General features: G+C 39.9%; 13 protein-coding genes, 1 long non-coding RNA gene and 1 pseudogene across 27 annotated transcripts; 6 read left to right on the top strand and 9 right to left on the bottom strand.

Annotated features, from left to right (window-relative positions):
* Positions 1-799: 799 nt before the first annotated feature.
* On the bottom strand, positions 800-10,029 carry dpf2l (D4, zinc and double PHD fingers family 2, like). 4 transcript variants are annotated; one of them, XM_061047954.1, is made up of 11 exons: positions 9,942-10,029; positions 8,309-8,469; positions 8,086-8,193; positions 7,278-7,474; positions 6,771-6,863; positions 6,454-6,538; positions 5,875-6,009; positions 4,613-4,744; positions 4,166-4,278; positions 3,369-3,450; positions 800-2,445 (listed from the first exon to the last, which is right to left on the bottom strand). In XM_061047954.1, the coding sequence occupies exons 1-11, from the start codon at positions 9,971-9,973 to the stop codon at positions 2,360-2,362; spliced, it is 1,224 nt and encodes a 407-aa protein (XP_060903937.1). In that variant the 5' UTR covers positions 9,974-10,029; the 3' UTR covers positions 800-2,359. The 4 variants fall into 4 exon arrangements, with proteins under 4 accessions (XP_060903937.1, XP_060903938.1, XP_060903939.1 ...); XM_061047955.1 differs by having other exon boundaries at positions 7,278-7,471; XM_061047956.1 differs by lacking the exon at positions 9,942-10,029 and adding an exon at positions 9,819-9,836.
* Positions 10,030-18,889: 8,860 nt separating this feature from the next.
* LOC132981853 (high-affinity choline transporter 1-like) lies at positions 18,890-25,876 on the top strand. The gene is made up of 8 exons (XM_061047953.1): positions 18,890-19,166; positions 20,266-20,379; positions 20,775-20,930; positions 21,686-21,834; positions 22,138-22,281; positions 23,623-23,776; positions 23,845-24,062; positions 25,139-25,876. The coding sequence occupies exons 1-8, from the start codon at positions 18,980-18,982 to the stop codon at positions 25,679-25,681; spliced, it is 1,665 nt and encodes a 554-aa protein (XP_060903936.1). The 5' UTR covers positions 18,890-18,979; the 3' UTR covers positions 25,682-25,876.
* A 428-nt stretch (positions 25,877-26,304) lies between these two features.
* LOC132982573 (high-affinity choline transporter 1-like) lies at positions 26,305-30,560 on the top strand (annotated as a pseudogene).
* Positions 30,561-32,120: 1,560 nt separating this feature from the next.
* Positions 32,121-41,594, bottom strand: tcirg1b (T cell immune regulator 1, ATPase H+ transporting V0 subunit a3b). Its single transcript, XM_061047952.1, has 20 exons — positions 41,423-41,594; positions 40,946-41,024; positions 40,691-40,839; positions 40,472-40,567; positions 40,297-40,358; positions 40,080-40,206; positions 39,868-39,950; positions 39,697-39,790; positions 39,357-39,569; positions 39,122-39,272; positions 38,870-39,009; positions 37,810-37,967; positions 37,613-37,703; positions 37,382-37,500; positions 37,057-37,270; positions 36,576-36,686; positions 36,391-36,477; positions 36,170-36,290; positions 34,159-34,330; positions 32,121-33,004 (listed from the first exon to the last, which is right to left on the bottom strand). Exons 1-20 carry the CDS (start codon positions 41,537-41,539, stop codon positions 32,911-32,913), a joined length of 2,478 nt encoding a protein of 825 aa, XP_060903935.1. The 5' UTR covers positions 41,540-41,594; the 3' UTR covers positions 32,121-32,910.
* A 1,804-nt stretch (positions 41,595-43,398) lies between these two features.
* prpf19 (pre-mRNA processing factor 19) lies at positions 43,399-49,844 on the bottom strand. Its single transcript, XM_061047951.1, has 16 exons — positions 49,407-49,844; positions 49,062-49,211; positions 48,023-48,099; positions 47,500-47,641; positions 47,258-47,331; positions 47,084-47,149; positions 46,943-46,984; positions 46,742-46,816; positions 46,548-46,623; positions 46,333-46,442; positions 46,015-46,170; positions 45,818-45,887; positions 45,562-45,735; positions 44,994-45,076; positions 44,307-44,412; positions 43,399-44,183 (listed from the first exon to the last, which is right to left on the bottom strand). The coding sequence occupies exons 1-16, from the start codon at positions 49,423-49,425 to the stop codon at positions 44,086-44,088; spliced, it is 1,518 nt and encodes a 505-aa protein (XP_060903934.1). The 5' UTR covers positions 49,426-49,844; the 3' UTR covers positions 43,399-44,085.
* A 1,242-nt stretch (positions 49,845-51,086) lies between these two features.
* LOC132981848 (uncharacterized) lies at positions 51,087-55,832 on the top strand. Of its 2 annotated transcripts, none has more exons than XM_061047946.1 (9): positions 51,087-51,126; positions 51,289-51,400; positions 51,654-52,988; positions 53,092-53,231; positions 53,333-53,537; positions 53,630-53,734; positions 53,969-54,138; positions 54,363-54,504; positions 54,631-55,832. In XM_061047946.1, the coding sequence occupies exons 1-9, from the start codon at positions 51,115-51,117 to the stop codon at positions 55,311-55,313; spliced, it is 2,904 nt and encodes a 967-aa protein (XP_060903929.1). In that variant the 5' UTR covers positions 51,087-51,114; the 3' UTR covers positions 55,314-55,832. The 2 variants fall into 2 exon arrangements, with proteins under 2 accessions (XP_060903929.1, XP_060903928.1); XM_061047945.1 differs by having other exon boundaries at positions 51,289-51,460.
* A 149-nt stretch (positions 55,833-55,981) lies between these two features.
* Positions 55,982-62,675, bottom strand: LOC132981849 (uncharacterized). Of its 4 annotated transcripts, none has more exons than XM_061047948.1 (11): positions 62,518-62,675; positions 62,060-62,144; positions 61,308-61,322; positions 61,086-61,216; positions 60,859-60,994; positions 59,507-59,791; positions 58,988-59,326; positions 58,694-58,875; positions 57,187-57,288; positions 56,992-57,090; positions 55,982-56,920 (listed from the first exon to the last, which is right to left on the bottom strand). In XM_061047948.1, the coding sequence occupies exons 2-11, from the start codon at positions 62,142-62,144 to the stop codon at positions 56,702-56,704; spliced, it is 1,593 nt and encodes a 530-aa protein (XP_060903931.1). In that variant the 5' UTR covers positions 62,518-62,675; the 3' UTR covers positions 55,982-56,701. The 4 variants fall into 4 exon arrangements, with proteins under 4 accessions (XP_060903931.1, XP_060903930.1, XP_060903933.1 ...); XM_061047947.1 differs by having other exon boundaries at positions 55,982-56,923; positions 62,518-62,674; XM_061047950.1 differs by having other exon boundaries at positions 55,982-56,923; positions 62,064-62,144; positions 62,518-62,674.
* A 1,188-nt stretch (positions 62,676-63,863) lies between these two features.
* LOC132981847 (uncharacterized) lies at positions 63,864-68,716 on the top strand. Of its 3 annotated transcripts, none has more exons than XR_009674654.1 (8): positions 63,864-63,960; positions 64,146-64,188; positions 64,694-64,842; positions 65,030-65,159; positions 65,285-65,566; positions 65,657-66,093; positions 66,181-66,288; positions 66,704-68,716. It is a non-coding gene; the product is annotated as an uncharacterized LOC132981847 (long non-coding RNA). The 3 variants fall into 3 exon arrangements; XR_009674653.1 differs by having other exon boundaries at positions 63,876-63,993; XR_009674652.1 differs by having other exon boundaries at positions 63,881-64,188.
* A 1,128-nt stretch (positions 68,717-69,844) lies between these two features.
* LOC132981846 (uncharacterized) lies at positions 69,845-76,469 on the top strand. 2 transcript variants are annotated; one of them, XM_061047943.1, is made up of 7 exons: positions 69,845-70,134; positions 71,285-71,551; positions 73,025-73,309; positions 73,758-73,948; positions 74,069-74,167; positions 74,268-74,318; positions 75,226-76,469. In XM_061047943.1, the coding sequence occupies exons 1-7, from the start codon at positions 70,086-70,088 to the stop codon at positions 75,379-75,381; spliced, it is 1,098 nt and encodes a 365-aa protein (XP_060903926.1). In that variant the 5' UTR covers positions 69,845-70,085; the 3' UTR covers positions 75,382-76,469. The 2 variants fall into 2 exon arrangements, with proteins under 2 accessions (XP_060903926.1, XP_060903925.1); XM_061047942.1 differs by having other exon boundaries at positions 73,025-73,312.
* Positions 76,470-78,892: 2,423 nt separating this feature from the next.
* On the bottom strand, positions 78,893-82,580 carry si:dkey-74k8.3 (voltage-gated monoatomic cation channel TMEM109). 2 transcript variants are annotated; one of them, XM_061047940.1, is made up of 4 exons: positions 81,593-82,580; positions 81,155-81,214; positions 79,663-79,765; positions 78,893-79,382 (listed from the first exon to the last, which is right to left on the bottom strand). In XM_061047940.1, the coding sequence occupies exons 1-4, from the start codon at positions 81,815-81,817 to the stop codon at positions 79,024-79,026; spliced, it is 747 nt and encodes a 248-aa protein (XP_060903923.1). In that variant the 5' UTR covers positions 81,818-82,580; the 3' UTR covers positions 78,893-79,023. The 2 variants fall into 2 exon arrangements, with proteins under 2 accessions (XP_060903923.1, XP_060903924.1); XM_061047941.1 differs by lacking the exon at positions 81,155-81,214 and having other exon boundaries at positions 81,593-82,573.
* Positions 82,581-82,792: 212 nt separating this feature from the next.
* rnf20 (ring finger protein 20, E3 ubiquitin protein ligase) lies at positions 82,793-92,019 on the bottom strand. 3 transcript variants are annotated; one of them, XM_061047937.1, is made up of 22 exons: positions 91,903-92,019; positions 91,384-91,573; positions 91,210-91,278; positions 91,023-91,121; positions 90,763-90,910; positions 90,452-90,664; positions 89,704-89,819; positions 89,411-89,557; positions 89,226-89,300; positions 88,981-89,100; positions 88,521-88,700; positions 87,833-87,968; positions 87,508-87,629; positions 87,224-87,380; positions 86,758-87,058; positions 86,024-86,141; positions 85,752-85,901; positions 85,448-85,660; positions 85,100-85,225; positions 84,833-84,973; positions 84,469-84,573; positions 82,793-83,489 (listed from the first exon to the last, which is right to left on the bottom strand). In XM_061047937.1, the coding sequence occupies exons 2-22, from the start codon at positions 91,561-91,563 to the stop codon at positions 83,313-83,315; spliced, it is 3,093 nt and encodes a 1,030-aa protein (XP_060903920.1). In that variant the 5' UTR covers positions 91,564-91,573; positions 91,903-92,019; the 3' UTR covers positions 82,793-83,312. The 3 variants fall into 3 exon arrangements, with proteins under 3 accessions (XP_060903920.1, XP_060903922.1, XP_060903921.1); XM_061047939.1 differs by having other exon boundaries at positions 90,458-90,664; positions 91,903-92,018; XM_061047938.1 differs by having other exon boundaries at positions 91,697-91,986.
* Positions 92,020-94,756: 2,737 nt separating this feature from the next.
* aldob (aldolase b, fructose-bisphosphate) lies at positions 94,757-96,936 on the top strand. The gene is made up of 8 exons (XM_061047934.1): positions 94,757-94,911; positions 95,004-95,215; positions 95,302-95,356; positions 95,486-95,646; positions 95,754-95,837; positions 95,920-96,094; positions 96,204-96,403; positions 96,667-96,936. The coding sequence occupies exons 1-8, from the start codon at positions 94,800-94,802 to the stop codon at positions 96,760-96,762; spliced, it is 1,095 nt and encodes a 364-aa protein (XP_060903917.1). The 5' UTR covers positions 94,757-94,799; the 3' UTR covers positions 96,763-96,936.
* A 2,213-nt stretch (positions 96,937-99,149) lies between these two features.
* LOC132981843 (B-lymphocyte antigen CD20-like) lies at positions 99,150-103,571 on the bottom strand. The gene is made up of 7 exons (XM_061047935.1): positions 103,490-103,571; positions 103,171-103,316; positions 102,928-103,041; positions 100,327-100,383; positions 100,077-100,226; positions 99,871-99,984; positions 99,150-99,410 (listed from the first exon to the last, which is right to left on the bottom strand). Exons 2-7 carry the CDS (start codon positions 103,297-103,299, stop codon positions 99,357-99,359), a joined length of 618 nt encoding a protein of 205 aa, XP_060903918.1. The 5' UTR covers positions 103,300-103,316; positions 103,490-103,571; the 3' UTR covers positions 99,150-99,356.
* A 2,051-nt stretch (positions 103,572-105,622) lies between these two features.
* tmco6 (transmembrane and coiled-coil domains 6) lies at positions 105,623-110,499 on the bottom strand. Its single transcript, XM_061047933.1, has 12 exons — positions 110,313-110,499; positions 109,745-109,851; positions 109,541-109,653; positions 109,273-109,456; positions 109,075-109,179; positions 108,857-108,948; positions 108,254-108,370; positions 108,007-108,121; positions 107,123-107,303; positions 106,737-106,831; positions 106,457-106,624; positions 105,623-106,325 (listed from the first exon to the last, which is right to left on the bottom strand). The coding sequence occupies exons 1-12, from the start codon at positions 110,401-110,403 to the stop codon at positions 106,197-106,199; spliced, it is 1,497 nt and encodes a 498-aa protein (XP_060903916.1). The 5' UTR covers positions 110,404-110,499; the 3' UTR covers positions 105,623-106,196.
* Positions 110,500-113,498: 2,999 nt separating this feature from the next.
* Positions 113,499-118,990, bottom strand: LOC132981839 (neurofilament heavy polypeptide-like). The gene is made up of 9 exons (XM_061047932.1): positions 118,744-118,990; positions 117,246-117,298; positions 117,092-117,155; positions 116,748-116,838; positions 116,579-116,643; positions 116,284-116,455; positions 114,463-115,800; positions 114,272-114,372; positions 113,499-114,137 (listed from the first exon to the last, which is right to left on the bottom strand). The coding sequence occupies exons 1-9, from the start codon at positions 118,849-118,851 to the stop codon at positions 114,102-114,104; spliced, it is 2,028 nt and encodes a 675-aa protein (XP_060903915.1). The 5' UTR covers positions 118,852-118,990; the 3' UTR covers positions 113,499-114,101.
* Between the last annotated feature and the right edge of the window lie 919 nt (positions 118,991-119,909).

The following is a 119,909-nucleotide window of genomic DNA, read 5'->3' as shown; positions in this document are numbered from 1 at the left end:
GAGAACAGTGAATAAGCCTAATGACATCTGTACATTATAATCTAAATAACTACAGAAATTCCACCACAACGAGTGAATGTCAACCAAAGTATCTTTATAATTTCATACAAACCATGCAATTACAAGATTTCTGAGCTATCAAGATGATTATCCTGAGATTTAGGACAAGTTTGTTTGGGATGCAACTTTATCTTTGGAGCTGTCAGTCTTCCATATTGGACTGTTTTGTTTTTGTTAACTTCCCTTTTCTCACTTTTGATATTTCTGATACTTAAAAAAAATGTTCTTTTTGATAAAGCTTATAGTTAGGGTTGGCACAGGTGTTGACCAGCTCCAGACTACTGGGGGAACTGGCACCTTGAGCCCTCTCTCTCTCTCTGCATTCACATCATATCACTGCACGTTACTATCTGTGAATCTTAGTCACTAACCACATCTTTTCCTGGGGGCTCCTGAGCTCTCATGTCTCGTAGGTTCCTCGGGATCATCAGTGTGGATGGCTTGCTGCTTATCCCACTTTTCAAGCCTGGTGCAGTTTCAGCAGATGGCTGGTCATCATGAGTCTGGTTTCTGCCTCTTAAAACAAAGACTTTTCCTTGCCTCTGCAACTTTGCTAAATGTTGTCTTGAGATAACATCTGTTATGAATTGGAACTATACAAATAAAGATTGATTGATACAGATGAGTTCATTTGAATTATTTGGTCATGTCAGCTGTTTGCTCAGCTGAACAAAACATGCAGCTTAAACACGGAGGAAATGCTTGAAACTATGAATGTCAAGCAATAACAAAAAACACATTATTCAAAGTGATTTTTTATTTAAGTCAGGCTAAATCGGCTTTGATGCCAAAGAAATGAAAAAATAAAAATAGTACATCAAAGTACATCATTTTACAAATACTCATAATGGAGGTCTGACATACCAGAATAATCAAATCAATTCAAACATGTCACAGTAATAACAAAAATAGAAAAAGTCAATACAGTACATACAATGCATTAGGAGCTATATACTTGAAGTGTTGCAATACAATAAACTTCAATAGACAAAATTCTACTAGAAAAACTCCCAGTACCAATGGAATATCAAGTAATATAAAATGTAAAAAAATAAACAATACAACAAAAACAAAAAAAATACACTTGTGATATGAGTGTGCATTTAAACTGGTGCAATGTGCATGCAAATCCACCGCAGTGTGACAGATGATGAAAGCAGCTACAGTTTGTGATTGATTCTTTAAGACATCTGCTTGACAGCAGCAACTTAGATGTCACTGCAGTTTCTAAAAAAGCTTGCACAAAAAAGACGGACCTCTATGGTGGCTCATTGTTTTGTAGTAGACTTTCTTGATGAGAGCAGCATTATCTGTTAAAATGAGAGACAGTAAGCTGACCTAACTTTTGTATCTTCAGTGAAACTTTCAGTGTTTGATGTGTGGTATAGTGTTTGGTTAACGCAACTGAATCAGCAATGAAAAGTTGGATTTGGTGCAACTCCTTAAATAAGCAAGGCCAAAGATTTTGTGCTAAAACAGCATAACAAGTCAAAGCCAAAGTTTTTTGTTGGCAAAAAAATAAAAACTTTGTTTTAACGGTTTTGTCCCACTGATTTGAAAACAAAGATGTTCAGATTATGAAAGGCTGCGTGGGTCTTCAGTTGTGAAATTTCAAATGATGGTGGACCTTGGCACTGACTGGCTTCCCCCCCAGGGAAACTTCTTTTAAAAAAAAAAAAAAAAAAAAAACTGCTCCAATCGGACAAAAGTACACAGATGAATGCCACTACAAAAGTCCACTAGTAACCAGAACAATAACAATAGTAATTATAATAATCCTCGACCATAAAGGTGTTGAATGTTCTCTCTCTCCCACATTCAGGGAGTAAAAATAGATCATTTGGCAGAAGAGAATCTGTGTTGTCTTGACAGTCTGCACTGTCTTTGAGAGCAAAAGGGTACAAATAATTAGCGGTGATGCTAATCAGTTCGCTCCCTTGGAGACAGCAGTTGCTATGGTTACTGCATGCTCTCTGTGTCTGCGTCTATTGTGTGTGTGTAACAGTTCAGGAGAGAGAGTGCGTCTACACTGTATATATGTGCACAATATGTACGTGTTTGATGGTAAGCCCAAGGGGCTTTACAGGCAGGTCGGTAGTGATAGTTTAACCCCATGTAGACTGACCCCCCTACTGATGGGAAGATTTTAAGACTGGTGAAGCTGATCTGAGATCTGGCTCAGCTACATCTTGTCAGAGCCTGGCACTCTGGACTGAAAGGGGGTCTGGCTTTCCCATCGGGAGGAGGTTGTGGGGTTGGAGTGTGTTGTACGGAGGGGGCGGGACTAGCTGCTATGATGTCACTCTGGGGCAGAGTTCTGGTTCTGCTGGTATATGGAAGCTTTATCCTTCAGCAGGGCCAGGCACAGGTGGCAGCTCCAGCTCCCTATGAGACATAGAAAAACAGTAAGGCATGTGTGAGGAATACAGCATCAGCTTTTCAAGCATCACATTATGTTCAACAACAACATCAATTTATGGAACAGTATCTAAGTTAGGTAAACTAACTACACGGTCAAATCACTCAGCATCATCAGCATCATACTAAAGCTATTATTTACACACGTAAATGGGCCAAAGACAAATAAATTAACTAGGCGGAATCAAGACTTTCTCCCTCAAAATATGTAGTCTGGACTGGACTATTTCTGGGGTGTCACTCAGCAGCAGCATCATCAGCATCATCATCATAATAAATATGAAGCTTTATTACACATGTAAATAATAGTTATTTTTTACAAATGTCGTTTGATGACGACGTGAAGTATCATGGAAGTTGTTGTGTTATTTGAAACACTTACCCTAGATCTTGAAAACTTCTTTTTTTGATACTGGCAGAAATGTTGTTTCTAACCAGACATGGTCTGTATCTAAGTTGTATCAAAATCTTATCAATTTTATTTAATTTAAATTAACCCCAAGTTATTCAATGCATCGCTACATAGTTCAAAGTAACACAACGCACTGTTGTTAGAACTAGCTATCTTCCTTTGTTCCCTCAGTAGAGATTTCACTGTGTGAAGTACATTTGTGAGTACATTGTACACACTGTTATACTAAATAAAACCACAGATGTCTCTGTTTGAACACGGTCCGGAATAATGATCCAATGCAAAAGAAGAATTTTCAGAATTTTGTAAGTTCAATATTCTTAAAACGAAAATGCTACTTTTCTTTCCTTTTTATTTTGTGACTTGTCTTGGAAACATTTCCAGCCATCGCTCTACAAGTGTTTTTAAAATCATGTCACCATCACTTTTAACTTGACTGATTAATCAGACCGTGGTCAAGATTTCAGCATCAGCTTACCCTCTGGTGGTTCAGTCATAGGGGGACTCAGACAGTACATGTGGTAGCCTCGGTCACAGTCATCACAGAAGAGCAGCTGGTCCTGAAAAATTGAAAAAAAGCACATCATCGTGTTCAGTCACCTGATTAGACTAGAAGAGAAACAGCAGAGAATCTCACTAAAGCTGGATTTAAAATGTTTTATTAACCACCAAAATGACCACTATGTCCTGTTTCATTTTATTGAGGAACGGTCCAATCCATCCAGTTTGGCTGCTAACTGAACAATTACATTTGATTAAACACGTCAAAATAAAAGGCATGTGATAAGTTGTAAACAGTCTCAATGAAGCAGTGAGGCAGCAAATTCAAAGCCGGCTCAGGTTGTGGGGTTGTTAACACAGTTTATAAATGATAGTGACTTTGAGTTTTTCCACAATTATCTTCTTTTCATCCTGTTTTAAGCTTGACCAATGACCCTTGCAGGACCGTGTTTAATGAGATGCAGTTACCAAACAAACATATTTGTTCATCAGGAAACAAAACACTGGTACTTTGGACTCAACTAGTACCCACAACTGAATAAATAAAGAGTACATGGGTATAAAAACTAAAAGAGAGTGTCTTTAAATCTGTCAAATTTTAAAAGGAGCACCGTTTACTTTTCATTTCTGTCCTCTGTTAATACTAAGGCTGCTTTTTCCTGATCCCAAAAATAGAGCTGCAGTATAGGTAACACAAAGAGCTGGAGGAAATTGAATTATCTGAATACATAGTTAGCTCAAAAACACATATCAGAGTTCCAAAAAGGGGCTTACGTCATTCTCTGAGGTGCCACAAACATTGCAGCATTTGCACTCAATGCACTGCCAGCGGTACGTCTTCACTGCAGCCATCATGACTGGGGTGAACTGCAGGCATGTCGGGTGGCCTGCAGGAAGGAGAGGAGACGGGAAGAGTGTTGTCAAATAGTATAAAAATAGCCCTCAAAAGTTCTCAAAAACAGTTTGTTTTTACCCATATTCCTGGATAATATCAGGGTAGGGTTAGCTGCGCTGACCAACAGCAAATTTGAATCCAAGATAGTGTCACACACTTCAATTCCATCCTGACATTTTCATTGTCCTACTTTAAAGTCAAGAACTAAGAAGCTGTAAACACCAATACACAAACAATCTTATCTACATGGATCATCAATTGTGGATTTTTTTTTTGCCTGAAAGGAATCTCTGACGTATGACATATGACATATGACAAGTTCATACCTGAGCGACCACAGTCTGAGCAGGACACCAGCTCTTCTGACTGGCCCGTCTTCTGGTTTAAGGTGGAGTCTCCCAGACAGAAGTCACAGTAATCGTTGGGCAGTGCCAGCCCATTGGGACCCTTCTTTGTTGCTGAGCAAGAGAACGAGTGAAGAAACAATTATGTGCACATCAAAAACATCACATCACTGAATCCTAAAGGCGGATGAGTCAAATAGCTCTATTTTCATACGTATGTTTATTACACGGCTGTGTTAAACACTTGCTTCTGATCTGCAATTTGCGCACTGCAACTGTCTGCTACCCTTTGATAGCAGATCGTTGCTAAGTAGAACAAACCGTTACTATGAAGAGCGGACAGTTGCTAGGGCTCATATCACAGAATCTAGAGGGCTAGCTGTGATAAAGGAAAGCAGTGAAGAGAGCTTTAAAGATGAATCTGTACACTATGACAGAGAAATCTACAGAACTCAAGATGGCACTTGTAAACACACACTAACGGGGTACGGGACACTGTGGTGGCTTTAAAGATTGGTGTACAGAAAAGAAAATGTCAACAGACTCCGACAGTGACCTGACGGAAAAACACAATCAGGCTAAAGAGTTAACCGTTGAAATGTATCGTTTTTAAATCAATGAGATCCTTTTCACATCAATGTTGTGTGTCTAATTATTTATTACTTAAGTAACCAGCCGTGTAATAAGCAGGATAATGGTGAGTCGACTCAAAGGGTTCAACACGCTCACTATAATCCCCCCTTACATGATGTAGGACTTACCTAAGTATTAAACAGTGATACAAACCTGTTTCACCACGACATCAGACAACACCTTCTCATTTCAAGAACTGACTAATGATGTATTGAGAAATATGATCCGATGTAAAGATGAGTGGTGACTGACAAAACGCACTTCATGAATGTATTTGCTAACACAATGTAGCGTTCACAAAAGAAAACAAAAAGATACGATGATATGTCGAGGGGGGGAGGAAAAGATGGATGACATGTTAGAAAAAAAAAAAAAAAAAAAACAGGATTCCCAACCCTGCAAATATGTTTATGTCAGGAACACTGTGAATAATCCCACATTTGGGATTAAAAAAAAAAAATTAAAAGAGCAGAATTAAAAAAAAAAAAAAAAGAGAGAGAATGAGAGAGAGACATCCCTTGTACAACACACACATGCTACAAGGCATGCAACCAAACCTCCTTCCTCTCTCTCTCTCTCCGTCTCTCTCTCAGCACTAGAGTGTGACTCACTCTTCTGCTCCTCAGGCTGGCGAGGAGTGGGTGGTGCCTCGATCTCCTCGCGGTCCTCGCCCTCCTCCTCGGCCAGGTGAGAGTGTGTATAGTGGTAGCTCAGGCCAGGACGATTCTTGTAGCGCTTCCCACAGACTGACACACACACACGGTCATACAAAAAGTGTTATAGTGATGACGGCCAATTTTAGCTGCCGTCCAAAAAGGCCCAAGATGGAACCATCATCATCATCATCGCCCCCACAACCAGCTTTATTTAGCTATCTGTTTCACATTGTTAATATTTGGTTGACGCGCTAGCAGCAGACTCATTCAGCGGAGGCAAGCGTTGGCACAATGAGCTTTATGGCCGGCAAGAAGCCAGAGAGCAAACACGGCACGGCATCTCAGGGGGAAAAAACATTCAAACAATCGAAACGCATTCAGGCGGGCAACTTTCAAATGTCTATGCTGTCGAACTTAAGTTCTGGAAGGGGTCTTTCAGATCAAACCATGCATGGTGGAAGCGCTGTTTTTGTCTTTCAGGGAAAAAGCAAAAGCCTCTCTTGCCGACATGCACGACACACAGCTTCTACTTACTGTCGCAGGCGTATGGTTTGTCTCTCTCCTCCATCGCAGCAGCTGCAGCCTCCTGCTTTTTCTTGCCATTCTTGTCGCTGCGACCCTAAAAAGAGTCATTTGAAACTTTAGATTTTTCTCTGTACACCTCAAATGAAATAAAAAACAGGATTGTGCACAATTGAAACCAAATAAGATGGAAAAATAAAAAATCATCTGGGGTGAAGAAAATCTGATTAATTATTAAGAACTACTGTGACTTTATTGTTTGCGTCGCCCCACATTGATCCTCCGGTGTATTACAGGGGACTGCAAGCAGAAAAAGAAAGGGCACTCACCTTGGATTTGCTCTTGCCCCGTCTCTTTGGGGTCTCGTCTTCAAAGTCTTCATCGTCCAGGTCATCCAAGTAGTCATCATGGTCTAAGACTCTCTGTGAAGAGAAGGTTGTGATTAAGTCTGGCTGTATTGAATGTATGGCCAATTCCATGCTTTAGTAAAAACTACAAAAATCCACCATTGATGCTTTATATGAAGTTGTGAAAGGGCACATTATAGCCGAGGTAACGTGTTACTGATTTTTCTGTTTTTAATTGAACCACTCTGGTAAATATTTCAGCAGTTTGTCAGTAAAAAAACAGGTTTGGTTTTAAAGCTCTGGTAACAAAACAGAGATTTGAACTGACTTGTGATGGTGCAGTAAGCGACGTGGATTTGACAGTTACATTTTTATTCTATATAAAAATCTGGTCATGTAATGTATGCCATTTGTTGTGCGGCTATGCGCAAGATGTTAAATGCATTCATAGAAAACAAGAGTGTTCAGCTATCTTTGAGCCAGCCAGACCTTGCGTATACGGCCAGAGGAAGTGTGGGTGGTCGTTGAGGTGGCCGGAGGTTCAACGGCTGCTGCATCATCCTCAGAACCACGGATATCCGACATGGCATTCCTCCTGTCGTGGGGCTCACCCTTGAGTAGTGCCTCCAGACTGCTGCCATCCACTGGCCCCAATGCATCCCGCTTCAACCCTAACTCCAAATCTGCTACACAGAAGGAGAAGTACAGCAATGCATGCATAAACAGAAAAAGAAACCCTAACATGCCAGAAAATACCACTGATAAACCAGACCTACTGATTAGGGCCCGACCAATATGGGAGTTTTAGGTATCGATAATAGGGAGAGAGAAAAATCTGATACCAATATATAATAGCCAATATCTTTCTTTGATCTATCCTGGATGAAAATATAGAATGAAGAAAAGATGGGTAGTCAACTGGAAATTAACTGCGCATGTACGTGCATCAACGCTTGACACTCTGGAGAGTGATTCAAGATTCCGTTTATTTGTAATTCTTCTCATGTATCTGCATACGTAATAGCAATAGATGATGCTTGTTGTAATCCATTTAGCACACTCTGCTGGTTAAAGAGAACTGCTAGAGCAATCCAAAGAAACTCAAATGAAATGCTTTCTGACTTGTGCATGAATCTAGAAATATCGGCGCATATCTGGGATAAAAGAAGCCGACACTGGTAGTCACTGGTTATGCTAATATCAGCCAGTATTATGGGCTGGCCGATTAATCAGTCGGGCTCTACCACTGTTGGCAACAAAGGGATGAAAAAAAAATTATAATGACATTTTGTGCTACCTGCTTTGAGAGGTGGGAAAGCCAAGCGGGGGTCCTCAGGGGGATGAGAACGCCGTTTCTTCCTCCAGCGACGAGCAGGGTAGGTGTACAGCTGTCCTGGAGCTACACCTGAGGTGTCACAGAGTATTACAAGCACAAGAAAAAGCATGTAACCTTTTTTTTTTTTTTTTTTTTTGCCAGTTTTGGACGATTTGGGAAATTCTTCCTAACTCATTTTATATACCTGCACTTCGATGTCTCTTCTCCATCCAGATGTAACAGTTGGACTGAGCTACACCGGTCTGAGAGTCCAGAAAAGGCATAAGGATGCTGCGCTCGGCACACAAACGAGCATTGTAACTGTGACACTGCTCCATGGCATCTCTGTAATACTGCTCTCCCAGCCTGGAATGTGAATGTGGGACACCAGCAAGTCAAATAACGCAGATCAGGACAAACTGCTAATAATCACTGCAGGATACATGTTGCAACTTGAACAGGGTTAAATATACATGAAACATTATTGATGTAGTGTAGGAAGTTTCCACTCTTAATTTTACAAATTATATCTAATTTTTTTTACATTCTACCTTTTCATTGTTGTATGTTCATTTGTCTGATTTTGACATTTTGTCAGTAACTATGCAACAGTGTTACTACTATGGGCGGCTGTGGCTCAGTTGGTAGTTGTCGCCTCTCAACCGGAAGGTCGAGGGTTCAATCTCCAGCTGGGCAGCTGGGTCCGATGTGTCCTTGGGCAAGACACTTAACCCTGAATTGCTCCCACTGCTTCGGTGGTGGTGTATGAATGGGATTAGTTACTTCTGATGGATGATACTACATAGCGATCATCACTACCATCAGTGTGTGAATGGGTGTGTGTGACCTGCGGTGTAAAAGCACTTTGAGTAGTCGGAAGACTAGAAAAGCGCTATAGAAGCTCAAGTCCATTTAAGCTAAACAAAGAAGTATCCAAAACTTTATTATCTAAAAAAAAAAAAAAATTGTCATCTGCAACTTTATATACAGATGACATTATGTTGGCTGAAGGCTTTAATCAATTCATATTCATTGTCCAGGTCAAAACTGCCTTGTGAGCTCAGGGAGAGATCTTCATAAAGCTGCATCAGAGAGGAGTGGTGCAATCACTGCAAAAGACTAAATTCACTTTTATCAGTCGGCTTGCATATTGCACCGTTCTTGTAATATACAATAGAAATCACCATTGTCTGGGATGTTCACAATTAGGATGCAGCAACAGTCTCTTGTGTGAATAAATGAATATTAAAGAGTGAACTTAAAGACGCCGTCTCTAATCAATGTTGTCGCATTGTTTTAACAGACTTATAAAAACACAGACTGTTGCTCTGACTGTATGATCTCTTCTTCTCCTTCTTTCTTTTTTAAAAGGACTCACACAACGCAGCCTCACAAAGCCGTAACACAATCAGTATTGATGGAGGGACGTCAGAACAAAAGGTTGATGTTAGCAGGTCTCTCGTAACAACAAAGCAACCCGCCAAGCTTACAGGGAAAATAACTCTCTTCTTCATCAGCAAGCGGGCTGGCTAGCAACAGTTTGGACAAATAGTGTTAAACACCACGATAGCACAACCCCCGAGCAGCCAAGTTCTGTAAAAAGTAGTGTTAAAAAAGAGAGCTCCACAATGGGTTCACCTCATTTATATTTGCCTACAGCTAACAAGCTAACCTTAGCTCAGTGGATAACGTTATTCTCTAGGGACAAAGCTTACATTCAAGACTGAGGAGGCGAACTGTACGGGTTAAAAACACACGCAATGACACGACGATAACCACTCTCAATCATCTCTGTTCTGCTGCTTCATTTACTCTTACAATAATGAAGGTAAACTTACACTTTCACAACACTGTCGACGGCCGCCGCCATGTTTGCTTATTGCGGTTGTGTGAAGTGCTCCTGCGCCTGCGCACAACGATGCTGCCTCCCAGAATGAAAAACGTGAAGTAGCCTACAAATTAAACCCCCTACAGCACATCTGGGTTACTCACTTCATGGGGGTTTTAGCGGCTTTAGCACAGGCTTTTAATCAGTCAAAGGGGTCTCAATGGAAGGGATACCAAAAAAAACACAAAAAATGCGCAAAACAACCTCTAAAAGACTGAATAAATAAAATAATTGATGCAAAATGAACAAAACAACCTCAAAGAGATGCAATAAAGTTTTGCACTGGGTTAGCCCAGTGACGCCTAATGTTAACAGGCTTGTCCGTCCAAAGTTCATTAAGTCAGTCCCCCTAACCATTAGTCTTTTTTTTAGATAAACTTGGTTGTGCCCAGGGCCCCCGCTTTCATGGTCCAACCACGAAAAGGGCTCACTAGTTACTTTGACCCCAAACTCATCACGTCAAATAATGTATCTTTATGAGAGCTACTCTGTTTTCCAAGAAACACTGATGTGCCAGGACAAATTTGGTTCAAACAAGGAAAAGGGAAAACACCCAAACTGCAAACATCAGTCCTCTCACACCTAACAAAGAAATGGTGTATGTGGGGAAAAAAAAAAAAATTTGCAAATAAGCTCCCAAAAATATCGTATCACGTATCAGTGGCACAACCTTCACAGTTCCCAGTTTGATGAAATGATAGAATGATTGACCATAACACAAACAGACAGAGACAAGACGTCCCTCACAGAGTCCAGAAGACATTCAGTAGACAGGTAAATAATACAGAGATTTTTAATAATTTGGTTGTCTTGTAAACACAGAAGCCTATATGAAACTATTGGTTCTCACTACAAGTTGATTTGCAGCTGAAGTTAGCCATCAATGACAATTGATTTTAGCTTGCTTATTAATGTAAACAATGGCTCTGATAGGGCACATATCTATTTCAGGGGAGCAGTTACTGACACATGAATAAAACAACCTAATAAGAATGGTTGACTCATTTTATTGAAGTACATACAAAGTGTTGTATCATTAGCACTTATGTGATTGTAGTTAAGTGTTTTCTCATTTTAGGGCATTGATTTTTACTTAAGTAAAGAATGTGAGTACTTCTCCATTGCAAGTAGTATACATCACAGATTCTGATTGTTGTCAAAGAGAGCAAAGGCGCTTCATTTAGGTAATGTGTAAAGCCTTCAACTGTTTTAAACTCCATGTAAGCCAATCTAAATATTTGAATTTAGCTTTTGTTCAGTCTGATGTAGCATTTATGAACATCTTTTTTATTTTATTTTATTATAAGTCTTGGAAAAGGATTTTTCCGAAAAGCACAAGGCTTGACACATCAGTGTACTGACAGTGAATGTATGCTGCACCTAAATTGTTCTTGTATGAATCTGTTTGTGATTATTTACTTTCAAAGCATCTGTGTGTTCATTCAAAGCACAATTCAAAGCATAATGAAGCTGCTTCAGTACCCAATCTGGAAAATATTGTTTTACTGTTGAGCGCTCCCTTATTAAATTCATATTGGGAAGCCAGTCCTTCCCTCAAAAAAGGACTGGAAAGTATCAATATGAGGATCAATGAACAGGGTCACTAGAGGACAAACCTAACTAGAAAGACCAGTTCAATTCAATAGGGTTATAAGTTATAATGTTTACACTTTACAATACTGTTCTATTGAAAAGCATATATTAATGCTTTATTTGCACAGATTATCATGAGTTCATTTGACTTGACTTTAATTTAAATTCTAATCCGTGCATTAATCAGCAATTAATGATCAACATACTGAGTCATACACAAATTACAATGAATGTCTCCACTTATCCATCAATTCCCTCACTAATTACTCGATTAATTCAATAAGTGTATACCTATGAGGGCAGAACTTCAGGGATTTTTTTTTTTATTGATATCCTTATTTGTAAACATGTAAATAAACTAGTTCTGTATTCAATTTACAAATGTATAGGCTGTCACATTTTTACTGTGCACGAGTTTTCTTGAAAATAACTTATCTAGTATTGACGCCTGTCCCAAATAAAGGCAGGGTCATTTTATAGACTGATGTAATTAAAAGCCTCCTAACTTAGATTTATTGTGAATTTCTGATTGTATTTATTTTATGTTGCCACTGGATATTTTCTTAAAAGGAAAAATCACACGTTTGATTTAATCATTAACAAATGATTTACAAGTATAAAATCATGTTGTGACTTTACTTGGTGGGGCAGAATCATTAACTCATCATGGGTAACAAAGGCATTTTTTATTCACAACTACAGAGTTGCACATGGCTCAAACAACTCTTAGCATAACTGCCACATCCATACTGTATACGGGCCATTCTACCAAATTGGTGTAATCTTCGGTCCCATAACCAAAAACAAGGGTTTAGTTACATTCTGCTGTTATCTCTTCAAACCCAAAATAATATTTCAGATAATCAGAAGCTACATTTATATTAAAAAATATAACTCAACCAAAACCTCTGTGGGGGGAGTGAGGTTCTTTCTCTTGTTAAGATAAGCCCTATATTAGAGTTTTCAGAGTTTCTATCACATTTTATTTCTAAGTATGATAAAATCCTTGTTTTAGGTGATTTTAACATACATGTCTGTTGCCCCTCTCAGTCCCTCACGGGTGATTTTATGGATATTCTAGAATCTTTTAACCTTACTCAGGCAATACAGGAACCCACTCACTCTAAGGGCCACACACTTGATCTTGTTTTATACAGTGGTCTCAGCCCTAACAACTTTGAGACAAAGGATATCTGTGTGTCGGACCACAAACTGGTTTTTATCTCAGTTATTAGCAAGGCACCTATCCGCAGCAGGGTTTTTAACTCTACGTCTGCTAGCAAGTTTGAGGAGCTTTTTATTTATGTCTCTTCAACTGCCTTTTACCAAAATTTTAACACAGAGGAGCTGGTCTCCTCTTTTAATCTCACCTGTCAAACTGTGCTGGACTCTGTTGCTCCCTATAAAGACAAAAAGACTAACAGAGCTCCACAGCCACGGCTTAACAAACTGACTCAGGATCTAAACAGAGACGGCAGAAGGAATGAACGAAAATGGAAAAAAAACAGGCTTGCACTTATTTTAAGAAATATGGAGAGATACAATGAAACAATACCAAAAGGCAGTTAAAGACGCAAGAGCAGCATTTTATTCTAATCTGATTTTAGCCAATCATTCTAACCCCAGAATTTTATTTAAGGTTTTAGAATCAATCACCACCCCCTCCCCTTCTTATTTTACTGATCCTTCTCAGGATCTGTGTGAGAAGTTTTAAACTTATTTTACTAATAAAGTCAAGGACATTAGGCAACAAATCATCCCCCCAGACCGTATTTTAAACACCAGCAGGGAACTTAACAGTTTTAGCAGTTTTGAGACAGTGTCCTTGACCTTTTTATTTGAAATTTTAACCCACATGAAATCAGCTACGTGCAGCTTTGATTTTATTCCCACAGCGTTTCTCAAAGAGTTTTTTTTAACACAGTCGGACCCAGTATTATATCCATTATTAATAGTTCCTTGGTGGAAGGTGTAGTCCCCTCTGCTTTTAAACATGCTGTGGTCCAACCACTTTTAAAAAACCCAACCTTGATCCCACTGATTTTAACAATTTTAGACCAATCTCAAAACTTCCATTTTTATCAAAAGTTTTAGAAAAGGTGGTTTCAACACAACTTTTATCTGCCGGAAAATAATCCGGTTTTAGAGCTTGTCACAGCACAGACAGCTCTCCTCAAGGTAACCAATGACCTTCTTTTTGCAGCAAATAGAGGGGAGGGCTCAATTTTAATTATTTTAGAACTTAGCGCAGCTTTTGATACTGTTGATCACACAAATTTAATTTATCGTCTCAGAAAATGGGTTCGTTTACAGGTTACTGCACTTAGCTGGTTTTACTCTTATCTTTTAGAAAGAACCTTTGCGGTCACCATCGGTAACTACTCCTCCTCTACCTCTAACATTATCTGTGGTGTACCGCAAGGTTCGGTTTTAGGTCCCATTTTATTCTCCATTTATATGCTGCCTCTTGGCCAAATAATTTAACGCCACAAAGTCTCCTTTCACTGCTACGCAGCCGACACACAGATATACCTTCCTTTGAGACCTGAGGACGCTAGGAGCCTAGCTGCTGTCAGAAACTGTCTAAACGATATCAACTGCTGGATGCCACAAAACTTTCTCCAACTGAACAATTCTGAATCTGAAATCATAGAATTCAACCCGCCAAACTCCACTCATATTTCAAAGAGCAGCCTCGGTCCCTTATTCGCCAATGTCCAACCCACCGCCAGAAATCTAGGAATAACATTTGAGATGAGATGAGATGAGATGAGATGAGAGTCAACTTTATTGTCATTACACATGTACAAGTATAGAGTAACGAAATGAGGTTTGGCATCTCACCAGAAGTGCAAATAAGCAAAAAGTGCAAGATTTGATTGCAATCTCACCTTTGAATCCCATATCAAAACAGTTATCCGATCATGCTTCTTCCATCTACGCACCATCTCCAAAATTAAAACAATACTAACCCAACCACACCTTGAAAGGATCATCTATGCCCTCATTTTCTCCCGACTTGATTACTGTAGGTACTCTTTTCTGGAATCACAAATAAGTCACCGTCTCGCCTCCAGCTAGTCCAAAATGCAGCAGTTAGGCTTCTTACTGGTTGTAACAGACGACATCACATCGCTCCAATTTTAGCTTTATTACATTGGCTTCCTGTAAGATTTAGAATAGATTTTACTCATTACTTTTAAAGCACGGACGGGGCTGGCTCCAAGCTATATAACAGAGCTACTGACACCATATGAGCCAGCCCGCAGTCTTAGATCCTCCTGGTCGTTCCAAAGTCGAGACTTAAAACTAAAGGTGACCGGGCCTTTTCAGTCAGGGCCCCTCGACTTTGGAACGACCTCCCTGAGGAGATAAGACTCGCAGATTCCCTCAATTCTTTTAAATCCCTTCTTAAAACATACTTTTACAGACTTGCTTTTATGTGATGTCGTCTTCTTAATGTCTTTTCTTACTGGTTTTACTATTTTTATCTTCTTTTACTTCTTACTGTCCTTTTATTTATGCTCTTTATTTATGCTCTTATCTCGTATTTATGCTCTTATCTTAACTCCTCTTATGTTTTAACTTGGTAATTTCTTATCTTACTTACTTTGTCTATTTATGTTCTATATTTACTTTTTATTTTTTTTAATATTATAGTTTTAGTTTTTTTATCCTTTAACCTCTTGTTTCTTTTTCTTTTACTGCTCTTACCTTCTTATTGCTGTTATCTTTTGATTTGCTTTTAGCTCTTTTAGTTTCTTACATCTTTTTAAATCTTTAGTCCTCTTGGTCTCAGCTCGTGTTGTTGGGTTCTTGTTTTGCCTGGGTTCTTATAATGGTTCTTGTGATGGTCGGGTTATATATGTATGTTGGGTATCGTGCACTTTGGGTTCTTTTCTGTTGAATTGTATTTCATTATTTTTAGTATTTTGCATTTGTTATGTTCTTGCTGTTGTTTATGTTCTTCTGTGTTTGGTTTAGTTTGATTTGTTCTTGTTTGTCAAAGCACTTTGTAAACCTGTGTTTTTAAAAGGTGCTATAAATAAAGTTATTATCATTATACTATCATATTATCTTAACAAGAGAAAGAACCTCACTCACCCTACATAGTTTTGGTTGAGATGATGAAGTTGACCCTCACAAAAACTATTTCAAGTTTGAATTTATTATTTACAGTGTCAGGGATTATGGGAAGTCCTTGTTCTCCTAATCTTTTTAATGGAGAAATTCGAAGAGGATTTTGTGTAACATAACACTGTGTTTGATCCTTTTCTGAAATGTTGGTTTTGCTTTGTTGGTGATGTGTTCTTCATTTTGTCGGCCACTCATCAACTAGAAGTTTAGAGTGTATATTTATTAACTCCAGGGTGCACTGTCTACTGTAAATCATCTGGAGTTCAGCCTGTAGTCTGTCTCTTTTTTAGATGTGCTTGTTAATAAAATAGAGCAGCTTGAGATCAAAAGAAAATTGATACTAACTGGGTTTTTTCTCGAGTTATCATCCTCCAGGCCTTAAAAAAAGGTTTAACTTTCAGCTGTTGAGGTTTAAGAGAATTTGTAGTACAGAGAGTGTGTTTGATAAACAGGTCGCAGAGCTCTGAAAAGACTTCAACTTCTAAACTGTCCATCTCCAATAATTGTAATTTAGTCTGTGCTACCACATTTTCTCCTGTTTCCTTTAATCAGAGATTCTGTATTGGTTTCAAAACTATAAGCCCTGTTTGATTTACTTATCCTTTTGGTTCAACTGAAAAAAACACATATAACATAAAGACATGCGTCAGAAAACAGTGGCACATTCTGTCTAATGATCCTCAGATAGGTCACAATTTTTGAAATCCTCCTACTTTTTGCCCTTGAAACTGCAAGTAATCTAAGGGATTTACTTGTTAGAGCTGACTGTTATACTCACCCACAGAACTTTTTTTTACCTGGGGGTAATTTCCCTTGTTCTGTGTCCAATGCATAGCCATGATTAGAGGAGGCTCTTTTTCACACCCTCACTCACTCTGGTAAACGTTTTGTATTTAAAGTAGAATTTTGTGCAAAACGAGATTTGTGGTTTACCTTTTGAAATGCCCTTGTGGCTTGTGTTATATCGGTAAGGGAGAATTAAAAACTTGTATTTCAGAACACAAAAGCAGTAGAGAACGAGATATCTTCAGCAAAGAGACAGTTTAGTGCTATGGGCCATGATGTTTGTTCTCTGAGGTTTCAAGGCGTATAGAGTAAAACCTCCCAAGAGAGACGGGGACAGAAATATGTCTCTCCTTCAGAGGGAGAATATGGGCTTTGAGATCCACAGGCTTCTTCTTAATGGTATTATTCAACTTTTGAACCAGTCTTTTTTTATGATTGTTATTGTTACACTTTTGATATGCCTTTTAGTAGCCTATAAGAGGTGTTATTGCTTGTTGCTCACTTTGTTGTTGGCCACTAGGTGGAGTTACATTGATGATTGATGTGTATGCTTCATGGGATCTACATTTTAATTTAAAAAAATGCTTCTTAGTAACTATATTTCTGCTTCTTTTTCAAATTTCGAGATTAAAGTCGTAACTTTACAAGATTAAACTCGTAAATTAACGAGTTTGAGACCAGCCTGCGCAAAATGATGATGTAGAACTCTTAAAGTCTTTTCCTCTGCAGACAACTTCCTTCAAGTCAGTGTGGTTCTTTCTTCGGAAAAGCCACAGTTTCTTGCAGTATCTTTTCAGGGTGCTGATATTTTATGGCAATGTGAAGATGATGATGTGCCAAAAGCATGTGTGTAGTTTCATATCTGCCCCAACACGTGTCTGTTATCGGTCTGCCTTGTTGAAGTGTCTCATGTGCAGAGCCAGTTTGTGTCCTGTTCATACATAATTTTACAGATAAACAAGTTCTTGCAAGTTGAAGTGAAAACCTCTCTTGAACTAATTGTTTTTACCGACTACACAGTAGCCTATTTCCTTATTAGTGAAACCTTTAGGACAAGATGCTCCATGTTTGTCATTTGAGAACAGGATGCTGCTGCTCTTCTGATATAGACATAAGTAACGACTTTATTCTTTTATTCTTTAAAGACTTTAAGAGTTCTACTTTCATCATTTTCGCCCAGGCTGGTCTCGAACTCGTTAATTTACAAGATTAAACTCATAGATTTAGGAGTTTAATCTCATAAATTTACGACTTTAATCTCAAAATTATTATTTTTTTTACATGGCCCTAATCCTCCATCGTACTATGGAGTTTTGGTCGAGTAATGTGAAAGTTGGAGAAGTGTACAGATTCTGTGGTATATGTTCATAACTCTATACACAAACTGTCCTCAGAGGAAAATTTGGTCCCTGTAAAACTGTTTGAAGATAAAATGCTACGAGAGAAGTTATGGTGGAGGAGCCGCTTCAGTGACACCATAACTCTCCTGGTAGCTTTTTAGCTCTGAACATTGTTCCAGGGACCCATTTATGCCTTTAAATAAAGTTTGCGTAGTCAGTTCAGATAATACAGCATAGAATTGTTCACTTCTCCAAATTTCAAATTTCACTCCCAAATCTACATAGTGCACCTTTAACCTTTTCTTGATGAATTTATGTAGGCTATATGTGTGTGTGGAGACTTGAGAAGCAGACTTCTGATTCAATATCCTAAAGAGTGAGCTACTTTTTAAACATGTAGCCTACTAAGCACTAGATACCCCAGGGCATATCCATCATTATTATTATGTCCAGGTTCTATATTTTTCCATGTATTGTTCCATGTCTTTATTGCATTGATGTGTTTGTCTATTTCCTGTTGTAGAGAGCAGCCCTCATTTTGTGTAATAAAAAAAAAAAAGAAACTCCCTGTAGGCTAGATAAGGCGGATTTCTTCTCACTGTCTGCAACGCTGATGAAGACGCAGCTGCTGTTGATCTGTATGCTGCTGCTCTACCGGAATACCAACTTTAAAGGACATGGAGTGTGCTGACTTTTGTGTTTTCTTGTGTTAAAACGGTAACATGCAGTCTTTTGTTTTCAATTGTGCATTTTTTTTTTTTTTTTGTAGTTTTAAGTTCACAGATTGTGTCAGATTTTGCAGTCTTGAACCTGAAGAATTAGGTGTGCTCCTTTTTTGATGATTTGAATTCTCAGATAGTCTTGGACAGATTTTCCTTCTTACAACAGTAGGCTTTTCTCAAGTTAAAATGTGTATTTCAACAATCACTTGATACAAGTGCATCTTCCAAAGGTAGGCTACAGCGAATTTAATACAAAATTCAATCATGAGAAGCAATCATAAATTGCTCAATGCATTATTTAAATTTACACCGAGTATCCTTCCTTTCACTGGAATCCTGTCTTTCTTGTTCAACACTGTTAAAACAGGCAGAAGGACTCTATATGCTTCAGTCTGTCAGCCTGTCTGTGCATGATGGGCCTCAACGTTCCTGGGCTGGTGGTAATGGTTTTCTTCTACCTGCTGGTACTGGGCACTGGAATCTGGGCCGCCATGAAGTCAAAACGGCTGCATGACAGCAGCCAGGCCGACCAGACAGAAATGACTCTGTTGGGGAACCGAGGGATCAGCATGGTGGTGGGAGTCTTCACCATGACAGGTCAGTGCAGGGCACTGGGATGGGGTTACATGAAAACAAAACGAAAACTACTTTTAGTAGAGGCTTACGTCACAATGAGAACCATAGTCCTTAACTCTTTTATGTAGGTTAAGTGGTCAAATTTTACGTGTATGAATTTCCATTCCATATTAGGCTATGTACAACTCCTCATATTTGCAACCTCCGACAAAAAGCTGTTAACATGTGTGACATTGTTAAGTAGCCTATCTCTATAGCCAATTTCTATAAGTCTAATCATACTGTATCAACACATTTTTGAATTGAAAAACATTCACCGTCAGAACTAGGCAATACTATCCCCTTTTGGCACTTCTTATCTACGACGGAGGATTAGGGCCACGTTAAAAAATAATAATCTAAAATTTTAATTATTCAACTGGTAAATCGTTAATTAGCCTATTAAACTCGTAAATTTACGAGATGAAAATGATGAAAGGAGAACCCCAAAAGCCTTTAAATAATAAAAGAATCGTGCTTGGGTACAGCACGGTACAGATGACCAGTGAGCAGCAGCAGCCTTTTCTCAAATGAGGTTTCACTAATAAGGAAATAGTCTTCTTCCTTGTGTAATCGGTAAAATGATGTATGAACAGGACACAAACTGGCTCTGCATAACCTAGACCCTTTAACAAGACAGATGAAAAGTGCAGATAACAATAGGCTAATTGAACTGGTGAAGGACATTCCATTGGACTGGTATGCTGCAGGTATGCTGCTTTTCAGCAGTTGAAGTAGGTTTTACTGCTTTTTCTAGATGTGTAAAGTTGAAAATAAATGTAACCATTGGTAGCCATTGTTTAAAATGAAAATATGTGAAAAATGTTTTCTTCATTATGATATTCAACACAATACCAAAATGTTGCCACATCCACCATGTAGCCATACCTTTTTAGTTGTATCATACCATAAATCAATTGAGCATTTACAATGCTCCTTCTTTTTAAAATTACAGGTTACTCACAGGTTGTGAGCGTGTGTGTGTGTGTGTGTGTGTGTGTGTGTGTGTGTGTGTGTGTGTGTGTGTGTGTGTGTGTGTGTGTTAGTTGTACTCATAAACATATATCTATACTTCCCACAGCAACATTTGTAGGTGGGGGCTTCATTGTTGGTTTGACAGAGGCAGTGTATACTCCAACCATGGGACTGACCTGGGCTGTAATGCCAGCTACAGCAGCCCTGTCTTTCATTGTTGGTAAGATGGTAATACAGTACTCAAAGTATCCTTATTAGTAGCATTGCAATGAGGTTTATAGATATAACTTTCTAAGTAACAATTTGTACTTCAACTGTACTTGACTTGTGCTGTATATGTGGCATAAGTGTATACGGTGTACAGGTTCAACTTGTAAAACACAAACATGACTTTAACATTATAGAATATGAATTACTTACATTTGCAGAAAAGTACAATACATAGGGACTGAAGACGATACATTTGAAAAGTAAAATACAACATAATACTTCAGTATGCCTCATAATCTGTTGTGAGTTTAACAATGTGAAAGGAGTGCAAAGCTGAATAATGGAGAATTGTTTTAAGCTGACAATTGCAATGACACTGATCTCTTTCCCTTTTTGATTATTAAGGTGGGCTGTTCTTTGCTAAGACAATGAGGGAAAGAAAATATGTGACAATGATGGATCCGTTGCAGATTAAGTATGGAAATGTAATAAGTGGAGTTCTGTCCATGGCACTGCTGATATCTGATATACTCTGGGTTACAGGAACTCTTATTGGCCTGGGTAAGTGATATACTCATGTCAGTCATTTCAGCTTTTCATCCTTTAGTTAATTACTTGCTTGCTAACAAAAAAGATACCCTGAGAATTTGTCCTTACATTTGAGAAAGGGATAGAACCTGCATTAAACTCAAAACCTTCACCAATTTTGTTTCCAATGTATACAAAGTAGAGTCAAAAAAATAGAATAAACAGCAATTCATACATGTTATGCTGTGAACCTGTCACATGTCAATCTGTCCAACAGATAACTGTGAGGAGAGACTTAAAAGCGCCCTTTAAAAAAAAATAAAAAATTGAGCTGCCTCAATTCATTAAACTACTTGACTGATGCATTTGTAGTGTAGACCATGGTAAAAGTACATTGCATACCCGTTTTATGCATTGAAGCATAAGTCTAATCCTGGTTCCCTGAGCAGCATGTTATAAAGCTTATTTCGTGACCCAGTACTATTATAAAATCTAGCCGATCTCCTCATGTTACCATGTAAAGCTTCAGGAGCTGCTGTCAAAGCTGCTGGTGTACTACAGTGGAGGCTAGCTGGCATTTGGTGCAAGTCAAAGAGCTAATACATCTGACTGTGTATGAAGATGGATGATGTGTCTCCAACTCAAAAAGTGAAGCCAAAGTATCCCTCTTGAAGTGCGCTGACATATTTTACATTTGATACTACAGTCTGCACTGTAAGGGATCAGCAGGAGGAGCTGCAGTAATGACTTCCAGCCCCTTCAATATAATTCATTTTGTTTATTCATAGGTGCAACAATGAGTGTAATCCTGGATTTGTCCTACACGCTGTGCATTTGGATCTCTGCTGCAGTAGCCATCGTCTACACACTGCTGGGGGGCCTGTACTCTGTAGCCTACACAGACATCATACAGCTGACCCTCATATTCTTAAGCTTGGTGAGTTTCTCACTAACATGGAAAACTTAGTCCACAAAACCTCAAAATATGACACGATACAATACACTTTATTGTCCCCTTGGGGAAATTTGTCTTGGACTCAAAGTGCTGCCAAACATTCAGTTGCTTCCACTCAATGTTGATGGTGCTTCGCTAGTATTCTGACAGGCCTTTACAAATGTACTTATTACACCAAAAATCCAATGTGAAGTGACAGATACCAAAAGTCTGTGATACAAGCTGAATTAATTACATGAATATGCTTATTTGCTATGTTAATGTCTATGGGTTTTTTTTCTGCAGTGGTTATGTGTCCCCTTCATCCTGATGAACCCCTATTCAGCTGATATAACCGGGACTGCTTTCAACTATACCTACCAAGCCCCTTGGGTTGGTTCAGTGGATAAAGAAAGCATGTGGAGGTGGATTGATAATTTCTTAATATTGGTGAGAACTTTGTTCAGTCCTTTGTCTAACTGCATTGTTTTTTAAACATGCCATTATCAATGACTACTTAAATGACCAATATGTAAGATATCTACCAAATTAAATCCTAAAATGACCTTACTATATAATCAGACATAAAGAAAACATGTTATGTTGAGGTGCTGGCTAAACTCTAGGTGTCAGAGTATCATATTGCTCCTCTAAGAGAAAGGAAAGTTTGTTTTCAATGTTAATGTTCCTCTTTAATGGAGGGCTTTTTGAAATTAGAAAAAGCACCAGTGTAAATTTATAAAAGATTAACATATTAATTCTGTTGATGACAGAATTTCAGTTTAAGGATTCAGGTTTTGTGCACACTGGCACACTGCCATGACATACAGGGACTTAGATCATCAGATAAATGGCTCTACTCTGAGGGAGAATAGAGTCATTTATAAGGTCATCTTTAACATTTGCACTTTTCAATGCAATAAAAATATGGTTCAACTACAGTTCCATTTAACAACTCACTCTCTGCCCTTGAAAAAAAGATATGATACCACATAGGTGTGAGTTTTAAATCATCCCACTCTAAAGAAATACTGATAGAACACCCTTACCCAAAATAACTAATTACTGTCTTTATTCAATTTCCAAACACACCAGAGCTAGCACATCTGCCCAGTCAGAGTTCAAAATAAAAAGACCTGAAATCTGCTTGAGCCAACCAGATATCCCCTTAAAAACAGTAACATATTCCTGATTACTGTGTGTCTGTTGTGATGTCTTCTAGCAACGTGTATGGCATTGAGCTAAAAGGAAGTCAAAACAACGTGTAGCTAGCAGGGCTATCTCACCATAGACTGTATAAAAAGATAGATGACATAACAGCTCCCTTAAAGTGAAGCCAAAACATTACGAGCTCCACCTAACGATTGGCTGCGGTAAAGGTCATAATCTCAGCCTCCTCCATGTTAACAAAAAGGAACATGTTGACTATAAAATTAAATTACACTTCAAATAAAAAAGTTGTCAACATGGTTTCTGTCTTTAGTCTCTGTAGGTATTTATCATGTTGAGTTATGTCAGATTGTTCACTTTTCCAACAAGTGGAGAAATAATTAACAATTTAATTAACAAAAATGTATTTTTTATACTTAAGAAATGGGTATAACCTTGTCTGAACGCTCTGTTGACAAATTCAGCTCATGTTGCGCTGTGTGCATGGGATTAGTGGAGTAGAGGAGTTACGGCAAGAGAAAATGTTGGTCAGGATGACTCAAATTAAAGGTGTTTTTGTGCTTGATGTATAAAGTGGATCAAGCTTATATCCAAGGCATTGTTTTCTTTATTGTTTGTAAGGCTCTTGGTAACCTGGGCTATCAGGACTTTCACCAGAGGACCCTGTCAGCCTCCTCATCAGCCACAGCCAGGATCACTTGCTTCGTTGCAGCTCCACTCGTCTTCATACTCGGAGTTCCACCTGTGTTGATCGGAGCAGTCGCGGCATCAACAGGTACAGTGATACAGTTCATCAATAAGACTGATAAGACGATGCTTATTAATGTCACCTTTTTCTGTCAGACTGGAACATGACCGTGTACGGCTCCCCATCCCCATACGAGCGTGGAGAGGCGGGTCTGATTCTGCCCATTGCTCTGCAGAACCTCAGTCCACCCTACATCTCCATCATTGGTATTGGAGCCATAGCTGCTGCTGTGATGTCATCAACAGACTCTGCTTTGTTGTCAGCCAGTTCTATCTTCACGTCCAACATCTATAAAAACATCTTGAGGACCAAGGTATGGGGAGACACGAGGAAAGGAATAATAATAATAATAATAACTTTATTTGTATAGCCCCTTTCACAAGCATGAGAGTCACAAGGTGCTTTACAAAAGGATAAGAACAGACAGAAAAAAGCAACAATATACAAAACATATTATTCAAAAGCAAGTCTAAACAAATACTGTAGGTCTTAAGTTTCTTTTTAAAACAGTCAACCGTGCCTACAAATTTTAGACCCAGATGCAGAGCATTCCATTGTGTTGGCGCAACAACCATGTAAAGCAAAGTCTCCCTTGGTCTTCATCCTGGTGTGTGGGACTACCAGCAAACCCTGATCAGAAGACCTAAGAGATCTGTTAGGAGTGTAATAATGTAAAAAGTTATGTGATGTAGGCCGGTGCCTGTCCATGCAGGGCTTTGAAAGTAATAACAAGAATCTTGAGTTGTATTCTAAAATTGATGAAAAGCCAGTGTAAAGAAAACAGAATTGGAGTGATATGTGACCTTTTGGAGGACCTGGTTAATAGTCTGGCTGCAGCATTTTGTACTAATTGTAAATGGTTTGGATATGTTTTGTTAAGAAATGTAAAAAGTGAGTTACAGTAATCCAAATGGGAAGAAATTAAGGCATGTATAATCATCTCCATCTGAACTGTGGGAACAATGGGCTTAAGTATGGCAATGTATCTTCGCTGATAAAAACAAGAGAGAACTAGACAATTAATATGCTGGTCAAGGCACAGAGACTGACCAAAAGAAATGCCTAGATTGCGCAGGACAGGCTTCACAAACATAGAGCGGGAACCAAGTTTTTCAGTAACACTGGGCACAATGGCCACAGGAGCGCTAAAAATGACTTCTGTTTTATCAGAGTTTAGTTGTAAGCAATAGTCCGCCATCCAATCTTTAATGGCGTTAAGACGGTTCAGTAGAGTTGGCAGTTTAGCAATATTTTGTGGAGTAAATGAAACATGTAATTCAATGTGGAAATCAAAAGCTGTTTATTATGTGACCAAGTGGAAGCAGGTACAAGGTGAATAGACCTGTTTGTTTTCCAATCAGCTCCTTCAGTCTTTTTTTCTTCCTGCAGGCATCAGACAGGGAGCTCCAGTGGGTGATCCGCATCACTGTTGTGTTGGTGGGCTTGGCTGGCACATCTCTCACCTTCTTACAGAACAGCATTATGGTTTTGTGGATCCTGGGCTCTGACATAACCTACACTATAATGTTCCCTCAACTTGTCTGCGTCCTCTTTTTCAACATATGTAATGGCTATGGCTCCATTATGGGCTTGTTACTTGGAGTGTTTTTGAGAGCTCTCAGCGGCGAGCCATCCATAGGGTTGCCTGCTGTTCTACATTTCCCAGGTTGCGTCCTGGAGGACGGCAAATATGTCCAGTGTGCTCCTGTTCGGACTATCTGCATGCTGTCTTCCATCTTTGCCACTGTATTGTTCTCCTACCTGGTCTCAGTACTCTTCAATAGAGGACTCGTTCCTGAGAAGTGGGATATATATAAAGTGAAAATACACAAACCAAGGCAACATCTAATATTACTGAGTAATGGCAGCAAAAGAATAGAAAAACCTGATGATCAGAATGTCAATGAGTTAATGTTAAAAGAGATAAATTAGCACCACTGAAAGAAAAAAAAGGTTAATGGGTTTCTGATATGTTTGTTGTTGAGCGTTGTCATCATTTCTCTATTTTTTATACAAGTCTGAATCATAAATGATTCTAGGCCATGACATGGTGTAAGACTTCATCAGAAGGGTGCTAGTTATATTTTACTATTACATCACATTTTTAATGCACTCGCTCTGTAAGTATTTTCATTATGCAGAAATGTATTTTCCTTTCTAACTTAGAGGGATTTGTTGGTGTTTTGACTCCTGAATGTATTAAGTAAATTAAGCTGTATGTCATTTTTTCAGACATATTTTGAAAGTCAAATAAAAAAATATACATTTCAAACAAAGCAAACAACAATCAGAGCATACACTTTCTGTAGTGGCTCAATTTCTTTTTCTTAACTAGTCCATGGAAAAAGACGTATCCAGTCCTACCCCTTTTTTTCTTTTTAGCTTAGTAAATTAATCCAATGCCAAGCTTTGCAAAAATAAAGTCAAAGAATACAGTTCAATCAGGAGAGATAAGTAAATGATTGAAAGATGAAAGGTTTATTTTATTGTGACATAGAATGATTGTCAGAGAATCTTTGGCGCTTGAACTCTACAGGGAGACAGGGTGATTGAAGATGTCTGCCCTGAGCGGCAACAAGATCTATCCCGCCCCTAGAGTCCAGACGCTGGTGGTGGGAGGTGTTGGCGGATGATGTCGTCTGGGTTGATGCGATGAAGAAGTTGATTGAACTGTGAAGACTAGCGTTGATGAGGAGATGGTTAATGATGTCATCTGAGGCTGATGGGATGAAGGAGGTGATGAAACTGCGAAGGCTCGGTGGCGACGGGGAGGTGGAGGGTCGCTCGTAACGATGGCATGAACGAACTAGTGGAAGAGAAAGCCATTTTTAAAAAGAGACAGCAGCAATGTGATAGACTAACAATGAGGGAGTGGAGCAGTGCTATTGGATAGATGTGACCAGGTGATGATTATGAGATGTAGAGTGAGCACGCGTGGTATGAGAATAAAACAAGTGTGCAAAATATAGTCTTCCTGTCTGAACTTTCGCTAGAGCTACATATAACTAAGTATCAAAAGCAACAAATGTATTACACACATAAAGGTAGCCTAGATGGTACAGACCTTACAACTGATACTGATTCCGTTTTTCTCATTGACTGTTCAATTATATATTTGTTAAATATGTTATAGCCTAACTGTCCAAATGTTTTATATGTTTTTATTTCATCACTGCAGCGGTTCCATAAATTACCACCCTTTGTTGTGATACCGCGTAGTTTCATGTTGGTCCTTATTGCTGTTTTTAACATAAATATTTTCCTCTGAGAGTTTTTATACTTTCCCTCTGTTCAGTAGCTCAAAGAAAGAACCAAGACATAATACATGGAATAAAAAAAGAAGAAAACGTTTGATCTTTGACATAAAGAATTTACTTTCTGAGTCCATCATACATCTGACATTTTAATTGGAGTGCAGTGCCAAGAAATGCAATTGAATGAATACTCTTTGACAGCATAAATGCAGAGATGCAATGCTCTTATCTATCAATTCAGGTGGAATCCTTTTCGCAAAGAAAATGAGAGACAAGAAAATATGTGACAATGATGGACCCATTCCAAATCAAGTATGGAAATGCAATAAGTGGAGTTCTGTCTGCGATACTTGTGATAGGTGACATACTCCGGGTTACAACAACTCTCATTGGTTTAGGTAGGTGACACTCATGTCCGCTCTTTCATAAAGATGCATTTAGCTTTTTGCTTCTTTAAGAGTCTGCATATCTATATGATAGTGTTTATTCATAGGTGCAACAATGAGTGTCATCCTGGATTTGTCCTACACGCTGTGCATTTGGATCTCTGCTGCAGTAGCCATCGTCTACACACTGCTGGGGGGCCTGTACTCTGTAGCCTACACAGACATCATACAGCTGACCCTCATATTCTTCTGTCTGGTGAGATTCCTGCCTGCATGAAAAATGATTTCTTCAGATTGACTACAATAAGAAAATCTAAACGAAACATCTTGCATTAACGTGTTCCAATCTGTTTGGTCGCTGGGTCTTGCTGCACTTACCCCCATAATTACCCTGAAGGAACCTATTATGGTATGTGAAATCTATATGGTGCTGCCTGTTATCCAGGTGGGCCTTAAATCATCTCATCACAGCATACCAATGTTGATAGTCAGAAAACTGAAAAAAATTGAATGCGTCTTCCCAGAGGCCCCTACGGGACAGGGAGATCAGAAAAAAGAAAATCAGATTTTAGCTTGTTGTTTTTTTTATTGCAGGCTCAATTGGAATCTTGCAAAAGATTATTGGAATCAACCTTATTTCTTTCCTCCATGTCCCCTTTGTCCCTCCATGGGGCTGTGTTTGTTTTGAAAAGTTAAAACCAATGTTTTTTTGGGGGGTGTTTCCTGCAGTGGTTATGCGCCCCCTTCATTCTGATGAACCCCCATTCAGCTGACATAACGAAGACTGCGTTCAACTTTACCTACCAGACCCCCTGAATTGGTTCAGTGGATAACGAAACAGCATTTATGTGGACTGATCATTTCTTATTATTGGTAAGGGGTACTTTATTTTTATTTACAATAGAGTCATTAAAAGGAGGACATTACAGCCACTATCTTAACTGTTTTTTATTGCAATGATTTTAATGATCACATTAATGATTGATTAACACAACTACAAATAAAGGGATAGCACTTTCTGCAAGCTTACCTTGTAGAACATGCCTTCACATGAAGGCTGAGGTCTTGCCGCAGCAGCACTAGACTGATTTTCCAACACAGGTCATTTGCAGCGTGTCTTCCCCTCTCTGCACCATGGTCCCTTCAGCTGTCATACATTAATAACCACAAAAAGTTTAGATGGCCAAAAAGAAACGTATCTTTAACATTTGGTCAAAATAATTCACACAAAATGCTTTTATGGCCTTAAAAACAAATGCTAAAGGGCTTTAGCAGACATTGCAAGGGAAGGAACTATATTACTATAACTAACTATATCAGAATGATAACATAATAAAGATCAACAGTCAGGTGAAACAGAGAGTAGTCTACTGAATTAAAAATAAACAAGAACAAAATGTGAATAAAGGAGAAGTAGTAATCAGTAAAGCATAAAAAAGCACATGTGGAAGCATATAGATAGAAAATGAAAGTTGACTTACAACTGAGCCTTGCAGTACACCACAAGTAATACAAGAAGTGCAAGATGAGTAATTAACTGTGGTGATAGCAAAAAATAGGAATAAAACCAACTGAGCGCAGTGTTCTTGACGCCTCCAGGTCTCAAAACGTCATGATCTACTGTGCCAAATGCTAACATTTCAAAGATTTTATTTCTGACACATAAAGTCTAAAATCTGTGTTTAAATTACTTAAAACTTTGGATAAAAATGGGAGTTCATTAGCTGGCATTAAATGAATAAAAACAATGGGTTAAAGATTTGGTTACTTTAAAAGAAGAAAGATCAGAGCATGTTGAGCATGAGCATTGAAAATGACAAGTTAAAAGTGAGCTGTTAGTAATTTATAAAATACTTTGCCAGACTGTGCCCATAACTTCGTTGAGTGTAGAAGGTGTGGTGTCGAGGCTGCATGTAGCTTGGTTCTTGTGAAAAAAGTCATAAAAAAAAAAATCAGCTTTAAAATGATTAATATATCAATATTTCTGTTGGATTGTAAAACAAGGTAAGGTGGGGTAATCTGCCTAATGAGGTTGTGTTTTGTTGCTTCTAGGACACTTGGTAACATTGAATATCAGGACTTTCACCAGAGGACCCTGTCAGCCTCCTCATCAGCCACAGCCAGGATCACTTGCTTCGTTGCAGCTCCACTCGTCTTCATACTCGGAGTTCCATCTGTGTTGATCGGAGCAGTCGCAGCATCAACAGGTACAGTGATACAGTTACTCAAAAGAGACTAATAAATCAATGCTTGTTAATGCCACTTCTTTTCTTCGGATTGGAACTTGACCATGTACGGCTCCTCATCCCCATACGAGCGTGGAGAGGCGGGTCTGATTCTGCCCCTTGCTCTGCAGAACCTCAGTCCACCCTACATCTCGGTCGTTGGTATTGGAGCTGTAGCTGCTGCTGTGATGTCATCAACAGACTCAGGTTTACTGGCAGCGTCCTCCATCATCACATCCAATATGTATAAAAAAAAAGATCTTGAGGACCAAGGTATGGGGAGACATGAGAAAAATAATAGATTTTATTTGATTATTTTCCTTAAGCTCCAGGTCATTTTTCTTCCTGCAGGCATCAGACAGGGAGCTCCAGTGGGTGATCTGCATCACAGTGGTGTTGGCGGGCTTGGCTGGAACATCTCTCACCTTCTTACAGAACAGCATTATGGTTTTCTGGATCCTTGGCTGAGGCATAGCCTACACTATAATGTTCCCTCAACTCATCTGTGTCCTCTACTTTAACAGCTGTAATGGACATGGCTCCATTATGGGCTTGTTATTGGGAGTATTGTTGAGAGTACCGTGCGGGGAGCCATCCATTGGGCTTCCTGTTGTTCTTCAGTTCCCAGGTTGCACTCTTCAGGACGGCAAATATGTCCAGTGTGCTCCTGTAAGCACTATTTGCATGTTGTCCACCATCGTTGCCACTCTGTTTTGCTCCTACTTGGCCTCAATGTTCTTCAATAAAGAACTGATTCCTGAGAGATGGGACATTTTTCAAGTGAAAACACAACAGCAGAATTTAACATTAAAGACCTGTGGCGACATCGAAACACATCGAGAGAAACCTGATGACGAGAGTGAGATGGAACTGAGGTTAATGGCCAGAAGTCAGCAGGAATGAAAGAGAATTGAGATAAAGGGGGTCCTGTTCAATAATTTGTCTTTGTGTTTAATTGGTATTTTATTTAGCTATTTTAGCCTGTCTTTATTTTTATTGGACCTGTCCTAAGCGTAAGTATTTCTATTTCCTGTTTCTTAGAAGCATCCTTTTAGCCACTCTAACTAAACCTCAGTCATCATGTTGATTATTGTTCCTTTTGCCATCAAGCTCTTTTTGCCAAGTCTATTTAAACACTTTTACTTCAAAAGGATTTGAAATGATGTTAGTGGAGTAACAACTTTGGGCTCCAGAGCCCAAATTTCTAGTGTATTTGAAGATCTTTTATATTCCCTCTCCAGACACAAACAGCTAATTCACTGTAAAACCTGAAAGTGGCTCCAGACCACACATCACGGTGACAGGTATACTGTATAACAAAACAGTTAAATGACAGCTCCAAGCACCAGTTATGATGACTCATCACGACAGAGTCAAACATCTTATCATCACAACAACATCATATCTATTCCAATGCAATAAGGCGACATATCAGAATGACAGGGAGTAAAACTACACTACTGCCACAAACAGGACCATTAGAGGAGCAGCTAGGGGGGACTGCACAGTCCCACTTTCGGAAAACCACTTTCGGAAAACAAGGGTGTCTTTTCCATTAGAGCATCACATCAGTGGAATTAAATACCGCAATCAAATAGAGTCAACATCCTATCATTCATTTAAATATAATTGGTTTATTGAGAGCCAACAATGTCAAACTGATGCTGTACCTACCCATGGTAACTTAAACTGTATCATGTTCTATGTTGGATATTATTTGTTCGTTACCCAAATTGTATTGCATATATCTGTATATTTCTATAATACTGAACGTATGTTAACGGGTTATATTTGATTCTATGAAGCCAAAGAATGTCTGGCAAAGGGACTGTCATGACTATCATGAAAATGATCCTCCTGGCTAACTCAGCTACATTTACATCTGTCTGAATGTTTATTAATGTACGCTGTCCCTCTTCAAATAAAATAATCTCAAATGTCTCGTTCAAAGCTGAAATGATGCAGATGAATGTGTCGTCATGTGACAACTGACAAGTGTGTCGTCAGGTGAGCAAAAGATACAGTGCAAATAGTTTTGTTACAACTGAAGGTACTGTTAGTAATTGAATAGACACACAAGTTGGGGCACTATTGTACACCCCATATGCATTGACCAAAAAATGTTTTGTCCATTTACTACAAAAAATGACAGTCATCAAGTAATTTAGTGGATATAACAATTATAATTTTGAACTTGCACTTTCATTTCTCTGTTTATACTTCAATAAATTTCAGAGGAACTTTTGATTTCTTTGTATTTTCATGAGAGTTGATTATAGTTGTATATTTGTACTTCCTTCTTATTATGCAGTTTATTTTGATAAGTCTTTATACTCAATTTAGGTAACTCTTTGAATGCTACACGTCTATCTTGTAATAGACTTTTTACGTAGTCTTACTGGTCGTACTGTCACTTTCAGTTCATGATTTGAATGCTTGTTGTACCATCATCATTGAAGAAAAACAATCTAACACGTGACAATAAATAGCATGACTATGCAACAGGTAAAATGAATGACAAGAGAATCATATTTAATTTTCAGCTGAGATTTGTTCAATTTTTACAGTGCAAACGGTCAGACAAAAATGGATACCGGTACATGTCTTAGCGGCATGATGACGATGTTTTGATCTGTCCGAAAGATTGGATTTATACAAGCACTCAGTTCAAGTAAGGCACATGACAAACTTTTAATCACCAATAAATATCTGTCGTGTTTGGAAGACAAGTCAATGAAAGAAAAGTTTCTTTGGCTTATGAAGATCATTCGGATTTTTCCCTGCCATCATTAAAAATTATCTCATGGACTGGCTTGTTGGAGCACAGCTCAATGATCAAGAGCAATGTCAACAACCTTACATTCCCTTAGACTGCAGAACACATGCATTCATTGATGTGCTTTCCCTTTTCATAATAGACTCCTTTAATATATGTTCATAAGGCAAAAAGTAAATGATTACTAACTATTGTTGGGGTACAAAATGTGATTAGAAAGCAGTACATTTCAGTAAGTGAAAACAATTATTATTAAGGGGCCATAAAAGGTACATTTGTTCAGTTCATACTATGCCGTTGTAATTCATTATTTGGGGACACATTCTCATTCTACCAATGCAAAAATAAGAATCAATACCGTGATGCTTTTTGTTCAAGTGAATTAAACCGTTTCATAACCCAATAGAGGACCATTGTTAAGACAGGCAGTAAATCTGATGTGTGCAGTTGAGTCCAAGTAGTTAATTATGTACATAGGTTAACATAACCTTTTGCCAATCTCAAGTGAACAATTTGTCGATCATATAGGAGGTGATGCATTGATCAGAGATGAGAAACAAAAAGGGCTCAGCTTGTAGCCTGATCCACTGTAGAACTTGTTCTGAAACTCCACCCTGTAACAGAGACAGTCAACAACCATATCTTTAGTTTTCCATTAAGTACCCTGTCCAGGTCATTTCAGCAGACATAAAGCAGAGTATTGTTTTTAAGTAGGATATTAATGATTGGCTGACATTGTTAGATTTGTATGGCACCGCTGTCATGATAAACACTCTTTTACCAAAATGTTAACCTAAAAATGAAAAGTCATTCAAAAAAAATGTGTTGAGTTGTCCAAGAATGCATGTGCATCTTTTTTTCTGAAACCATACAATGACAACTCAGAGATGTAATTCATTCACAAGAAACATCTAAATGTTTTTTTATTTTTTTCATTTTAAAGGATTTAGCTTCCACTGATGAGTAGCATTTCATGTTTTTATTTTTTATTATTTTAAAGAGGACATATTATCCCCCTTCTCCACCTTTTCAAACAGTCCCATGTGGTCTAAATGAAACATCTGTGCTGTGCTTTGGTCAAAATATAACATGAATCAAGCACCAGAGGAGGTTTGTGACCCTGTATAAACCAGCTCTCTCAGAACGCTTCGTTTTGGTGTGTGTGTCTCTTTAAATGCAATGAGCCCCCCCTGAGTTTTCCCCGTAGACATCAATCCTCTGTAGAATAAAAATGGCAGACCTGCGCAAAAGTTTTGTTCTAGGCTGGGGATCGAGTCCATGGGGGGAGATACCAGGGGAGGGGAGGGTATTTTTTTTTTTTACCAGAATCCAGCTTGTGACATCACAAACTGAGAGAATTAGAAACAGAGCATTTTTCTCTGTGTTGTAAGACTTATGCAGACTACAAACAAAGGACTGGATGGATTAATTTCACATTTTGTGGGTCGGTAGACACTCAGGTTACCCAAATAAATGTTCAGAAACACTGTAAAAGTGGATTTTTCATAATATGTCCCCTTTAAATAATATGTTGATTAACAGGCAGTAGCGCAGGTTGCACAATAGGGTAGTATGTGAGATGTACTCGAGTGTCTTGTAGGCTCATAATCACATAACAGACAAACTACGCCCCCTAAGACATGGACTTGTGGAAAAACTGCAGAAATGCAGCCATAGTATTAAAACTTTACAAATAAAATTGTTAAGCATTAAGAATTACTTTAAACATATTTTCCCCACATAGTCTCCTCCTCCTTCCCATTCTTACCAGTGTAGACGGAGCGCGTGCAGGAAAGCTGACAGTCCCTCCATTACCAGTAGGATGGAGACGGTCAACATAGCAAAGAAGGCAAAAACCACAAAGAGGACAATGGATCCAACATAGCCCTCCCACTTCAGAGCAATACGCAACACCATCACCCACAAAACCTCAGAGAGTTCTGTGGAGATAAATAAGTCACCGTCAGACAGCCATCAGTGCATGGAACAAAATACACCACGTATGTATGAATAACTGGCCAAAAAAAGGAACACACTGGCCCTCAATCATCAAACGTACGTACTGCAGAAAAATGGGTGTACGGTCATTTCCATGCAAAGTTCAGCACTTATCAATTTGGACGTGAGCAGAGGGTACACTCAAATCCCACGCCAGGTCTCAGCTCGTGTACGCACGTTTTCAACTCAGTGTGGACTTGCAGCGCAACGCAGTGTGTCGGAGGATAATTAGATCATACTATAACAGTGCTTGTTAAGACGGATAGATAGAGGTTCACAGATTTACTGTTAGATAAGATATCTAAAATGTATTTTATATTACACTTCACCTCAAACGATCTCTGTATGCTACATCGCTTTTTATATAATGTTGAGTAGCGCGAGCTGTCAGGTGATTTATTTAGTTGTGTGTTATATTTGATGAATTTATGTTTGTTTAATCGATTTACTTTAAAGATTAAAGATTAGAGAGGCTGCTTTCAGTAAATACATGTTAAACGTTCATGCGCACAGGAATATCGCTGCAGAAAATACTGAGACAAATTAAAACAGAAAAACTAAAAACAGTTACTTTAAGAAGGACAGAAAAACTACCAGAGGATACTAAATACAACTTTTAGCCTCTGAAATATTTAAGAATACAGAACATCAACATTAGATCATAATTATTCGGTATGTCCGGAGATTTAAATAATAAAAACTCTGATGTGCCTCATGCGTAATTGCGCACAGCAGACGCACATAGGCCAGAGACTACATGTGACATAATAACGAATAAAGAAACCCCGGGGCTGTAAAACGGAGTCAGGACATTCTTGTATGCAAGTGTTAAATTCTTATGTTTGGTAAGAAGGCTAATCAGATGACAAATGCACATTAGACAGCGTTTGATCAAACACTTAATTCATGTGATGCAGGACGTTTCAGATTTCTCTTCTCTTTTAAAGTGTCATTAGTGGCAAGCACGCCGCCCGATTTGTGCAGCTGACGTTATCCGACACAGATGCAGGTTCGCCTGTACCACTGGGATTATTTCAGGTGAGGTCCGGCTGGCGTCCTCCGGTCCGGGTGCTGCTTCTTTTAAGACCCGCAACACTAGGCTACATTGTAGCGATTGTATGGTCTGACCAGGTTTTTTTTAAACTAAAAGTATAAAAACTTTATTATATTATAGCCTAGATTATGTACGTTACATATCACGGATGTTAAATTAAATATTAAAAACTCTGCTGGAGTTCGGTTATCCACACCAACGCTGTTGAGATTTCCATGCAGGCGCATTTCTTCTGAAGCTCTTTAATCCTACATTTCAGGCTGCCAGACAACACAATGTTATTCCTCTTTACTTTTCTCTGTTATGGTGTCACTCATGTCATATCTCGTTTCTCTTTTTTGCTGTATTATGTATCTCCATGCCGTAAACTCTGGGGGCGAGGACAGCTAAACCGTGAATATATAGGGGTGTGGTATTTAAATGACGATCGTTTCCAGCCGCCACACTTATCAACACCCAGTCTTGCGTACGCTGTGATCAGCAAGATACGCACGTTTCATAGGTCCCACGTGGAACCTGTCGTACGATGATTTCTACACCCAAATCTGCGCTTGTTTCTACACCAGATTGATAAGTGAGGGACAATGAGTGTGATTGAGTCTAGTCTTCCTGTGAGTGTACCATGTGAGCATTGTGGTGTTTTTAGTATTTCACTTTGGATACTAGCGTCTGCTAAGTGAATTGTAGAATTGTAGCATTTGTGTATGTTGGCATGTGTGCTACTTACGTGCGTGAGCCAAACTAAGAGCCCAGAGTCGGAGGTAAGAGGCCGTGTTGGAGATGCAGCCCAGGCAGTACTCTATGGTGTGGATAGCCTGATGCATGTATACATCTGCAGCATCGAACTCCTACAGAATAAACAATTCAAAGACAGCAACCACAGCAGTAAATCACTGTCCTTATTTTTTTTTTTTTTTGTGAATTAAGGCACTTCTGTTTCTCTCCTACCTCCTCTTCAGCTGCAGCCCCTTCTACCTCCCCCTGACGAGTGTTTATGGAGCCATCTTCAGCCACAAGTGGACATCTGTCTTCCTCCTGATGTTGCGGGGGGGGGGGGGGGGTAAACGTCAGAATTACATCCAGCTTATAAAACCAAAAATTGTTAAAAGGAGTTCTGTGAAAAACAGACTCACTGTCTGTCTTCGTCTGTTCTTGAATGTGATATATTCACAAGTGGGTTTCCCAAACAGTAGAACCGGGACAGAACACAAAGCCAGCAGTACCAGGGCCTTCTGCACCACAATCTACACATGAAGACAGGAGGAGTTACGGGATCAGCTTGTTATCTTTTTAGGCAACACATGCTGACTTGAGCCAGCTAATTTGAAGAAAAGCAGTGGTTTTCAAGTACTGCAAATAGCATATACTTAAACTCCTGACGCTCATTTTTCATAGCATACAACAGACTTCCAGATGATTTAATAAGGCCATAGTTCAGAAGTTCACACCATACTAAAAAACAAAATAAACCAGTGGCTTCTCACAATTTTATAAAATGTATGAAACAATACAAGTACTATGGCAAGCTGAAAAATAATGATGTCATGCAAAGTAAAGGAGAATTTAAAAAAAAAAGGTGTACGTCTTTTTAAGGAAGATGAGCAAGTCACTCACCTGTCCTGTGTAGAGTTTGGGGTTTTCAGGGTTGTCTGTGAAGAGGAACATGTCTATGAAGTGGATTAGTATACTGGGGGCAATTTTGGACTGGGCAGGAGTGTAGGCAATCCATTTGAAGACCACCATGAAGACCAGGTAGCCAAACAGACAGACCATAAAGAAGAGCTCAGGGATCAGCACAAAGAAGACACTGCTTAACTGGCCAAAGTGCCTGGAGGAGACCCAAAACATTAGAAGAGAAAGGAAAGATATATTAAGGCAAGTCAGATTGTAATGTAAAGGAAATAATAACAGATCAACAAAGAAAAAGATGATTACTTACCAGTAGTTGAAGAATGACAAGCAGACTCCAAAAGTCATGTGAATGACGCCAACTACGACTGACATCTTCATCTTGTACGAGTTAAGGAAAGTCAGTTTGTTGTTGGACAGCCCCCAGATCTGAGACAATAAAAACATGAAATATTTTAGATACCTGCAGTGACAAAAACAGATTAATGGGTGGAAAAAGATGGAGGCGAGAGAGGAGTTTTAATGATATGACTAGCCATACCGGGTCAATGCCAAATGGATAAGGGCTGGAAAAAACCCCTGGCACAACGGGATCCATGGACAGGTACTGGTTCTCTGCCAGGACGGTTGAACTAGAAATGTGGCGAAGAAATAAAACAGAAGAGGTAAGAGGGGCAAGATAAAAGTGTGTGTGGAGATTTGACATCTTTTTTTAATTTTTTTTTATTATATCCTCACTTCCAAATGTTCTTCTCAAACATGGGGCCAACGTGCCACGCTGAGCTGAAGGTGCTGAGGCCTCTGCTGAAGCACTCGTTGTATATGGCCCCAGTGTAGATCGAGAAAAGGCCCATCAGCAGAATCAGATATCGTCCTCCAAACATCATCCTCCAGATCTAAACACACAAAGATTTTGTTTCTTTATTTAATATGCACGATCAAGGTATGGCAAGCCGTTTAGGAAATTAATATATTGAATGAAACTTTGAATATATTGAATGAAACTTTGAATATATTGAATAAAACTTTGAATATATTGAATGAAACTTTGAATATATTGAATAAAACTTTGAATATATTGAACAAAGTCTGAATATATTGAACAAAGTCTGAATATATTGAACAAAGTCTGAATATATGGAATTGAAGGTGATTTCGATTATCCAAATCCACCAGTTTCATTGTTGTCATCCAAAAGACCAAGATCACAGTTCAATTATTGGAACACTTTTACTGCTTATGAGTAGTAATGCTCAACAAAACATTGCTGGGCGCACTTTGTGCATCCATCTTTAGGGATTTTTTTAGTCTCTTACTGAGATGGAAGCTGAAATAACACTACAGACTTCCATTCCATATATTCAAAGTTTCATTCCATATATTCAAAGTTTCAGTCCATATATTCAAAGTTTCATTCAATATATTCAAAGTTCCATTCCATGTATTCAAAGTTCCATTCCATATATTCAAAGTTCCATTCCATATATTCAAAGTTCCATTCCATATATTCAAAGTTCCATTCCATATATTCAAAGTTCCATTCAATATATTCAAAGTTTCATTCAATATATTAATTTCCTGAACGGCTTGCCATATAAAAGGTAATCCTTCTAGTTTTTTGTTACTAACACATCTTAGGCACCAGAGGGCACCAAACCACATCCTCCACAGTGTTCCTGTAAGTGCACGAGTACATACTTACAAAAGTAAAACATGTTAACTACCAACTTAAAATATCTTGTGTGCAAGTGAGATGTCGATTTTTTAAATCGCTCTGAGCAAATACCCTTTCAATTACCTCATTAGTGTTGCTCTTCAGTTTGGGGTCCCTCTCCTCGAGGACCATCCAGAGGGCAGCCAGAGTCATCAGTAAACCATGACCCACATCCCCGAACATCACCGCAAACAGGAAAGGGAACGTAATTATGGTGTACACGGCTGCAAAAAGAATGAGAGACACAACTTTGTTTGAAAAGACAAAAGGAAAGCCTGAACGTGTTATTTTTCTACACAGAGCTGAAGAAACTCTTTAAGTGGAGTGCCAAAGTACCTGGATTGACTTCACGGTAGCTGGCTACTCCATAAGCATCAACAATGTTTTGGAAACCGGCTGTGAAAGAGTTCAGAGGAAACAGGGTGGGTGGAGGGGTGGAGGTCGGTAGACGATTGTAGAAAGAGTCCACCCCACTGCCACTCTTCCTCTGAGGATGGAGAAGGTTGAAGTGAAAATGAAGCGGTGAACTTACTTAAGTTATTTTACATCTACATCTCTGATTCTGTCTTACCCCTCCTTCTCTTAGAGCACTTTGCAGTTCAGGCAGCTTGGAAGTGGGACACCAGGCCTCAGCGATCAGGCATTTGTCAGTGACTGAGGGGCTGCAGAGATTCAGCACCATCTGAACAGCTTTACATTTCTGCACTCGCACCTTCCACTGAGGCAGCGCAGCCACCGCCCGCATCAGCAGCTGCTGCAGGAAGGACTCAGTCTGTGACAACACCTAAGGAACAAGGAAGTGAGATTAAGGCACAGGCCATGTGTTTCATTTAGAAACTATTTTTACACTATTAAGAATTTACAAAGAAGTGTGATTGTGGGACGGTTTCATAAACATGAACTACACTTACTGATCTGATATCTTCAATTCTGCCTTCAAGCCCCTGAAGAATCTTCTCTCTGTCAGCAGGGTTCTCAGGGTAGATAAATGTCTGTGTGCGGAAGCTGTGACAAAGGGATACAAAAAGATATTCAACAAGTCCAATAAATGCCAAAAAATAAAAGTTAAACTGATTACCCACCAATCACAAATCTTCTTCACTTTCTGTCCAATTTGATCTCCCCAAAAGGAAATGAGGAAAACTGTCCACTGCACCATTTCCCCCTGCAAAGGAAGAAACAAACAAATGTACTGAAAACACTCAAAAAAAAAAAAATTTCATGTGACAAAATCATCAGAGACTATGACTGTAAAAGAAATAGCAATAATATCTGTCTGTCTCTCAGTTCCTACCGTGTCCGGATGCTCAAGTCGATCCCCCATTTCTCTGAAATCCACAATGATATAACCACGACATGCCCGCCATAATAACCGTTCAAACGAGGGGACCTTCCAAGGATGGACCACTCCTGCCACAAAACTGAGAGCCAGTAGATAAAGAGTAGATAAAGAGTAGATGTGTAAAATAGAAGAAGAAAAAATACTGGAAATGCTGGGAAGTGAGATTTACCTGAGGTGGACATCTTGGCGATTATCGAACAGGCCTTGGCTTTCCAGTACAGGTGGTGGTGCCTGAATGAGGAAAAAGTAGGAAATTACTTTTTTTATTTGCAGTTTTCTCTCTACAGCTAAAGAATATGAGAATATTGATTCAGGAATTGTGAACAAATGTATCTTTTAATCACCTGTGAGGCTGTTAAAGAGTGTGTTTTGGTCAGAACTCCTCTGTATTGGCAGAGCTGGGTCATCTGAGCTCGCAGGCTGTCTCTGTTCCTTGACACCTATAGACACACACACACATCTGTCTCCACTCTAGGGAACACTTCTTTGTATAGTGTACTATTGAGACAACAAATGTTGTTCTTTAATTCAACACATCAATCTTGATTGGCTTAAGCTCTCACCTCTTTAAGCTCTCTGGCCAGGCGCTCGCACTCTTCTTCTATGGTGATGAGCTCACGCGGCTGAGGGGCCATGGGTGTTGGGCATGGAGGAGGGAGGGGGCCCTTCAATGGTGGAGACAAGGAGCGATTGATCTCTTGCTCCAGGAAAGCTGAGAGCAGATAAGAAGGTCAGAGAGGGCAAAAAAAAATCTAATCAAAATGAAAAATAAAGAACTAAATACAAATACAGGTAGGGAGAAATGAGTCATTGCTTACTAAAAGTTTTCTCAAGTTCCTCGCATCGTCTAACCTCCCCGACAAACTTCCTCTGAAAGGCGTTCACGTTGGGATTTAACTACAATGTGACAAGAGAGGAAGTAGGAAGAGAGCAGCAGGGTTATTCATGCTCATCTGATGATTATTATAAGAGTGATGGAAAACGTGGTTATGGCTCACAGAGACTCAAAACAAATGTTGATACATTTTAGCATTTTAGGAAGTAACTTACGAGGCATGTTCTGTGCAAAATAAAAGACAATCACAGAAAGGCTGGAACAAATCAACTTCAGGGCCGTTGTCAGAGACAGATACATTATAATGTCAGCCATACACATAAAAACATTATTGCATTAAAGTGAGAGAAATAGTTGCACATGAAAAACATTATCACCACACATCAGCTGACCAATTCAAATTAGAATCAGAGTTTTTCCACCACAAGACCATGAACAAGTAAACGTTTCAATTACTCACATCTCTGAACTCAACCAGGCCCAATTCTCCCAGCTCGCTGACACAATTGTAGGCCGAGCCCGACTGAAGGAAGAGCTGCACCAGGCACACCTCCTCACTGCGAAACATGGAGCCCATAGTGGCTAAAGTGAGAAGAAGAGGGATGTTATTGAGGAGGTGATGAGGAGAGGGCAGTAGGCTGTAACACAGGCAGCAATACCAAAAATGAATCAGTAATAAAGCCTCTTTAGAGAAGCTGTTTAAAAGAAACTGAAAAAAGGGGAAGCATCAAGTTCTCTTGGCTGTGATGACCAGGTGGGATTTCCAGTCTTGCAAAGACATGCCGTTTCTGCCAGTATCACAAGGTTTCAGTTTTTCCGCTGGGAGCAAAAATCAGTCCACTTAAGAACAGTGCAATATGTAGAAATATTCAATCATCTCAGTTTTAACTTGCCAGTTTGTGTACTGCACTTTGATAGAATAGCTCGGCAGTAGATTCTACCTTCATGAAGGTCATATTATTCAGGGTTTATATCAAGAGAGGTTTATTTAATTTGGTGATCATTTTGAAGGCTGCAGTTTGTGGTGCTGTTGGGTTATATTTCGACTCATGTAGTCAAAAAAAACCTAAAACAACAACAACAACCCCCAAAATGACCCAGACTTGAATAAACACCTTTTCCAAGATAATCTGAACATTTCACTCTTCCGATGGAGGTGGGATTGTTTTTACTGGCAGCTGTATAAAACCGCACCTCTATAGGTAGGTATGTACGCAAACCAACAACTGAGAGTATCTATTAAATGTGTGTTACTAATTTGAACATGAAAACAATCATTCTACAATGCACATGTCGTTTGAAGTTGGAGCGACTTCTCCATAACTATAATTTGACCTCTTTTGAGCTGAAGCACAGAAATAGGTTTAAGTTTCGTTTTGAGTTGCACCCAATGATAATAAAACAGGGTTAAATATTGGCAAACAAAGAGTAGTTTACGTTACAATGTCAACATCCCCCCTAGAGGATTGTCTCGACTGGTTAGAGGAATGTCATTAAGAAGAAGAAAAGTATCACAAGGGTTCAATTATCTGTCAAGACAATAGCGCTCCGTCAGTGTTAGACAATGTGAGCACGAAGTGACGCTACACGCTTACATTTCTCACCTGTCTGCTCACCCTGATTCCACTGCACTCCAAAACGCTATCTCTCTGGTTCTGCAGCCGTGTTGACGGTCAGCCCGGTTACTGTTAACCGGGACGAACCAGACGTGTTTATGAGAAGTTCACCGCGTCTGTTGCTCAGCACTTCCCGTTTGAGTCACGTTACTGGGCCCTCACGTGACGGTTGACGTGCATTCTCTCATTTTGGCCACGAGAGGTCCAGAGTTTCATCGACCTAGATGGCGTTTAAAACCTCACAGCCTGTGGTAAAAACATATAAAACGCTGCTTGTATAAAACGCTTAACATTAGCTGAGTGTCATAGAATATTCTTCTTCCATGAAAACTTAATATATATCATGTGTGTAGTTGCTAATTTGCTAAACAGACGTTGCTAGGCGACAACATAATGAACTAATGAAAGGCATGACTCTCATTTAACTCTAACTAGAACTGTGGTTATGTCTGATCCTCTTATCTGTACCCTCAGTAAAAAAACATATTGGACAACACAGCACGGATGAAAAGCAATACACATAGAAAAATGCATCGAAAACGACGTGAAATTGGCTAAAAAAATTATTTTTTTCTACAAGAAAAGATGAACACTTGAGCTTTCAGTTTGTTTTTATATTATATAATAAGTATGTAAATTATTAGTTTCAGTAGATAAAATCTAACTTTGTATAGGTCTTGACATAAATCTCAGGGGAGAACAAACTTTTCTTTTGCAGATGCATATACAGTTTTGTAGGGTCAAGCTGCACAGTACATCTAAAACTGTTACTTTCAAAAGAAGGCAAGGAGACTCATAAAACTCATAGGGGACCAAACAATGGAAATACAAAAGATATTTTATTGTAAAATGTTAGAGTTGCAAGGGGAAAATAGCAAGAAAAGTATAATATACAATTGGAAAAAAAAAAAACTTCAACGGAACAAATGAAAAAAGAAGGAAACAATTGTAGGGAGATGATTGGCGGATACAGTTTGCGAAGAGGAACATGAATCTCAAATCTTTTTTTTTCTTTTCCACTAAGCTGTACTGTTCACTACTACACGTTTTCTTCATCTTAACCTAAAGATACTGTAATGAAGCTGATCTACATTAACAAGCAAAACAGATTGTGGTCATAGCAGGTGCTGAAAATGCTTAGAACTTGTTTCAACTTGAGACCCCCCCCCCCCCGCCCAACCACACACAAAGAAAAGAAAATACTACAGTAAAGTCATATTTGGTGGAAAGTCAGACAGTAAAATTAAATTGGCTTTTGTATCTCATTTCACATCATGTACATTTTAGACAAACTGCCAACAAACATTAAGTCTAATCATGCTGCTGTGGTTTTATATAGCAGACCATTTAATGGGACAAATGCACCAATGAAGCAAAGTAAGCAGGGATTTTTTTTCCACTTCTTTTTCTATAAAATTACAGGTCAATGTCCAAGACAGCAACTGTTTATACATAGAGCAGTCTCATTCAATCACCTTCTTCCAGCCACTCTAAATTTACCCCATTTCTACAAACTATAAAATTTGAGACTACGGTCCATTCCTGCAGAGGACAGGAACTGAGCATTATCTCCAAAGGCCACTCCAGTCACCAGCCCTGTATGGTCTAAAATCAAAGAGACAAAAAACATGGTTAAAGATGGGCTACTTCCTAAGAGTCAACACCGTACAATACACAGACTGGATTAACAATCAAGATAGATTTAAGAGGTATTTCCCCTCTCTTTACCTGTGAAATTGAGGACCTCAGACCACTGCTTGCAGATGTAGACGCGGATATCAGAGCCTCCTACAGCCAGATAAGTACCACTCTGGTCAAATACAAGGGACTTCACCTGAAACGGAATAACAAACATATAAAAGTGAAAAAATGTGCAATTGTTCCATTTATTGTCAGTGTTTCAATCCTATCTAAAGACACAATTTAAAGTGAATCAAGTAAATATGCTTTCAAAGTACAATTCTGCTGTATAAAGATTTATCAGACTCCCGCTTTAAGCCATCAAATAAGTGATGTGAAGCATGTTTATTAGCTGTCTCACTGATGTAATGCTAAATATCACTTCATTTCTAATGCATTAGAGCTTACCCAGACGGTGGCTTTCTTAAATCAGAGCTTATACAGGAAGCATTTGGGAAAGAGTCTGGTCCTTTACTTATTTATTTATATGTGTAAGTTGAAGTTTTTAAGATTTAGAAGTGGTACTGATTTCTCATTTCTCTCCTGACAGCAAGACTCCAGTACCCAGACATCAAACAGTCTCTCTGCTATGAAAAGCTGCATGCTCTATCTTCATAATCAGTGTTTGTCAGAGGGCACAGGACCAACAGCAACATTGAACTCTGCCCAACTAAATCATTTCCTGAAGTGTCTTCACTACTTCATTTTACAGGAAGAATTGGTCCATTGTTTTACCTCATAGTTGTTGTCCAGAGTGATGGTCTTGAAGTTTTTCAGTTTCCTTAGATCCCACAGTTTCACAGAGCTATCTTGGGCACCTGGAGTACAAACACAGAGATGGATTTTAAGATATTTAAATGAACATCTATATTCAGTTTAGGTCTCCCTAGTGCAAAAACAAAAGCTAACGATGAAAGTGAATTTCAAGAAATTATAGGTAAGTGTACAGGTAAGCTAAGATAACATGAGATAGACCCTATTGATCCCCCATAGAGGGAATTTAGTTGTTACATAGGCTCACAATAGAGGCCAAAAGTAATCAAGCAACAGATGGCAAAATGTACATAAAAAAACTGACAACAATTAAATACAGTAAGAAAGATAGTGATAGTAAACCATAAATAATCCCTTCACTTGTCAAAAGATAAGAAAAATTGCACAAATTGTGTAGAAAATGGATTTGATTAAGTGAATAGACTTCAGAAAGAAGTGATGTTCTCTGTCTTTGGATAAACCCAAGTCCCTTGAACACACACACCCACGTTTTAAGAATAGCAATTCAAATACTTCAGGTATCTCTCACCTGTGGCCAGGTAGTAACCATTCTCAGAGAAAGCGATGGAGGTGACAGGACCGGAGTGACCCGGGAAGTTGGCTACGTTGGTGCGCTCCTTCAGATCCCAGATCTTGATCTGAGAATCAGCCGTACCAGTGCCGAAAATTAGACCATCGGGATGGAACTGAGCACAGGTGAGAGCTGTAAGGGGGGGGAAATAATTATTACCTGGAAATGAGGATTCTTCAGACTGCAAACAACACATTAACATTGAGGCACTCACCACAGCCAGCACTTTCGTCAGTAACTTTAGTGAGGACTCTACCAGTCTGGATATCAGAAAAGGCCCAGTACTGCAGAGAAGGGAACATTGGGGAAAAAGTTATAGTGGTTACTCGGCAAACCAGGGATAAGATCACTTTGGACTTCAGTGTAAAAAAAAAAGAGGTTTGTCGGGATTTCATCATGCTGTTCACACACCTGATCCTCAGAGGAGCTGAGCAGGTAATCCCCAGTAGCATGAAGGGAGAGTCCAGTGACACCTCCCTCGTGGGCACGAACCACCTGGACACAGTTGCCCCCGGTGACGGACCACACACGGATGGTGTTGTCTGGAGATGCAGAGAAGACCACGGACTAGAGAGGAGCAAGGGATTGAAAAGAGAGTGAAACAAAAATATGAAAAAACAGATCAGTCATAGCAGATCCTTTAAACGTTGTTTTCTGGAGAGTAAAAGGATTCATTTACTGCAGATAGATTTGACAGGTTGATGTCAAACAACGAAAAGCTATAGTTACCTGGGATGGATGGTAAATGACAGAGGTGACCTTCTTGGTGTGACCCTTAAGGGTTGCAACAATCTGCTCCTCGTTCTTGTCGAACACCACCACATTCTTGTCAGCTCCACCTGAAGATAATAAAAGAGTTCATATTAAATTATAAATCTTAAACCAGCTCATAAGCCTTTAGGAAACTGAAATATTGACCTAAGCTTTGAACAAAAATATTATACCTGTAAGAACTTTGCTGGTGTCTGAGGGACACAGATCCAGAGCCAGAATACCAGGAACACTGGCACTATGAAGACCCTGAAGGCAACAGAGAGACCACGTTGACAATCATGACACAAAAAGTACTCGTCTCTTTTAACCATGTGATTTGAACTAAAAATGTAGTTTAAATCCAGAAAGACAATTCTCTACTTACAGCATGTGAAGCCACTTGGCGGTATTTGCTGAGATCTTCAGCTCTAACCAGCTCCTCTGGGACGGTTTTTCCTCTCTAGAGAAATACAGTAAACAGTTTAAGAAATATGACAGTATATTGCACAGTAAAACATTTAAAGAAAGCGCATCAACATATTTTTTGTAGAAATTTGTAATGAAGCTAGTAAAAGCAATAGCATACCTTCTTTCTTTCTGTTGTGAGGATGGCAGCTTTGTCTTGGAGCTGCATACAGGAAAATGACATGTTATAACACAATTTTTATTTTTTGAGAGGAATGGATCGCTTACAGCATAATAATGATGTCTAAGAAAGTGATCTTACCTTCTGGATAATCTCTGGGGTCATTCCCACCTGTTCACTAATCTCCATAGGCTCTCCACCAGCACCCTGTGATACAGAAGGCAAACACAGAAAGGTTTGGTGAGGGATTGTAAAATGTTTGAAGAGCATTTTGTCCAGGATCTATTTGACCAGAATTAAAAGTCAGTCACTCACTACTGCAGCTGGCTGAGAGGCAGCGACTGCCTGAGGGGCAACCAATCCAGCTTGGGGTTTCAGTGTGGCAAGGGCTGTAAATGAGAAAAAGACCTCATAATAAAAACATGATCTGACACAATGCGCTTGTGTTGTCATGTAACATATTACGCAGAGAGTTGGTGATCATATAAAAGCAGTGTGCTTCCCGAGCGGACTTATGTCCTGCAATGTGGAGAACAACAAGCTGCTGCAAAACCCACCTTCTCTTGCAGCAGTGACCTCCTTTGTGAGTCGAGCGATGACTCTGCAGGCGGCATCGTGTTGGTAGAGGGCATGTGACAGTTCCTGGCGAGTTGTCTGCAGCTGCTGCCGCAAAGTAAAACTGTGAAGCATAACAGCATCCTAAAGCAGGAAAGAGGATGAAAGCAAGATGAGGGAACTCTTCCAATAATTGTTAAACTTGTAATTCACAAGGACAAAAAAAAAAATGAATCATTTACATTAATTGACTCTCCTCATAATAAAACAATATGGAGCAACACATTTTCATTTTTTGTGTGTATTGTACATGTCAGAAGATAACAGAGCAATGGCAGGATATGTATTGCATTGTGGTCAACTTAATGAACGGTCATTCTAAATATGCTCCAGTTAAGTTTTTACTGTCGACAGGGTTTAGATAGATAAAGTTAACAGTTTATTCCAAAACCTGGGTAACTTGTAGAGTACAGTTTCTTATGCATTTGTGGGATGTGCTGTGCCTCCGTTTAAAGCTAGACTTACCCACTCATCTTGAAGTGATTTGAGAATGGCAGGAATGCTTGTTGCCGACGGTGCCTTTGGTCTGATAGGATGGGACACTGAAAAGAAAAGTTGCACACGTTCAAATGAAAGCAGTCTCTTGTGAGGATTCATCAGGCAGGTACCTAGAAGTGCCAAAGCAGCCCTTTGTGCATCACTAAAGCTGACATTAAATTATAATCACTACTGCACTTACAAGAACAAGAGGTAAATATAAATTCCTGATTAATTTGTGATAACTAATTCATGTTCAAAGCAACAACAGCATCATTCTTGTTTGGTCTTATCAGGCTCGAGGATAAGCAGCTTTTTATGTTGCCAGATGATAAACTGGATATTTGGGTGTTTTAGATCAACATAAGCAATACAACCAAGCATTGAAGATGCTGTGGGGGAATATTTCATCATAACCTTAGTTTATGATAGTTATGAACATAGTTGCGGCGGGGGGCGGCTGTGGCTCAGTTGGTAGCATCGTCGCCTCTCAACCGGAAAGGTCGAGGGTTCGATCCCCAGCTGGGCAACGTGTGTCCTTGGGCAAGACACTTAACGCTGGATTGCTCCCACTGCTTCAGTGGTGGTGTATGAATGGGATTAGTTACTTCTGATGGATGATACTACATAGCGATCATCACTACCATCAGTGTGTGAATGTGTAGGTGTGACCTGCGGTGTAAAAGCACTTTGAGTAGTCGGAAGACTAGAAAAGCGAGAAGCTCAAGTCCATTTACCATTACACAGCAATCCAAATATTTGCTAAACAGATCATTTATGATGGCTTCTATCAGTATACATAATACTAAGTACACATGATTAAAACTGATGCCTTTCCATAAAAAAACTATAATAATACTGCCACCATGAAGTTTTAAAGGTGTATGTAAAATAAACACTAACCCTTGCAGGTATTTATTGCAGGACTATCTTTTGACTTTTACTTTTAAAAAAAGATGTTTCGTTTCCAAATAGACCGATACATTTAGATTAGATTTGCAGCCGGTCCATGTAGAGACACACTTACCTTTGATATCTACGAGCTGCTCCTCAGATAAGGGCTGTGCGTTCATCGGGTCCGTCCCATTCTCTGCGATGTACTTCTCGATCAGCCTGCGCTCAAACACCTGGTTGGACACCGGAGAGACGCACGGGTGCTCCGGCACCTCGTTGGAAACTGAGTAAAAAAAATTAATGTACAAATTAATATCCACCTGATACACAAAACACAACGAACCCGAGCTACTATCACGAGTAGAAGGCGGCACTGCATGGCCGCTAACGTTAGCTAAATTAGCTAGTAGCATTAGCGCGGTATCGCCGAGCTAACCTACACTGGCTCCGTCACATGAATGAATTTAACTTCACTTACTTGCACAAAACAAGGACATCTTCCCGACGCAGTCCTAACAATTGCTGCTGTAGATGGAATTAAACTCGTCTTGTACTTCGATAGTGATTATCGTTAATGTACACTTAACTTATGTTTCACTTATATTAGTAGTGGCACGCTGTCCTTTCATTGCCGCTACAAACGGAGCTTCTTCTTCGGTCTCTGCGCTACAAAGACTCACTGGTGCTCTAGCGCCCACTACCGGCGGAAAACACAACTGCTCTGTTCTCGTCACCAAAAGCCTGTCGGTCACACAGTTTACCGACAAATTAGATATTCACGAAATACCCGATTTAGGCTACTCAATAAATAAATTCATACGACAGTTAAAAGTTTTATTATAAATGGTTTTGTTTGAATGAATAATGCTGCATTCAAGTGCTGCTCGGGTGGTCTGAGTTTCCGAGTTTAGGAAGTCGTTCTTCGTGTGTTCCGTGGTGTGTTCACGTGATTTCAGTTCTGAAAGTCGGAGTGTTGTAACAACAGCGCAAAAAGCGTCGATGCTACGAAGAAGATCAGTGAAATGTAACTATTAAAAGTTATATTTGAGCAAATAGTTGATGTGCTATACGCGAATTAATTAAAAAAATAAAAAATAAATATTTTAACATGAACAAAAATACATTTTGCAAATACATTTGATGACGATTTTAACGTCAAGTCGGGACCTAATTCTTTTCAGGGTTTCCGAGTTGTTCCGACTTGAGCAGGTGTTCATCAAATGCATTTTAAAACTCGGAAACTCGTTTTTCCGATGTGTCCAACACTACATGAATGCACCATAAGTTCCCTGCTCCCTCGTCCTGCTTGGCGTCTTTCTCACTGGTTTAGGTTTAGACCAGGTTTAGACCTTTGACCCTGTGCATCTGCATCAGCCATTCTTCTGAACAGATAGCATAGTTAGTCGTTAGAGAGACAAAGACATACATTCAGCACAGTTTAGTTATAAAGTTTAATAGATGACACTAGTAAAACAAGATAGTAGGCAACAGCTGATGTAGCTGACAGACAGATTTTGGACAGTCCACGTTGCCTGGCCACACGCGGCCCCCATCAACCCTCAACGTGGCCCTCAGGTCAATTTTTACACTTCAATTAATTGGAAACATGAAGAAAAACATGACAAAATCTGCAATGAAATCATGAAAACCAGAAATATGTCCATGATAATATTTGATCACTGGTGTATGTTGAGTTAAATTTGACTGTAATCGTTTTTGTATCCTACAATTTGGCCCCCCTGGCAGTGGGAATTAAATGAATGTGGCCCTTGCTGTGACCACAGTTACCCATCCCTGCTTTAGGCTATTTCTGAAAACTAAGGCCTGAACATGTTTCGCTTTCTTCATCTGTTTAAGTTTATTTCAATGCACTTGATGAAACGATGATTTTAATCAGTAGCCTACGTCTTCATTTAATAACAAAGGAGTCAAAAACATCCAACAAGACATCATCAGCTTTCAGATGATTTCTTTAGCCTTTCAGACTATCAAAGTCAATATAGTCATATCGCGTTAAACGTCAATGTCGCTATCAAATTCTACAACAATCATTATTTTATGACTGATCATCATCATCATCATCATCATCATCATCATCATCCACTTTGGTCCAGAGCAGCAGGGGGCGCTGTCGCGAGCAACAAGGGTCCGCGAGACCACGGAAATGAAAAATCGGGATTTTCAAAATGGAGTCAAAAGTAAGTGAGAATATATTTTGACTTCTACATGCGATTAAAGCACCACTTGACAGCGTTCAACTTAGAAGTTTGTTGGCTTATATTAGCTAGCCCAACAAAAAAAAAAAAGTGTGATTTTTGCAGACTTTGATTGTTTTGTTTCTATTCTTTTTTTTCCTAAAGGTGCACATCAGTGTTTTCAAAAAATCCAGCAGACCACAGGTGACAAGATGCACGGTGTGCTGTTTACGCTACCATTGCCCCCTTTGCCCCCCTGCAATGTACAAACCCCGGTGTAAGTCACAGGTTTTGAAGCACTTTGCGGTGCATGTAAAAAATGCTGTTGAATACGAAGGTTAGTTCTCTCTATCAGCATGATCACTTGTTTGTTTGTTTGTTTGTTTGTTTGTTTGTTTGTTTGTTTGCAACCACTACTACCACTACTACTACTAAGTGCATGGGCTTACCAATAGTAACGTTACTTTACTTTTAATAAAGTGATTTACTTTTGCTCACAGGGTAAACACCATGCTCTTGTGCCTTCACAGATTTCTACATCACAAAATGCCACCAGGACTGCAGGAGTGGAAGCAGCGGCCACTTCCACTGCCCTTTCTGCAAACGGACTATAGTGAGGCGGCAGGATTCAGAGAGGCATATTCAAACCTGCAGGCGTCCCGCTGAGGAGCCTCCAGCAAAGAGACCCAAAAACCCACAGAATGTGCCCAGATTTAAGGAGGAGACACGTTCGAGGTCTGGTCAAGGGGCCGCGACAAAGCCGGACCAGAGACGGACGGCTCTCGCTCCGGAGAGGCAGGAAGGCACGCTCCTACCGGCTGGCCGCAGGAAGCCGTCTGGCCGTGACAGCCCTGCCTGCAGAGTCGGCGGAGGGAAGCCAGCGACTGTGCTTTGTCCACATTGTGAAGTGCCAATGATGAAAAAAAATATAAGAAAACACATATACAGAAGACACCTTGACAAGGCCGTGGAAGACATCACTGCACATTCCCATCTGGATGCTGTCTGCATAGATGAAGAGAACGGTATCTATGCAGTGAGGAAGTCTTTCCTTGAACCGTTTGTGCCGCTCCACGTGCAGAAGAAAACCTGGGGGAAAGAGCACAAAGTTAAATGCGACTCCAACGAGTGCATACAGGCCTGTGCCTTTGCGGTGAGGGTAGGCATGAGGACATTTCAGTGTCATCACGTCCGCTCTCTGGACTACTGCAAAGAAAATGCCGTCCAGACCGTACTGCACGAAGAGAAAATAAACGAGATGGTGAAAAGCACGTGGTTTGGAGAGGAAGAGAAACGGCAGTGTCTCCAGCTCCAGTCGCAGGCGGCCGCTGCCAATGTGCCGGTCTCCGTCGACGTCAGCATGAAGTCAGAGCACAAGCTGTTCGTGTCAGTCTACGAGCCATCTGTGAGCTACTGCATCCGGCTAGGACGAGTCATCGTCACTTACGACAAAAGAACGGACACTTGGCACTGCCCGTGTACAAAGCCGAGCTCTTCGTGCATTCACAAATATATGGCCAAGTGGCATTTATTCGAGACTCAGGCGCATCTCTTCAGGAAGGAGCCGAGCACGGGGACGAAATCAGACACAAGTGAACAAGAAGAACCATCAGCTGAAAATATGGGCATCACATATCCTCCTGAAGATGACCAGCTGCAGAGAATGGTCTCATACATTCACTCTTCGAAAAGGTACCCAGCTGTTTTACCTGACGCTGTCCTTTCTGTCCGACAAGAAGAATACCCAGTGCAGCTTTTCCCCCTGGAAACGTTGTGCTCTACGTGTCCGGAAGACACCGATCTCGGCCCACCGATTCTCATCACAAGTCAAGCGCAGATTGTGTCTTTGACTGGTGCTCAGAAAGGTAAAGTATAATCTATTTGTCTTTTTGTTAACGTGTCTTTTGTCAACTCCCGAAAAAAAGACTGACCCCCCCCCCCCCCCCCCCTCTACTCCTCTCCTCTCAGGTGTCAACACTTACTGCAAACAATGTAGCAAATGTGGGATGCTGTACAGATACCAGGAGTATCACGATGGTTTGCATAACTTTGATGACTGTGTCATTTTGACCTTAAATCTTTGCATCTTCCTACGGAACTCGCTGCAGGTACACATTTTGCATATTGCACATTCATTGAACACATCATGTAATGAAGCAGTGTGCCTTTGTACAGAGAATGCTTCATTCAACCTTTTTTGTCTTTACAGGCTCACACAGCTGTCGGTCAAGTTTTTGATGCCTTAGAAGAAACTTTTAAGACTCCGTTGCCAAGCAGGGATCGGCTTCTTCATGCGTATTTGCATTTTGAAGCTCTCACGGCACATGAATATAAATATTACTGTGTGAACTGTGGATACTTCCCGTCTGTAGTGGTGATGGATCGCCACGAAAAGGGGGTGTTCAGCATGCCGTGTAAGTGTCTTTAATTGTGTCGTGATAATTTAAAGGCTGACGTTGAGATTGTGTTGACACTTTGTTGTGTGGCGGTGTCTGTCTTTCTTAAGTCGGTGATGTAGAGCCGGTCCCGGGGGATTTCACAGGGGACGTGAACAGTGAAGATTTCTGGGATTGTGTTTCCGCGGAGATGATTGCCTGGGGACTCACGTCGAGTAAGTGTAATTCTGTGTTTTGTTGTTGTAGGTTTCTATTTACAGTTCAGTAGCAACGGCGTCAAAATCCGACAGATTAAATTTGTGCTTTCAGTTGAAACACATCAACAAAAAGCTTATCTTGTTCTTTATCTGAAACTTATGTTTAACAACTACGTAAATATGTAAAAGACATTCGTCCCACCCGATGAACCTTGCTGAATTGGTTTCCCAACATTTCATTCGGACTAACAGGTGACAGCAACAATCCGTTTACAGTCCATCCCAGCTATCATTTTTGGGCACCTTGGATTGGGCAAGGCACACGGAGGTCCGACATAGTGCTTAACACAGAGTTTTTAAAAGCTCCGGGCGACATCAACGTAACAGAAGACAGACTCACAAATCAACTGATGAATTTGAAGGTATGTCTTTCACACACTTTGTTTAACCCTTTATTTTGTTTCTAATATGGTTATTTCTCTGTTTATAGACCTGAAAGAGCAGGACAGTTTTATGGAAGTAGAGAAGCAAAGTGGCTTTTTGGAAGCAATTGAATACATTGAAATCACATCAATAAGCCAATAGACAGTATAACACACTGTCAAAACATGTTTCGAGTATCTATTCTTTCCCTTGACCTACACAGGTGGACGCAGTGCGTACGCTCTGTAAGGAATGTGGTGTCGACTCTAATGGTTCCAAGATAGATCTCGTTCTGCGCCTCAGGACCAAAATGCAAAATAAACAGGACTGCAACAAAGTGTTTGAGAAGATCTGCGGAGCTTCAGGTGAGACCTCTGCACTTTTCTTGGTTTTTCAGTTTAATGCGATCTCTTGCCATTGCTGTAAATAAATGTTAACCGTACATATTGTGCTCCTTACTGCTAATGGTTTAATTCTTTTCTATTCATCAGGTGGTTTGGCTGCCATCATGTGTCCCTGCGGCATAGTGTACAGCTTGAAGTTCAACATTAGAGCAGAAGGCCCCAGAGACTTTGCAGATATGCTGCTGGCGTGGAAACATCTGCCCAATGTATCAGTCTACGACTCAGCACAAGCTCTTGTGAACCACACCAGTGGCAGAGAGCCAGAAAATCTACCATTCCAGCCACACGAAGGCCGTCTTGCTCCTCCAACTCCTGAGAACATTCAGGCCGCCAAGGACCGAACACTGAAGATCCACCTTCCATGGATTTTAGAGCCGAACACTGAAGACGTTGAAGACGACAGTCATCCGTGTACCAAGTCATCTCAACGTTATGTTTTGTGTGACAAGCCAGATGAAGATAACGGCAAAGATGAGAAGGACATCCTCAGGAGGATTGATCTTGTGCCTGAGCTAGCGGGTCAGCTCAACAGCAAAGTAGCAGAGCAGTTCTTCACAGAGATGAGGAAGAACGAATACTTCCTGAAAAACATGTCGCCGTCAGCTTGCGTTTTTCTGGTGCGAAACATGGTTCATCACCACAATGAAAAAAAAGAAAGACAAAGCATTGAGAAGATGAAAAGAAGCGTGTGGGAAGTCGGGTCCAGCCCGGATTCTGTAGACAATTCTGCCAGCTTGGGTCATTGTCACGACACCAGGGATATAACATGACCGTGATCTCTGAGAAATAAGCCCTCAATTTAGAAAAAAGTAGATTGAATAGAAGACTGTTGTTCGTGTAGTGTGTAATTTACAAAGAAAAGCTTATAATTGTATGTTAATACAATTTAGCTGAAAATGTCATTAGGAGTCCACAATCAGTTCAATGGATTATTGTATGCATATTGTTACTAAATATATGTATTTATCTTTCAGAGACATACTGTATCTATTTTCTAAGTTTTTTTTGTGATAATTCAATAGCATGATTGCCGTAACCCTGTAGAGCACCAACCAGGCGCGAGCTTTTAATGTTGAAAATGAAAAGCTCACGACGCTCCTGGGGCTTCAGGGCACCAGGTGAGAGGGCATGAGACGGGAAGTTCCAGACTGCAGCCATGCAGAAAAACTACTGAAAGGACAACCTTTGTAGATGTAAAAAAAAAATAAAAAATGTAAAGACGACAGTTTGTTCATGGTTTATGTAAATAATCAGGAAAAATAAATAGTCTTTGTTTACAACTTCTAAAATGGCTTTTTGTTTCATGTTCTATTATAAAGCTGAATATAGAAGGATTCCCCATTGACAGTTTTTTTTTTTTTACACTGATTTATCTAAGATTAAAAAACAATCATAGCAAGGAATGAATTATATTGCAGGGGGGGGAAATCATCCAACATGTGTGTGAAAGATACATTTTATTCTTAAAGCGAACACATTTGACTAATCCTAAAATGTCTCTAGATACAGTTCAACCTCTGTCATTAGAAATACTGGTTGGTACTGAGTCCTCATCCTGTACACAAAGTTCACAGATTAATGAGCTATTGCAATATTTGGTAGAACATGTAATGGGAGAGGAACATTTTGTACAAACTAGCATTCATATTACCTTGAGGGACTAATACTATATATATCATGAAACTGCAGAACAAACTTGATTATTAAGCGGTGATGCAGTAAGGAGCGGTTGACTTGACTGATGGAGAAAAACATCTCTGTAACTGTACAGTACTTAAGAATTCCCTTTTGCACATGTTTGTATCACAACTCGTCTTTGTACAAAGCCCCAGAGGACACATTCTTCTCACAGACATACACATACTCAGCAGTACAGTGCAGATAACATTGGTCCTGAGGGTCTGGAGGTAGGAAACAGCAGGAAGGTTTTAGGAGCACCATCAACAGTGTGAGGAAATATGTAACAGGAAACACAACGGCTAATGCTAAGATGACATGCAATATTGGTACCAAGCCATTCAATTTAGGCTAAAATACAAAAAGGCACAAGTGAGGTCTCACTTTTCCACATCACCGTCTCTCCACCTGAGAATCCACTTTGTGGTTTCTCAATGTCTTATCTCTCCTACCTTTCTTGGTTACAGTTCCATTGTCCTTTTTACAAGAAGTTTAGTTTCTCAGAAGTATAAACACTGCAGGACTCCGATGTGTCAGTGTCCAGCGGCAGTGTTGAAAAGTATTCCTGTGTTTTGCTCCATCTTTCTTTGTTTCCGTCTTTTTTGATCTGGAATTGGGCACAGTCCTCAGAGGAATGGAGGCAGTCTGACGCCCCGGGCACAGAAAAGGAAATCCTCCTCTCTTCTTCATTAGATGTATCCTGCTACAAAAGAATAAGTTTAAAAATGTTTTAAATACATGTGGGTAGTGATGGCTGAATTGTAGTTTTACCTCAGGGGTTGAGTTATGACAAGGGGAGCTCCGAGGTGTCAGCCTGTTTGCTTCCTGGTTCTGAGATCTTGGTGTTTCCGCCATAACTGGACTATAACCCTGGCAGAACAAACAGCAGCATGTTAGCATCATTTTAACAGTTTTGCCTGGGAGGGAAAACCTGCTGATTCATTGAAAACAGTTAATCAGACGCACAGCGTGAGTGGGACTGGCTCGTGGGGTCCACTTTCTTGGTGTTTCAGGATGCTGAGCGTGACCGTAGAGAGAGGACGGCTGAGGGCTGGGCTGGCTGTAGTCCTGCGCAGAAAAACAAACAATGACACATAAAACTTTTTTTGGTGACAACAATGTAGAAACAAAGGGAGGCCAAAACTATTGAGCATTTTTCATGAATCTTGGGTATTTCTTTGTCTTTGTTCTGTTGCTGAAGGTCATCATTTCTCTGTTGGTATCACCGCTGATTTGTTGCTTCAATATTCAGTCATGAGTGAAACTAGCTCACCTGCTTTCTTCATGTTTTGTGCGATGATGTCATTACATCCTAATCATAAATAGTACACGTGTATGGACCTCTGGAGGGATGAAAGGCATTTCCAAAAGATTTTTTCCATATTATTTTCAACAGGTATTTCACTGGGCTGAATCTTTATTTTTAGTCTAGTTTTATAATTTTAGAATTCACTTAAAGATGATGGTTCAATGTTGATATTAGGATCATGTATGAGATTATATAACATATTAACAAGGATCTTAATGTGTCTCTTGCAGGTTTAACTAAAGGCTTCGAAGGACACTTGATCTTACTTGATACAAATCTTAACACTGCCGAAATGACACGTATTCAAATGGAGTCTTATTTATACAACACACGGCAATAGATGCAAACTTTACGAGATGGATTATAGCACATAAGCATTCAACTTTGAAGTCCTGGATTTAAAAAGAGGTAGAGTCTTGTTAATATCACGTAGTTATTTAATCTCTCAAACGTTCAACATGGCACACATGTTCTAATAATAACCACCAATACTCCTCTTGCCCATCCAGCATGAGTGTATTGATTATAAACTTATTATTTAATGTATTCATTTTAATATGATCATTTCTTAAAGAAGCTTGCTCTGGACTGGACAAGTAAACACTTCCATGTTAAACTCTATTAAAATGGTACAGCACTAAACTACACAAGATTCAAAAATAATTATAATAAATAATTATAATTTATCCTTTATTAATCCTGCGAGGGGAAATTCAGTTTTTTACACTCTGTTTAATGAACATGCTACACAAACATGCACAAACAGGATCCTATGGACGTGCATTAATGGAGAGGTCTCAGAGTGAGGGGGCTGCCCACAGCGAGTGCTCCAGAGCAGTTTTGGGGGTTCGGTGCCTTGCTCAGGGGCACCTCGGCAGTGCTCAGGAAGTGGACTGGCACCTCTCCAGCTACCAGACCAATGTCCGTGCCGGGACTTGACCCTCCGATTCCCAACCCAAGTCCCGACAGACTGAGCTACTGAAAAGCCAAATAGCCAAATGAAAAGTGGGGATCGAAATCTTTTGAATCAGGCTAAATCCAGTAAGCACTAAACTGAGGGCACAACTCAAAAAAATAAAAGGAAGACCTCTAACAGCATTTCTCCTACCTTCAGAACTATCTCACTTGGGAGTGCCACTTAACAGGCTCTCCTGATTTCCTCACCTGGATGTTGACCCTTGGAGGGTTGTTTGGTGGCGGGCGGTTTGCTCTGAGGCTAGCGATGAAATGCGAGAGGCTGCAGCTCGGGTATCTCCTCATGAAGAGCAAGAAACCAGCCAGTGATACTAACATACCCGAAGGAACTGTGATGGATTTGAGAAGCGCTCGCCATCTGCCTCCCTTTTCTGAAAAGATAGAGACGTCATCAGATCCCAGAGTGAATGAAAAATAAGCAAAAGAACAAACAAACAAAAAAAGTCTAACATGAAAAAAATAAAAACCTTTTAAGTCACTCACCAATCACCTGCAACATAGTGGAGGATACCAGGTTTCCATCTCCGTCTCTTATTTCGTAGACGCCATCATGCCTCGAGGTCAGCCTTGCTATGACGACTTCGTTGATGCTGCCATTTCTACCAAGAGAGATAAGGCCCCTGTAGCGCATGTCGTAGTCCGTTATGTGGCCCTCGCGGATCAGCTGCACCGGGCCTCGGGGAGGCTTAGGGTCAAAGGGGCCCAGGGAGGATTCATCAGGGTATCGGTGGGGGGTAAAAATGAGATGGGCATGAGGGACAGGAAGAAAGAGGGGCAGGTTTAGAGACTCCCTGGTGAAGCGGGTGACATTGAAGGAGTGCCCTGCGTCAATATGCAGGATTGTGAACAGGAGGGGAGAAGGACGGAAAATATGAGGGTGTCAAATGGAAAGGGAAAGATAAATATAAATGTTACATTTGACACTTGACATGGTCCTATAGTTAAAGAAATGACACAGTCAGCTCTATTCAACTCATCCTTTGGTTTTCTGTCTCTGCTCACCGCGGACAGTGAGGGTGCTGCGGGACAAGGCCTTCCCCTTGTCGTCCCTGATGGTGTAATTGCCCTGGTCAGCTTGCCTCACTCGCTCTGCCACCCAGACCTTCCCGCTCCTCAGCAGCCGCCCTCGCCCCACATTGCTGGTCGCCAGGTCTGTCTTGTTCCACAGAACAACGGGCATGGCCTCAGGTGGAGCACCCCTGGGTAAAAACTCCAGCAAGGAACCATTTTCAGGGATCTGGTACTCAAAGTTTTCCCCATAGTTTCTGTTGTAAGACTTGATGCATTCTGAAGCGAGAGAGAGAGAGAGAGAGAGAGAGAGAGAGAGAGAGAGAGAGAGAGAGAGAGAGAGAGAGAAACAATTAAAAAAACATATACTACATACACTTTAAACAGTATAAAAATATGTGAAGGAGAAAAAGGGACCAACATAGAAGCCAATTAAATTCTATTGAAGGATCCATTCAAACAAACCACTTCTGGGAAAATTGAAAAATGCAAAACAAACAGCAACAGCAGGACCTTCCGATCCAAAATGTAGACATATGGATAAACCACTTCTCTAACCTTTTTGGCCCAATAGAGCAGAAAGAAAAAAAAGAAGATAAACTACAAAGTCACTAGGAACTGAAAAGGCCTGTTGTGTTGACGGCATCCTAAACGAAATGAGAACGTTTACAGACCTCAAATTCCAGTTGCCTATTCTAAATCGCTCCTCAGTTCCCGGGATCTTCCCCAATATTTGGAAACCAAGGACTAATAACGGCACTCCACAAAAGTTGAGACAAATTTGACCCCAATAACTACCGTGGGATCTGTGTCAACAGCGACCTGGAAAAAATCCTCTGTGTGATCATAAACCACAGACTCCTTCATTTCCTCACCGAAAATAACGTCCTTGAAGAAATCACAAATTTGCTTTTTACCAAAGTATCGCACAACAGACCACGTTTTCACTCTTGGCAACCTAACCGACAACCGAATAGACTAAAGATTAGCAAATTATTCTCCTGCTTCCAAAAAGTTTGACTCACGAGGGTTTGCTGTACAAACTGTTAGAAAGTGGAATTGAGGGAAAAACCTACGGCATCATAAACTCAATGTACACAAACAAAAAATGTGCTGTAAAAGCCAAAACCTAATTATAACAACAACATTCAGTTCTTTAAGCTGAGAAAATGTTCTTGTAGAACAACTACTTTCGATACTTGAAGTGCATTACTTGCAGATTACACTTGATTAAATACATTTCCTTTGGTTTGATTTTGAATAAAGGACTTTTATGTGTAATGGAGGCAGCTGCATTGGGCAAAACTACAGGGGGGGATTTCACAAAACAGGAGAAACTTCTGTACCTGAAACAGTCAATCGAACAGTCTCATAGGTGAATCCAGAGGCAAGTTTGATGGAATAAAGTCCCTGATCATCATGAGTCACTTCTTTCAGGACTAGCATCTTATCTCTGGTCCACTCGAACCGTGGGTCCTTCACCTGCAGTTGTACAGTAAAGCGTTTTTTTTTGACCATCTGAATGCACATTAGACTAACAGAATCAACAGCTGAGACTCACTTTTCCACTCACATTTGTCCTGTCCAGCAAGGTGCGTCTCTCTCCCTCTGAGTTTGGCGTAAAAGTAACCATTCTGGATGTAGAGTACACAGGCAGACGAAATTCCTTCCCGGAACACACACTCTGGGCTTCTTCTTTTTCACCTGTTAAGGTACATAGAAAAACTTTGCAACCTCCTTGGCGAATGTGTTTTGTAGATGAAGGATGTGTGATGAAATGTTGCATTTGACTCACCCAGTACAACCCAACCTGTGTTGAGAGCAAAATAAATATGATTATAAATAGTATTATACAGAGCTATGCTTAGGTCACACCAATATCATTTGACTGTGGAAATTCTATTACAACTTTCAAATAGATTTACCAACTTAAGGTAAAGGGTAAATAGATTGTACTGTAATAACTGACCTCCTTAATTGCGTCGTAACTTCACTGGCCTCAGCCATAAGCCTGCCACTATCATTTTTATCCAATTGAACTTTCTCCGTAGCTCATGTTCTTCTGTTGTCCAGTTTAACTATGGAGTACCACAAGGGTTCATTCTTGGACCAATTTTTTTTTTCATTGCATATGGTAACATCTTATGCAGGTTATAAAGAACCTTTAATTCCACCTTTATTTTACACTCTATTCCAAACTCTAAAGCTAAACATACACTATATGACTGCTATAAAATAGAATGCAATTATCCTAACTTCCTAAGAAATAATTTTTTTTTGTAAACCAGAAAGCCACTATGGATGGTCCATACTACATGGAAATCTTAAAGCTTCCTTACAGAAAGTACAAACCCTACTAATTAAAGTTGTAGTTTTATGTTGAGAGTTTCCAGGTCATGCCTTTAAAAGACCTTTTTGACATTTATAATTTCACATGACTAGCTTTGGCTGTGATGTAAAAACCTTAGCTTCAATTAAAAATAGAAAATCATTCAAGCCATCAATTGCAATGTATTGTACTCCCCAATACAATATTCAATAACTCACCCACTGCGAGAGGAAGGGCAAAAAGGGCAGTGAATAGGACAGTGGAGGACATCTTCTCCTTTGACGACAACCCCGAATGTTTCATCTACGAACAACGTGGACACAGATGCAAACAAGAGATAGTCATTCGTCGGTTCCCCCCCTCTTTGAAAACAAGCCCGCAAGCCGAACAGTTTCATCATCAACCCATCAGGGCCACACAAGGGGGAGCTCAAACACAACTGTTGTGATGATGCAGCGCCCGAGCGATCCATATCATTTACATCCACGAAGAATCAATATTGTCACAGCGTGATTCACGACACCCTGTATGCCGTCTGAAGTTAAGTCCACGCAGGTGTCAAATGTATTTCTACGCAGATGAATACTATTTATAGCGACCCCGCTGATCATCAAGCCGCCAGGGGTTGGTAAATTGTCAAATCTAGTAGTCATTGACGCATGCAATCTGTACTTACCTGCAGGAAAACTGACAGAATGGATCAATCGATGGATGTTGAGGAATGTTTATATATAGAGGGATAAGAGGATGACAACGTCCTCTGCAGAGCGCGCATGGGCATTAGCGCTTGTTCTACAATTTATCGCGATGGCAGGCGGCATTCTCAGCAGCGCCTACGCACGATGCGTCGCATGCTGCGTTGGTTTCGCAAATTCCTGGGAATAAAAAACCGCTGATAGCGTAAGAGCCTGAACAGTGACACAGGAGTAGGCCTACTCCTTATGCCGAGACAAACTTAAATGTTGTCAGTAGTTTACAAAAGCAGGAGATGTGTCTGCAGATAGATGCTATTTCGTTATTTGACTAAAACTGATGGAGATCTAAATCTAGGCTACCTGTATCCAAAAATGTCACAAATGTTATTATGACGTTGGACAAGTAGCCTATGTTAATATTTACAGGTATATGGTTTAAACTCCCGTAGGACATAGAATATCATCTCCCAACAATGATATAAAAATGCTACAAAAAATATCAAGAAAACAAATGGAGCAAGTAATATAGCCAACCAAAGTGTGGTAAAAAAGTACAGCAATTATAATTTGATTTCAAGTATGTTTTGCTATAATTTGAATCTGCACATTTACTTTAAGTAAATCTATCTGCAGTTTAGAAAATTAATATCTCTGAAATAACAGAGGACATGGAGTCAGATTTATTTCTAAAGCAAATGATATTGTTTCACACGTGCAGATATAAACTGCCACAGACACAATAAAACTCTTTGCACTCAAATTCAACAACCTTGCACAAATTCATCAACGGAGAGCTATACACAGGTAGCTGTGAGGGTAAAATAAAAGATTTGAAATGAATCTGTTTTCATATTAAACCTGTACATCAGGTTGTAGGAACAAAAAAAACACGAATAGCCTACTAGAACTTTAAAATTGTACATAATGTCTTTAAGAAATCCACTGCTTTTGTATACCTTACATCTAATCCTAACCTTTTTTACACGATATGTTTTGTATTTTATCTTTTCTGTGAGGTATCCCTTGTGGTTCAGATGTTTCAAGCATATAATTATCATCCTATATTAAATAAATATTACACTTTTAAAATTTTACGCACTGCTATTAAAACATATGCTGTTGAATGTATTTGTTTTCTTTGTTTATTCTTTGACGTAGCCTACATGCTTTTTATATATTGTAGGCTGTCTGTTTATATTTATTGATCGTTTAAACCTTAATATACAGTTCATGGTTAAAACACACACCATGCTGTGGTTGAGAAAAAGGCGCCTGGAGGACGGTAGGCTATATGCACAGTTTGCGCACAGTCTGCGCAGACATGACGCTAAAACACAGTTTGAAGATAGCCTCGCCCCTGGCTGCCGGGTTTTTCCTTCTCTAGGACGTTGTTTATGTTTACAGTCTATGGTTTTGGACTAAAAGTAATACAATACGTTTGGGAAAATCATTTAACAGTGAGTTGACAAATTGTTGTCACTGTGCTTATTTGAAATGTTGTGCACAAATGTCATCTTAATGTTCTCTGGTTTTAAAGAAATGTTGTGGCGATCTCATCATGTTGTGTAATTAAATACATGAAATTCAATAACCTCTGCTCTCTCTGCAGGACATGTTAGGGTTGTATATTGCTGTTTCCTTTTTTGTATTTGGTGAGTGTACGTTTTTTTCTTTCTTTCTTTTTCTTAAATTAGTGCATAGAAGGAGTTATTCAACAATGTAAATGCACTCTTTTCTTGTTCTAATCCTACTAAACTTGACTTAGACTGAGGAGAAATTGGATGTATTTTATTCAGTCATTGGTGTTACCCAGAGGTTAACCCCTTACTAAAGGTTTTGTAAGTCATACTATCATGGGTCAGTAACTTCATATGTAAATGAATTGACATTCTCATAAACTCCAGTTGTACTTTGTGTTTGGAGTTAAATAGCAGGTTAGCATACTGCCATGCAAAAGTAAAATCCAAGACCCTAAATTAAAAAAAAAAGAGGCAGGATCCTTTTGTCATACTTATCAAGTGGTCATGGTATATTTTTTATAATGTAGCTTCAGTTGAACATTTTTTTTCTCAACATTATAATAGTTGTTTCTGACATAGGCCTACATAATGTACCCTCTATTTATACCTTCATCTATTTATAACTCTCTGTTTGAAGGTTCATCTTCTGCTCTTGAGAATAAAGCGCCGTGCTTTGGCGGAAGACTCTCCATACCGTTTGAATACACACCGCTCCTTTTCAGTGGACAGTTGTACTTCACTCCGAGTGATGGAGGACCCACAACTCTATTGACGGATAATGGGGAGGTAGGCATGCATCTGGTGCTGTGATTTCTGCTATGCCGCCTATTGCTATGACAACCTTGTGTGGAAAGAGCTGTGGATATGACAAAGTTAAGCACCTGTTCAGAGCAAACCAGATATGAATCAGAATGAATGTACTCCATCTGTCCTGATTCAGTCTTTTTCTTTTGTCCAATTATTTAGGCAAAAGACCCACGGCTTAAACGAAGCTTCATCACTTCTCCTTATTTGAACGATTTGACGGAAAGAGATGATGGAATTTTTTCTGTCTCATCCAATGAGAATAGGCGTCTTGATATCATCAAAACTGGAGGTTTTGGGTGAGAAAATGACACTGTACTGCACATTAAAACCCTTTATTCCAACAGTTAATTAGTATTTCTCAATTTAATTGTAGAGTCCTAAAAAGTCCACCCTGTGTTCTTTTGTGCGTGTGCTTATTCAGATTGTGCAGTCGATGTCAGCACAGTTTACGGAGATTGGTATTACCTTGACGTTCCTCGGGAAGGCTGAAATCCTGGAGTTCACTTCCCAGTCCCAGTCCCAGTTACTCCCTACCAAAGGTCCTGTGGAACCGCACAGACCCTCAGACCACCAAGAGAGGCAGAGGACAGAAGAAGCGTGACTTCTGGGAGATCATCAAACTCACTCAGAAGGACAATGGCTACTACAATGTCGGGGGGAAAAGGTGGGCCTTTGCTGTCCAGGACTTTGCTCAAAGTAGAAGGTGATTTCAGGAATGTCATAGAAGAAGAATGTTGTCTTCAGACTCTCTGTGTAGCTGATTAAATGTTCTATCAACTCTTCTCCTTCACAGCGGACTCTATAAGCTATAAAAGAAGTAAAGGCGAGGACCTCATCATCAGATATCCTTCGACCAAATCCTCTTGGACTGTAACTGTGACTAAACCCGGGGGAAGACACAGAATACTTCATTTTGATCGAAGCAGGCGATCTGCTCACTGACAATAGTAATTCTGGAATACCGGGAATATGGCGGGAGGGTTCAGATTTTGCATGACGGCATAGAAATCGGGTCTTTGCGAATCATGGACTCTGGCGTTCTTGGGTTCAGAGACGAGGAAAACTACTTGGCCCTGACCGTTCATGTGAATGTGCATTTGTTATTGTTTCCGTTATTGCGGAATCGTCTTTGTGGGGATCCTCTGCTTCTGCTGCATGAGAAAACGATGTTGTAAAAAGAGCGCTCCCAAAAGGGACGAGGCTGCAGCGGCACCTCCAGTGTATTACCATGTGAGTTTGCGCTAGCTGGCAATCAGATCAACTGTTTGTAATATGTGTTGCTATTTTTAATTCAATATCCTTGTTTTCCGATTGCAGGGTAAGACCCATCTTTCAAGCCCGAGTTACCGTGCTGCACCTGCGCCAAAACCCTCTTAGGAGCCAATGAACCCCAGTGAGCCAGCAGCTTCATCATCTGGGACACCGGTATGTCTTAAAACTAAAGCATTCAAGCAATGAACCAAAACTTCTTTTGAGGTGTTTCGTCGGTTCAAACCATGACAACAACAATAAGGTGTTAGTTTTAGACCTTATTTGGTTGCTCATTAACGTAACCAAGTCCATGCTTGGTGCCAAAACACATTCAAAAGTTTATCCAAAGCAAATATACTGTGTAATATCATCATGTATCCTTATCATTTAATCCACTAAAAATGTATTGTAAAAGACGATCATCCTGGGGCACTGATGGCCTAGCGGTTAGGCCACGCCCCCCCACATAGGACGGATGTGGACCGCCAAGCGGATGGGCCGTGTTCAAGTCCAACCTGTGGCTCCTTTCCCCACACGTCATTCCCCACTTTTTCATCAACTTAAACATTAAACTTGTTTTGGTTCACAGGCTGCGCCTCTGCGAGATCAAGGGGATGCTCCAGCTCCTACTGTCGGCTCTGATTGTCTCTCCTCTGACCGTGAGCTGAGGCGTGAGCTGAAAGGACTGACCGGGGGCGGCTGTGGCTCAGTCGGTAGAGTCGTCGCCTCTCAACCGGAAGGTCAAGGGTTCGATCCCCAGCTGAGCAACATGTGTCCTTGGGCCAAGACACTTAACCCTGAATTGCTCCCGCTGCTTCAGTGGCGGTGTATGAATGGGATTAGTTACTTCTGATGATACTACATAGCGATCATCACTACCATCAGTGTGTGAATGGGTGGGTGTGACATGCAGTGTAAAAGCGCTTTGAGTAGTCGGAAGACTCGAAAAAGCGCTATATATCAAGTCCGTTTCAACTTTCACTGATGTTTATACCTCAGACAAACTCAACTTTTAGTAAGAAACGTCATTCACATTGGACAGATGAGGTGTTGTTTATTGTGACCAGCCTTAGCTGCCTTTTGGTTGGACAGTGACATATACACACGTTAGAAAATAAGTTGCATTCGGGGCGCTGGTGGCGCAGTGGTTTGTGCATGTATGGAAGCTGTAGTCTTCCAAGCGGGCGGCCCAGGTTCAAATCCGACCTGTGGCTCCTTTCCTGCATGTCGTTCCCCACTCTCTCTCTCCCCAATTTCTGACTGCCCAATAAAGGCCCAAAAAGCCCCAAAATAAACCTTTAAAAAAAACCAAAATAAGTTGCATTAAGAGGTGGACAAAGTCAAGTACCAGTGGTTCCTAACCTTTTTTCCTTGTAGCCCCCCTACTTGTATGGTAGAAATGCTGAAACAGCAGTCCCATATCCTTTTGCGTTCTCACATCAGCTCACTCGGACTTTCAGCAGAATAAATACGAAGGGGCTGGCAGGAAAAACTTCAGATAAAGTCAGTTTTTTCAGGAGTTTGAAAGCACTAATCGTCTTCCGCTGTGGGGGGCGTTAACAAGCATCTAAGCATGACTTTGATTGGCAGTCTGCATGAAATGTTCGAGAAGTTTTCTGGAAAGCGTTTGTGAAAACAGCTTACAGTTATTTTATAAATGCAAAATGAAACACAATACCATTAATGCTAGCTTGACTCATTTCAGTGCGTATTTCGGCCTATGTTTGTGTAGCATGTTAACTAGACAGAGTGTAAAAACGAATTTCCCCTCGCTGGGATCAATAAAGTATAAATTATTATTATTATTATTGACTCATTTCCACATTTGTCACAAGTTAAAGGTTGGGACTTTCTTCAGTATGAATACAGTTGTACTCACACAAATGCAGGGTGCTCAGTTTGATGCTAATATAGTATTATTTTTGTAGTAACTCTTGATGACTGGATCTGTTTTAAAGTAATAGTATAGCAAACAGTGGAGGGTGAGAGGAGGATATAAATCAAGTTAACCATATTAACACACATTTAAAAGCTTTTAGGACAATTGATGTATTCACTCAATTTTCTCAGGAACTAAAAAACAAATAAAGCTCTCTCGGTTTCTGTACTGTAGTTTTAAACTGCAGATGTTCGAAGTGCTTATCGATATAATACACCAAATGAAATGAATTTGCCATATATTAAGAATGTATAATGTTCACATCTTAATGTCTGCTGTGCCTGGTGCTGCCAAGGAGGAGAGATAATGTTTCAAAATGAGTTTGTTTAGCAGATAGAACAGATCATGTGACTCAACCTGGAGTCAGCATTCTTGGAAACAAAAAAAACTACTCTCAGTTTTTTTTCACACACTTTTTGACGTGATTATTTCTAACCTTATCCTGTGCCTAGATGTATGTATCAACATGTCCGAGTGGCTTTCATCATTGCATTGAATGCATGCATATGAGAAATTATATTTATTATACTTGTTTTGATATCTACACTTTGTATCTTTGTGTTTATATATTTAAGGTCTTTTGAAAGCTAGGTTTGTAAACTCATCTTTTGAGCCACCCAGATATAAAAAATATCGATCTGCATTAAAAGTAATGATGGTTGACTTGTTGAAGCTCACATTTTGTAGAAAGAAATATACATTGTAAAAAAAAAAAAACTTGTTGGTTTAAGTTTAAGAATAAGAACCATTATGAGGAGTATTTATCTAGCCTTCATCATTCTCATAGTCATTCGAGTCTATACCATTCACAATAGCTTATTTGTTCAAATAGACTTAAGTTGTTATCAGACCGTAAGAATGTTCTGAAGCTGACCCTTGAAAAAGAGAGGTCCTAAAAGGGAGCACATAAGCTTTGTCAAAAATTAAAACAAGTTAAAAGTGAGTGGAGTTTCTGAGTGCAAGTAATCCCAGAGTTAGGCTATCTAAACATAATTACCCTCGTCTTCACAGTCTCGTGTCATGTGTGCGTGCATGTTCAACATTCCTGTGGACCCCTTTTAGAACAGCCGACCTCTAGGGTACAGCTAACCTAACAAATAAACAAATAGCCTAGTGCAGCTGCTTATTTCGTTGGTTTTTTTTCGTTAAGAAACCTGCTGACGTGATGAGGTGGACAATAAATATATTTTCGGTTTTTTACTTTTCCCACGGATAAAAGCTGGACTCCTGTCCGCGTGAAGTTGTAACAGAGATGGGGCCACTTCACAGGCAGTTTTCACATTTAAAAGCCAGACATGTAGCCTACATTAGACATGTACAATATTCTACATTAGAGATATCTGCAATTTGATTCTTCTTAGTTATAATAGGCTTTATATATCCTCAATAACATTCTTGTGACAGTATGGATATCTAAATAAATAAAAAAGCATTCTTGATATCCAAAGTGTAATTCTCTGAGGCCTATCCATAATTAAATTAGGCGAATGATTAGTGACAGTTAAATGATCGAAAGGCCTTTCTGAAGTGAGAGTTTTTCCTACAAAACGCCAGAAACATCTGAAAATGAAAGCCCGATACACAAGAATGGAAAACGTGACGTCATTTGCCCTTGGACGTTTTCTGGATATCTGAAATCATGATTGTGAATAGAAAGGAATTCTTACCAGTGAGTGAAAAACAGCAAATGAGGTGATTTCCCCCCCCCCCCCCAATTTTTTTTTTATTAAAACCGCTTGCCATCATCAGGGTTATGGTTAGGGTCATACACTAGGATTTCCTATAGTCCCTGAACTCATCGCGAGAACGAGAAGCCTACGCCCTGTTGGAGCACAGAGACAGACCCTCATCTTACATGTTTACCTTCTAAAGGATTTATTACTATAATTGTAATGTTTGGTAATTTTCGTAGGCTATAGCGCAGTGCTTCCTGGATGTTGATGTTTTTTGCATGAAGTCTTGATAAACTACAAACGTGTCGTGCTTGTGACTAGTCGACGGTTCACGACGGGCTCTGTGTGTGTTTACTATAATGGAAGTAATGATGGTGGTGTTTTTGCTGTGGGGCTTCTTTGCAATGGGTGAGTACGAGAAAAATACTGCTACTTCACTTGAGTTCAAATTCCCGGAAGTAATTTAGAAACATTGTTCATGAACGTTTTCAACAGGCTGAGTCGTTTTGCAAAAAAGTTGCCTTCGTTAGTTTGTATCCTTAAAGTCCAATGCAGCCATATTAAATCTATGCTTACGCTTTTTTCTTTTTACAAACTATTCATTGAAGTGAAATGATTAATCATTCCCAACCAGAGTTATCCTAATTGAACTGAATTGAACCCATGCATGTTGCTCTGCTGTTGAATTATTGTGGAGTAGGCTAAATCTTAATTCAATACAGACTAGGCCTAACCATTTAAAAAATGAAGTTTGATTAAATGTCAATCAGTAACAATTTAAATCTACATGTGACAACCATGCAAGGGTGATGGAAAAAAAGACAAACAAGCACAGAAGTCTAAACAAAATATTATCTTAGAGTTATAACGTTTAAAATAAAAAGCGATGGTTGAGAGATAGCCTATTTGGAAATGTTTGACTGGAAGTATTTAAAATGTTAGAATAGCCTTATTAGGCTAGTAGTTCGCATGGATAAAGGTATAAAACTTGACTTAAATTATGGATACGTGGTTGAAATAGTTGAGTAAATGGATTGTAAAACTTGTCAAAATATTAAGGAAAATGTGACATTAATTGATTGAATGATAAATGCATTAAAACAATATTGGTGGAAATGAATAAAGGCACACACCATTTCATCTGACATGACTGTGGTGTAACTCAGGGCAAAATGTTAGAAGTCAAGTCACAGTGGGGTTTTTGAGCCACCACTGTGTCTGAGTTAAAAAAAAAAACATGCTTGGATTGACTAAATGTCATACTTTAGAATTTACAATACAGGGCTTTTACTGTTAACAAAGATTTTTTCCATTGTTATATTGCTAACTCTACAGGGGTTATGATCTGTACACATTAAAGTTAAGTTAATTCATGTAATTTATTAGAGATACTCAAATATATCCATTAAAAATGTTCCTTTATACCTATTAAGAAAGGTTACTAAATTCATTTAAAATGTTCATGTTTTTTAGTCACACTTGAGCAATCAACAGTGCTGAAATGTAACATGTATTCATAAGGTTGGTGACAGTGTTGTTGTTTTTCTACTCTCTCTAGGTTTCTCATACGATGAGATAGAGTATGGAGGCACATACAGGATTAAGCTGCCGAGAAAGACTCAGTCTGTTGGGTTCATCAAATTGAACATCCAGCATGCGACAACCTTGTGGAATCGGGACGAGCCTCTAACCGGTTATAACAGTAAGCACAGGGTGCAAGGTTCTTACTTTTTCGTAGAAGAAGTAAACCACAATGACAGCGGCAGCTACCTAATGAAAGACAAAGATGAGAAAGTAATTTCTACCAAGACCATGGAAGTCATAGGTGAGGATGAATCTTAGTTTTTCAACTTTTATCATTTCTTTTCCTCATACTTCTTTTTGTCAAGACACTGTTTCCTTGTTTTTTTTTGCGTTGCATGTTTTATTGAGTGAAACTTCAATGACACAAGAATATCAACTCCATGTGGCACATTCATCTAGTTTTCATGGCAACATGACCATTATGGGTCAAGACAAAGGGGTTTTATGTGTCAATGTCAACACTAATGTTCACCAAATTATTGAAGAAATCAATTAAAACATTTGAAAGATTCACTTGAATTATTTCAAGTATTTAGGTTTGACGGTTCTTTCACAGAGAACAGAAGCTGTAATCAGCTTGGATTCACTGAGTTTCGGGGGAAAGCATTACATACATCACTTTGGACAAAAACGTGTGCTAAATGAAGTGTAGAATTATAAAAGTAGGACTGAAACCAGTTCAGAAATGTTCCACAAAGGTCCACCCAGTTCTCCAGTCGGTTAACTAATATACTGTGGTCATTTTTTTACCATTTTTATCTTTTATTTTTTTAGAGAAAATAATAGAAAAATTAGGTTATTAATGCCCAAACTATCATTTTAACATACAGATATTAATATAATGAAGTGCTATACATCTGCATGTGTATTTGTATTACCCTATGATCGATTGGTCATCATTATAAGTATGTGAGAGTTCATGCTTATAGCCATAGACTGCACATCTTTAAAATCTGACTTCAATAGAAAGGGAACTTATTAGCATATGGGCACGATGCATTCCTGTCAAACCAGCTGAACTGTCACTGAAAACGTCCTGGAAAATAATCTCCAGAAAAGAGTGGCAACCCTGCTGTTTTCAGGGCCTGTGGGTAGACACCTGAGAGAAGACACAAGTTAACAATCTGTATCAGATCTGACGTCATGACTTGTGATACTTAAAAAAAAAAAACACCTTCAAGCAGAATATCAAGACAACGGGAGAAGGAATTTAGTGAGTAAATTGTTATATTGGTAAGTCAGTTTGTAGTTAGTGTAAGTAAATTGGTTTGAAACGGACACTGTACATATCCTGACATCGTCTTTTCTGAATTTTGCTCTGTAAAGAAGGTGGCAGAGTTATCGCAGGTCCTGGTACTGTAGAACAAAGTTCAGGTGCTTCTGACACAGCAGGGTTTGTTCACCTGTCAACAGCAGCAAACAGGGCATGTGCATCGGATTAGTTTTTGGTGATGATGTCTGAGAGGAAAGATTGCCTTGCATCCCTCAGTTGTGAATAATAAATAGTCTCTCTTAATAGATGTCACAGTAAATCTGTATTAATCTTCTCTTTTTACTCACACCATGAAGGCTCGTGTGCATGGTTCCCAAAATGAGGATGAAAGCTGTGAAAGACAAATGTAAAGAAAAAAACCTACCTGGGATGAGTTTGGGATTTTGTTTGGAGAATCACTTTAAAAATCCTCTGTCTTATGTGCTTTTTTTTGTCTTTCAGCAATCAGAAGATACAACACAAAAACAGTTGGCAGATACTTTGACTTCACGTTTAATGTGGGATCAGACTCCTGCAACATTTACTTCATCCCAGATGGTGGATATGAGACTCAGATAGTTCGTAAAGGCAAACTGCTGGAGCATGACGACCAGGATTGTAATGGATTCGACTTGTCATATCCATGTGGGATTTCCAAAAATTACATGCAGTTGTCATGCAACGGGCGCTTTGAGGTCAGAGATAAGCATGGTGACCTGGCCTTAGTGGAGACAGTGGAAGTAGAAAGTAGTAAGTACATGTTTTTAGATGACTGGAAATAATGTATCTTTATCATACACTTTTGGTTTGTTAATTAGCTTCAGCCAAACTATTTATAAAGTTTCCTAAACTGTGTTATTTTCTTGTTCACATAGTGTACCTTCTTCAGCTGTCTTTTATAAAGCGGTAATAGGTCTGTTACTTATGGATCGCTCCATTCTTCTTCTTTCAGTGTGTCTTTTGAACATGTAATCTATCTCGCTTTCATTTTTGAAAAGTAGTGAAAAAAGGATCATCACAAGTTTGAAGGGTTGCATCCTTTTGACGTCAAGTTTAGATGAACTGTGCTATAACCAGAGAAATGCAGGATGGCCTATTATTCAAGAGGCTGGTAGAAAAGCAACACGTTTAATATTTAACACAATGATATTGTTCGTCAAGGTTGTTTGTGATACATTTTCTACCCATTCTCTAGATTCTGCTGCTGAAGAAGAAGATCATGAGCCTACGTTTGATACATCCACCTCCATTGGTATTGGCATTGGTGCTATACTTGGTGGACTCAGTTGCTGTTGCTGCACCATACGTTTCTGCAAGAGCATAAGCTCCTCTAATAAGGACAAGTCTGAGAGTCCTGATGAGGAACCTACTGCTCATTACCGTCAGGTGAACAAATTTGGCATTAATGCCGGCCCGTGCTTCTTCAGAGTGTTAGTGCAATAAATAAACTAAGAAGCTGTTCAAGTCATGCAAACTGATTGTTCTTCTCTTCCACTCAAACTGCAGTATGAGAGGGAGCCTGTAAGACCGAGTTCAGACCAGCTCAGTCGGCCCTCTGAGACGCTGTACCCCACTGTGCCTCCTTATAATCTGAGCGTCCCGCTGGTTAGTGATTGTGCTGCCTGTTGTTGTAATAACCTCTTCTACTCTTGTTTAACTCCCTTCTCTCCACTTCTAACGTGTTACGTTTCACTTCATCTGGCAGATACACAATCCTCCTCCGCCCTCTGTGAGTGTGCCCCCAGCTTATTCTGAGGTATGATCTAATCAGTCAGAGCTCGCACACACGTTCCCTCTGGCATTTCATGCTCTTATCCTTCAGGCCTAAATGGCATGTTGGGTGCCTTTCCTGTCTCAAAAAGTTCATTTAAAAAAAAAAAAACCTGTCTTCCCTGCCTTCACATGAACCTCTCTTTTACATGATTGTATTATCAAGATGCAACTATGTTAAAGGTAACATGGTTTGTCATGGTATTAACACAAATAAACCCTTTTTGACACATATCATATCTAAATCATTTAAGGGTACGAGCAGCCCTGAGAGCTAGCACATGGTTACTTTCAGACTTGCACAAAACTCCTGAAAAACATCTGATATTTGCAGGAGGAGCTGCATGAATGTTTTCTGATCAGCAGTATGTTTTGCTCTGCTCTTTGCTTGGCATTGTGATTCTGTTGAACTAAGCATAGCATTGATATCAAGGCAGGTATTCCCATTCTAGTGTTGAACAGTAGACTATGTTGCTTCGGGACGCTACTTCCAGTATTGCTTACTTACCCCCTCCTTGCCCCGACCCCCCTTAATCTGACAGGGTTTAATTCCCTCTGTGAGGTGCAAATGTGAACAGCCAGGCTTTCAGAAGATGTACTCCTGAAATGATCTAGATATTTTCAGGAGTAAATATGTGAAAAATGGTTTACCATGAAAAACAAAAGGGGGAGCCACTTGTAAAATATTTCTCATTATGTATCGTGTCAATACGGTCACTACATTCACAAAGATAGAAAACTGTTCAATTTGATGTGTCAGAATATCTCTAGTGGTAACATGAGGTGAATTTTCAGAAAAAAGCGAACAGTGAATATCTGTACATTTAATTCTGCCGGTGTTGCATTAATGAAACTGAAACTGATAGTCAGTCAAATTCTGTCTTTTCTTTCAGGTTTCAGCTCCAGCAGAGCAGGCGGTCGCTCCAACTTTCCCCGTCCCCTCTGAGGACCCCGAGCCACGGTTTGAACTCTCCATCTCCTCGGCCCTCCCGCTCAGTTCAGACTCAACTTTCTCTGATGTTTATACTTCAGACAAACTCAACTTCTGATGAAACCCTACATTTTAAGAAGAACACTTGTTAATGATTAGAACTATTAGAAAATAGTCATATTGATTAAGGCAATATTTGAGCCCAAGAGAACAATTTAAATTACTTATTTAAGGCCCAGCAAGCTGTTTCCCCCTGTTTGCTTTGTATCCAGATTTATCAATCAGGAATCAGAGTGATATAAAACGTATCATAAACCTGTCATCGAGGGCATTTAAAAAGAAACGGCTGATTAGCCTGCTAATAATTTCATTTTGTGGGACCCTTGACAGAAAGATTACGAAAATGTTTTCATCTGAGTCAGTCCCATTCGTTTTCATGTATATAATAGATTTTAGCCTTCAAACTGCAAATGTATGGTAAGCCTTGAGACTCTGCCAAAGGATAACAGCCCTAGGGGTAAAACACTCTTCTAGGATGACTTTCTACCTCATGAAACTCAGTTAAAACTTCCAGTTTTTTAATAATCTCAGTAGTATCTCATTGCACTGAATGAATTGCGTTCACATGCAGTTCTTGTTCGGTGTTGTTTAATTACTGCAGACTGTTAACACTTTCAAGGAAATTACAAACATAAAGTTGCTTTAACTCTGCTAAACTCCTACTTTTTCTAAGTAGGTGATATCAATTTGAAATGAAACATGTTACATTTCTCAGGATAATCCCATGTATATACATGTTTTATGCTCTTATAGTTATTGTATGTCAACTTTGAGGTATCACTCGTGCAGTTACACCTCAAAGGATACCTCAAGTGCATTAATTAACATAAATGTGTCACTTAAACACATGTACAAGCCATATACTCAAATGCAGCTGCAATGTGCTTCTTTCTGCAGTTTTCATTTGGATCATTCTCTTGTAAATCAAACACAGAGCTGCATTTGGAAGTTTCATATATGTGTGTGTATCATGGATGTCAATTTTTTATTGTAGATTTTACTTTTTGAATGTTTTGAGCATGTCCTAATCATTTACTGGAACCATGTTTAAGAACATGATCAAATGTGTTTTTAAACCTTTTCATAACAGGTGACCACTTTGTGTTTTCAGACTTTGTCAGTTGCATTAAAGCTGATTAAACCCGACTGCACCGTATACGTTTGTAAGTGTTCCACTTTCTCCATGTTTTCAGGATTAAAAAAAATGTCTTCTTGTAGTTCTCCCATACACCACTACAGGCTCCGCCCATCCAGCATGTCAACACACAGCCAAAAGCTCCTCCAAGCGTATACATTCTTTCCCACCATACCAACCGGTTCCCAGAAGAAACTCAGCAGAGCAGACGTTAACATGGCTGAGACCATTGTGTGTGTGTGTGTTTTCTTTTTTTTTAAATGGTGTACCAGACATAAAACACAATTCTTCTTTCACCTATTTGTTACCCTGAGTGATGCTGAAAATCTCTCCAAATCCACCACATACTTGTGCTTTAAGTAGGACTGCAGTGGACTAATGCCTGTAATACATGTTTCACTAAATCCATATAAGATATCTTTGTAAAACTTGTGGGAAATAGATATAAACTATACGCATGACTAAATAAAAAGAAGTATATTATAGCTTTTAACACAACAGGATTTTTAAGTAATCCGAGAAATTAAAATCTAAAGACTGAGACTTCTTTGCATTTTAAATGTGAAGTAGATTAGGGGATTTAAGGCTAGTTTGCATACTACAGTCCCTTCATAATCAGACCAGCAGAAGAAAACTTAAAGCACCTTGGAACGTCGGTCTTAACAGCTAAACCGTGTGATGGTTTGAAACACACATAATCCTCCTTATTAAACTGAACTCTGTAGTCTTGTGAATCTCATGTGAGTCAGAGGAGCTGCAGGATTTGTAATGAAAAATTACATAATTAAATAAACACAATTGTTTCACTCTTTCTTTTGGAAGTGTCGATGAAAACATTTGATCAGAAAGCATGCGTCTGTAACTAACCGGCACTTTGGATTTGACTTGTACGAACATGCAGAGGTAAACCCAGGATTACTTATTGCATGAGTGTTTTTTTTATTATTTGTTTCTTTGGTCCCTTTATGACATAATTCAACATAACTTTAGAAAGAAAATCACTTTTCCCCTTCTTTTTAGCTAATTCAATAGCAAATAGTTGCTTATTTACACATTAAATAGACCCGGAGCGACGCTGTTTATTTAGAGTTAGTTCCTGGCCACATGATGAACACATGTAAAACATGTACTCTCTTTTTGTTCCATTTTTTGGTCTCTTTTAATTCCCGAGGGGAATGTGGTTCTTTATCTCCTTTATCTCCTGCTTCAGCTGAAAGATCCTTCTGTGAGAGGAAAACAAAACAGTAAATGTGTGGGCTGGAAAATCCCGAACACTGGAGTTACAAAACTCTGCAGAGCTGAGAGGAGCTGCTGCAGTCACAACAGAATCATCTGCAATTTTTAGTGCTACTAGCAAAACCATTAATCATTAAATAATCGTGATGTACATGGTCCAGAATCACATTGTCATCACTCTCTGCATCTAAGTCTGGTTGAAAATGCTTGGAGGTATTGACACAGTTCGTTTCATTGAGGTTACACTTCTGACCCACTTGGTGCTCCACAGCAGCAGAGAGTAGGGGGGGGGGGACAAGTGAGTTTTGCTGCTGCAGGGTGAGCTAGCGGGGCTGATTATTCTGGCTCTCGGGTCAGGTTGTTCCACTCGACTGAAGTGGCAGTGGGGGCGAGGATCATTAGTGTCAACCCAGAGGATCAAAAAGGCTTCCAGCTGACTGAGCAGCAGAGAACGAATGAGGCACAATGGACTGAAGAGACTAATGTCCATTGGTCAGCCTGGGCAAAGATACATTAGTGTAGAGAACTGAAAAAAATATCAAAGATAACATTGGCTGCTTGACACTGGATTTATTTTCTTGATAAAGCCTACTCTAAGGCAACCTCCCACCACGCCAAAAAGATACTTCTGTCATGTTTTGGCACAGTATAGTAAAGTTTAGCAGAGAGGGAAATGCCAGGCAGCCTCCATGTTGGAATTGAAAACCATCAGCCTGCTTTTAATTTAATATGGAACCCATAAAAGTTACTAGGAGGGGATTTTTGTCTATAGGGATCTCCTTTAGTGCCACTAGTGGGTCGAAGTTTTGAATTGAATAGTACTTTTGTAAATGACCGAAATTCTTCAAAACTAGTTTCACTTCCATCAGTTTCAAATCGTCCAACTACAATAGTGAATTGTAGTTGAACATTTTTAACATGTCAGCATTGTGACTGGGAGATTTTTAACATGTCAGCATTGGAACAAAGCTTCAAATATGTATTTTCCTGTTTGGTTTTGATTATGGAGGTTTTTTTTTTTGGGTGCATGCAGTTCTGAAAAAAAAAAAAAAGAATGCAGGACAGTAAACAATTGGTTCTCTGAGCTCTGATATTTCAACTTTGTAATACCTTTGTCAGATTTAGTCAGTTATTACCAGTAAACAATACTCAATGTGCTGTAATAATTTGGCATTTCTAAAAGGCAAACAAAGGAGAATTTCTGGTTACAAATCCCTCAGGTTACTTTATTTCCAATAATAGTTTGACACACATACAGAAACCATCAGTGTTACTATTTTCTTATCCAACATAACCACCACCGTTGTCCATTTTGAAGCCCCTCTCTGGTCACTTCTCCACTTTCCTCTTCTCCACGGCCTTCACTCGGCCCTCCAGGGTGCTCAGCCTGTGCTCCACTGTGCAAGTGTTTTCAGATCCTGAGGTGAGCAGAGTCAACACGACGCATCCCAGCACCAGGCCACCTACTCGCACCGCCGTGGTGTCCGCGCTGGCGGTCTTGTCCGTCACAATCAGTCCGAAAAGCCACAGCGCCAAAACGGTTCTCACCACCCAGAACACCCGCTTTGCCACGCAGAGAAACAAACGGAGAACGATGTTCAGCACCCAGTAGCCAATGAGGGCCAAAAGACCCCATTGGGCGATGGCAGCCACACCCTCTGGAGTGAAGCGGGGCAAAGTCTCCGCAGCTGTGGAGGGAGGAAATCCAGGTTAAGCTTTTTTTTTGTTATGAAGACTGAAGCTGGACAATACCTTTCTGTTACACTGAAAGCTTAAGCAGTAAACACTGACAATGAAAAAAAAAAAAAAGGAGTGGCAGATGAATTCCTTGAGGGAGAGGCAAGTCTGCATATTTTTACTGGCGCACATCTACTCTTACTTTCTGTGAGCTGCACAAACAGGAAGTAAGAAAGTAAAGCATGCGGAGAAGCCTTAAACACATGGAACAGCGTCCAACCCGGTACCCACCATCGAATCCTGTGACCCTGAGGATCTCCGTGACATACACGGCGATGACGTTCAGGCCGCTGGCCGCTCCTTCAGCCAGGAATCGGATCACCATCTCAAAAAACTGCGGCGGAGCGGAGAGACATGTTACTATACAGAGTAACAATGAAGAGAGGCAGCATTCTGATCGTCACATTCACAGTCATGCAGAGAGGACACAGGCGACACAGATGTATGCTCATGACCCTTAAGCACAGTCACATATAATTCATTTTTACACAAGCAGCAAGACTACTTTGTAAAAACTACGATGAAGTCTCTTAAAGCTGCACCTCAAGACAGAAGAAGTCTTGTATTGTTGACTTGGACAAACAGCTGTGCATGCAAGTGACAGCTGGATGGTGCCCCCTCTCTATTCCTGTACTGTCACTGTCACCAACCCCCAAAAACATCTCACAAAACACACATACAGTCAGTGTGTAGCCTTGTCAGGCAAGGTCAAGGGTAGCCCAGTAAGCTGGACAAAGTTTCTTATCTGCACCTGTTGGGCTACACACTGACACACACATGAGAACAGAGCACTATGTCCAAGCAAGAGTCAAGCATCTGTCACTCTGATCACATAATCATTTTTGGTACATTCAGGCTCTGTTTCCAAACTGATGTAACATGAATACGTTAAGTTCGGACTGATCACCTTCAAGATTCTAAAAGAGCGGGAGTTCGGCAACAAACTTGCAGCAAAAGAAGAAAACTCAGCAAAAGTCTCCCACACAACCGGGTGAACTTTTACGACAACTTTCTGTTCGGCTTCCTCTGAGCCGTTGAGGCACATTAAACTATTTATTAACTTCCTGCTGCGATTTAATTTAAGCCTTCCAAACTGACTTAAGCGCTGCATGGTAAATACAAATGTTGCAGAGGGTAGAAATCCAAACAATTTTTCAAGCACTGGATCAGAAAGACAGTTTTTTTTTCCAAGATCCGAAAACTGCACTGATGGCTCACAGGAATTTAACAAGATGATGGAAAGGCTGACAGGCAGCTTATATTAAGAAGAACAGCTCAGTGTGCAGTGTTAATGTTTTTTTTGTTTTTTTTTATTACTTTTGCCCAAAAACTGAATGAAAATTCCTAAATGAATGTCTTTGTTTTAAACTCTCACTAGAACTTACTGCCGGAGTGCATTTCAGTTCTGGGAGATCTTACATAGATTATGTATACACCCTATACTTTGCATCTGCAGCTACCAATTGAGTCAAGTTGAACAACATCTGTCAACTTTCCAGCACTAAAACAGACTCTTATCACTACAAGCTCACATGTTGGACGTTGCTGTGGCCTCTCATGCAAACACCACTGTATAGAACAAACATTTTTTTTTTTTTTAACCACAGCCATGCTCCTACTTGGCACTAACTTTGTGGGGGTGACATGAGCTAGAACAAAGCCACATGAGAGGACTCAGGGCAGGCTAGATGGAGACACCCAGGAGGTTATTTTTTTCTCTTACCATGGCCACCGTATAGACGTTCTCCTCACCCAGAAATGACTCAAGATACAACACTGCACTCTGGGGAAAGGGAGCCACAGCAGGGGTGGAAGCAGGGATACAGAAACGGGTATGGGTGAGGGGAGTGATGCGTGGATATAAGAAGACACGAAATCAGGGCAGAGAAGATGAGGGGATCAGGGGAGAGATTAACAAGTTGAGGTGCATGGGGACGGGAATGTGTGTGAGGGGAGGGGGGGGGGGGGGGGGGTGAGGACATATTGGAGAGAGGTGAGAGGGTTGGAAGTGGAAAATTAGTGATATTGATTGAGAAAACAGTGAAGTTAGACCAAAACAGCCAGAAAAATAGGAAAAGAGAAAAACCACTTCCCGGTGCTTTGACAGAAACGTCAGTGCACTTCCACCCACCTCCCCCCCCCCCCCCCCCCCACATCGTACCTCAGCAACTGATCGGATCACTCCGCTCCCCAGCACGGACTCCGCGTATCGCTGCACCTCCCGACAGGTCCCGGTGATCAGAGTCCCGAGGGTGACGGCCGGTGGGCTCCCCTCGGTCTGCTTAGTCTGCTCGGCTTTAGCTCCAGCCAAAACCACCGCCAACCCGAGCACCAGCAGCAGACGAGCCATGGTGCATCCACCGCGCCCAGACGCACAGAGAGTCATTGTTTGAAATGCGAGAAACGAAAGAAAAATGAAATGTGCTCTAAAAAAAAAAAAAAAAAAAAAAAGAATCTATGTGCACAGGTTAATGCTGCAGGCCAGAGATGGTTCGAGCAGCTTCAACGACTACAGACAGAAAAACCAAAGACTTAAAAATGGCTTCTGTTGAGAGCAGTCAGAGCGGTATCAAAGCAACATGCTGCTTTTCAGGCAGAAAATACAAGACCAGAGTCAGACATAAACTACGGGATGTTCCTGTCCAAATAGCAAATTTTGTTGTTAAAAAAAAAAAACAACCCCCAATGACTCAAAATGGTCTGAGAATTTAATTTTAAACTTTGGCACCGGTCCGCTCCGTCAAGGACACTGCAGCATTAACAGTGTCTATATTTGGTAGGAAACTGTTGAAGGCTTTGATGATCCAATGGCGTGGAGATGATTGTCAAGCAAGACGCACAAGAAAGACGTAAGTGGAAAAAGAGACGGCGCACCAGGGTATCCAAAAGTTATATTCTCTGCGCGTAAAAAAAGCAAAAAAGGTTAAAAATATATATATAAATAGATATATATACTCGGTGGCACTGAGCCGAGCACGAGTCTCCTAAAGCTTCTTATTCAGCCCTGAGCTCCACGCCGATCAACTCCGCTCCTCCTTTTGTATCAGTTTCTATCACACGCTCTGCTGCGATGGATTATATTGCTCAATGTTTAAAAAAAAAAAAAAAAATGCTGCTCTCTTGCATGACGCTCCCTTCCTTCCAGCGTTTCCACCGGCAGTTTCCAGTGTGCAAACACGTCTACATCTTCAGGGAGGGGGGAGGGGGGAAGAGGAAGAGGAGGGAGCTCTGCACACGGACAAACACAGATTTGCACACTGGGGACATTAAGTGTCGTTTGTGTTCTCCACATGAAATGTTATTGAGAGGGTTTGATACATTGTGTTAGATTAAAAAAAAAAAAAAAGTAGCGACACATTCCTCTTAAGATGTCAGTTTAATAACGAGAAGAGCAGAAATTACAAAGCAGTCAGATTTTAGATTTCAGGAAAGTTTGGATAAAAGGCAGCTTTCAAATAAAAAAAATGGAACACTAATGACAAACAGTATGTACAACACATTGACTTAAAACAAACATCCACTACACGTTTTCGTATTGTTCTCATCTTTTATTAGCATGCTGTGCTTTGTAAATTGCCTGTTTTCTCACACACTTTGCACAAGGAAACCACACACTTGGAATGTGATGAATTTGCAGAATCTAGCGTCTCTCGTACTCATACTTCCTGTACCGGTTCTGAAAACAGTAAAGTGTTGGATACTGGATGAAGAAAATGGATTCAGTCACCGGTAATGAATTTATTTCAAAGCGTTAAGTTCAGAGCATCACTGCAGCTCACGGAATATCACACCGATAGTGTCCTGTACACGCAGGAGACGAGGAGTCCCATGTTCAGAGCGGTGAGTCTCCCTCCCCTGAGCGTTTCATACCGCTGCGATCTTTAGCCGATGTAAATGCGGTGGAAGTCGTTCGCTCCGAAGGCGGCGTTGCACTTTGGGCACTTTCTCTGGCGTGTGTCGTAGCGTGTCTTGACGCACTCGAAGCAGAAGACGTGGAAGCACTTTGTCAGAACAGCGTCCTTTACCCGAGAGTTGCAGCATGGGCATGTAAGACGTGCCTGGGGGAGAAAGAAGGTTGGAGAGAGAGAGAGAGAGAGAGAGTGGTTGAACAATAAACTGAGAAGCCCTTTTTTGTTTGTCCTGAGCTGAGTGGTTTGTAAAGAGTGGACACGTGACATGAAGGCTGGATGTAACCCTGGTGTGGCCATGACAGACTCTCGCGACCATGGAGAGTACAGAGAAGAGAAAAACAAACATCCTGAGAGTGAGCAGGTTGTTAGATTTTTAATATGGACACTGACTTCATGGACTACAATTACACTGACATGTGTAGTCCTCACGCAGTTGTTTGGAAGTATTCTAGTGTGTGTTTCTGTTTCATAAAAGTGTGATCACACTGTCCGCAAAGAATAAATATTCCTAATTACAGCATTTCAGGCTGGAGCTTCTTATTTAGTGAGGGGAAAGCTTGACAACACCTTTATCTTTCCCTCAAAAAGAGCAACTGGTTAGATCAAAAATCTGGAGATGGGAGGAAAAAGATAGCCTTGGCCCAAAGCTAGAGAAATCATTACTATGAAATCAAAGTATTTATTTTCTTGTGGGTATTGTGCAGGACTGATTTGTTGTAGGGACTAATAACTTCCTGTGCTGTCCACTTGTTGCACTGACACTGCTCAGAGAAAATAAATAGTCCAGCAAGTCAAACCCTCACTTCTGGTCTTTGTTGTATTCAGTGCAGAAACTGCGAGCTCAAGCTTTAATGTTCATCTAGAAAGTTAAATAAGCACCATTCATAAAAACCTAAATTGTGTTGTCCTATGCAACTTCCAAGCAACAAGGTGGGGGGAGAGGGGGGGGCCTACTTAATAATTCATCTGAGTCTAGATCATACAATAACAGCTGACTCTGAAATGAGTTCTTCTCTTCAGCAGGTTTTAGTGAGCCATTTAAAACAGCTCCAGTAATGCTGATCACTGTGCTTTCGCTAAAGGACGATGAAATAAACTTGCAGGTTATCACTATTTGTAGTTTCACCTTATAATCGTTGATTTCTTCATTTAGGATGTCGTCTCCGTTGCTGATTTTCTCAGCCGGTTTCTTGGCCTTTTCGATCTTTCTCCTGAGTTTGGAGATGTCCTCCTGAAACAAAGTAAACAGCTGTGAGTAAAACAAGTTTACCTTCATCTGTCAACAGACATTATGGATACCCCAAAGCAGGCTAATTTATATAGTAGCTCCCTGTATCTTCACACTGTTGTGTGAAAAGCACAACATAAAACAAACAAGGGTTAGCCTCAACTGAAACTGTAAGTAATGCAAACCGGCAACAGCTCTTTGTCTGACATAAAGTTAGGCATATTCTTTTTACGTTGTGCCTTTACGTGTGTGTTGTTGTTACCTGTGCTCTTCGGGCGTTAAATGACTCTTTCTCTCTGGAGATGCTGTTCTCTACCACCTCCTCTCTGACCAGCTTGAGCCTCTGTTGAACCTGCTCCAGCTGAGTTCGCACCTCCTCTGACAGCGACGCAGAGTCCTGTGCCTGGAGAACCAACAGAGACAGATTAGAAGACATTTCTTCTCATGCTCAGCATCATATACAGGGCAAGTGTGGTCTGTGCAGGTTAATCTGTCGCTGTGGCTCATCACTACAGAACCACGTGTTTACCTTGCGTTTGTTCATGTCTAAGGCTTGTGTTCGCAGTGCCAACTCTCTCTCTGCGGTGCTGATGGTGCCCTGCAGGAGGCGCTCTTTTTCCTCCAGCTTCCGCACCACCTGAAGCTGGGCATCGACCTGAAATCAACGAAAAGTCTGATCATGAACAGAGATAAATTTCAACAAAAATGAAAAAAAATGCTCATACAGCTCATACAACTTTATTTCATTACAAGCTGTTTGTTCAAAACTTCAACTTAAAGGAAAAAAATGTGAGAAAAGATTGTAGGCAGTTTGTGCGAGACAAAAACAGTACACACAAACTCTCGTTATTTCCCATTGCACCTTATGGAGGCTCACCTGAGTTTTTAGAGTGAGCAGCTGGTCTGCCAGCTCCTCCTTCTCCTCTTTCAGGAGCTTGTGGATCTGGTTGGACTTGATCCGCTCGCTCATCAACTTGAAATTTGCATCGTCTTTTTCCCGGAGCTGCTGCATCAGTCGAATGTTCTGTTCCTGCATGTCCTCGAAGGCCTGGCCCGTCACGTCCATCTCGCTCAGGAGCGCGTCCTCCTCCTGCAGGGAGGGGAGGGGAGGGCGACAGTGTGTCAAAGGGCAAAGGAGGGTGTTGTAAGTGCGCTAAATCAAAGGTGACAAGCAACTGTACCTGTTTTGCTATTGAAAGCTTCTTATTGAGAATATCAATCTGCTCCTCCACAGAGCGGATCTTCCTCAGTGCCTCTTCATCTGCCATTTTCTTGCCCTCTCTCCTTTCTCTCTCCTCCAGCTCCCTCAGCCTCTGCCGTAGCTCCTCTCCCTGAAATCAGCACATAATCATCATACATTATCCTGCTTGTGAACACCTGCTTTAATCACTTATGTGAGTAAACCTCTGTGAGCAGGATATCGGTTTTTTTAGAATGCAGTGTGAATGACCACCTCTGACTTGGACTTCTTCTCTGCAGCCATGAGCTGCACTTTGTCCCTCTGCTCCTTCGGTGCTGAGCGGTACATGTCCAGCAGCAGCTTCATCTCCCTCTGAGACTCCTGGGCTTTCCTGCGCAGTGGAGGTCACCATCAAAAAAAAAAAAGAAATCAAACAACACCACCAACAGTAAGAACTCTGCACACATTGTTTTGGAGACAATCAGGACTTTTGCACCCATTTATCAGAGATGTTTTGTTTACACTGGCTGGGTCTACTAATCCGTGTGAGTCATTGCTGCTGATTCATCAGAGAACAGAAGATATCTTTCTTAAGTGTTGTGGTAGGCATTTTTTTGTGATGATAGAACCTGGAGCTGACAGAGAGTAACCATAGCACTAAGAAAAACAAAACAACTCATACTAGGAAATAAACAAGGGGCACTTGTGTTGGCCACTGTGATGCGTGTAGAAAAAGAAAATCTTTAAAAACATTTAGACGTAGGATCAGCCAGTGGTTATAGCCAATATTTTCTTAAAATCAATCTATCCCAAGGTCAAATTAAAATTTGGGATTGACATAACTCATGTTGAAGGGGGGGGGGGGTATTTTTCCCTTTATAATGTATATGCTTTAGTTGATTCAGTATTAATCAAGGTGTTTTTGACCATCTTTGACCTAGCATGACTGAATGCTTGCTGACAAATGGACGACCGTATATATTTAGACCTCCACACATGCCACTCACTTGAGTTCTGCTCTGACAATCTTCAGCTGCTCGATCTCCTTCCTCTTTGATCCTCCAACCACTGACAGGCGCTCCCCGGCCAACTCCTCGGGTTGGCTGCTACTCCCTGGCTTCTCTTTCTCCTCCTTTATCACACCGCCACCGCCGCGTGTCGGCCTCTCCTTTTCCTTCTCCCGCTCTTTCTCCTCCTTCTTCAGAACATCCTTTTCTTTCTTTTCCTCCTTCTCTTTTTTCTCCTCTTTCTCGTCCTCTTTTACGGTTGCTTCTGGTTCTACTCCGGGCTCTGTTTTCACTGAGGCCCCTGCAGATTCAAAATTCAACACAGTGAAAGAGAAGTTGTCAAACAGGACAGTCGTTATATGTCTTCAGATGTTTAAAAACGATTTTAAAGAAAAATATTTGTTTTTCTTTAAAATCTCACAGTATAATCTAACGTTTCATAGAGAGCGAGCTAGGTGTTAGCTACCTGTGCTGCTGGGTGTTGAGGAGCCGTTGTCAGGCTCTGTCTTGATCGCAGGTTCCCCGGAAATGGCTGTGTTTGAAGGCGAGGTCGTCTCATCCTTCACGTCCAGCTCTGTGCTCGACTGAGATTGGAGGATGGCGTTTCCCTTTGAAGCGCGGACCTAAAAAGGCGACAGGTAAACCTTTTGCTGCGTTTCGGCTTGTCTTACAAACCATCACCATGCTAATCTCTTTCTTATGCCTGTGAAAGCGTATGAACAACTTTCTATCTACTGCCGTTTGACTTACTTGATTGAGCTCAGCTTGAGTTTCTCTCAGCCTAATCTTGTATTTCACCACCTCTCCTTTCATCTGCTGGTTGTGTGTTTGCAGCGTGCTGATCAAGTGGCGCATCTCTCTGTTGATGGGACCTGAGAGAGAGAAATGGTTGGAGTGAAACAGAGACAAATAAATTAAACATGAAAGATGGAAAAAAAAAAAAAAAAAAAGGCAAAAGATCAAACAGTTCTGCCACCAAGGAGCTGAAGTGAATCTTAGCTTACAGCTTCTCGGCACAATTCACCCCTTTCACCCCGTTCCTCATTTTGAACCAGCTGACGCACGCTGTAGTTACCTGCTTGCTCATTGGCAGCAAGAGTCTGTTCAAACTCAATGCGCAGCATCTCGTACTCCTTCCTGACCTGAGCCAGAGTGTCCTCCAGCTGAAACACCTCTGTACGAACCTTCCTCTGCAGAGCCACCTCATCATTCTGCACATGGAGGGGATGAGAGTAGGAAGAGGTCACAGATAGACACAAGCCAGGTTTACATCCATATAAAAGAGCATTGTTTTTCAAAAGTTGAAAACATGCGCAATTCAATCCACTAGTGTTAGTTCATCAACATAAGTAGTAGGTGGTGCTCATGCTCCAGTCAGGTGCTTTTTCACCAATGGTAGAAGAAATTGTGTGATATGATGACATGGCTAAAAGCCCCTTAAACTTCCTCAAAAAGAGTAAGAAAAAGTGATGGTAACATTTCAGGTTTGTTGTATGTTACTGTATCTTGTGGAAGGTTACAGTCTCCACACTGCTCCACACACATCTGCTGTTTTCTGATGCCTTGATTTATATGCCAAATCTTTTCAATTGCACGTTGACGGTTCTGCTTTTTCAACCCGGCCACTTTTCCATCTAAGCCAACCCCAATCTTTTGTTAAATACAAATTGAAAATGCTCATGAAAACGTGAATGCAAATGCACCGTCTTGCACACACACAGACACACACACAAACAAACATGCATACAAATACAAAGACTTACCTCCATGTGCTCGAGCTGCCGAAGCCTTGCAGTTCTGGTAGTGTTGAGACGAGCACGCGTCTCATCTAACTGAGCCTTAAGGATCAGAGACTCGTTATAGAGAACAGAAAACTGCGACTGCAGGCAGCGGTACTCTGAAGTCTCTTTTACCATGCTCTCTGCTCGACTCATCAGCTCCGCCTGAAGAAAGAGTAAGGAAAGAAAGAGAAGCAGAGACGGTACAAGGACACAATCAAAACAAAAATGATTATCATGTGGTGATACATAGCAGTAGCTGTAGTAGTACATGTTCCCCCCCACAGTTTCCCTGTGTTGAATGAGTTTAATCATTGCAGTAAATTAAATGCAAAGAGCAAAAGTGCTTTAGCAGCTGAATAAGCAGTTCTTGCTAACATACTTAATTGAACACCCTAATACTTTAATGGATCGTTTTCAAATAAAGGGCAAATCACAAGCCCACCTTCATGCTGTTGTTCTCCTGTTGCACATTCTGCAGGTCCTGCTGGAGCTTCTGCAGCTCGATGAGGCGGTTATCTGCCAGCTCCCTGCTCTCGTCCATCTCACTGTTCATTTCCTCAAACTTAAGAGAAGGTAAAACTGAGTTCAGGCACAGTGGTAGAAAAGCTACAAAATGAAGAATTTGTCAGAGTTTCCCCACTAAACATTTTCTCTTCATCTATCAAAACGTTTCAGTAGAAATCCTACCTTTCTCTTGTTTATAGTGATGGTTCCACAGACGCTGCTTGCCTCTCCACACACTTTGTAGCCTTTACTATTCACCTGGAGCATTAAAGACGGTGTTACTTTAACATGAACAGCAAGACATGTACAAACCCTATTATTGACACAACAAAGAGAGACAATCAGAGGATGAGAGGACATTAACTCACCCTTTCCAGGATCTCGCTCAGGTGTGCATTCAGTCTGTTCTCTCTGCGGCGGATCTTCTCCATGTCCCACTGGAGCTCATCGATCAAAACCTGCAGCTCTCCGACGCGCTGGTCTGCTTTGTTAGCTGCACGACCCAAAGGCCGGGTCTGGACAAGGCGGGAATTTAAACATACTTAATAACTAATAGAAATATCTCTTAGCCCAAATAGTTATCTGATAACTGTTCATGTTGGCTTGAGCTGAGGGCATTCTGCAGTTAACAGTTAATAATGAAAGGAGATTAGATTTGTACCTCGCTTGTCATTTGACTGTACTTTTGCTTGAGGTCCTCTGTCTGCTGCTGCAGCCGCTTGTTCTCCCGGGTCAAGAGGGAGTTCAGATTGGAAGCTACCTGCCACAGGCTGCCCTCTGAAAGACAAGAAACAATTGCATCATAAGGGTGTACACACTAAATTTCATTCTGTCATTAGGCAAAACCATTTGCTGAACCTGTGTCTGTCGGGAAGGTAAGACTGTAGTATGGCCGATTCTTTTTCACCCACGGTTTAACCAGACTTCTCCCTCCCAGACCCACTACTACAACAATTTCTGTGAAGTCAGGTGAGCTGATGTGTGAACACAGCACGGTTAATATTTAGGAAGATTCACTGCAATGCAAGGGGGAAGAGGTAGAGACGTTTATATCATGGGACCTGAGTGCGACCGGTGAGATTGTCTCGCGCGTCTAAGTGAAGATGCTTGCAAGCATGTTCTTTTAGCACTCTTCATTTGACACTTTGAGAATGTTCAATTGATATTTCGGGCAAAAAAATATCACCGTAGCTCCAGGCTCTGTTGCTTCAGCCATCATTTTTAAAAAAGAACCCCGCCTCCTCAGACCCCCTCCCCTCTAACAGAGAAAGCCTACTGCTGCGAGGTGCATATGTAGACAGACAACTAGGGAACATTTCTGGCAAAGCCTATCCAGAAATGTTCTTGAAATACTAGGAATGCATTATGTCAAAAAAGCATTTTTACTGCAATGGCATGTCCTCATCAACTCAAACCTGCTCTCTGTTTCATCTCATCAGCTCCAGAGTCCAGCTCTGTCTTCAGTTTATCCACTGTGCTCCTCAGACATTCATAGATCTCCACCACATGATTGGCCTGCTTCTGGCTGGACTCCACCCTCTCTTGAAGCTCGGCCTCCATCTCTTCGCTGCTGCTACTTGCCAGTGTGGCTAAGAAGGAGTTGGTCGTCTCTCCCGGGTGGCCTGAATGAAAACCAATAACACGGGGGGGGGGGGGGTTTGTAACATGTTAACACGTTACTACTTTCAATTTCACGACCATGCCTCAGTTCCCTCTTTACCTCTGTCCTTTGCCCTCTCCTGGTTGGAGTCGCCATCCGGTTCTGGGGTTTCTGGCTTCAAGCTCCGCCCCTCGCTTGCCAGAGGCTTCTCAGGCTCACTGGTTGATTGGTCATAACGCCTGATTGTTAGTTTGACGTTTTCATCAAACTGATGGGGGGGGGGGAGAACATTTTGACAGTTTTAACTTCCGTAGGAGAGAATATTATTAAACGAGGAAGAAGTCATCGTCATGTTTGCTTCCTTGTGTGAACTCGTTTACCTGGTTCCAGTATCTATTGAGGATCAGCAGACTGGCATCATCAGTAGCCTGGCGCGTCTCCAGTCTCTCAATTCGCTCTCGCAATTCGTCCTCAATCACCTGCAAAACCAAGATAACTTTCTCAGAACAACAGCATGCGTGTACACCTTTTTTTTTTGGTTTATTACAGGCAAGGAAAAACATTTACCTGTCTTAGATCAAGGGATTCTCCCAACTTTCGATTCTTTGCCTGGAGGGCTTTGATGTCTTGCTCCTCCTGTAATTGTTTCAAACAATAAATGCACAGACAGAGAGCAAACAAAACGTGTGGATATTTCATAAACACTAGGGGGGGGGGGGGAATCATAAAGACAGGGCTCACTGAGTTGGACACTCCTCCGAGTTTGATGACCGTCTCTGTCACTGCGGTGCTCCCCCCAGCAGCCGCGCTGACCCCGGGACCTCCATCCTCTCCCTCCCGCTCCCTCCGCTTCTCAGGCGGAGCACCGGACGACGAGGAGGAGGCACTGCCGGGGTCAGCAGGACGCTTCTGTCCCGACATCTTCAGACACCTGAAACAACCAGAGAAACATCGCTGAATGAATGAACTGATGGGGAGACTTTGAATGGTTATGAAGATTCAGTTTAAGGGACGACACACATGTTCGATGTGATATAAATGCAACTAGATTTACCTTAATAATGAGCAGTAAAAAAAACGTAAAACGATTTAAAACGATTTAAAGTCTGAACAAGTTGATTCAACCAGCCGGACGTTAGCCTTTAGCTACCCGCTAGCTTCGCCGGTCGTTAACACACCGGGGGGATAAATCTGACCCAGCAGATGTGTGCGTTTACTTTCACATGTTTTCTCATTTATAAATACTTTGCTAATTCTTACCGCTTCTTATATTAAGGGTTTTATAATGAACTAAATCTGTCTGTGGCTGTTGTTGTTGCAACTCCTTGCCTCACGGAAACGGAAATGTTACCGGTCAGTAAGGAGGGACCGTCTTTGGTTGTCATGGCGACACCTAGCGCCGCGGAGAAGAAACAACACCCGACACGTGCGAGTGCAACCGAGTGCAACTCAGACATCTGTCGGAAACAAAGATTTACTGCTTGGCATCTGTACTCAAAATGCAGGAATCTAACCACAGACGCATCATTTGAGCACAATACAAAAAAAAACCAAAAAAAACATTGGTCTTAGAATTTGAAACAGGGCCCCATCACAAGATGAGCCACAGCATTGCATCACACTGAAGAACAAAGATGAGTCTGTACTTTATGATGCAAATTCAGACAAAAAATTATTAATAAGCAACTGACAAAATAACTATAGTGATTTTTGCCCCTGGACGGTTTATCTGCATGTTTTGTTGCAGCCCCATAAATAGTGTTTGTTGCAGCCTAATTCATGTAGGCTAAATAATTAAACATACATATTGACATTATGTTCTAACCCAAGAAAGTGGAAGACCGTAGCTTAATTAGGACTGCTATTTGTAATAATGCACATGAATGTATTTGATTTATTGAAGGGTCTTCCCCTTCTAGCAAAATTGTTTCATAGTTAGATACTTGTTTACCTGCAATGTTGGATGTATTTTCAACAGGTCCATGGCATGATGATGGCATTGCTTTCGGAAATTGTGACAATTCTCTTGCATCAAACTAGAAACCAACATCCCTCCAATGTTCTTTCTTTGATATAGTTCCCTTATTTTTGCTGGTTAACAAACAAGTCTAAAAAAAACAACAACGTGTTTTCAAGCAGAATGCATACAGATGGAGGACAAAAGCTGTATAAACTGCAGAAATAAGAGGAAAAACAAGGTCCGCCCAATAATCAGCTCCCAATGAACAACTTTATTAAGGGCCTGAATAAAACACTCTGGATCGAAACATTGCCCATTGGGAGTTGAACAGTGTGCTGCTGAGCTTCCTCTTTTTTTCTAACAAACAAGTCTGGGCAACAAATTGCACTTCTGCATCTTTTCACAGTCAGTTCTTGTGTACAAAGAGAGTCACAGACAGAGACTGATCTCTAATCTGCACTACTACAGTGAACATTGCTCATGGTGCAGAGTTCAGCTTGCGTAAAAGCTGACTTGTGATTGTTTGTATGTTGCAGATCGGCAGCCTTTAGGTTCAAATACCCCCAACCTGCTGAGGTCACTCAGGGAAAAGTGAGAGCACTCTACTGTTATCTAGTGCCTGTTGAGTAGATGTGCAGAAAGACGACGATCAGATGGCTGTTTAATTCGTGGGCACATTACACATATGGAATAAGATTACCTACAGTAGGCGACTAATTGATTAAAAACAATATAACAAATGTATCGCAAAGAAAACTGTAACCCTCACACTTAGGCAGCGACAATACAAAAACAAAAAGTACCAATACCAAACATACAGCCACACATGATAAAAGCTGCTTATCATCATGGACAAACTGAACACATGACACAGGCATGATTGTGCTGATGCTGCTTTTTTTTTTTCCAGAGCTAAATAGTGACATTGCAGATATTATTAATCAGAACATAGCATTGACTAAACTTTATGTTCTTACACACATATGAGGAAACACAGACACAAAGGCCCTATCTGATGTAAGTTGCAATTGACACCTTCATGGGGACATAGGAAACAAAGAAACCTGAACTGCGACTGCAGCAGGCCTCTCACTTCACATCTAGTTGTTTTCTCATTTCACGGTGTGATGCAACAGATAATGGTGAGCAGAAAAGGGGCGTGTGCATGTGTATTCTGATTGTTATAACTTTTCAGATAACACACCATGTTCCCTATTTGTTTTCTAACTCATCCGCCCCCGGTCCTGGGCCTAAAGTCCACAATAGAGCATTGAAGCCCGGTACTAACACCGCCCCTGTCTATGTCCCGGACCAATTGTGTAACCGGGGCTGACACACGCCCCGCCACATCACGGGAACCTCCTCCGTGATAAATACAGGATTGTACCAACTCGTCGGCCTTCTCAAACAGTCTACACACTGCCTGGAGGCTGCGTGGCCGTCTGTAATTTCTGTTGCCGTCGCTTGTTTGACACACGATTCCAAAGTAAGTCGTTGAGGTATTTTTTTTTTTTAAATAACTTCTGTGGGTGCTGAAGTCAATTTCTTAAATGCAAAGTGAACTCAACCATGTTGCCTTTGTTTGTGCAACATTTGTCTTCGGATTTCATCATGCGTCCAAGTGTGCGACGATTGAGGCAGCCTAGCCTACAGATGCGTCTGTGTAGTGAGTTACACTGATGAAGTTAGATGTTTCTGCCATAAAGTGGTCTTTATTTGATTTCTAAAATGTTTTTTTTTAAATCGACGTGTGTCCTGCAATAGTTTAAATGTCTGTGGGCGTCTTTTAGTTTGTGCAAATATTTGCAAGGGAACACATCCGCGTTTATGTTAACTTGCCGTTTATGCTCTCGCATGATTTGTGTACAATTAATGCTCGTGACTTGTGAGCCTTCATATGAATCTCAGTGTTTTGGGTTTTCTGCAGAAACTATTGGGAAATCATCATGCAGCAAAAAAAAAAAACTACTGATGAACATCTGAACTAGGGCAGAACTTATCTGTTTGAGGGCCAAAGTACTGTCTGTCATGCAAGCCAAATATTACACAAAGGTGTTTGCAAGAGAAGCAGGAAGTCACAGTGCAAAGGTTCATTGTGTTTGGGGAAAAAAAAAAAAAGGGTAAAGCATCTTCCTCATACCTGTTGCAGTCTTGACATGTTTCTAATCACCTGCGCAATGTTTTGTTTTCTCTTAGGATGACTCATCAGTTCCCATCGCTGTCTCCTGAGCAAAAGAAGGAGCTCTCTGACATTGCTCAGAGGATTGTGGCTCCAGGAAAGGGAATCCTGGCTGCAGATGAATCGACAGGTGAGCCCGACGATCTCCAATATTATTCTGTGGCGAGGGGTCGCGGAGTTTGACACTCGCATGTTTTGCACGCCCTCTTCTTTTTCGTCAAGGAACCATGGCAAAGCGTCTCCAGAACATCAATGTGGAGAACACAGAGGAGAACCGTCGCTTCTTCCGTGACCTCCTGTTCTCCTCTGACCCGTCCATCGCCAACAGTGTGGGCGGCGTCATCTTCTTCCACGAGACACTATACCAGAAATCGGACAGTGGCAAGCTCTTCCCCCAGGTCATCAAGGATAAGGGTATTGTCGTCGGCATCAAGGTGAGGAGTGTGCAAGCCGTGTGCGTCTTAAGCTCAGTTGTTTACCCTTGTTTAGTTAATGACTTTGTTTGCTTTCCTTACATCAGGTGGACAAAGGCACAGCTAGTCTTAATGGAACAGATGGAGAGACGACCACACAAGGTAAATAATCTTTAGCGTCAATTCAAGTACGAGCCTTTTTCAATCCAAATCTACGCTCTTTATTTTCAGTACCATGATTCAAAACGACTGTGGGTGCTAACATTCTATTTTTTTTTTTTTTTTTGACAGGTCTTGATGGCCTCTCAGAGCGCTGTGCTCAGTACAAGAAGGATGGTTGTGACTTTGCCAAGTGGAGGTCCGTGCTGAAGATCTCAGACGGCTGCCCCTCTGCTCTCAGCATTGCAGAAAATGCCAATGTCCTCGCCAGATATGCCAGTATCTGCCAACAGGTGTGTGTGCTTGCCCCCACTCTACAGAAATCACTTGACTGCAGTGTGGTCCAAACTACTGCCTGGGAGTAATTCATCTTACACTTACATTGGTGTTCCCCCAACAGAATGGCCTGGTGCCCATTGTGGAGCCAGAGATCCTCCCTGACGGCGCCCATGACCTGCTGCGCTGCCAGTACGTCACAGAAAAGGTTGGTGTATCCTCTGTGATTCGTACACGTCAGCTTATATTCTGAAATGTTTGTTCTAATAAATCTGCCCCCTCATGTCCAGGTTCTGGCTGCTGTGTACAAGGCTCTCTCTGATCACCATGTGTACCTGGAGGGCACTCTGCTCAAGCCTAACATGGTCACCGCTGGACACTCCTGCACTAAGAAGTACACCCCTCAGGAGGTTGCCATGGCAACAGTGACCGCCCTGAGACGCACTGTCCCAGCTGCTGTTCCCGGTAAGAGACTGAAGGCCTCATCTCTTTTTAACAAACCAGTTTAAGTAAAGGGAGTAGATCTTAAGTCATTTCTGAGTGAGTGACAGCATGCTTGATTCCGTGTCTCCAGGAGTCTGCTTTCTGTCCGGAGGTCAGAGCGAGGAGGAGGCCTCCCTCAACCTGAATGCCATCAACCAGGTGCCCCTCCATCGCCCTTGGAAGCTGACCTTCTCTTATGGCCGTGCACTTCAGGCCTCCACTCTCGCAGCCTGGCAGGGCAAAGCTGCCAACAAAGCAGCTGCACAGGAAACTTTCTGCAACAGGGCCAAGGTAACCTTAGAGAGCGTGAACAGCTACTAAGACTGACCAAAAGACAAAACAATCATGCTTATCAATTTGTACTTACTGACTGTGCTGAAAATGGTTGTTACAATGGCGCTTATCGTGTGTTATTCAGTTTATTACTGACTGTAAATGATTTATTCTAAAAGCCTTTGGTCTCTTCAGTCTTGCACTAATGTGGTTTATCTAACCTGGCTGATCATTAACACTCAGATTTAACTTTGCTCTTACTCTCCCCCTGTTCTCTACAGATCAATGGCCTGGCCTCCAAAGGAGAGTACAAGCCCACAGACTCAGCTGGCCAGGCCTCCATGCAGTCCCTGTACACTGCTAGCTATGTCTATTAAATCATAGGAACCTTTACAAAATGCACACGGACCAAATGTGACTTAAAGAAATGCCTCCGCTGGAATGCCCTCTTCCCTAGACTGCCAACACCAGAGGAAGACTGGTATTGCAATGTTGAACTACTGTTTGTCTACTCTGTCAAATGACTGGAAATAAATTAAGTGACCAAAGTATTATTAGTGTTCTGGCAGCTTTTCTGTTTTCTAACATCAGTGTCTGTAATTTCCTCCAAGCACAGCAGACACAAGTGGCTTTCTTGCTACAGGTTTATTAAAAGCTTTCCTCAAATCCACCTTAAAAACTGTAAAAAACACAACAATTATTAAACAATATAAGCAAACATAAATGTAATAACAGTTAACCAAAAGTAAAATACAAATGAAATCAATTAAATTACCTCGTTGGGTGCATGCTGTTAAGAGAGAATTGAAGTTCAACTTTAATTGGAGTGAGAGTCCATGCTTGTGGTGCTGTTGTGACTCTAGATTCTTGCGAGAGCAGTCCAATGTGACTGTAACGGTAACTTCAGAATAAAACATCACTTGTATTTAATAAAATGAACTAAAACATATAAACAATGTACCAAACTTAAATACAACCGAATTCTTAATTTCTACTTAAAAAAGGTAAACAGCATGGCTCCCTGTGAAGACTTTATTTCTTGCTGTACTGAATAAGGAAAAGTTAAGTAATGCATCAATTAAACTGTGGTTATGGGCATATTGTAGCTGTTTCCTTCACAATGCATTGTTGGACACATTACACATCCTAGCTCATACCTGTATTGCTGCCTAATATCATCTGAGTTCACCTCCACCATCTGCACAACCCTCTGCATGGAGCGGAAGCATTTAAAAGCAGATGTAGCATACAGTATAGGCTATCTGAAGAGCACAAGAACTAGCAGGATTCCAGTATGCTTACATAACACTCGTTGGGAAATTCTTGAGGGACATGAAGACACAGCTCCAACATAGCTACAGTGAACTATGTCTGGGTGGTTTGACATCATGTGCAGACAGTGTGTACCGGGGGGCGCATTTGTGTTAGGAAATGTCATCAGAGTAAAATTTGATCAAATCAATGTTTATTAAGGAAAATAGACATAATATTTAGTGTACCACATAAAGCTAAAAGCAAAAGCAAAATCCTCGTAGTGCACGTCCTGTGACAGCTTGTGCAAGGAGACTATATGTGCAGATTTAACAAACAAACAAAATATGTCAACATCGGCTTCCAACCAAGTTCTTCATGTCACATTCATGTAGATGAACACACTAAACTATAAAGACACACATGAGGCTTTGGAAAATATAAATTAACCTGTCAAAATCTCTAAACCCCAATTGTATTCAAACATTTTTTTAAATGGCGGAGGCTCTAAAACATTCTAAAATATGATGTAGCTATATGTACACATGGCACTCATGGTTATTGAGTTATGGAGAGATATTTGGCACATCTGATAATAGTAATGCAGATAATGTGGATACTGATCAGGCATATTGACAACAAATACTGATACACAATCAAAACATTGACAGTTAAAAAGTGTTTGATTAAAATAACATTTGAATTCAAAATGGAGACATGGGCCTCTGTTCACTTTACCGGTGTTAACTAACAACATTGTTTATCGCTTTAAATTTCAATTCAAATTCAATTAAATTCAAATAACTTTATTTATCCGTTAGGAACTTCATTTGTGTAAAAGAGCATCAGTGCGCATAAAGCTCGACACAAAAAAACAACCAAAAAACACACACATACATTAACATTCAATATTTGACTATTTCCAAAGATAGATATGAGTACCAATAAGCAGTATCTGGTCGCCTGGCAACTAGATTACATATGTGCACATAAGCCTTACTAGAGATATCAGTTGTTACTATGACACTCTAATCAGTGCAAGTAAAATAAAAGTAGTTCAGTATTGCATATTTGAATGTTACACAAACAGAAAATGTAAGCTTAGAACAGAAGAAAAAAAAAAGGCGTGTTTGCTGAGCTATAAGGTTCTGCGTCTGGGTGGTGTAAGGTTAGAATGTTATATGAAGGGACCTGTACAGCTGGCCGTCCAGGGGTGGCATGGCTCCCTGTTAAATCTGATTGGCCACCCAAGGTGCCACCCTAAAATCCTAAACTATGACTGGCTTTTTGCCTTATCAGAGGCGGGACTCATTTTCAAGCCAATCCGGTGGGCTGTGTTACAACAGGCTACTAGTTGCTTTTGGGTCACTTCAGTGTAGTACATTTTCTTTTTGGTTAAACTTTGAATTGTGACTAATTGAGACATCTTTTCAGTCCTCAAAAGAATCAAGCATGGAAGATTTAAATGATGCCTCCTGTTGTGTTTTTTTTTTTTTTTTTTTTTTTAATAAAAAAAAAAAAAAACATACACAGAGCATCTATCATTAATGTTAAAGGCTAGTGGAAGTAAATATCATTAATGGATAACAAAAGTTCACACGCCCCTTTCTGAGTCCATGCGCCATGTGTGCACACCTTCCTGCTGTACAAAACTATGACATTCACACTTACGGGAAAATCTGTTTTAGATTTAACAGAAGAAAAAGACAAAAGATTGTTTTCAGATTGACTGTGTTTCACTCTGTGGTGCTGCCGGGATTCGCTGGACAATAACCTGTTAAAGATATGGACAACAACAAGAAATCAATGTAATGTTAACTGGCACACACATATGGTTTAGGACAAACTTATGATGTTACACAGGACACAAGACTCTTACATTTTCACAAGTTATTTTAGGATTCTGTATATTAAACCACATTTCTGTTTTGAGGCACTCTTTTTTTGGTCAGTTGTAGTGACGTTTGTGTGATTTAGGCTTTTAAAAGGCTTTTTCTGGTTAGTTATGGAACAATACTGGCTACTTTACATTAAAATGTTTTGTTGTTCAGGTAATAGCCCACAAAAATACATAACTGATGATAAGGGATGTCAAAAAGACCACTTCCCTTTAAGAGGTTAAGAACACAATATAGGCTACAGTATAACTATAACTAAATGTCTTTAATGTTTTTCTTCATTGATTGATTTCAGTAGTTGAATCCAGGTTAACAGTATATGAAGTTATTTCTTACCTGAGTGCGTGTGGATTTCAGAGCTGAACGTGCAAAGACACACAGCAAGATGAGAATCACTGACACACACAGGGAGGATGTAAACAATATGCCTTCAATGCCCGAATTCTGCATCTACAGCAAAAGAAAGTCAAAGAAAAGGTTATTCATGCATTGTTTCAACTTCCGTGCCTTTCATTTAGTTTAAAATAAATGCTTGAACTCACCACTCTGTAAAGATCCCAATGATCATATCTACTATAATAGTAGGATCTGAAGTGAAGGTAGCTTAAATGAGAAAGGCAGAATATCCTGTAGCCACAGGAGACTACAATTCCCAGAATGGAAACCACATACATCGCCAAACACGCTGTCACCTGTCAGAGAAATCATCTTTTAAGTGAGTAATTTAGAAAGAAAGAGATGGACAGTGAATAAAGGGAGTTAAACTGGAAACTAGCACCACAATATACCTACCGTCTTCTTGGATGGATGTACCTCAGTGTAGATGGACAGACTTCCACTGACAAGAAACTTACAAAACAACAAACAAAGAAAAAACATTACCAGTAGTAAGCAATTTGGACGGCTGCTATTGTTAATATTGATCACATGATGTTTCTCAGTGATTCTTTGATAAAGGATTGTAGTACAGAATACCGATTCGACAGTCGAAATGGCCTAGTAATGAAGCGTGTTTGCTTCTTTACCATATGATAAGATTCATGCAACTCTTCATTTATGTATGAGGTGAGCTTTCTCCCAGCAGCCAGTTAGCTTAGCCTAGCATAAAAACTGTGAAAAGGGTAGGCTACAAGTCAACCTATCTCTGAAAAACAAAACAAAAACCTATTTAAGCATCTGTACAAATTTTGCTTGGGTTATTTGTACAAAACATTTAATATCTACATTGAAACTCAATTCATTGAAAAGTTTATTTGCTAGAATTTTTCTTTGCAAGGATGATTTCCAGACAACTAGTTAACCTACTTCAGGAAGTAGCCTAACGATTTATAGCCAAGAAATAGTCCAGCTCACATTGTAGCCTATACGGGCCAGTCTTCCGAACTGGTTCAAAGTCAGGTTGGAAATATTTTGAAATTTCTTAAAGTTTTATTCCCAAATTTCTTTCCCTATATATATTGTTCCATATCTGAAATACACATATCTAGTAAAATAATCGTCAAATTTGATATTGTATTTTTAGACTGTTTTGGAATGTTTTTCCTCTCCCCAAATTTGTCACTACCGAAACATAGTAATAAACTATGATAAAAACAATATTATGTTAACCTGTTAGTATTATGTGTACTTACCTTATGTAAAGATTATTTTTTACATTTTTTTATTGAAGGTTTTCACAATAGAATCATAAAAATGTTTTTTTTAAACTAATTTCAATTTTTTAAATTCTTCAAAATGTGCAACCTTTCTTTCTAAAATGTAAAATACTGATCAGATTGAGTTCAGAGTTAATGATTTATGAGATGGAACATACAGTTAACCAATCAGTATCATAACATTTTAGTTGATAACTCAATATATATTTATTTTTGTAAAAACAACCAGTGTTTCGGTAGTGACCAGTATGCTCTTTGTAGTGTTTCATCATATTCCCTCAACCTTATTGCGTAATATTAACTCAATAATAACATGTCTGATGTTGGGAATATTACAAGCATGTCTGTTTAGTGGTCAATAAAATAATTTATTTTTGAAGAAAAATGTTCATCCATGACCATATAGTACAAATATTACTTATCAATTGCTTATTTGCTGTAAATAGATGATTGAAATGATGATACTTATAGAAACTCACTGATTCTAAGACTTTGGAACACATTTATTTCAAAATGATGAGATTTATCTACTTTACCATTCCATTTTGTCACTACCGAAATTATAATGTCACTACCGAACCATACTGAACTTGATATGTTTCGGTAGTGACAATTCTACCTATTTTTGAGCATAATTAAAGAATGCTAGCAAGCACATGGCTAGCGAACACACCTTTGAAGAGGTGTGCTGTGCACCCATAGAAACATAATAATTTGCATAAAACCCCAAAAGGTTTACATAATTGAAGAGAATGTGTGTTCGGTAGTGACCATTTTTAAAGTTACACACTGAATTTTAGACTTTGCAACATATTTATTAAAAAAATTATGGGATTTAGCTGCTTATCATGCAGCCATGGGCGACAGGAATGCAATGTCACTTCCTGGTCAAAAATTCAGGGGTGTGGCTTAAATCTAGGCTCAGCCAAGCCCCTGAAACGCTTGTGTTTCAGTAGTGACATGAAAACAAGGGACATGATTTTTTGAGCGTAGTTTTTGAATTTTAAAATTAAATCCACAATAAATCTAAGTCTTTCAACCTTTGTTTAAACTTAATCATAAAGATCTTTTAAATTACACCATTGAAACAAATCTAAAAAAATGTTTGAAGTGGTATTTACATAAATTGAAATTTAGGGGTCAGGATTGGGGACAGCTACTTCTCAATAGAAAGTACCCTATAAATTATATTTTTGTATTTATTTAGCTTATCACTATCTCATTTAATGCCCTGGGTTTAAATAGATCATGATATAATCTCAGTAAATATCCATGTCTGAATACTTAATTGTTTTTTTAAACCTTTTTTTTGTAATGGGACTGCACTTTGAACTAATTCGGTAGAATGCCCCATACACCATTTTTTTCCTTACATTTAGTAATTTTACTTATTAAACAACCAGGGTATAATGTAGCTGTGAGTAAACTTTAGAGCTGTTTATTTTGATACCTTGAGATTAAGCCTGGCTAGCTAGCTCTTCCCATGTTCTGAGGCAACATGCTATAAAGCTGCAGACTGCAGGCTACAGACATGAGATTAGTGTCAATTTTGTCAAGGAGCTGAATGAATGTATTCCCCATCCACCTTTACTGTGAGTTTTAAGGGGTTTAAGGCACTTTTCTGATACACCATAATCATGTAGACGGGTACTTTTAAGTAGGCTATAGGAGCCTATCAAGCACAGTATTTAACCATATTCAGCATATCAAGCTGCTAACCAGCCTTTTAGTTGTATACCAGAAGCCCCTGCCAGAAGGGAATGTAGATCCTGCCAGAATTGTAGATCTCATTCTCAGTGGCCAGATTGAATCCCATCAGCAGCTCTGCACAGCCAAAGATCACAATGACGATCTGAGAAGGAAAAGAGGAAGGGTAGATTAAAGTAACTACATTACAATAGTATGGTGTTGCTTTTGGGGCTTACTTCTTTCTCTATGCAGTTAATTACAACTTAAGAAACTGGATTTCATGCTACGTTACCCCAAGACTTTTGGGCTCGTTTTTAATGAAGCGATGCAGAGGCTTGCTGGACATCAGCACCGTGTTGTTGGCATCCTGTTTCACATCCTTTCCTGTTGCTCTCTCTCTAGTTGAGTCAGTGGACTCCATTGTCAGCAGCGTACAGTCTGTGTTGGTTGTGGGAGGGGAAAACAAGAATTAATCAAATCAGAACCCCTCAACAGCACAGATTGCACTTTGACACTCCACTAGGCAGATATAAAGAGAATAACTGCAGCTTCATTTCAAAACCAGTCTCAAACAATATACCAGTTATTCACAAAAACATGAAGTGACGCACCTTGTTTTGGTTTTCATGCAGAGAAGCCGAGTGGTAATGGGAAGGCGAGACTGTGTGTGGACAGAGGAAGTGGGGAAATTTGAGTTTTGCCTTTTTTTCATTAGGGGGAGGAGCTGATGTGTTTGTTTGCAGACTGTTCCTCAGTACAAGACTCAAACAGTGAGCAAGACTTGTAAAAATCCCAGTAAAAGGACGAAACATCCTCATCATCACAAATCAGTGCAATGACTAAACCTATTCTGGAAACAGATTGAGATATAAATCATCTCTACATAAAAAAGTCTTGTTAACTTACTTTGAGGCAGACAGACACCTCTGGCTCTAAATGTGTCTGCATGGTATGAATGAGGGCAATTTTGACAAGTATTTGCTGTTTTTTGTATTTTCTTATGCAGTGGTGGTTCTAGACCTTTTTACTGAGGGGCCAGTTGTTTTGTCAGAGGGGAACATTAAACCCAGGGGAAAAATAGACAAAGATGATCGCTTTAAAAAAATATATATTATGCCAAATAATAGCACACATCATTAAATACCACAACATAAAATATCATGATTTCAGTAATTAATAATAGATTGTGAGTCCGGTTGTTGAGTCAAATACTGTGTAAAGTGTTATTAGGGTGGGCTCTTCCTTTAGGAGGGGTGGCCACAGGGGGGACCAAGCTCAGTGTTACAGGGGCACTGGCCCCTGTTGGCCCCTGCCTAGAACCGCCCATGTTCTCATGTATTATAATTATGTATCTTAAATACAGTTTGAATGTATGGCTGTTTTTCAGAAACTTTCTTAACTGTGCTGCAGCCTGCCTCGGCCAGCTGCTCTTGAACAATAGACTCCGAAAATGTGGTTTACAATGTTACAATTTAATTTAATCAGATGCTTTTGTCGATAGGGACGTACACCTGATAGGTAGTAAAACACAAGCAGGGATCTAGAAAGGAAGAAAACAACGGCAGATAGTGCCAACAAACATTCTTAAGTCAGACTGGACACAGGTGCTGACACTCTGCAGAGGCAGTCTGTAAAAAGTACATTTAAAAAACCATCATCATCAATAACTCCCCTGAGTCTTTACTTTTTCTATAAAGGTGATTTAGGGCCCTGTTGTGAAGGTACCAGGCACCTTTCATTGGCAGAGCACAGTGTAGAGTGTACACCTGGATGAGTGAGTTCAGGTAAGGAGGAGGTGTTTGGGTTAGTGAGCAGCATGCTTTAGACAGGAGCAGTATGACATGAGGGCTGTTAATCTGTGAATTACTCCTGATATACAAAGGAGTATAGATAGATTTAAATGAGCCCGACATATTCCAGATGCAACATTTAAGCAATGAACACATTAAAGCATCGAAAATTACCACCAAATAATTTATATTATTATAAAATGAGCCATTCTTAACAGTGAAAACTTTTACTTGTGATACTTGAGTATATTTTGTACTTTAACTCAAGTAAAAATGACCTTAAGGAAGCCTTTACCTTTTAGTGTTGTAATATTTAACTGAAGCGTTTCACTTCCTCCACTGTGTCTTAACGAGGGAGGGATGAATGGGATTAGTAACTTACTACTTACTTACTATGATACTACATAGCGATCACTACCATCAGGGTGTGAATGTGTGGGTGTGACATGCGGTGTAAAAGCACTTTGAGTAGTCAGAAGACTAGAAAAGCGCTATATAAGCTCAAGTCCATTTAACAAAAGGATTGATGGAGTCAGACTCTGCATACATTTGCGGTCCTTATATGCTTACTTTGTGTGGTGATGTCAAGATGATCGTCATCATCAATAGATAGCTTTCTGTCACTTCAAAACATTGCTGGTAACTTTTCAATCGGTTGAATCAAATATACTAACAGTAGTTCTAAACAGAAGTTTATTCTCTTCAATCGTAAGAAGTAAAAATGCCATCATAGCACACAGTAAAAGTGGGATTCCAGGCCAAACTATTTGTCCTTAAAACCTTTAATCTGATCATTTAATCTTTTATGTCAGGAGGAATCTTATGAAAACACACAATGGCAATAAATACTGTACCTTCGGATGTAATGTAATGTTATTCTCAGATTATTATTATTATTATTCAGAGTAAATATTTCCCTCAAAATAAAGTCTTATAAACACAGTGAGGTTGATATTTGTTTTAATTATACTTTATTTTTTGAATGTACTGTCAATAATGACTATAATGCATTATACCTATTAAACCCACCTGAAGAACCTCTTTCAACATAATTACAGTCATATCAACTCATCTAAATGTGCAGAAAGGGTTCCAGAGGAGCACATTTTCCAAGTTTAAGACAGAAGGTCCTGAGTGTCGGGTTTAAAATATATATATATATATTTATATATATATTTCATCTTTATAGGCCTATATGCTAAAATGTCATTGATAACACACGCTGATGGTTAATTTCATCAAACCAGCGGAATATATTTAAAAGTTTTAAAAACTAACACAAGTACAAAAACTGTCCGTGTAGAGAAGGCGAAAAAGTGAAGAGGAAGCTGCAGACAGTCAGGGTTTGTCCTCAAGATGTTTTGTAACAAGCCGAACACGGTGTGTGTGATTGGGAAGTCTTCCTGTTGGTTAAGGAGAAGTAGTCTACATGCAATGTTTTCTTTTTTTTCTTGTTTTACATTTTGAGGAAGTATAAAAAAAAAAATACCACAGACTAACTGAACAGTACAAAAGTCTTCACCGAGCATCATGATGAGTAGGGCAGCAGGTGGTTCTCCAGGAGATATGATGCTCTCCGTCTAATATCTCCTTCTCTGTTGTACTGAAGAGTTTCTAACAGTGAAAGACCGCCATGCCTCACAAACTCCTCCGCCACCTGAGGGGAAGGAATAAATACGGTAAAGAAATTCACTACTGCTCAAGAAGTGTTAAAAGCTAATCATTATCTGGTTTGGTTATCTCCTCTGAGCAGCATCATTATTATTTCAAAGGCTTCCTTTAACTTACCTGAGGACTGCTAACTACAAGCATGAACAGGACATCCATACTCAGGGTCACTATGTCTTTGTCGGCCATTTTTAGTGTGGCACAGAGTCCTGACAGCAATCCAGTGTGGGTCAGTTGGACACAGTACTCCTTTTTCTTGTGAGCAATGTTTGCTAGGACCCTCAGGATCTGAGTTTAACAACAAAGAATTGAGCAGTGAGATTGGTTTTTAAAGCTACGATGAAAGTGCAATAGGCCACTGAAGCACTCATTTCAAAGTTTGTCTCTGGATTTCACTAACCATGATGTTGATGCCCCGAGAGAACGGGAGGAGCTGGATCAGTCCAGGGACCAAGTTGAACGTCAACAAGGCAGAGCAGAAAGCACTGGAGTGAGCTGTAGCAAGAGAGCGAAAATATGTTGGAACAAAATATTTCACCCGACACCTCGGCAATCAACCAATCGTGTGCCAACAACAGATCTTTCTCTTCACTGAAGTTTCATGAACACTCAAATGGACCTAAATATGGTACCGGTCCGGATATGTACTTCAAATACAAAGGCAGTAATTAGACAGATGTGAAACAGTAAGTCTGCTGGTATGAACTGACGCTCAGTCAAATAAAGCTGACACACGCTGGTGCTGAAGTCTGAGATTCATGTGTGTCGATAACAGACAGTTCAAACCTGTAAGGTTATTGAGGACCCAGGCACTCTCTCTGGCCAAGGCTGTTTGAGTCTGCATGTAGGCCTGGAGAAGTGCACACAGAGTCACCACAACACTAACGTCAGCCACCTGAGAGCTTAGGTCTTCCACTGGGCAGGAGGAGAGGAGGTTTCCCACACACCTCAGCAGAGGACAGATGAGCTGGAGAGGAACGACACAGTCAGTCAACAAGCATAATGGTTACATTCATACTTCAGAAGCCTGATTTAAAAAAAAACACACTTTACACTTCGCACTGTGGCTGTTCCAAAGCCATTTAAAAATGAAAAATAATGACTATTTTAAATAACTGGTTTAACTAACTACTGTATATAAGCTAAATACAAAGCATTACTCTACTTTAAAACCTGTGTAATGCAAAGACAAATATACACAAAGAAAGTCTTGTTTAAAAATTTATTATTGACTTCATACCACATGGCTGGTAAATATGTTGCTTTTTGAAAGCTGATTCCAAAGTCTCTGGTGTCGAGGCCTTAAATGTGCCACCAAAGGATGCCATGCAGCTGCTTTACTATTTAATGAATGTAGAATTTTGATTAAAAAAAAAATACCAACAACAGAAAGAGCTTTAAATGTTCACTGTGAAACATTACCCACTCTAAGCACGTTTCATGTCCCTGAAATATAATTTTCATTGTTTTGCATATATGATCAAACAATGATCAGGTAGGTAAGAAACGCAGCAAACGCTTTACTTTTTGAATTTGTCAGCAGTTATGGAAAGTACTCGTAGATATCGGTTTAAAGACACTGAAATTGGAGCAGAACATATAAAAACAAGATTGCTCAAAAGACAACAGCATTATGAAACTCTGTATTTGATCCAATTGTGTTTCCTTACCAGCTCCATTCCTTCTTCTTTGTTCCCTTCAGCCACAGCACCACCGAGTGACATTAAAGTGGAACTGCACCGTGACAGGGCCCCATGAGCCAAAAGCACTCTGTTATCCTGCATGCTGCAGAGTGAGTTAAAGACAGAAGAGAGATAGATCATTATTATGAGTTAAAGGATATTGTTTAAAGTATTGTTTAAAGAGTAAATACAACACTTTAATGACATCTGCTGAAGATCTGCCTTCAACTCTCACCTGCATGTGAGGTAGTGCAGACACCAAGCACACTCAATGGCAGGGGCCAGGCCAAAGTTTTGGTCAGGAGTCAGGACTGATAACAGGTGTGAAGGTAAGCTAGAGGCCAGGACCATCCTGCAGACAAAAAGAGAACACTGGTTAAGCTAAGCAAGACCTAAGACAGAAATGATTTTAATATCGACCGGGGGTCTCCAACCTTTCTTCATCTGAGAGCTACTTTGAAAAAAATGAAAGCGGCCAAGAGCTACTTGCATCAAATCTCTTGCACTTATTTACATAGCACACATCAGCTGAATTAAGCTACTGTTTGCCAAATTGCAAAAACCCAATGCTTATCAATAATCTTAAATTCACATCAAGGTCCAAGAAAACATTACTACTTCACACTTGTTTTTAATGGGCCAAATATATGAATAGTGGGAAGAGGTGCATTTACTGTCGTCAGATATATATATATATTTTTTTTAACACAGTCGGTCAATCTATAGGTGAGCTACTTAAAACCTGCTACTGGTAGCTCCCGAGCTACCTGTTGGGAGACCCCCGCTCTAGACAAACAGCAATGTGGTGAAAAAGAGAGAAAAACTGGTGTGTCATTACGGGATTATTTCCCCTCCTCCATCTTTGGCCTGGAGAAGCTGAGAGAGGGTGAACCCTGCAGCTTCCACCACAGCGAGGTTATGTCTCTGATTCTGGAAACGCACAGGAAACAACAAGTGAGATGCTTTTTACATCATTAACATAGCGCTATGTGCGGAGACAGATTTTTCTAGCTTTTTAGATTTTTGTCGTTGTATGGTTGTAGACTTTAAGTTTACCTCGATGCAGTTAGCCAGAGCTGGTATGATTCCCTGAGCAAGGAGTTTCTCTTGTACAACATCACTTTCAGGGCACAAGTTACCCAGTGTGTAGAGACACAGCTCCTGTGTGCACAGACAAACACAAGAAGTCAACAACACTCTATCATTCATAGGTGATAATGCATAAGACAGTTTCTGGTATACACAGGTACTCACAGTGAACTTGGTGCTTTGGTTGGACAGGTAGGTGAGCAGGTAGGGGGTGGCCGGCAGACATGCTGGGGCTATGTTTGTGTGTGGAGAGTGAGACAGCTCATGAAGACAACGCACAGCCTGTAGACGGCATGTCGCATTAGAGCCAGTGAGGAGACCAACCAGAAGATGCATGCTGTTCTCCTGTCTGTGGGAAGAAACAGTTTAGACACATGACAAATAGACTTATGGGTAGTAACAGTGTCAAAACTGAAATAAGTTTCCACCTTACTTGATGAAGGTGAGCTGTGCTGAGGGGTCACGGAGAGCTTTACTCAAAGCTTTCAGGTGGACCTCCTTCTCTGGCCCGCTGTGCTGAAGTCTGTGAAACAAAGTGACCACGTGCTGGGGAAAACGAAGAGCAGACTCGGGTTGAAAGTTTTCACGAGCGCTTCGGAAACGTTAAACCATCACATCACCACGACGACTGTCTCACCTGCGCTCCGGAGTCAGCGTCCACGGCGATCTCTGATTGGTCCTCATCTTCATTCAGCAGGAGTCTCTTGCTCACAAGCTGTCTGTCTCTGCGGGCCTGTCTCAGGTCTAAAGCGAAACAAGTGAAGCCAATCGGTTTCAAGGTTATTGATCTTAGCTCAAGGAACTTTGAGAACTTATTTTGAGATTTTGAATTCGTATTGGCGCGATACAAATTAAATGTATTGATTGATCAGATTGAAATTCTATGTTTCACGCGTGCTCTTCTGTGAGGTACACGTGAGGTAAGTGTAGTTAGTTCATATTAACAGATTAATGTATAGTTTCACAAACAGGAGCTTGTATCTAGATGCATCACTGTGTTGCTAAACGTAGTTATGAAGCTTTTCGATTTCCATGACAACTTATTTCAGCAATTAGAAGAACACCACGAAGGTTGTCGGGGACGTGTTCATGGACATAATCTAACCATAGATAACGTTACAGACTTATTTCCAAGTGATGGGTAGGAGTCAGTCAAACAACTTGTAACTAAACATCAAATTAACATGTTAAGGACTTTTAGTCACCTTTCTCCTGCTGTCGCCTCTTTAACCGGAGCTCCTCCAAGCTGTCAGCTTGTCGACCAGCTTTGTGACGAACTTTGTTTAGCCTCCACATCTGGAGATGTCGGGGTTATTAAAATAAGGTTAGATGCTCACCATGGAACAAAACAAGAGAGCTAATGCTTCTTCGTCCACTTCTGATCTGATTGGAGGTTGGAAAATCACCTTAAAAGAACATTACCGCCACCTAACGGACCGAATAAACAAGAACGAAAGAAAGAATTAAATAATGAAAGAATTAAATAATGAAAGAAAGAATGAAAGAAAGAAAGAAAGAAAGAAAGAAAGAATGAAAGAAAGAATGAAAGAAAGAAAGAAATAAATAATGAAAGAAAGAAAGAAAGAAAGAAAGAAATAATTAAAGAAAGAAAGAATGAAAGAAAGAAATAATTAAATAATGAAAGAAAGAAAGAAAGAATGAAAGAAAGAATGAAAGAAAGAATGAAAGAAATAATGAAAGAAAGAAATAATGAAAGAAATAATGAAAGAAAGAATGAAAGAAAGAAATAATGAAAGAAATAATGAAAGAAAGAATGAAAGAAATAATGAAAGAAAGAAATAATGAAAGAAATAATGAAAGAAATAATTAAATAATGAAAGAAAGACAGAAAGAAAGAAAGAAAGAAAGAATGAAAGAAAGAAATAATTAAATAATGAAAGAAAGAAAGAAAGAAAGAATGAAAGAAAGAATGAAAGAAATAATGAAAGAAATAATGAAAGAAAGAAAGAATGAAAGAAAGAAATAATTAAATAATGAAAGAAAGAAAGAAAGAAAGAATGAAAGAAAGAAATAATTAAAGAAAGAAAGAATGAAAGAAAGAAATAATTAAATAATGAAAGAAAGAAATAATGAAAGAAATAATGAAAGAAAGAATGAAAGAAAGAAATAATTAAATAATGAAAGAAAGAATGAAAGAAAGAAATAATGAAAGAAATAATGAAAGAAAGAATGAAAGAAAGAAATAATTAAATAATGAAAGAAAGAAAGAAAGAATGAAAGAAAGAAATAATTAAAGAATGAAAGAATGAAAGAAAGAATGAAAGAAATAATGAAAGAAATAATGAAAGAAAGAAATAATGAAAGAAAGAATGAAAGAAAGAAATAATTAAATAATGAAAGAAAGACAGAAAGAAAGAAAGAAAGAATGAAAGAAAGAAAGAAAGAAAGAAAGAAATAATGAAAGAAAGAAATAATTAAATAATGAAAGAAAGAAAGAAAGAAAGAATGAAAGAAAGAATGAAAGAAATAATGAAAGAAATAATGAAAGAAAGAAAGAAAGAATGAAAGAAATAATGAAAGAAAGAATGAAAGAAAGAAAGAATGAAAGAAATAATGAAAGAAAGAAATAATGAAAGAAAGAATGAAAGAAAGAAAGAATGAAAGAAAGAATGAAAGAAAGAAAGAAATAATGAAAGAAAGAAAGAAAGAATGAAAGAAATAATGAAAATAGACAAAAGACAATTTAAAACTTCTTTCAATTAATCCTGTTTTCTTAAAAGAAAAGTCAATCTAGTGTAGGTTTCCTGTCTGTGTCTACAAAGCAGATTTTTCAAACAAAAGCACATACAGTAGGTTAAACTTCTTCATTGGTGTCAGAGGTAGTTTCCATCCAAAATTTCGCAATGCCTTCGACTTGCTACATACATACAAGTTGTGTTTCATGGGGATTTTAAGGCCTGCCTCAGATCCAGCTGGCAACCTCCATCGATGGGCTTCAAGAGTCTTCTTCAAGAACCAATTGGTAATGTCCCTACATCCATGTTTATACAGTCTACTGCGTCTGCCACAGCTGCTGACATAATTGCACTGGCGGCCCAACTTAAAGCCAGAGTCTGGCAGTAGAGATTGGCTGGTGGAGCCACGAGTTTAACGTCCTTTTCCCTCCGCTAACTTGAAACTTGTTGACAGAAAAGCAAAGATCCTTCAGGTTGGTGCAGTCTACAGCAAAACAGATAATTGTGTTGGTTTAAAACACATATTCACAGTTGTCAGGTCAACTACTCTTGTTTTTGTTACATTCCCTCCCATTTCTTTCTCTGCTTTGCTAATCCGGTGCACACAGTGCTGCAGGAACAGAGATGGCAATCACATTTCACACCTTTTTTTGTGTGCATAAAAAAACGAATTCAAACTAAACGTATTGAACACTTTGAAATAAATAAATAATGTTGGAAACCACACATTAATAATGTAAAAACAAAAATGTCTAAAACCATTGCAATATTATGTAAAACTAAAGAATTCCTGAATCAAAACTCACTGTGTATATATTGTATTGTGCACTCATAGTTCCATACATTACCTACTGTGTGAAGGTATGGGGAAACATACAAAACCAACACTAATCCCATTTCCATGCTACAGAAAACAGATATAAGAATTGTAAATAGATATGATTATTACGAACCAACTAACGCACTATTTATTAACATACACGCTTTAAAATTCAGCGATCTAGTAGATCTAAAAACTGCTCAGGTAATGTACAAGGCACACAATCATTTGCTTCCCAACAGTATTCAGAGGTTTTTTGAAACTAGAGAGAGCCGGTATGAACTAAGGGGAATAGGTGTGTATAAAAAACCAAAGGTAAGGACAAACATAAAGAACAGGTGTATTTCAGTAAAAGGGGTTAACTTGTGGAATTAAGAATGTGTAGTTCACTTTCCAGCTTTACATTTTTGTTTAAAAAAATGGTGTTTAACATATATAAAAGGTCGGTTTGATTATTTTTTGAGTTTGACTTCTGTTTTGTTTTTTTGTTTTGTTTTGAAATAAATTCTTGAAACAAACTTTGTTCTTATATGTTCTATTTTTTTGTAACCAAACTAGTAGTGTCTTAAATAATAAGATTTGTAACAAGGGTAGGTGTAATAAGCTAAAGCTTCAGCCTACACCTTTTCTGTCAAAATGTTTTTGTTTTTTTCTTGTGACCAAAATAAATTATTACTACTAAAAAAAAAAATAATAATCAGCATAACAAATAACTAATGACAGAAGTCAGTAGCAGCTAGTCAGTAGAAGCTCCAAATGCGCAGGCTTCACCTGGGGGAGCTGGCATATTGTCCGTCTTTTTATAGGGTTATAAAGACAGAAATCATCTGTTTCTGCCACTTCATGCTCAAAACATCAAACCAGAAAGACTTCAGCAAAGTGTAAGAAAAACTAGGGAGTTTAATTTGTATTAAAAGCATTATGTACAATGCAAATATGAAAACCTTACCAGACATTTAAAATTTCTATAGAAAACATGCTTTTCACAAACAAATATAGAGATTATCAAACCAACACCAAAGAAAGTTGTCAAAATAATTTCCCATATTTTTCTGCATAAATATAAAATAGGTGGAATAGATGCTGTGATGTATCTATGTGAAGTTTCACAAAGTGAGATTAAAGGACCATAATAAGACAAATTCCTGAGATGGTATGAGAATGAATCTGTTCAAACAATGACTGAATTTAACTTTGAGACATCATAAGAGAGAGGATCCATTCCATTAATTAATTATCATTAAATCAATTACGTCATTAAAATGACATTATCACAAAAATCAAAGCAGTGGCATGGTGGGCAACACACAATATATAAAAAACTAAACTAGAAACAGATTTTAAAAACATATTAAAATAACAATGAAAGATTTCATTTACAGTATTAAGCAATCTTTCTAACCATTATAAATAAATGTGATTAAAAAATGGATGGAGAGGATACGCTGTTCATCCCACTGTTCTGCAGCGATAAAGAATCAAACATCTTCTTGACTCTTTGAGGATTTCTTTTTCTGCCGAGAATAAAAGAAAAGATACGATCAGTTCCAAAAATAATCCTGTAGGACTCAAACATGTTATTTGGATTTACAACAACAACTTTGATCTGAAACATTCGAAAATGTTGAAGGATGCAGTTTTGTGATACCTTCTTTTTGGTGCTGTCACCTACAGGTGTTTCTAGGGTCTCTGTTGCTGTGGAGTCTTGGACTTTTTCAGGGTCCTCGGCTGATGTTAACTTGCTTTTCTCTGAAAGTGACAAATAAGGGGGTCAATTTAAACACGCAAAAACAGCTAAATGACATTTTTTTTAAAATAATTCTCGAGTTATCTACTTACTTTTCTTCTTCTCTCTTGGAGGACTTGGTGTCTCAGGGTTGGGTAAAGTTAGCAGCTCTATGTCGACTGAATTATTTTCCAACCAAGAGTCCTCTTCCATTTTCTTCTGGACTTCAGTAATGTGCTCTGGTGTCTCCTCAACGACACTCGTCTCCGATGTCTTTTCCTCAACCGTCTGCTCTGAAGTGTTCTCATCAGGATTGTCTTTTTTCTTCTTCTTGGCTTTCTTTTTTTTCATTACCTGCTCTAAATTTTCCTCACTACACGCATTCGCCTTCCTCTTCTCTGCTGTCACTTCTTCATCTACCTGCTCTGAATGTTCTTGCACATTTTCAGCTACCTGCTGTAAATCTTCATCAGCATCAAGTGTCTTTTTCTTCTTCTTCGCTTTCTTTTCTACACTTGTATGCTGTGTCTCTTCTTTGACATTTTCATTTGACTGCTCAGAATTTTCATCAGCATCAAGTGTCTTTTTCTTTGTTTTCTTTTTTTCACTTATTTGCTGTGTATCTTCTATGACATTTTCATTTGTCTGCTCTAAATATTCCTCAGTATAAAGTATTTTTTTCTTCTTCTTGGCTTTCTTTTCTTCACTTTCTCGCTGTGTATTTTCTATGACATTTTCATTTGTCTGCTCAGAATTTTCATCACTAGCAGTTTTCTCCTTTTTCTTCTTCTTGGCTTTCTTTTCTAGCACTATCTGTTCAGAAGTTGATTCATTTTCTACATGTCCAATTCTGTTCTCTATGATTTCCTCTGCCTCGTTCATGTCAACATCTCCCTTTGTTTCTTTTGCCTTTTTCTTTTCTTCTGCAGGTTTATCACCAGACTCTTCCTCTGTGACTTTATTCTTCTTTTTCTTTTTCTCTTTACTGTCTAGTGCCGTCTCTGCACTCTCTTCCACCTCGTCTTCAGTCACGTCTTTCTTCTTCTTCTTCTTCTTCTTCTTGGGCTCAGACTCTGTCTCCTCAGATTTGTCTTCACTGGGACTCACAACTTTTCTTTTCACTTTCTTCGGTGTCTGTTTTAATGGGGAGACAGGTGACGTTATTGGCTCCTCTACAGGGGCGATGTTTTGCTCTTTGCTCAGTGGGGCGGAGGGGGCCGCAGGTGCAGTCTTTTTCGATCTGCTCCGCTTAGGTTTACTGTTTTTTGTCGGTGTGACAACTTTCTCCCCCGCCTGTTCACTGTTTTCCGCTGTCTCGGTATTCGGTTGACTGATGATGGCGTTTTCTTTTTGCGGAGGCTTAGCCCGGGGTTTTCTCACTCTTGTTTTCTTGGGTGGTGGCGCAGAGGAGTCCAGAGAATTGATGGTGTCCATCTTGGCTGCGTCAGCTTCTGTAGTTCAAGGAAACATGATGAAGACATAAAAAAAAAAACATGGCATGATGGCATACAAATGTCTAAACATCAACTACAGAGGGATAGTACACAGCTCTGTTTGTATGAAATCACTATTTTCCAGGGTGAGGTTTTTCATGGATGGTGTTTCGAGTCTTTTTTTCCCTTAAACTTGAACTCATACTTTACTGTATTCCTGCATTTTTAAACCAACTCAACCTTCAGTCTATTTCTTTGTAATTCAAAAACATCTCCAAAATGCTCTTTTTGTGATGATAAAGTAAACAAAGATATTTACATGGCTATATCTGTTGTATTTTTCTAAATAACAACCAAACTATCTGGCCTAATGAAAAACAATGAACATGTTGTGCTCTCTCTCTCTCTCTCTTCACATTTCTGAAATTCTCCTTCCATCATTGACAAGCTTGCACACAAATGATCCCCTTTAACGGCTCTTTTCCTGCACTACTTGCCTACCTGTCATTTGCAGGAGCAGCTTCTTCCATTTCTCAACATCCAGACTGCTGTCAGAGTCAGACTCGTCACCTCCAGCAGCCACAGCCTTGGTTTTTCTTTGGGGCTTTAATTTCTTCACCTTTGTGGTGACTGCTGATTTTCCTTCACCTTTTTTACTTTTTGCTGGCACGGGCTAAGGAAATGAAATTAAAACACACAAGAAGGACAAAAAGTACACTTAGTGACCAGTTCCACTTTTTCAACCAGCAGCTACCCTGTTCCTGAAAAAAAAAAAAAAGCATAAATAATAACTCACCTTCTTCTTTTGTGTCTCTACTTTTTTGGCAGGTTTATCCTTCTTTATATTTTTCTTTAGCGCGGCTGCACATAGAAAGTGTGGTATAGGTTAAAAATGCATTCAAGTATAAAACATATTTTACTGAATACAAATTTCTGTGAGTACAAAACATCTCAGTCTATCGTACCAAGAGACGGCGCTGCTACATCTGTCCTGGATGCAGCTGTTGGAGTGTCTTTAACAGATGTGCTGCTGCTTTTCTTCTTGGGAGTCTTGACCTAAGAGGAGTATTAAATATTTCCAACTGATTTTTTCTGTCTTGGCTTTTAGTGTTGGTTTATTTTAATTTTTCCCCCCTGGAGTCAGTTTCTAAATCAATCTCTATAGATATCAAAACAACCAGAAAAAATGATCTTTTGTCATTTACAAATAACTATAGCAAACTAAATGCCTCTGTGAAGGATTTGTTGTTAAAGTTAAAGAGAGAGGGGAATGAAACTGATAATAAAGATATTTATAAAACTGTCTTACCACCACAGGAGTCCCTCCTTGTTCTTTAAAACTGGAGTCAGGTTTCCTTTTCTTTTTTGAGCCCCTGAACATAAACAACACTCTGTAAACACACACGCCATCATTAACAAAAAAAAATCAAGCAAACTTTCGTAAGAATGCAAATCCATCTCACTTTAACCATGATTTGTAGATGTCCGATAAAGAGGTAGATATGTTTGTCCCCGCCTGTGGAAAAAAACAAACAAAAACCTTGTATGATGCTGAAGTTCAAGTTAAGTTTATGAGATACGCTTTAAGATGTATAACATTGCAATACTATGCAAACTTGTCTTAATAGCGCAACATCAATTCCATTTATCAAATGAACAAGATTGATTTATTTTAAGAACACGCATTTTGTCTTGTTTGAACACAAAAAGCACAGGTGAAAAAAAATCACATTAGCGATGCTCCTGTTACAGTGATTGTTAAAATACAATGAAGCAATGGAAAGTAATATCGCTGACGTTTTTGTCAGACAACCAATTAAAATCGATCAATTTTAAGGCCAGAGAATAAATCAAACTATGGAATACCCTTGTTCAACCCGTTTCTGAATCACTGCCCTTATCTAGCCTACATTATTGTTGAATGGAAGTGACCATAACTTATTAAGTTAGGTTATCTGTGTGTATTAAAAAACAGTAGCTTTTACGATAACCAACCCCCCCCACACCCCCTCCCCTCCCCACCGGATTGCTGATGGACGGTCTACCTCCCCCCACCCCCTTGCTCTCTATCTCTCTTCCTGCATCTTATCCCATCTCTCCCCCTATCCCTTTCCAAGCCCGGCGCAGTCTAGGCCTGTGAAGACTGTTTCGTCATGAGCCGGGGATCCGGCCGAAGATTTCTGCCTTTTAATAAGGCAGTTTTTTCTTACCACTGTAACTTTTGCTGCTTTGCTAAAGTGCTCATGATGGATAGGCCGGATCTTTGTAACATAGCAATAAGTAAGGTCTTTTACCTGCTTTTTGTAACATAGCAATGAGTAAGGTATTTTACCTGCTCTTTTGTAATGTTAACAGACAAAGAGTAAGGTATGTTACCTGCTTCTTGTAAAGTGTCTCGAGATAACACTTGTTGTGAGTTGACGCTATACAAATAAAAGTTGATTGATTGATTGATTACGATGTCCCGTTTTCATTCAAAACTGTTCTGCATAATCTGCATCGATATTTCTGCAATTTAACTTAGGCCTGTGTGTACACATCTTTAAATAACTTAAATTTTAGCTATTTTTGCAATATAAATAAAAATGTTCTAACCGAAATTGACTTTAGATGACACTAAGAAGAGAGGAATGTGATAGCCTAGATAAAGCACACTTCAGTAATGTTACGCACGGTTTATGTAGGCCTACACGGCGATAATCTTAAAATAGGACACCAGACTTTTGTAGTCGTTAGGTAATTATTGGCGATTTCACAGAAATAGAAAGCGAAACAACTACTGTTTCCATTACAACACTTTAGCATTGTCATGCAGCATGCAGCACTTGAAACATTGTTGCGAGCACTGACACTGTTTACAGCACTGTGTGTCTGTGTGTGTGTGTGTGTGTGTGTGTGTGTGTGTGTGTGTGTGTGTGTGTGTGTGCACGGTGTGTGTGCACGGTGTGTGGCAGTGTTGACCTGTGGGCTGTGCCTCTGGAGCTCATCTGCAGCTGAGTGGAAACCTTGCTCCTTCAGGTGGCGATAGATCAGCTCAATCAGCTGGCGCTTTGGTGCGTTCACGGGCATGCTCGTCACACGAGGGAGCCGACAAACACGCGACGAAAAGACAACACTTAAAGTAGAGCTAAAAAACTGGCCACATTCTGGACATACTCGGCGCCACTTCTACTGAAAACAAGCATGGGAGTAGTTGAACTGTGAACTCAGGAAGTCGTCCCGTGTATCCGCGCAATGCACCACGGGAGCTGTAGTACAACCGAGAAGCAGCGCTAATGCAACAATTCAGTATGAATAGTCTATGCTAAATATGGCCTATTTATGATTTAAACCAGGGATGGGCAACTTTGGTCACATCAAGGGCCACATTAATTTAATTCTCACAGCCAGAGGGCCACATTGTAGTATAGAAAAAACGATTACAGTCAATTATGTCACAAATTTAACTCAATTTGATTAATTATTATGGACATATTTCTGGTTTTCCTGATTTCATGGCAGATTTTGTCATGTTTTCGTCATGTATATTAATTAATGGATATGTAAAAATTGACCTGAGGGCCGAGTTGAGGGTTGATGGCGCCGCACGTGGCCCCCGGGCCGCCAGTTGCCCACCCCTGATTTAAACAATGCTCCTGTTTTAATTAAAGACATACAATTATGTTCTGACGCATAAAGGCCTTTCCTCCTTTTATGATGTGTTTACTGATGTGAAAAAGTAGATGTTCACTGTTTATCTGTGTTGCCTGTATAACATTTTTATCCAGGTCGTATTATCTGCAAAAGCTCCACACACTTCTATCCGCCCTAAGAGCTCTATAAGGCGGACAAACTCATCACACACTCCCGCTCTAAGCCAGTGCCTGCCGAGACTGTCGTTTGTAGGATGGAGAATGAATCTAATATGGAATCAGTTAGTACAAATAAACGGCCGGCCTCAAGCACAACACAGACTCCTTCTCAGACTTTCACATGTGTATGACCACCTACCTCCTCTGTAAACATTATGCCGGTAAATATCCAGTGTTTCGCTACCGATGATGATGCTCGTTTGTGTACGTACGAGCACGTATGACGAGCAACAGGTCACTGGTGCAGTTCGCTCAACGGCCTGCGGTGTCACTACA

Source organism: Labrus mixtus, chromosome 10, assembly GCF_963584025.1.
Source record: "Labrus mixtus chromosome 10, fLabMix1.1, whole genome shotgun sequence".
Classification (NCBI taxonomy): domain Eukaryota; kingdom Metazoa; phylum Chordata; class Actinopteri; order Labriformes; family Labridae; genus Labrus; species Labrus mixtus.
The sequence above is the reverse complement of the archived record's forward strand: the minus strand, read 5'-3'. Positions and strand labels throughout refer to the sequence as shown.

Coding starts and splice junctions, on each gene's coding strand:
- dpf2l (XM_061047954.1), bottom strand. CDS start 9,973: ATGGCGGCGGCCGTCGACAGTGTTGTGAAAGT. Junction 4,279..4,612: donor CTCAGACTGTGGTCGCTCAG/GTATGAACTTGT, acceptor TCCTTCCTGCAG/GCCACCCGACATGCCTGCAG. Junction 2,446..3,368: donor TATGACTGAACCACCAGAGG/GTAAGCTGATGC, acceptor TATGTCTCATAG/GGAGCTGGAGCTGCCACCTG.
- LOC132981853 (XM_061047953.1), top strand. CDS start 18,980: ATGATGGGCCTCAACGTTCCTGGGCTGGTGGTAATGGTTTTCTTCTAC. Junction 19,167..20,265: donor GGGAGTCTTCACCATGACAG/GTCAGTGCAGGG, acceptor TACTTCCCACAG/CAACATTTGTAGGTGGGGGC. Junction 24,063..25,138: donor AAAACATCTTGAGGACCAAG/GTATGGGGAGAC, acceptor TTCTTCCTGCAG/GCATCAGACAGGGAGCTCCA.
- tcirg1b (XM_061047952.1), bottom strand. CDS start 41,539: ATGGGCTCCATGTTTCGCAGTGAGGAGGTGTGCCTGGTGCAGCTCTTC. Junction 40,568..40,690: donor TGGCCAGAGAGCTTAAAGAG/GTGAGAGCTTAA, acceptor GTGTGTCTATAG/GTGTCAAGGAACAGAGACAG. Junction 39,951..40,079: donor GACTTGAGCATCCGGACACG/GTAGGAACTGAG, acceptor CTTCCTTTGCAG/GGGGAAATGGTGCAGTGGAC.
- prpf19 (XM_061047951.1), bottom strand. Junction 46,443..46,547: donor CACCAGCAAAGTTCTTACAG/GTATAATATTTT, acceptor TATTATCTTCAG/GTGGAGCTGACAAGAATGTG. Junction 46,171..46,332: donor TCATTTACCATCCATCCCAG/GTAACTATAGCT, acceptor GCTCCTCTCTAG/TCCGTGGTCTTCTCTGCATC.
- LOC132981848 (XM_061047945.1), top strand. Junction 52,989..53,091: donor TTTGACTGGTGCTCAGAAAG/GTAAAGTATAAT, acceptor CTCTCCTCTCAG/GTGTCAACACTTACTGCAAA. Junction 54,505..54,630: donor GAAGATCTGCGGAGCTTCAG/GTGAGACCTCTG, acceptor TCTATTCATCAG/GTGGTTTGGCTGCCATCATG.
- LOC132981849 (XM_061047947.1), bottom strand. CDS start 62,144: ATGAAACATTCGGGGTTGTCGTCAAAGGAGAAGATGTCCTCCACTGTC. Junction 59,792..60,858: donor TGTTCGATTGACTGTTTCAG/GTACAGAAGTTT, acceptor CTCTCGCTTCAG/AATGCATCAAGTCTTACAAC. Junction 57,289..58,693: donor CTCCAAGGGTCAACATCCAG/GTGAGGAAATCA, acceptor TTTTCTGCGCAG/GACTACAGCCAGCCCAGCCC.
- LOC132981846 (XM_061047942.1), top strand. CDS start 70,086: ATGGAAGTAATGATGGTGGTGTTTTTGCTGTGGGGCTTCTTTGCAATG. Junction 70,135..71,284: donor GTGGGGCTTCTTTGCAATGG/GTGAGTACGAGA, acceptor TACTCTCTCTAG/GTTTCTCATACGATGAGATA. Junction 74,319..75,225: donor TGCCCCCAGCTTATTCTGAG/GTATGATCTAAT, acceptor CTTTTCTTTCAG/GTTTCAGCTCCAGCAGAGCA.
- si:dkey-74k8.3 (XM_061047940.1), bottom strand. CDS start 81,817: ATGACTCTCTGTGCGTCTGGGCGCGGTGGATGCACCATGGCTCGTCTG. Junction 81,215..81,592: donor TGATCCGATCAGTTGCTGAG/GTACGATGTGGG, acceptor CCCTTTCCCCAG/AGTGCAGTGTTGTATCTTGA. Junction 79,383..79,662: donor CAGGGTCACAGGATTCGATG/GTGGGTACCGGG, acceptor CTCCCTCCACAG/CTGCGGAGACTTTGCCCCGC.
- rnf20 (XM_061047937.1), bottom strand. CDS start 91,563: ATGTCGGGACAGAAGCGTCCTGCTGACCCCGGCAGTGCCTCCTCCTCG. Junction 87,630..87,832: donor TGCTGCCAATGAGCAAGCAG/GTAACTACAGCG, acceptor TCTCTCTCTCAG/GTCCCATCAACAGAGAGATG. Junction 84,574..84,832: donor TTAACGCCCGAAGAGCACAG/GTAACAACAACA, acceptor ACTTTGTTTCAG/GAGGACATCTCCAAACTCAG.
- aldob (XM_061047934.1), top strand. CDS start 94,800: ATGACTCATCAGTTCCCATCGCTGTCTCCTGAGCAAAAGAAGGAGCTC. Junction 95,647..95,753: donor ATGCCAGTATCTGCCAACAG/GTGTGTGTGCTT, acceptor TTCCCCCAACAG/AATGGCCTGGTGCCCATTGT. Junction 96,095..96,203: donor TGTCCCAGCTGCTGTTCCCG/GTAAGAGACTGA, acceptor CCGTGTCTCCAG/GAGTCTGCTTTCTGTCCGGA.
- LOC132981843 (XM_061047935.1), bottom strand. CDS start 103,299: ATGGAGTCCACTGACTCAACTAGAGAGAGAGCAACAGGAAAGGATGTG. Junction 100,227..100,326: donor TACATCCATCCAAGAAGACG/GTAGGTATATTG, acceptor TTTCTCTGACAG/GTGACAGCGTGTTTGGCGAT. Junction 99,411..99,870: donor TGAAATCCACACGCACTCAG/GTAAGAAATAAC, acceptor TATCTTTAACAG/GTTATTGTCCAGCGAATCCC.
- tmco6 (XM_061047933.1), bottom strand. CDS start 110,403: ATGTGGAGGCTAAACAAAGTTCGTCACAAAGCTGGTCGACAAGCTGAC. Junction 108,949..109,074: donor CTCTGGCTAACTGCATCGAG/GTAAACTTAAAG, acceptor GTGCGTTTCCAG/AATCAGAGACATAACCTCGC. Junction 106,832..107,122: donor GGTCCTCAATAACCTTACAG/GTTTGAACTGTC, acceptor CTCTTGCTACAG/CTCACTCCAGTGCTTTCTGC.
- LOC132981839 (XM_061047932.1), bottom strand. CDS start 118,851: ATGCCCGTGAACGCACCAAAGCGCCAGCTGATTGAGCTGATCTATCGC. Junction 117,156..117,245: donor ATCTACAAATCATGGTTAAA/GTGAGATGGATT, acceptor GTTTATGTTCAG/GGGCTCAAAAAAGAAAAGGA. Junction 114,138..114,271: donor GTGACAGCACCAAAAAGAAG/GTATCACAAAAC, acceptor TATTCTCGGCAG/AAAAAGAAATCCTCAAAGAG.